Genomic DNA, 144,179 nt, shown 5'->3' on the forward strand with positions numbered 1-144,179 from the left:
CCAAAGAAATCTAAAAAAACATTGCATTATTAACAACATTTAACAAGTTTAACATAAATATAAAAAGTTAGTTCTTTCCATGTAATAGCAACAAATGGCTAAAATATATTTTTTTAAAGAGAGAGACCACTTACTATTACTAACATAACAGAAAATACATAAAAAACAAATCTATCTGGTAAATAAAACTAACTCAGAAAATTTTTAAATTTTAGAGAAAATCATTTTAAAGATCTGAAATAAGTGAAGCTATGTACCATGATCATGAAAGTTAACCAACTGGAAGAGTATTCCCATATATGTGTTCAATGTAGCACTAAGCAAAGCCACAAAAGTTATTTTCATGAGGCTTGACAAAAGTCATCTTAAATTTAAGTGAAAAGCAGAGAGAATAGGGAAGATAATATTGAGCAAGTACAAAGGGGACTTTCCCTTCAAATAATCACATTAGTTTTGTAATTTAGGATTACAAAAAAAGGTAAAAATAGACAATTGGAAAGTAATAGATTAAAAATAGGCCCTTGAATATATAACCTAGTTTATATCTGATAGAACCATCATTACAGGTATGTAGAAGAATAATGCAACGTACGATAAGGTCTTGTAGGACAGGTTGCTTTCCAAAGAAAGATTAATTTAAACCAATTTTCACAGCATAAGCAAACATGAATGATGAAAGAATGAAATGTTTAAATGCAATATCCAAAATGTTAACTATTTCATAAATAACATGGGAGTATATCTTTATGAAATTCGACTGTAGGAGCATTGCTTATAAAGAATTACAGCATGCATACCCTCCTGAAGAAAAAGATAGATTCTCCTAAAAAAGTAACATCAACCCAAATAAAGCATCCTAAAGACTGAAACACAAGTCCCAAATTGAAAAGCATTGGGTTGGCCAAAAAGTTCATTTAGGTTTTTCTGTAACAGAGTATGGAAAAACCTGAATGCAATTTTTGACCAACCCAATATTAGCAGCACAAATCAATGAAAAAGTTTATACCTGGGATATATAAGGAATTGTTACAAATAAATAATAGCTAATCAACCAAAAAGTAATATAAGCAAAAGGCAGTGTACAGAAAATACCAGTGGCCCATGAAAGCAAAAACTACGTTGAGCCTCCTTAGCAATCATAAAAATGTGAACTAAAACTACAGGTGAGATATCATTTCAACCCATTTGTTATTTAGTTGCTAAGCTGTGTCTGACTTTCTGCAACCCCATGGATTCCAGCACACCAGCTTCCCTGTCCTTCACTATCATCCAGAGCTTGCTCAAACTCATGTCCATTGAGTCAATGACACCATCCAACCATCTTATCCTCTGTCACCCACACATTAGACTGGCAAAATTCAAGGAACATTACATGCCAATTGAGTCCTAGATGTGGAACATTTGAAAACACTTGACTATTTATTTGACTTAAATATATTAGAAAGCATTTTCTCTTGTTATTAATATGTTAAGCTGACATGGTGACCCTAATGCTTGATTACTATATTACCTAGTGTAGAGAAAACCTTGCACCTAAGTATGTAAAGGAATACCTAAGAATGAGGTCCTATTTGCAGTAGCATCAAAATCTAGAGAAAATAAAACATTAATTTAAGAATGTGCATTAATTTAATAATGGATAATAAATTCTGACAAATAGAACGGAATCCTACATACCAGTGAATTATCTAAAATTGTATGTAATAACATGAATTACTATTATAGACATAATGTTGAATAGAAAGCATGTCACAGAAAAAAATTATGAAGAGACTGATCCCCCTTAGATAAATTTCAGACATACAACATTAAATAATATATAATTCACAGTCTCTTGGTGTGTTAGTCACTCAGTAATGTCCAACTCTTTGTGACCTGCCAGTCTCCTCTGTCCATGGGATTCTCCAGGCAAGGATACTGGAGTGGGTTGCTATTCCCTTTCCGGATATCTTCACACCCAGGGATTGAACCTGGGTCTTGTGCATTACAGGCAGATTCTTTACCCCAAGGGAAGTCATAACATAAGTGCTAAAAATTATAATGAAGAGCAAGTGACTAAAAATATAAACTTCAGGGTTATTACCTGGATGGGGTGAAGAAAGAATCATAAAAATCTTACAGAAAAAGCACAGGGATTGAAAGAGTCTCAGCGATAATCTAACTACTAAACTGATTGGTTCAGGCAAGATCATTCATTTTTGTGTTTACCTAGAGGCATTGCTTCCCTTGTGTCTCAGGTAGTAAAGAACCCACCTTCAATGCAGGAGATCTGGGTTTGATCTCTGGGTTGGGAAGATCCCCTGGAGAAGGGAAATGCTACCCACTCCAGTATTCTGGCCTAGAGAATTCCTTGGACTCTATAGTCCATGGGGTCACAAAGAGTCGGACAGGACTGAGCGACATTCACTTTCACTTTCACTTTCAGATGCACTGCATATTCAACAGAAATATAATTTTTATGAGTTCAACATTTAATTTAAATAGCTGCTGTATGCTTTTGTAAGTGTGGTAGAAGCTGTGATTGACATACAGCGAGTTGTATGTTTCATTGCCTGAGAGGGAAGTGAGGATGGGAGAAGGCAAACCGACAAATTCGAAAAGCAAATAAATTAATGATGTGTGATTTTATTTAGAAGATAATGGAAGAGAAGATTCAGGAAAAAAAAAATAATAAAGCAGTTTAAAATCCGAGCTAGTTGTTTCACCAGCTTTACCTCCCCTAAGCCCAAGAAATGTTAGAGTCTCAGGTACCCAGGGGCCATTAAGACCACAAGAGACCGTCCACGTCACAAGGAGGAGCTGAAGGGGGATGAGGCGCCCGAGAGGAAAAGCCACGGCTCCGCTTCCTCCCTGAGCCAGCCATGTGCCTCGGCCTCCTGTGCTGCGTGGCCCTTTTTCTCTGGGGAGCAGGTTAGTTCCTGTTGTCAAGTGGTTGGATTTCAATCTCAGGACTTTCTCCTGTGGTTGCAAAATCAGGCTTTCTCCTGGGCTTTCACTACACCATCTGTCTCTTTCCCCACAGGCTCCATGGACACTGAGGTCACCCAGAGTCCAAGTCATCTGATCAAAGGAAAAGACGAGAGAGCAAAGATGGATTGTGTTCCCAAAGAAGGACATGCTTACGTTTACTGGTATCGCAAGAAGCTGGAAGAAGCATTTGAGTTTTTGGTTTACTTTCAGAATGAAGACCCTATGGAAGAAACAGCTGTGTTTAAACAGCGATTTTCAGCTGAGTGCCCCAAAAACTCACCCTGCAGCCTGGCAATCAAGTCCACCGAGGCAGCGGACTCAGCTCTGTATTTCTGTGCCAGCAGCCAGTCCACAGTGCAGCATGTCAGCTCTTCCTAGAACACAAACTCACCGTGAACCCAGCTCAGGAAATAGTGGTGTCATAGGAGGGTAGGAACTAACAGAAACCCACGTTGAAAGAGCATGAACCAGATGGAAAAAATCTGTAAATGAGCAACACTGCATGAGAAGAAGGGGATGTGGAAAACAGCTGGTGGGAACACAAACCCAAGGATGGGGCAGGAAGCTGTAAGGGGTCTCGGATTCCCCTGGTTGCAGGGTATCTGGCAAAGGAGACACAGGATGTGACCTTGATGGGTTCCTAACAATCTTTATTAAAACATGTAGTTCTGTGCTTTTCATCTTACAAAACTGTGCCTGCAGGAATAAGGAAAATCAGCAGGGGTACCCTGATCTCCTGGCTCTGCACATTCATTGATCCAGAGACTCCTCAGGGTTCATCACTGCTTCTCTCAGCTGTCCTTGCCAGAGAAACTGAACAAGAAACTCAGCAACTCCCTACGTCCTGAAAACTACAATCACACAAGTTTTAAAAGCAATTTGAGGTATAACATAGTCAGAATAAAATATACCATTTCAAGTATATATTTTAATATGCTTGATAAATTTTTAGACCCATGTAACCTACTTGATAGGGCTTCCCTGGTAGCTCAAACAGTAAAGAATCTGCCTGCAACACGGGAGACCTTGGTTCAATTCCTGGGTCGGGAACATCCCCTGGAGAAGGAAATGGCAACCCACTCTAGTATTCTTGCCTGGAGAATCCCATGGACAGAGGAGTCTAGCGGGCTACAGTCCATGGGGTTGCAAATAGTTGGACACGACTGAGCTAGTCACACACACCCACACATGGGAGACCTACTTGATGGGCTTCCCTGGTGACTCATGGTGAAGAATCCGCCTGCCAAAGCAGAAGACAAGGGTTTGATCCCTGGGTGGGGAAGACCCCCTAGAGGAGGAAGCAGCAACCCACTCTAGTATTCTTATCTGGGAAATCCCATGGACAGAGGAGCCTGGCATGCTACAGTCCATGGGGTCGCCAAAGAGTTGGATACTCTTAGTTGGACACGACTTGGAGATTAAACAACAATAACAAGCATGATACTCAAGACACAGAATATTTCCCCCTTCCTAAATGTCCCCACATGCTGCTTTATTGAGGTCTTTAAATTCTCTCTGTATTGCTTCATTGCTGTGTATTTTTTTATCCAACACATCTTACATATATTTTGTTGATTTTTTCCTGTTTTTCCTAAATTTATTTTTTTAAATGTATTATAAATGTACGTTTTAATACTCAGAAAGAGTTTATTGATTAAAATATTTCCTGCCAAAACGTCACGTTAGCCCCCTTCATTTCAGTCTTTACAATTCTCAACTGATGTCTCAGCCTTAGCATATGATATAAAAACACCTCCAGAAGTGAATGTTCGTGTTCACCAGCAGCCACATCTGAGATGAGGTATCATCTCATGTCTGTAAGAATCATATTTCCAGGACTAGCACACAATCTTTGTAAGTCCTGTTCTTGTCATAACTTAGGTCTGTCAATCAGTCTGGAAGTGTTTTATTTTTTTAATCAAACCCCTTTAACAAATCTGAACTTACACTGTAGATAAAATATTTCTCGGGATACATGAACTTCCTAATACTTTTTGTCCATATATTTTATCACAAAGAATATTCTCTTCTAAAGCAGAAATATTTAACCTGGGACCTGTGGATCTCCAAGGGGTACAAGGATAGAATTCAGGAATCCATGAATCTGAGTGGGAAAATGAATCTTTATTTTTACTAACCTCTAACTAAAATACAGCTTTTAGTTCACGATAGATGTAGTGAATAAACCAGAGCAATGCTAGTAGAACCTGTGACAAAGTCAATAATGGAGATCACAGGGTATTTGCATTTTTTTGTGTGTATTATAACACTTGATGTGTATTACAGTTGATATGAAATTTTCATATCCCATTACATAGAGTAAATATCATTACTCTCATCACTCCCTGCTTGGAAATCTTGCCAATTTTCAGATATATTTCAGAATATATATATTTTTCAATATTTAGTTATTGATTTGGCTGCATTGTGTCTGCTTTCAGCATGGGGGATTGTTTGTTTTGGCACACAGGCTTGGTTGCCCCATGGCAGGCAGGATCTTAGTTCCCAGACTAGGGATCAAACCCATGTTCTCTGCCTGGAAGGTAGATTCTTAACCACTGGACCACCAGGAAAGTCCCCCAGGATATGTTTTAGTAAATGGATTTTAAAGATGCATATATATCATAAATTTCCTTGAAAATATCTTGATAATATTTGCATTTATTCTGCATTTCAGAATAATTGGTATCTTTTGTAATACTGTATATCCTACTTTATGAGTTTAACACATTATTCTCAGAAGCAGTGCCTAGGATTTAACAAATCACCAAAAGTGTTCATGTGTTAAGAATGAGACCCTCAACTTTACAGATGTCATTTCAACCTCAAACCTAGACCCAATGTTTGGAAGTGAGCTCTCAGCCAGCATTCTTTTTCAGAGTTCTACCCCAGGGCTGCACTGTCTCATCATTCTCATTCTAAATCATACATCATTTCCTTTCCCTTTGTATCTCTCTCTCTCTCTCTCTCTCTCTCTCTCTCTCTCTCTCTCACACACACACACACACACACACACTCACACATGTACCTTTCTTCCAGAAAGTGGCAGCGACAGCATCTGAACCACCAGATTCCAACCAAGTTTCATCATAAAATTGTCTTTTATCACAGATGACCCCCAGATATAAAAATAAAACAAACATTTATCTACCAAAATAACAACATTTGATAAGAAATAATCTATGACCACATTATCATTTATCTAAGATTCTGGAATAAATGATTTTATGCAATGAATGTAAACTGATTGCATAAACTTCAGCTCAGTGCTGGGAAATGATATGTTTGTGAGCTTGCACAATCCCATGTCAGTAAATATCTGAATTTCCTGGATGTAGTATTAGCTTCCTAAGCCCTCTTAATGAAATAAAAAGTCCAGAAAATAATAATAGCAAACACAAATATGGTGCTTATTCTGTGTTAAGAGCTGTTCTTTATATAATATTCAGAACAACTTTTCAAGCAGATGCTTATCATATCCATTTTACAGGTGAGAAAATCGAGGGGAGGTTAAGAGACTTGCCCAGTGACATAGCTGCTAGTTGGCAGGGCCAGAATTCAAGCCCAGGTTGTCTCCCAAACCCTTGCTCTAATCCACCAACATGGGGGTGGGGTGGATTTAGGGCCCTTTGCTTTTTGCTAAAGTTACCCAACTCACCTCTATACTGCATCTCTACTCTATCAATTTGTTGTTGTTGAGTCACTCAGTCATGTTTGTCTCTTTGTGACCCCATGGGCTGCAGCATACCAGGCTTCCCTGTCCATCGTCAACTCCCGGAGCTTGCTCAAAATCCATTGAGTCAGTGATACCATCCATCTCATCCTCTTGTCTGCTTCTCCTCCTGCCTCAGCCTTTCCCAGCATCAGGGTCTTTTCTAATGGGTCAGTTCTTCGTATCAGTTGGCCAGAGTATCTGAGCTTCAGTTTTGGCTGAAGTAACTGTATCAATTACCTATAATAAATACAAAGGACAGAGAGAACTGGCTTTATTTTATAGCAAAACCTCTGATCCTCTTCTAGTGTTTGGAGTTCCCCACTAACACTTTAGTGGGAAATCGAGCCGTTGATAGAGAGGCAATAATAGGCTCTGAACACAGTAGGTATTTCCCTGTCCTAGTTTTCATCACGGTGAACGCACCGGCACAGTCTGCTTGTGACTCTGACCAGGAAATGGGAGATTCAGTCTCCTCACCACTTGGCACTTGTCTGTTTAGAAGGGATATAAACAGCTCTGTTAGGCGGAAGGGAAAATGCAAATGTCTTGATCTTTCTCAGCGTCTCCATGTGCAAACTCAGCTGCGACAGTCCCTTGACAGCAGTGACAAATTCTGCATATTTTGAGCCAGGGGGAGCTCTAGGTTCCAGCCTTTGCCCTTGGCCTCCCTCATACTTTGCCTGGGGTTTTACAAAGACCCAGTCCTTGCCATGGGCAGCTGGGCCCTCTACCTGGCCCTTTGTCTCCTGGGAGCAGGTGAGCCCAACACGCAGTCAGTAAAGTCTGGTCCTGGACGTGCAGACCCCCGTGCACTCCGGCACCCTCATCTCACAGCGGTGTCTGGCTCCCTTCGAGGTGTCATCACCAGCCTCTGTATCTTTACCCCACAGGACCCACGGATGCTGAAATCTACCAGATAAGATTCCTGCTCGCTGAGGCTGGCCAGGATGTGACCCTGGAGTGTAAACAGAACCTGGGCTGCAACACCATATTCTGGTACCGGCAGGTACCAGTATTATTTACTGTTGACTCTACGGTCTATTTATTACTCTACGGTTGACAAGGATATTCAGAGAAGAGACTTATCTGAAGGCTACAGCGTCTCTCGAGAGAAGAAGGAGCTGTTTCCTCTCACTGTGGAGTCGGCTCACACCAACCAAACAGCCGTGTGCCTCTGCTCCGGGAGCACCGCAGTGGAGCACGGCCCCCTCCCACCTGAGCACAGACCCACTCCAGCCCAGAGCCCCCGATGCAGCCTCCATCTAAAAGCTTGTAAAGCATCCTTTCCCTTCAGTCTCTGACTTCCTCATCAGGAACTCATCAGAACAGACCCAGAGGATACACTTTGTTCCTTTGTCTTTTCATCGCTCCTTGTACGCTTATCAATAGTTTTTCTTGACATTTTCCTATGTCCCGCTATTTTTCCAAATACAAAGGGTACAAAACTGAGTAGAAGACAGATCTTTGTTTTAAGGAGCTGACAGCCTAGTAAGGAAACAATTATGGTGGATTTGAATATAGTAATCTGTAAAATCATATAGCACATAATATTACAATATAATAGCAATACTATAATCAGAAGTCCCATGGGAGCTCTGGGGAAGACACGCCAGTTCTGTCTGGTTGGATTAGAGAAAGCTAAGAGCATTTGAGTTTCATGAGATGGGTCTGATTGTGAGTAGGACATTCATATTAATGAGTCATACTTTGAAAAAATTATAGAAGAGAAAGAACTTAATCAACCGATAAAAATTTTATCCAGTAGAACAATTTTGAGAGAGAGTTGATGGGATGGAGTTTCTTAGCAAGATGGGTTTCTGGTTTCATGGATGTGAGTATAGAAGTGTATGATAGGCTGTTGCTCAAAAGAGGGAACTGAAATAAGGAAAATATTCAGTTGTTATTAGCAGACAGGCGATCAATACAATTTTTCAGTGGTCTTTGTATGACTTTGGTTCCTTACAAAGCTGCAACATCAGATAAAATGGGACCATGTTATCAGTAGCAATCCCCATTTGAGATAGTAGAGCTTGAATTGTTTATTGGATAATGAGATAAAAATTGGAAGTAGGCAGTTGTATATACAGACGTCGATAGAGCTGGATTAGCGATATAGGTTTTGCAGAATTCAGCCTATAAAGGATTAAACTATGGCACCAGAAAAGTCCACCCAAAATACAGATTTAGGTAGGGATAAAATACTTGGAAATATATATTGTGGTATTCTAGTTCCTTTAGGAGATAAAAGAAGACAGGAATGAACTGTATGGGGATTGATCAAGGCATGGAATGTTTGAGAAAAGAAAAAAAGAGGGAATTAAGAAAGAATGTGAGGGGCTTCCCTGGTGGCCAAGTGGTTAATAACCTGCCTGCCAATGCAGGGGACACAGGTTTGATCCCTGGTCAGGGAAAATACCACATGCCACAGAGCACCAAATCCCATGCACCACAACTAGCATTATTTCTGCTAGTAAAAATAAATATAAAATAGCTTAAAAATAAACATTTTAACAAATGAAAACTTATAATTGAATGAAATATAAACTAGTTATATTTTCTGAACTAGGATAAAAGCTTTCCTTCTGATACCATGAAATGTTCTGCCTAGTAGTATGACGATTATGAGTCTACAAAGTGATCACATCACTAGAAGTTTGCTGATGGATATTTTAAAACCTCACCCTTGTGCTTCTTCAGTGCGACCATGGGCCACAGCTTCTCTGCTGTGTAGCTCTTTGTTTCCTGGGCTTAGGTGAGTCCTGAGAACAGACAAAAAATCCTGCTCTGGGCTTGCCAACTCCCTCAACCTTGTCAGGGTCCCTCTTGGATTTTGTCTATAGTTTCTCTACGGGTCCTATTGATGTCAAAGTCATCCAGACTCCAGGACACTTGGTCAAAGCAAAGGACAGAAAGCAAGGATGGAGTGTATTCCCTAAAAAGGACACTTTTTTTTTTAATCAGTATCAATGGATCTATAAAAAAGAGCTGGAGTTTGTTATTTCTTTTCAGAATGAACAAGTCCTTGATCAAATCAAGTTGGTTCAAGAAGCAATTTTCAGCTACATGTCCCCCAAACTTACCTTGAAGCCTGGAAATCCAGTCCTCTGAGCCAGGAGACTCCACAGTGTATTTTTGTGCCAGCAGTCAATCCATGGCACTGAAGTGTTACTTCTTCTTAATGCACAAATTCACCATGGACCCAATTCAGGAAACTGGTGATTTATTACATTGGAAGGAAGTAGCAGAAGTTAACTGGAGCTAGCTTAAGCACAATGCGATTGAATACAAGGCTTACGGGTGCTTAGCAGAAACGAAGGAGTGACGGACAGACAGTGCTGAGATGTACTATATTTTAGTCCTTTTTCTCCTTTAAACATTGAAATATCACCTCCCTGTATGGCTTCATCCCCACCCCAGAATTCAAAGAACCACTGAGTGTGGGGAAGAGATGGTCTCTCTTCTTGAGCAGGCTCTGTTACCTGACTGCCCACCTGTTTTCTCCCATTCCAGGTCCCCTGCACATCCAGACAGTGGTCCCCTCCATCATCACTCTTGTCTTTGAGTAGCATAGAAAAGCGCCCAGCCATTGCTGCATCCAAAACTGCCCATCGCTCATCAATAATTACCCATTCATTTGGAAATTCAGAAAAAATGCTTCAGTCCATTCATCTATGCTTTTTGCTCCCTGGAGTAAATTGATTCAGACTAATTTCTCTCCCTCCATTTTTCTAATTCTAACTGAATTCTTCCCCAAGGGGCAGCAGAAATACACACATCTTTCTTATATTATCTGTCCTCATATTATCTATTTTAGAGCCAAATCCCATCCAGTGAAACCATTGATTTCATCAGACTCTTGATATGCCAGCTGATCCATTTTAATTCTGCCAGTGCTTACACAACAACCATCGTTCACTGAGGCTTAACACGACTGAGAAATTTGGATGAATTCCATGGAGTGTCAGTCTCTGAAAAAAGAGAGGACTGAAAGGAGCCATGAAAAATAAATTTCAAAGAATACACGTACTTACGGCACATTATGGATTTTTAAATGAAAAACATGAGAGTGTTATATGCTGTTTGAAGAGCACTTTTTCTTTGGATAATGTAAAGCAAATTTCTGAGAAATAAACTGAGGGAAACAAATTTTAAGTGATATTCAGAAACCATCAATGTTTACCATGAAGGTGAAGGTTAACGATTTAAGAAAAGAAAAAAACCAACAATTTAATAGGAAATGAGAAACTATACATAGAAAAAACTTCATGTAAATATGGAGAAATAATTTGTGAAAAAATGTTTTGGAACACTTAATAACTGAATTATGTTATCCAGTTTGATCAAGAACCTAGCCAGAGGGTAACTCGTGGCTCACACAGTGAAGAATCTGCCTGCAGTGCAGGAAATCCAGGTTCAGTCCTGGGTCAGGAAGATCCCCTGGAGAAGGACATGTCTATCCACTCCAATATTCTTGCCTGGAGAATTCATGGACAGAGAAACTTAGAGGGCTACAGTCCATGGGGTCAAAAAGAGTCAGACACGACGGAGTGACTAACACTTTCACTTTCACATAATAATGTCAGTTTGACAGCAAGAGTCAAGAACTTAAAAAAAAAAATGCAATAAGAAATATAAAGATTCTACAATTATAATAAAGATAACTTGGGAATTTGATTTCAGGTCAAAATGGATAATTGTTACTTAATTGCCTTACCTCCATAAACCACTATAAGACCTGATAAACTTACTTACTTTTCTTCAACACTATAATGGAGGTCTTAAACAATGTCATAGGGCCAAACAAAAATGAAAAAGAAATCCTAAATACTTAAAGGAAGATGTGAAATTGTCACTATTTTCAGATTATATGATTGTTTATAGAGGGTTACTTGTGACTCAGACAGTAAAGAATCTGCCTGCAATGCAGAAGACCCAGGTTCAGTTCCAGGGTTGGGAAGATCCCCTGGAGAAGGGAATGGCAACCCACTCCAGTATTCTTGCCTGGAGAATTTCATGGACAAAGGAGCCTGGAGGACTATAGTCAGTCTGCAGGGTTGCAAAGAGGTGGACGACTGAGCAACCAACATTTTTATACTTTCACTTTCACTGATTGCTTATATAAGAATCAATGAACCACAGCTAGAAAAAATTAGTGAATTTAGGAAGATCACAAAATACAAAATCAATATAAAAAAATCAAGTGTCTTTACACTAGTTGCAGACAACTGAAAAATAAACTTCAGGAAACAATTTCATATATGATACTATCTATAACAGAAATAAATTTAGCAAATGATGTTCCATTACAAAGGGAAACTAAAGAAAATTTAAAAATAGAAAGATAACCCTTGTTTACAGATTAAAAATTTCAGTGCATTAAGGTAGCAATTTTCTCAACAAATTATGCTGAGGTAAATGGATGAGTCGAAATGCTGGGCTGGGTGAAGCACAAGTCGGAATCAAGATTGCCGGGAGAAATATCAATAACCTCAGATATGCAGATGACACCACCCTTATGGCAGAAAGTGAAGAGGAACTGAAGAGCCTCTTCATGACAGTGAAAGAGGAGAGTGAAAAAGCTGGCTTAAAACTCAACATTCAAAAAATGAAGATCATGGCATCTGGTCCCGTCACTTCATGGCAAATAGATGGGGAAACAATGGAAATAGTGACAAACTTTATTTTCTTGGGCTCCAAAATCAGAGCAGATGGTGAACTGCAGCTATGAAATTAAAAGATGCTTATTTCTTGGAATAAAGCAATGACCAACCTAGGCAGCATATTAAAAAGCAGAGGCATTACTTTGCTGACAAAGGTCCATCTAGTCAAAGCTATGGTTCTTCCAGTAGTCATGTGTGGATGTGAGAGTTGGACTATAAAGAAAGCTGACCACCAAAGATTTGATGCTTTTGAACTGTGGTGTTGGAGAAGACTCCTGAGACTCCCTTGGACTGCAAGGAGATCAAACCAGTCAATCCTAAAGGAAATCAGTCCCAAATATTCATTGGAAGGACTAATGCTGAAGCTGAAACTCCAATACTTTGGCCATCTTATGCAAAGAACTAACTCACTGGGAAAGACCCTGATGCTGGGAAAGATTGAAGGCAGGAGGAAAAGGGGTTGGAGGATAAGATGGTTGGATGGCACCACTGACTTGATGGACATGAGCTTGAGCAGGTTCCGGGAGCTGGTGATTTACAGGGAAGCCTGGCGTGCTGCAGTCCACGGGGTTGCAGAGAGTCAGACACGACTGAGTGACTGAACATAACTGAACCGAAATGGATGAGCATATGGAAAGAAATGAACTTTACTGACATCTCATACCATAAACAAAAATGAATTTCAGATGGATCATAGGCCTAAGTGTGAAGGCTAAAACTACAAATCTTCTGGAAGAAAACTTAGGAAAACACCTTTGTGAGATGAAGGTAGGCAAAAATTTCTTATGACAGAAAGCAATAACCAGTAGCAAAAAACCCTTTCTCCTTTGGCATCCTTTCTGCCAGAGGATGTTTATTATACAGATGGGTAATTCACAAGTGAAGAGTGTTTTCAGCATCCGTAAGATCACATTACGGACACACAGCATAGCTGGCAAAGAGCATGGTACATGGGTGAGACTGAGAGGTCCGTGCCCTGAGAGCCCTGAAGATGAGTCAGAGGAAAAGTGGGCAATAAATAAGATTTGAGAGTCATACGAACCACCCAGAATAGGGGAAATATTGGTCCATGCCACCAAGGATCCTCTTGGTTGCCCAGAAATGAGAGTGTCTTTTTCAGTTCCTTTCCCATCCAATGTATGTCTCTTCCATTCATTCTTCTGATCATAGTAACTCAAGTCCTCCTCAGGCACAGATTCTGCTTCACCTCTCTTTGTCACGTGTCTCCAAACTTCTCCGTAGGACTCTATTGGACCTGAGTCCTCTGTTCTCTCAACTGATGTGACTCCCAATAATAGGTTATTTTTGCTTTTGTTGCTAAGTTGCTTCAGTCATGTCCGACTCTTTGCAACCCTAGGGACTGTAGCCTGCCAGGCTCCTCTGGCTATGGGATTCTCTAGGCAAAAGTACTGGTTGCCATGCTCTCTTCCAAGGAATCTTCCTCACCCAGGGATCGAACTCGCATCTCTTGAGTCTCTTGAATTGGCAGGTTCTTTACCACTAGTGCCACCTAGGAAGTCTGATAGCAGGTTATCAGTCAGTTCAGTCGCTCAGTCACGTCTGACTCTTTGTGACCCCATGAATTGCAGCATGCCAGGCCTCCCTGTCCATCACCAACTCCCAGAGTCTACCCAAACCCATGTCCTTTGAGTTGGTGATGCCATCTGACCATCTCATCCTCTGTTGTCCCCTTCTCCTCCTGCCTTCAATCTTTCCCAACATCAGGGTCTTTTCAAATGAGTCAGTTGTTTGCATCAGGTGGCCAAAATATTGGAGTTTCCGCTTCAGCATCAGTCCTTCCAATGAACACCCAGGACTGATTTCCTTTAGGATGGACTGGTTGGATCTCCTTGCAGTCCAAGGGACTCTCAAGAGTCTTCTCCAGCACCTCAGTTCAAAAGCATCAATTCTTCTGCACTCAGCTTTCTTTATAGTCCAACTCTCACATCCATACATGACTACTGGAAAAGATAGCAGGTTATATTCACCTCCTAAATCTCTATTCTGGTCAAATCACTGCATACAGCAGGGGGCAGCAAAACAATATGCTTAAGAATTGCAAATTAGGGCAATTATATTTTTCCCATTAAGGATAAACCAGAAGTGATCATCTTTATTATAATTATCCTGTTTGTGTTAATTGAACATCAGGATAAGCAATTTACTGGAATAAATCCACTTTTCTGTTGGCATGATTAATGGAGAACTCTCTACCAGAAAGAGAGAGAAGGAATATAACACTGGGATGTGCCACATGGAATGGTGCACCAGCTGGGAAATGTAGTTGGGTGCTCCTAGATAAATCAGAAACTACACAAAATAACCAAGGAGAGAGATAAGCAAATAGGGAATAAATGAGAGAGGCCACAAGCTGATAATTATTATTGTTTTTATGCTAATTAAAAAAATTCTTCCCCAGTCTTTGTATTTAGCTGCATCAAGTCTTAGGATCTTTATTGGCACAAGAACTCTCTAGCTGTGGTGTATGGGTTTAGTTGCTCCACAGCATATGGGATCTTAGTTCCCAGACCAGAGGTTGAATCCTTGATCTATGCATTTGCAAGGCAGGTTCAACCACTGAACCACAGCAAAGTCCCTATGAATTGGTAATTATTGAAGCCAGGCAATGTGGGGATGAAATTAAAAGATGCTTGCTCCTTGGAAGAAAAGTTATGATAAACCTAGACAGTGTATTAAAAAGCAGAGACTTTACTTTGCCAACAAAGGTCTGTATAGTCAAAGCTATGGCTTTTCCAGTAGTAATGTACGGATATGAGAGTTGGACTATAAAGAAAATTGAGCACTGAAGAGTTGATGCTTTTGAACTGTGGTGTTAGAGAAGACTCTTGAGAGTCCCTTGGACTTCAAGGAGATCAAACTGATCAATCTTAAAGGAATTCAGACCTGAATATGCATTAGAAGGACTGATGCTGAAGCTGAAGCTCCAATAATTTGGCCACCTGATATGAAGAGCTAACTCATTGGAAAAGACCCTGATGCTGGGAAAGATTGAAGGCAGGAGGAGAAGGGGACGGCAGAGAATGAGATGATTGGATGGCATCACCGACTCAAAGGACATGAGTTTGAGCAAACTCCAGGAGATAGTGTAGGGCAAGGAAGCCTGGTGTGCTGCAGCCCATGGGGTCGTAAAGAATCAGGCATGACTAAACAACTGAAAAACAACAAATGTGGGGACATGGAAGTTCATTATATGATTATATCTACTTGGCAAAGGTTAGAAATTTTCATAATCAAAAGAAAAAACATTAAAAAGAAAGCTTTCCCAATGTGAGATGAAGCAGGATTGACTTATGGGATGCCATGATATATCCACGGATTGGGTGGAGCCAGGACAAGCTCAAACAGCAAACACCATTTGCTTATTATGTCACAAAGGGCTTCAGATCATTGCAGCTTAACTATGGTATTATTTGCAGTATGTTGCCTTGAAATACTGAACACTAGCCTCTTAAAATCAGGAACAATTTATGTTATGCTGAAATTCTCTCTTGAAGAAACCATTTACAGTTATTCAAAATATGAGTGAAGATGCTAACATTTCTTTGAAATCTATGCCCATATTAAGTGAATATATTCCTGCCATGCACCAATACTTTCAGTAAAGACATGCACCTTGAAAACATTGACCAGAAAAGCATCAGCCATTTAAAGAACTGGTGATCTGAAACAAAGTTATCATGTTGCCCTTCTTTTAAAACAATTCTCAAACTTCACAGTGCATATATTCAAGTTGCAAAACTCACCTAGACCTGAGTTAGAAAAAAGGAAATGCAGAAAAATAGTAAAGTTACACAAACTTCCAATGAGACTAGACTCCTTTTGTTTGAGAGGATTCTGAATGTCCTCCGTTGCCTAGCCAACGGGGAGGGTGACGTGTCCTTGAATGACTGAAACAGATAAGGTCTGAGAAGGAAAGACATTGCTCCCTGAGAGATGGCAGAGAAGAGGAAGGAGTAAAAATTTCAGCACCGCTGATGTGATATACAATAAGCCAAAGCATCGCCTAAGGAGTAAGGGAGTGAAGAAGGTTAGGCCCATGGGGGATGTGACGTGAAAGGGTGTGGCTGCATCTTTCTCTGAAACTTGCTAAGTTGGGAGGGACAATGACAGCGCTGACAGAATCCTGACAATTTCCTACTTCCATGCCCTGTTCCCCCAACACTCAAGCTGAGACCATCTTCCTCCTGCCTCTCCCCACCATGGGCTCCACGCTCCTCTGCTGTATGGTCTTCTGTCTCCTGGGAACAGGTGAGTTTGGGAAACATGGGAAACCCTTGCCTTAAATTTCCCGGGTCGTGGCTGAGGCTTCTCCCTTGAGATTGTGGCAAGGGGCCCCTTCCTAGGCTCTGTCTCTAGTTTCTCTCTTGTGTCCCCACAGGCTCCATGGATACCGGTGTTACCCAGACCCCAAGAAATAGGATCGCAAACACAGGAAAGAGCATTGTACTGGAATGTTCTCAGACTAAGGGCCATGAGTATATGTACTGGTATCGACAAGACCCAGGACAGGGGCTGCGGCTGATCTACTCCTCCTACGATATCAGTGGTATTAACAAAGGAGATGTCTCCGATGGGTACAATGTCTCCCGTAAGGAGAAGGCAAAATTCTCCCTCTACCTAGAGCCTGCTACCCCCGGCCAGACGGCCATCTACTTCTGTGCCAGCAGTATTTGCACAGTGCTTCCTGGCCACCTGCTCTCTACACAGAAAGACTGCTGAGTTTGCATGGAAGAGCGCACAGGCTTCCTCGATGTGGGCTGTGGGTTCCTTAGAGGTTGTTTCGATGCTGTGTGAACCTCAGTCTGAACTTAGGGTCCCCAGGCCATGGGGTGATTCCTAAACCACGGACTAGACTGATCCTACCTCCCCTGCCTACTGAACCTCTTTTTTTTTTTTTTTCTAGTGATAGTGGCTAGCCCCATACTGTCCTCCTGGTAGAATGAGCCTGAGCATTTGGGAACACCATCATGATTTTTAATGAAAGTGTTTCTTATTAGCTTACCCACATTGTGACTTTTAATGGTCCTTGCAATATCCTCATCCACTCTGTTAAAGCTGACAGCCCCTTTATCCTGCCAGCCCTTTCTCATCCCTTTCTTTCCAAGCCTACTCTTTAGGTCTGCAGTTGGTTGCCTTTATACCAAGAACAAACTGACTAACTTGTTTTCTAAAACTTAATTCTAAATAAATTTAATCACCGTTAAGTCTGACTCAGAAGATGAAGTTAAAGTAACTGGAGAATGTGATCTATAAAAGTTACCTTTCACCTACTGCCTGACACATGGATCTCTGCTGAGAGCAATCTCAACCTGCAGGAGCAAATAGACTCGCTTCATTTTCTGGATTTACTGAATTCCAAAATACTTGCCTGCTGTCCAGCATGGAGCCAAAGCTAGGAGCTTGGAGACTGCCCTTTCTCTCAGGACAGTGGGGAAAACGCTGACTGCCCTGCGGGGAGGATCCTACTTGGAGCCAGTGAACTCTAGACACAAAAGTGCTTAATCAAAGGCTGCTAAGTGTGATGCAAAAGTCTGCCTGAGAATCAGGTCAAAGCCTTCCTCGAGGGCTTTGTTTTCTTAACTCATATACCTCAATTATTTCCACGGAAGAATCCACAGGACCGGATAACAGTTCAGACACAAAGAGCCCAGTTTCTTTTATTTTCTACCTGTTCTAAGTGGGGGAAGAGTCATAGTTCTTTGTCTCATTCTCCTTTATGAGTTCTATCTCATCTGCTATCCCTTTAAAAATTAAATCAGTTTTCTGTGAACTTTTGTTTCCAGCTTTTCTATGCATACTTATTCAGCAGTCTCATCTGTAATAATAATTTATCTTTATTTCATAAACTGTTCAATTTGTCTACTGAACATTTTAGTAGTATATTTTCCTAGACTTTTCTTCTGCCTTCTTTTTTCCTCAGTATAAATATTCATCTTTAACCTTCCTGTGGTGCAGGGGTAAAGAATCTGCCTGCAATGCAGAAGACCCAGGTTCAATCCCTGGGACAGTAAGATGCCTTGGAGAAAGGAGTGGCTACCCACTCCAGTATTCTTGCCTTTAGAATTCCATGAACAGAGAGAAGAGCCTGGCAGACTACAGTCCTTGGGGTCTCAAAGGATTGGACACAACTGGGTGACTAGCACTGAACCTTCCCATCCATGATCATGACAATTTCCTTCATAAGTTCCTAACTGGTAAATCCAACCTTCTACTGGTTACTTCCAACTGGATGCGCCACAATTCAAAATCAAGTAATTTATTGCTGAATTGGTTGCCTTTCCACCCCTACCTTTATCCATTCTGGCCCATGTATGGTATTTCTGGGTCAGTGATTGGAACAGTGCCTCTGAGTTCCTCTTTTCCATTAGTCCTCACATTCCTTTGTTTGATAAATCTATTACTTCTATATGGCACATTGTCATAGATTTGGTTTCCTGGAAAATGGACATTGCAGGGGGCATTAATGTTCAGGAAAGTTATTAGCAAGTGACTTATGAGCCACACGGATGGAAGGAAGAAGAGGAAGTGGGGCTGCCTTGCTGCTTCAACAAAAGCCTAAGCTACATCCCAAGGGGGCTGAGAAGTTGGGTGGCCCTAGAACCATCCAAAATTGAGGTGAGGATCCCAGGTCTTATGCTCATTTCCACTGCAGCCATGTCACTGGAATGGTGGCCCTGAGAAAAGGCATGCCCTTGGGGGAAGAGATGCCTCTGGAACCAAGACAATCCACAAGGAGGGCGTTCAGCCAGCAGTGCTCCTACAGATGGGGGAGAAAGTCCTTCGTGCCTGAAGGGGGAGACCATCACAGTCTCTGATACACACGTTTATCGGATTCAGCTGCTCCTTTCCTCCCCCGTTGCTTCTATTTCATGCAGGCCCTCATCACCTATGACAGAGGAGAAATGCATTGCCCTTCTCACCCCACCGCACCCCCACCCCCGCCACCCCCAGCCTCTTCCTGTATCTGCTTTTCTTCCATCTTGGACATTCCCATCAGCCTGATTGAGTCTATCATTCTTTATTTGGCGCACAAAGCCCTATATAAATGAGTCTCTATCTAAAAATATAGCCAAGTCTTCCAAATCCACGCCAGTCTATCTAGTTCTACTGAAGGTTCTGTGTTTCCCTGAACAGGCCAAGCTGAATTGCACAGCTAATGGCAACCCACTCTAGTACTCTTGCCTTGAAAATCCCAAGGAGCTTGGTAGGATACAGTCCATGGGATTGCAAAGAGTCGGACATGACTGAGCGACTACACACACACACACCCACACCCCTTTGCCAATACCATCTCCTGTGTCTGAAATGGGTGATTACTTCTTGACCACTGGGCTCACTCCTGAGCATCATTTCATTCTGAGCTCAGAGATTAGCTTAGCCATAGAGGCTCTCCTGACTCCTACAGCGAAGTCTCAGCTCCTATCTATTTCAAAACCACCATAGTCAGTGTATTCTTTCATCATTCTTTCTATACTCACTCTTCCCAAGACACTATATTCTTTCGTTTCAGAGTAATATCCCTCCAGTTATGTATCCCTAGACTGTACAATGTTTGACTTAATGAAGAAAAATAGAAGAAAAGGAGAGAGGGGGGCAGGGAAGGAAAATAGATTCAAATATGCCTCAAGAAGTTCTTCATGATTTTCTTCCAGGTAACATGTCTGCTAAGTTCTGGTGCATGTGTATTTAAGTCCTCCGCATCCCCTGACCTACCAGTCCTTTTGAGCAGAATTATATAAGAAGACAAATAAGAGTGGAAGAAGCTGAGAGAGGCTGGACCAAAAACGTATCGAGATGTATGTAACGATTATGGCTGGATTCCTGTATCCTCAAGCATTGACATTTAGAAATTCTCGGCAGTTGCTCCAGAGACCTCCCTGGGTGTGTGCTCATTGTTCAGTTGTGTCCAACTCTGCGACCTCATGGGTCGTAGCCTGCCAGGCTTCTCTGTCCCTGGAATTTTTCAGGCAGGAATACTGGAGTGGGTTTCTGTTTCCTACCCTAGGGGATCTTCCCGACCCAGGAATTAAACCCACATCTCTTGCATCTCTTGCATTGGCGGGCAGATTCTTTACCGCTGAGCCACCTGGGAAGTCCTAGAGACTTCCTTAGCTATACCAGAAAGGCAAGTCATTCATGAGCTATTCTTGAACTGGGAAACAAGGGGTAGATGTTTTATCTCTGCCTTCAAACATCCCTTCATTTGAGGACCTGAGCTTATCTACTCCCGACCCAACTTCTACCCCTGTCTTTCTTCCCTCTCTTTAATCACTTCTACTGTGAGATACATATTTTACATCCAGTCACTGCTGAGAACGTTTACCAACTCATCACTTATTCAAAAGCCTTATCACACTTGGAACAACCAAAAGTCTCTCTCCTTCCTGTTTCTTTAAAATTCATCAGAAAGAATCCTCCCAAATCACTAAGTATCTGTTCACCAGTTCCACCTTATTTTCGGCAGGTGGCAGTAAAATTTCATTTATTTTTCTCTTGCTGGCTACTCTCTATTTAAGTAAGATCAACTTCAAAGTAAAAGCAAAGGCTAAATGTCACTAATGATTTGAATGATAACCCTTGTCTTAGAGGAGCCCCTAATGGAACAAGAGTATTTCAGGGTTCGGTCAGTCATAATTGTTATATTTCTTCAGGACATATGAGAGAGCCAGAGTGAGCAGGAGCCTACAGATGTTCCATACAATAAGTGAAGACTGAAGAGATGATCCTCAAATTGCTGTTGTTGTTTAGTCTCTAAGTCGTGTCTGACTCTTTTGCGACCCCATGGACTGTAACCCGCCAGGCTCCTCTATCCATGGGATTTCCCAGGCAAGAATGGTAGAGTAGGTTGCCATTCCCTTCTCCAGGGGATCATCCCAGCCCAGGGATCGAACCCATGTCTCTTGCATTGGTGGGAGGATTCTTTACCACTAAGCCACCTGGGGGGCCCTGATCCTCAAATAACGAATCCATAGTAGTCAAAATCCAAAACCCCAGGTCAGCAGCCTCTATGCAAGAATTTTATTGAATGTCAGCTGTGTATTCTAGTGAACTGGGGCAAAGGAAACAGGAAAAGAGGGGAAAGATCCTGGGATTAACCTCTGTCACTCACAATCAAAGCTAAAATTTTTTCCTGAGATGAAACGAAGAAAAGAGAGGAAAGAGGGGAGTGGTTTAGAAGCTGTTCACTGCAGCAGCACCCAGAAATTTTTAGCCAAGTTTACCAAAGTCTGTACTGGAAAAACACCGTGGGTCTCAATTTTCTGTTCTGGTGCAATTGATGATGCAGTTAAAAGAAAGATGAACCTAATATCATGAAACCCAAGTTGAGAAAGTGGATGAAATCTGAGCACCAAGTAGTGAAAAATGAGACAGAGAACAACGTGTGGTTATCACACAATAATAACAACGTATTTTCTGAGAACTCAGTGATGGCCGGTTACTGTTTTAAATACTTCACGTGTATTGCCTCAATTAATCCTCACAACATGCTCTCCTGCATCATGTTTGACTGAGCCACTCTGTTCCCTGAATGTTCTTCTCTCTGTTTTGTAGACTTCTGACCAATTCATCCTTCCAAACTCATCTCAAACATCACTTCCTTTTCTAACCTCCCTGATTAGACAAAATCCTCCTATTATAAGCCTTCAGAGCTTTTCTGTCCTCATCTTCATAGTTTGTAAAACAGGTGTGATTTAATGTTTCATAAAAAGAGTTAGAGACTTTAGATAAGCCAAGCAGCTAGCCTGTTGTGGATGAGAGAAGTGAACAAAAATATCAGTCTTCTGATGGGTAGGGAATATACATGACACCACGCTATCGACAGGATGTGGGGCCCAGAAATGCAGCCGCCATTGTCATCACAGTCTTGATGACTTCACCAATTGCCCATCCCACCTCCCCGGACCTGGGAGACACCCTCCTGGCCCTGACGGTGGCATGGCTGGCAGGCTCCTCTGCTATGTGGCCCTTTACCTGTTGTTTGCAGGTAAGTCATAGACACAGAATTCTCTAAAATCAAAAAAGGAACATTTTTCTCTGTGCTAGGTTTGCTTCTGGCTTCAGCGTCAAGGCCCATCTTGGACTCTGTGACCAATGTTTGTCCTTTTCTCTCAGGATTCCTGGATGCTGATGTTCACCAGACCCCAAGACACTGTGTCATAGGGACGGGAAAGAAGATTACTCTAGAATGTTCCCAAACAATGGGCCATGACAATATGTACTGGTATCAGCAAGACCCAGGAATGGAACTGCAGCTGATCCACTATTCATACGGGGTTAATACCACGGAGAAAGGAGAGCGCTCTTCTAGGTCGATGGCCTCCAGAATAAGCAAAGAGCATTTCCCCCTGACGCTAGAGACCGCCAGCTCCTCACAGACATCTAGCTACTTCTGCGCCAGCAGTGAATACACAGCACCACACAGGCCCCCACAGACTGCACAAAAAGGCAGTCACGGGAGCAAAGAAGCCCCACCGGCTTAAACCTCACCTCCAACTACAGAAGCTACTGCAAATCTCCCAGACACCGCAGCCCTGAGGGGCCTGTGTGGCCTGAGCAACAGTCTGGCCAGAAAGCGATCCCTGGGTCCGCGTCTCCCAAGCTGGGGAAGGACCCAGTCAGTCAGGAGTGACTTCCCCCCGCCTCTGACTACACTGCCCAGGGAGACTTGAATAAATTGTGTCCCCCAAGATAAGCGGGATATTAACTTGATAGTTGCCTAATAGACACCTGCAGGGGAGCCTTTGCTAGCTAGGAAACAGGAAGCGTTTCCCTTTGGCTTCTTCCACAGTCTCTGGCTAACGGCTCCTTCCTCACCTTAGACGTGTTTCTCCACACACAGAGACTCAAAGTCCTTTCCCTCCCCCACCTCAGCCCCCCTTCTCACAACTTCAGGTCTCCTTCTATGATTTTGAGCTTGAAACAACAGAAGGATCTGAACTGATTATTTTCACTATTCTGTGTGCACAGGCGCTCAGTCATATCCAGCGCTTTGTGGCCCTGTGGACTGTAGCCCGCCAAGCTCCTCTGTCCATGGGATTTTCCAGGCAAGAATACTGGAGTGGGTTGCCATTTCCTCCTCCAGGGGATCTTCCCAACCCAGGGATCGAACCCACGTCTCTGGCATCTCTTGCACTGACAGGAGGATTCTTTACCACTGAGCCACCTGGGAAGCCTGCCTCTACCTCTAATTTAATGGAATTTTAACAAAATCGACATGAGGCATAAGGAACAGAAATGGTGCCTACAAAGAAAACCCTCCAACCTCTTCAATTTATTCAGCCCTGGATTTCTTCGGCGACCACCCTGACCACTGGGAAGCCATTTCACAGGTCAATGCTTCTTCTTACTTGGATGCAACAAATCCAAGGGATGTCGATTTTTATCCGCATGGGACCATACTTGGGACCTTGAATAGATCTGTTGTTACTCAGGCAGTGGACAAAAATGCAGTTGTCAGTGACTGATAAATGAAGTCATCACATGCTATCAAGTCTAAGAGGTTTTTCACTCCTTTTTGAAGCAGTGGGGGAGGAGGGTGTGGCCTCTGGCCAGGAAGCAGATGAAATGTGTTGGTTTCAGAGATTGAATTCATCCCAGGGGTAAACAGCACTCCTCATCTGATGCTACCATGCGCAACAGGTTCCTCTGCAGTGTTGTCCTTTTGCTTCTCAGAGTAGGTGAGTCCTGATCACAGGTGAGGAACCATGGTCACTGGCTTCCCAGGCTCCAGCCACAAAATGTCTTCTCAGGACCGTAGCACTGGGCTCCCCTCCCCAGCCTGTCCTTATGTCATCCCTGCTTTATCCCCCACAGGCCTTAAGGATGCTGCAGTCACACAGTTCCCAAGGCGCAAGATCTTGGAGACCAAAAAGGAAGTCACTCTACAGTGTTCTCAGAAAATGAATCACTATGCAATGTACTGGTATCGCCAAGATCCGGGATTTGGACTTCGGCTGATCTATTACTCAACTGGCCGTGACACCATTAAGAAAGGAGATATCCCTGAGGGGTATGACATCTCTCGAGATGAGTTGGAACATTTCCCCTTGACTCTGAAGTCCACCAGCCCCAACCAAACATCTGTGTACTTCTGCGCCAGCAGTGAATCCACAGCGTGGCACGGCTGCTTCCTCTTTGTACAAAAAGAGAGGCAGACCAAGGTCCTCAAGATTCCTGACCCCAACTAGAAGTTTTTCAAAGTGAAATCGTTCAGTCTTGTCTTTGCAACCCCATGGACTGTAGCCCACCAGGCTGTCTGTCCATGGGATTTTCCAAGCAAGAGTACCGGAGTGGGTAGCCTGCACCTAAGCCCGGCCTTTACCTTACTAAATTCTTTACTTCCCTCTTCCCATTCTTGTGTCTCTAACTCCGTCCCTATTGTAATCAAAACCTTTGCTTCTGCTTGATATTCCACTTGACTACAGGCTCTTAACCCAATGTGAATTTTTTCTAAAATAGACTTCAAATTTCAGATTCAGATGTAAGAAAATTTTGATGAAATTGAATTCTGTTCAATTAATGAAAAAGAGCCCTCAGATCTGCTAAGATCTTCAAAGATACTTCAGTGACTCTCTCAACGAGTTATCATGTTGTGTAGGAAAATAGGTAGGGGATTGAGATGACCTCATACATGGAAGGGTTTCCCAGGTGGCTCAATGGGTAAAGAAACTGGCTGCAATGCAGGAGACAAAGGCAGATTGAGTTCAATCCCTGGGTCAGGAAGATGCCCTGGAGGAGGGCATAGCAACCCTCTCCAGTATTCTTGCCTGGGAAATCCCATGGACAGAGGAGCCTGGTGGGCTACACCCCATGGGGTCGCAAAGAGTCAGACATGGCTGATGCAACTGAGCACGCGTGCTTACCAAGACATGGAATGGCCTGAGTATAAGTAAGAGGATCCAGAGGGTAGTGAACAGTTTTCAGACAATGTGTAGATTTAGGACCACCCAGAGAGAGGAAAAACTTACTTTGTGTGTGAGGGAAAGGAGTACGAAGTGAATAAGAACATGAAATATGTCTTCAGGGATTATTAAGGAGCAGAACTTTAAGTTTACTGTGTTTTGTGATAAGCAACTGTCCATGTCCTAGTCCTTGAAACATGTGAATATGCTACCTTACATGAGAAAAGAGAATTAGATTTGTAGATGCGGCTAGATTTGCTAATCAGTTGACCTCAAAATAGCGAGTCGCCTGAATCATCTTGTGGACCCAATTAGACATATAGGCCCTTAAAAGCCCCTGGCATCCGTGTACTTTGAGGAGGGTTCCATCTGCTCTTACTGGCTTTGAAGATGGAGGAAGGGGTCCACGGGACATGAGTGGTCTCTAGGAATTGAAAAAGACAAAGAAACAGATTCTCCTCTAGAGCTCCTGGAAAGACACAAAGCCCTGCATACTTTGATTTCAACCTAATGAGACCCATGTCAAACATCTAACCTGTGGTATGATAGTTAGTTTGTGTTCTTTTAAGCCATTGAGTTCGGATAATTTTTTAACAGCGAAGAGCAAAACCTGACTCCACGTTGGGTCTCCTTCTTTGACTTAAATCTTTGCTTTTTGTTGCTCTTATTATAATCATGCATAATGGCCTGACTCTAGGAACTCTGCCCTTCTGCCTGAATGTTAAACAAGTGGCTTAGTTCAGCTCACTGAACAAAGAGACAATCTGATTTTGCCCACAGGGCTTCCCAGTGGCGCTAGTAGTAAAGAACCCGCCTGCCAATGCAGGAGACATAAAGAGATGTGGGTTCAATCCCTGGTTGGGAAGATCCCCTGGAATAGGAAATGGCAACCCACTTCAGTATTCTTGCCTGGAGAAGCTCATGGACAGAGGAGCCTGGAGGGCTACAGACCATAGAGTTGCAAAGAGTCAACACTACTGAAGTGACTTAGCATGCAGCACCCGTGAGTGTGACTACAGGAAAGCAGAAATTAAGACATTTCCCCCACTCATACTGGCCAAGCCAGGCAAAACTAATGGCCTTTTTACTTTACTTCCTCCCCTTCTCCCCTTCTCTGTTCTGTAAAAGAAACTGGCATCCACACCCTGATAATATGATTTTGGGGGGACCATAGTCTGCCATCTTCTTGGTCTGCTGGCTTTCCAAATAATGTCTCTATTCCTTACCTCAACACCTTGTCTCCCAATTTATTGGCGGATCCTATGGTGAGCAGAGTGAGCTTGGATTTGGTAAACATTTGTTATAGCAGGAATAGAAAGCTAATACAGAGCCCTACTGCTCAGCAGCTACAAGAAGAGGGCTAATGAAGAAAGCTGCTCTGGAGCAGTCTAAGAGGCAAAGGGCTAAGGATGGGAGCTTGAATCAGATGATGCACTTTTAAAGGAGGATGCTGCCAATTTCGGCTGTTAACAAATTCCATTTCTGGAATTGTTTCTGCCTCATCTCTGCAAGATCAGGGTTAGAAAGTTCCAGCAGGGAGCTCCACAATCATTGCTAGCCTCAGGGAGGTACTGTTCCCTGAGGAAGGAATTCTTCCTTCCTTTGATCTGACAGTCTCTGCTAGATAGCACAGAGCCACCAGGCTGCTATTGTCAAGGAAGGCAAGGAGGTGTGACACATGAAGTCACCCTCCAAACAGTTATTGAGCATATCAGAAGTCCATTCACTTTTCAGCTTCATTCCACTATAAAGTGACCACACAGGGGGAAACAGAGAGAGAGGGAGATGGAAACTGGGAGAGAGAGAGAAAGGGAAAAAGAAAAGAAAATATCAACCTCCCCTTTGTGAAATGAAAAAAGCTCCTGCCATATCAATAAACAAGAAATGTCAGAGCCAACAGCGATTTCTGGATTCAATAAGTGAATCAGTTCAGTTCAGCCACTCAGTCATGTCCTACTCTTTGCACCCTCATGGACCACAGCAGGCCAGGCTTCCCTGTCCAACACCAACTCCTGGAACTTGCTCAAACTCATGTCCATTGAGTCTGATGCCATCCAGTCATCTCACCCTCTGTCATCCCCTTCTCCTCCTGCCCCCAATTGTTCCCAGCATCAGCATCTTTTCAATGAGTCTGTTCTTTGAATCAGGTGGCCAAAGTACTGGAGCTTCAGCTTCAGCATCAGTCCTTCCAATGAATATTCAGGACCAATTTCCTTTAGGATGGACTAGTTGGATATCTTTGCTGTCCAAGGGTATTGGTTGCGTTGAAGAAGACTCTTGAGAGTCCCTTAGACTGCAAGGAGATCCAAACAATCTATCCTAAAGGAGATCAATCCTGAATACTCATTGGAAGGACTGATGTTGAAACTGAAACTCCAATACTTTGGCCACCTGATGCAAAGAACTGACTCATTTGAAAGGACCCTGATGCTGGGAAAGATTGAAGGCAGGAGGAGCAGGGGATGACAGAGGATGAGATGGCTGGATGGCATCACCGACTCAGTGGACATGAGTTTGAGTAAACTCTGGGAGTTGGTGATGGACAGGGAAGCCTGGTATGTTTGCAGTCCATGGGGCCGAAAAGGGTCGGACACAAGTGAGCGAATGAACTGAACTGAACTGAAAATTGAATACTGTATTACCAATTAAAAGAAAACGCAAGTAAGATCATGTATAAAATAAAGAACTAATGAAAACATACTCTATAGCACAGGGAACTCTACTTAATGCACTGTGGTGACCTGAATGTGGAGGAAGTCCAAAAGGAGGAGATGTATGTATATACATGGCTGATTCACTTTGCTACACAGAAGAAAGTAACACAACATTTTAAAGCAACTATACTCCAATAAAAATTTATTTAAAAAAGAAAACTCTATACAAATAACTCTCACTAGGTTTTTGAAGGTTAACCATATAGTATAGGAAAATATACAAGATAGAGTGGCTTCCTCAGAATCGAAAATAGCTTAAGCAGAAGTCAAATAGGATTTAAAGGGTGGTGAAAATTCTGTAGTCTGTTTCCATACGCAAGATCATCCAGAGGTTAAAAAAAAAAAAAAAAAATGCTGTGTATTTAAAGGGACAAATGTGTTCTACTTGCAGGGATTTTAAACAGATATTTCCTCAGTTAGGTAGAGGCAAGCATGATTATTATTGTCAGGAGATTGTCAGCCAGGAGGAGGATGAGAGATGCAGCAGAGTTTACTAAGCAGAGCCTCAGAGAGGAGGCTGAGAGGAATTACTGAAGAGGCTCAGGGAAAGACAGAAAGAGATGGACAGTGCTGAGTAAAAGGTGTTACATTAAAGTACAAAAGATGGAGGGGCCATTTCAGAGCTCCTGGACATCTCGAGGATTCTGTTTTCTTCTCACTCCCTTTGTTAGGGACACAGGAGCCTGGCCCATACTGGGGAACTGGGGTTCCCAAAACTCTTGAGTGCATTGGCCTTGGGAAGGAGCAAACAGAAGGAAGTTCTGAGAAGGAAGGGTGAGGAGGTATAGGAACTGGTTCCTAGTATAAGGATATGGGGGACTCAGGTCAACAGCATCACTTCAGAGTCCTGCTTGATGATGAGAAAGAAGAAACCAAAGCAGCTTCACAGTTAATAGGACAGGGATGGGGGAAGAAGCATGCATCTGAAAGTGAATTAGCTCATGACTTGGTAGGAATATAGAAGCAGCTGCCTCCCAAGTATTGGGTTAATCTAACATAGGATGTGCTTGAGACAAACTTTAAATCTTTAAGTTGTAATTATCCACTTCTATGGTGTTGAATGGAGAAGGAAATGGCAACCCACTCCAGTACTCTTGCCTGGAAAATCCCATGGATGGAGGAGCCTGGTAGGCTACAGTCCATGGGGTCGCAAAGAGTCGGACATGACTGAGCAACTTCACTCACTCATGGTGTTGAAAGTACCATGGAATTTGGAAAATCCAATGGATAAAAGTATATATACATTGGGAGTTTATCTTTGTGAATGTAGACAAGCTGAAAGATTTGGCAAGATGCAATTTGGAATGATAAGGTTTACTGAGTAATACAAAATTATTTACTTAAGGTAGGTTCATGAGAATTAAAACTACTTTCTCTCCCACCTTCAAGAACAGTTGTACCCATAGCTAAGATATGGAGGGCTTCCTAGGACTGAGTAGAGTCAGTTTTGCTCCCCACCATCTTTTCCAAAAAGAAATGGCACAGGGCTGGTGGTCCAGGGGTTAAGAATTCACCTTGCTATGCAGGGGACACCGGTTTTGTCCCTTGTCTGGGAAGATCCCACGTGGCGCGGGGCGATTAAGCCCATGGACCACAACTACTGAAGCCTGTGTGCCCCTAGAGCCCGTGCTCCACAACGAGAGAAGCCACCACAGTGAGAAGCCTGAGCACTGCAACAAAGACCCAGTGCAGCCAAAAATAATCTTTTTTTTTTTTTTTTTTTTTAAGGAATGGCACAGAAATAGAAAAAGAAAGAAGACTCCTCCACAGAGCAGAGTTAATGTCATGACACCAGCTGCATCTCCCTTATTTGTATGGAAAAGGGACTGTTGGCCCTGAACTCCCTCCACCATGAAGGGGACTGGGAGCAAGAAAGCCATCTCTGAAGTTTAAGATGAGGACCTGTTTCTTGCCTGGAGATGACAGTGATTCAGCAAAGCTCTAGCTGTGGCTGAAGCCATTAGGAGGACGGGGCAGTGTCTTTCCTTCTCCTCCTCCTGCCCAAGAATGCCTTGGTTCCAGCAAAGCTCAAGAAAGCCTCAAAGGTGTTCAATGCAGGGAAATATTCTCAGCAATCCCAGGAAAGTCACCTCAATGCAGGAAGGACATTGTGTCCTGCAAAAGGACACGATATGTGAGTGGCTGGAGGAGCGAAGAAGATGCTATGACACCCCAGTTATAGGCAGAGCTCCCCATGACTGCGATCTGGAGCAGAAAACACAGCCTGGCTACAAGGCAATATCCAGCGACAGAACCCTCCCATGTGGAGCCCCATCTGGAGACCACCAGCCAGGAAAATCAAACCCCTCAAGCAGCAAAGAAACTGAACTGGCTGGTAAAATGAAGAGGTTATTGAAGAAGGCAGATCTCTTCTCTGCCTTTCACAGCTCCTGTAAGAGGAGAGAAAAGAGGAGAAGGAAGAAAGATCCATCTAACACCAGCCTTGAGAAAAGAAGTTACTTACACTTTTGCTATTGTTCAATCATTCAATCATGTCCAACTCTTTGTGACCACATGAACTGCAGCACACCAGGCTTCCCTGTCCTTCACGACCTCCCGGAATTTGCCCAAACTCATGTCCATTGAGTCAATGATGCCAGCTTACACTGGCTACTACTAAATTTAATCTGCTAACGGGAAAAAAGCCCTAAGTCTAGGATCTTGAACTGAATACAGATTGATAAAATAACCCATGAAGTGGATTTGGCTAAGTTTTTACATAGGAGACACATTCAAAAGATTGTGGATAAAAAATATACCAGTGGATAGTCAAAGATAGGAATAATCTTGGATTTTTTTCTACACAGTAGAAATGAGAACTTCTGAGGTAGAAAAACTGTTGCATTGATGATAGTGGAAGTTTCATGTTCTCACATTTCTAAGTGATGATCAAATATGTTATACTAATTTTCATGATAAAGATATAAAAATACAAAAATAGTTTTCAACTTTGACAAGAGTATGCTAATAAATAGAAGTCAGATAGATAGAAACCAGCAGTCTCAGAGGAGGGCAAAGAAAATGCCAGTGACTGCAAGCCTTGCCAGCCCACTTTGGCCAGGACCGATCACCTGTGTTACCCTTCAGCCCTCTAAGGAAATGGGAGTGGCTACTCTCCTGAAAATGAGGGTCAAGTAGCTACAGAGAGACATCACAGAAACCAACGAGGGCCCCAGGGCAGGCAGAGCCTGAGTGACGCTGCCATGGGCCCCCGGCTCCTGGGCTGTGTCCTGTTCTGTCTCCTGGGAGCAGGTGAGTCCCAGGACGCATGGGAAAGCCTTGGCCATAGCGCCGGTTTTAGCTCATCCTTCTCTGAAGGTTGCAGCACCAGCTGCCTCCTCAGCTTTCTCTTGCTCTATCTCCTTCCTCCACAGGCTCCCTGGAAGCTGATGTGACCCAGAGCCCAAGATACCGCATCACAGAGACCAAAAAGAGGGTGACATTGACTTGTTCTCAGAATATGAACCACGAAGCGATGTACTGGTATCGACAAGACCCAGGGCTGGGTCCAAAGCTGATCTACTTTTCAAGGAACATTGGGAATATTCAAAAGGGAGATATCCCTGATGGATACACTGTCTCTCGAGAAGAGAAACCAAACTTTCCCCTGACCTTGGAATTGGCCAGCACCAGCCAGACCTCCTCGTACCTCTGTGCCAGCAGTAAATCCACAGCGTGACACAGCCAGCTGCTCTCTGCACAAAAAGGGCAGCCACAAGAGAGAGGAGGCTCCTCCCTTGGGAGGCCCCACCCAGCCAAGAAGACAAACTTCCCCACCATCAGAGACCCCAGGAGTCCTCCCCTGCCTCCCGAGCTTTGGCGAATCTGAGCAAGGCAGCCCCTTGGCCACATGTCCCCCTCTGACTTCCGGTACCCATGAGCTTTTCAAAGTGCAGGCAGGACACGCTCCCTGTATGAAGCCTAGCACCAAGGGTAAAGAATTTCTCTCCTAGAAAAGGAATTTTATGCATACTGCAATCCTTCCTCCTCGCTGAGCTTCATTGTAGCCCAAACTGAAGATTTCATTTTCAGCCCAATCACTTAACCAAATTTCAATCCCACCTTCTAGGACCTATTCCTGGAGGTTTTGATGCTTGGGGAGAATAGCACATCTGAGTTGTTAACTAAATCTAATATCTCTCCTGTTTCCCTCATCTCTGCAAGTGGTCCGCCGTCCAGCCAAATGCACAAGCTAGAGATGTAGGAGTCATCCTCACCATCTCAGACATACTCTCCCTCCATACTTAATCCACCACCATCACCTGCATGCTTCTCAGTAGTAGATTCCTTGCAAATTTTACTAATTTTTCTAATCTCATTGATAACACTGTGATCTGATATGTGGTCTCCCGCCACCTTCCACTCCTTGCCCCCACCCACAAACCACTCTGGAGCCTAAGACCCATCAGTGTCTTTCATTCACTTAAAGTTGCAAGTTTATGGTAGTTCACAAGCTTCTCAACACCCTCCAAGATGCAGCCTTTGCACCTGTCTTCCTTCCCAACTGGGCTTCCCAGGTGGCACTCATGGTAAAGAACCCACCTGCCAATGCAGGAGACATAAGAGATGCAGGTTTGATCCTGGGCTTAGGAAGATCCCCTGGAGGAAGGCATGGCAACCCACTCCAGTATTTTTGCCCCGGGGAATCCCATGGACAGAAGAGCCTGGTGGGCTACAGTCCATAGGGTCCCAAAGAGTTGGGCATGACTGAAGTGACTTAGCACGCATGCATGCACTTTCCTAACTGGAGAAGGAAATGGCAACCCACTCCAGTATTTTTGCCCAGGGAATCCCATGGACAGAGGAGCCTGGCAGGCTACCATTCATGGGGTCACAAGAGTTAGACATGACTGAGGGACTAAAGCACCACCTTCCTAAGAGGAATGTCCTCTTTCAGTTACCACACCTGCTTTCCATTCAAGGAGACAGAGTCCACCTCCCTCAGGTCCCCAAATATGTCCTACGCTGATTCACTCTTGGATCTTTACCAGTAATGTTCACTCTCCCAGAGCACTCTTCCTCTCCCTCTCTACCTCAACACCTAGCTGGCGATTTCGCCGCATACCAATCCAGAAGTCTTTTCCTCCAGGAAGAGTTCCTCAAATCCCTGATGGGATTATTTCCTCTGCTATGTGATCTAGTAAAGTTGCTCAGCCGTGTCTGACTCTTTGTGACCCCATGGACTGTAGCCTACTAGGCTCCTCTGTGCATGGAATTTTCCAGGCAAGGGTACTGGAGTGGGTTGCCATTTCCTTCTCCAGAGGATCTTCCCAACCCAGGAATCGAACCCAGGTCTCCTGCATTGCAGGCAGACACTTTACTGTCTGAGCCACCAGGGTAGCGCTCTAAAGACAGCCTAAACTGTTGTTCTCAGGGCAATTAACACACTTCATTGTTTGCTATTTAAAATTTACATGAATAAAGGCAAAGTCAATGAGAGCAGGAACTGTGCCTATACTGGTTACTCTTTTCCCTGTACTTACCAGAGTGCCTGAAAAGAGTCCTGTTATACACATAAAGGAACTGGTCTTCTTTTCTATCATCTTCCCAATACCTCTCTGACTTGTCCAGGATCTAAGTCCCCTGCAAAGTCCTCTCCCACACCTACCTTGGGGAAATGCCAAGGGTTTCCACCTGGGTATGTAGACAAGATATATCAAGTCCTCTAGTAGTTTTATTCTTCCTCATTGTAGCCCCCATTTGCTCTGTGCTATATGTCACCTGACAAGGATGTTGCCTCTCTTGGGTACCACTGTATCCATTGGATTCTTCTCTGTTGAGCCCTAAAATACCTGTCAGCCAAGCAGATGCTTCAGCTTTGCAGCTCAATACAGCAGACCTTATTATTGCTCCCAGTGGGATACATCATCATGCCCAGGTAGAGTTTCCTGCCAAGAGGCACCGCTATCAATGAAATATAAGAGAAAGACTTTGGCTCAACCTTTTCTTTATCGGTGCTGAAGGGGCAGGACTACAGATCTGTGTCTTGATCTCCAACGTCTAACTGAGATTTTAGCACAAAGTTTCATTCAATTACATACATTCCAACCATTAAAATAATAATTTTAACTTGAAGCAAGGGAAGGCAGAGGACTTCATCCAAGACACAAATTCAGGCAATAAAACCCAGCTGAGCTTAGAATCTGCTCATCTTTTCAAAAACTATGGCTGTAACACTGGGTAAGTTTATCCTGCCAGGCTCTATGCCTACCCTTGCTTCAAGGTGAGTTCTCTCCTGGGAATATTACACGCTGTCATACACTTCCAGGGGACCATTCTCTCCTTTTTGCAAGACTTACCCAGGTATTTCTGAACTACAAAATTTGTTGCTCTTTAGGTCCAAGCTGAATTACACCTTTTATTATGGCTGTGCTGTGTTCAGTCATGTCTGTAGTACACCAGGCAAGAATACTGGAGTGGCTTGCCATGTCCTCCTCCAGGGGATCTTCCTCACCCAGGGACTGAACCCCACATCTCCTGCATTGGAGGGGTGTTCTTTACCACAGGCTAATTCTTTACCACTGGTGCCATCTGGGAAGCCCCACTTTTATTATATTCTCGATATAAATAGAATTATACCAATTAAATTAAAGATGTCAGTGGAGACTGACACCCAAAGACTGCTTCCTCTGAAATAGAGTCTATATCCAATAACTCATTCTTAGTTCCTGGAAGTCATCACAAGTTAACCACATCTCAGGAGAGACTCTGAGACAATGAGGTCAACAGACCCCTTTGCACTTATATAGAATCCACAAACCCAGCGCCCTCCGTTGTATCAGAGCCTGGAGCTGGCATACCATTATTCTTGACGTAGACCTGCCCTAAGGCACCAGTTTTCTCTCTGTTCCTAGGACCAGGCGAGTTCTGATTTAAACTGTTCCTTAAAGGAATTCAATCTTGGTCTTTCTTATGGAATCTTTTTCTGTTGCCTAACTTCTACCTCGAATAATTGCTCACATGCTAAAGAAATATCTATAAAATCGGGTGGATTTTAGAGCTAAAACATGCTATGGTCTAGAAGTTTATGTTTCCCCCTCTACCCTGAATTTATGTTGAATTCTAGTCGCAAATGTGATGGTGTTGGGGGTGGGGCCTTTGGGAGAGGACTACTGTGTGCTTAGTCACTCAGTCGTGTCCGACTCTTTGTGACCCATGGACTGCAGCCCGCCAGGCTCCTCTGTCCATGGGGATTCTCCAGGCAAGAATCCTGGAGTGGGTTGCCATGCCCTCCTCCAGCGGATCTTCCAAACCCAGAGATCGAGCCCAGGTCTCCTGCATTGCAGGTGGATTCTTTAATGACTGAGCCATCAGGGAAGCGCAGGGAGATGATTAGGTCAAAAGAATGGAGCCCTCATGGATGGAATTAACGCCCTTATAAAAGAAACCCCAGTGAGCGCCCTAGCCCACCCCCTAACCAAGTGAGGTTACAAGAAACGACTACCCACCAATAATGCAAGCACCCTGATCTCAGACTTCCAACCTCCAGAACTGTGGGTAATAATTTCTGTTGTTTATAAGCTACCCAGTCTGAAGTTTTGTTAAAGCAGACAGACTAAGGCAGAATACTACTCATGATTTGTTTTCTTAATTTTTGGTTCACTCACCATCAATGTCCCTGGCAGACTACTATTTCTGTATTCTTCCATTAAATTGATTTGTTCCAATATTCCATTCTTTTTCTCTCTTGTCATTACTTTATGAACTTTCTCAGAACAACATCATTCAAGTTCATCACTTTAATAAAACTCTCTGTTCTAACAACTGTCAAATTCAGTATTCTAGCCAGTTACCTAATTTGAGCGTCAGCCCAACTTATGCAACTTTCTACATAGTAATGTCACTTGAAATCTCCATTGGTACTTCAGACTCAATTCACCATGTTCTACAAACTTAATCTTTCTGCCAGTCTTGATGAAAATTAATTCATTCAGTCTTGAGTATTCAAGGAGTTTTGAAGGGCAGTCAGAGTGCACAACTTTGTAGCAATCCTTAAAAACTGGTTCTTGCATAAAACTGAGTTTTGATGTGCTTCATATTCGGGAAGAAAACAAAATGTAATTAAAAGTAAATATACTCTAATCACAAGCAAAAATAGAAAAGAGGAGTATACACATACATAGAATGACACACAATTATTAATACATGGACACACACACACAGACACACACACATACATGAAATGTTAGATTTTCCCTAGCCATCTAGAATCCAAGTCTCTCTACTTTCAGACAGAGAAGCCACAACTTCCCAGTTTCTTTCTTTGGGACTGACGGCATGTTCCTCAAATATAAGAGGTAGACATGAGATATGTTCTTAGAGACATATGTACAAAAAGTGAAAAGAAATGTATAAGAATAAAAGAAGAAAGTATGAAGCAGAAAGCATATTGCAGACCTGAGTTAAGCTAGAGGAGGGCTTCCTTGGTGGCTTGGTGGTAAAGAATCAGCCTGCTAATGCAGAAGATGCAGGTTTGATCCCTGGGCCAGGAAGATCACCTAGAGAAGGATATGGCAATGCACTCCAGTATTCTTGCCTGGAAAATCCCATGGACAGGGGAGCCTGGGCAGACAACAGCCCATGCAGTCACAAAGAGCTGGATATAACTTAGTGAATCAATGACAATGCTGAAGCTAGGAAAACAAAGGCATCTCAATGTTTAGACTAAATAAAGGACACTTACTAAATAAAGACACACAATGATTATGCAGCAAAATAGATGGCAGAACAGTGATGTAGATCTGAAGAAAGAATTAAAGATAAAAGAGATGTGGATTTTACAGTCATTTCCTTTCTTCTGCATCATACTCCTCAATAACAATTGACCTGATCAGGCTCAGGGCGAGCAGAACTTTGGCACACCCCTCACTAAGGGGAATCACTGAAGATGGGAACCTTTGTAAGTGGCGCTTCAGTGGGATGAATATAAACTTACAGATTTAGATAAATTGATACAAATAATTTTGAGGAGAAGTTTAGAGAGACACTAAGAATGATGAAAAATCCTTCTAAGGATCCAGACTATGGTAATAGTGAGAAAATTCAATTATATACTAGTGAAAAATTGTAATGCTGAAATAATAATGTGTGTAGAGATTTAAGAAGTTTAAGAAGAGACAAAAGATAAGAATACACCACTATAAACCTGCGGAGACAGAGGCCACTAGCTGCTTTTCATTTTGAGTTGACCAGTTGTAGGTAAAAATCAGGAGAAGGTAATGGCAACCCACTCAGAATGCTTGCCTGGAAAATCCCATGGATGGAGGAGCCTGGTAGGCTACAGTCCATGGGATCGTGAAGAGTCGGACACGACTGAGTGACTTCACTTTCACTTTTCACTTTCATGCGTTGGAGAAGGCAATGGCAACCCACTCCAGTGTTCTGGCCTGGAGAATCCCAGGGACGGGGGAGCCTGGTGGGCTGCCGTCTATGGGGTCGCACAGAGTCAGCCACGACTGAAGTGACTTAGCAGCAGCAGCAGCAGATAAAAATCACATTTGAAGCTATGCAGAAAATGAGCATGCCTTTTGGTCTTTAGAGGGGGATTCTGAGCATGGGCAACCGGCAGACAACATATCATGGACTGCCTCCCTGGTAGCCAGAGCTAACACAGATATCTCGCCAATGAACCCACCTTCCGTGAACACTGGGGCTTCTCTGCTGTGCAGCCGTTTGTCTCCTTGGATTAGGCAGTTCGTGGGCACAGGTGGAATGCTCTTAAGCTTGGTTTTCCAGACTCCTACATTAAGCCTGTCTCTGGTGACGGTACATTGACTCTCTACTGAGCTCTCTCTCCCAGTACCATCTTTCTTTATCTACCATGTCCATGGGTGCTAATGCCATTAAAGTCCAAGTTTATCAGGTTTCAGAGTCAGGAAAGAACACGACTCTGTGGTGTAACCAAAATATGCACTGTGACCCATATGCAATGATCCAGACAAGAGCCAGGAATAGGGCTGTGTGTGTAAGTCACTCAGGCATGTCCAGCTCTTTGCAACACCGTGGACTATAACCCGCCAGGCTCTTCTGTCCATGGAGTTCTCCAGGCAAGAATACTGGAGTGGGTTGTCATTTCCTTTTCCAGGGGATCTTCCTGACCCAGGGATCGAACCCATGTCTCTTGTCTCTTAGGTCTGCTGTATTGGCAGGTGGGTTCTTTACCACTCACACCACCTGGGAATAGGGCTACAACTAATATATTGCCCAGCTGGTGCCAAGAGTACCAACAATGGGAGTCTCTAAGCGTTTTATGCCTTTTAAAATAAGGCTGCAAATGAAGAAACAAAGGATTAATCTCAAAAATATACAAGCAACTCCTGCAGCTCAATTCCAGAAAAATAAATGACCCAATCAAAAAATGGGCCAAAGAACTAAACAGATATTTCTCCAAAGAAGACATACAGATGGCTAACAAACACATGAAAAGATGCTCAACATCACTCATTATCAGAGAAATGCAAATCAAAACCACAATGAGGTATCATTACACGCCAGTCAGGATGGTGGCTATCCAAAAGTCTACAAGCAATAAATGCTGGAGAGGGTGTGGAGAAAAGGGAACCCTCTTACACTGTTGGTGGGAATGCAAACTAGTACAGCCACTATGGAGAACAGTGTGGAGATTCCTTAAAAAACTGGAAATAGAACTGCCATATGACCCAGCAATCCCACTCCTGGGCATACACACTGAGGAAACCAGATCTGAAAGAGAGACGTGCACCCCAATGTTCATCGCAGCACTGTTTATAATAGCCAGGACATGGAAGCAACCTAGATGCCCATCAGCGGATGAATGGATAAAGAAGCTGTGGTACATATACACCATGGAATATTACTCAGCCGTTAAAAAGAATTCATTTGAATCAGTTCTAATGAGATGGATGAAACTGGAGCCCATTATACAGAGTGAAGTAAGCCAGAAAGATAAAGACCAATATAGTATACTAACGCATATATATGGAATTTAAAAAGATGGTAATGATAACCCTGTATGCAAAACAGAAAAAGAGACACAGATGTACAGGACAGACTTTGGGACTCTGGGAGAAGGTGAGGGTGGGATGTTCTGAGAGAACAGCATTGAAACAAGTATACTTTCAAGTGTGAAACAGACCACCAGCCCAGGCTGGATGCATGAGACAAGTGCTCAGGGCTGGTGCACTGGGAAGACCCAGAGGGATGGGATGGAGAGGGAGGCGGGAGAGGGGATTGGGATGGGAAACACATGTAAATCCATGGCTGATTCATGTCAATGTATGGCAAAAACCACTACAATATTGTAAAGTAATTAGCCTCCAACTAATAAAAATGAATGGAAACAAAAAAAGAATTCACCTTGCAATGCCATAGACGCAGGTTCATTCCCTAACCTCGACTACCGAGCCCATGTGCTATAGAGCAAATACTGAGCCTGCAAGCCACAACGAAAGACCCCACATGATCTGTGCCACAACTGAGACTTGACACAGCCAAATAAATATATTTTTTAAAAAAGAAAAATAAAATAAAATAAGTCTGAGCATTTCTCAAACTGCAGAAGGCATCTCAAACTGCAGATGCCCAGCCCCCCTCAGACGCCTCTACCAGCGGTGACCCCACCACCCTGCACAGCCACTTCCTGTCTGCACAGAAAGGAGGTCTCAGGAGAGAGGTGACTCCGCCTTCCTGGGTCCTGCCCTTATGGGGGAAGCTCCCAACCACAGAAGCCTCTCTCAACACTCTACCCGGGAGGTATTTGGTGTACCAGGGCCCCAGTTAGTAGCAGTCCCTTCTACTCCATCACAAACAAACTGCCTTTCCAACTGCAGGTCCTGGTCCCTGGATTTCACTTCCTCGGGGCTCATCACTTTATTCAGTTATTTTATATTTGCTTTTCACCACCTGTCTACCAAGAGAACCTCAAATTGCCCCTGACCTTTCCTCTGCCAGGTCCACCTGCAAACTCCTGCCCTGTTTTGATCTCATGATGGCCTCCTTGGCTCCTCCAGTCTCTGACCTTTTACTGAACACAACACGCCTTTTACACATCTTAGTTTTGCAATAGTCCTGGTGTAGTAAGTTTTTGTTTGATATAAATCTCCCCGTTTTATGTGATGTACAGACGATGAATTGAAAGGAAGCTCTGTGAGGCACGGAGCATGCCTGCAGTCCATGGCTGTATTCCCAGTATCTGGCATACAGCAAGGGTTCAATATATATCAGTGCAAGGATGCTAAGACGCCTTCCAGAATTCCAGTCAGAATATATGTTTCTTTCCAGCTTTGTTGTTGTTTAGTCAGTCAGTCAAGTCCAACTCCTGCCACTCCATGGGCTGTAGCCTACCAAGCTCCTCTGTCCATGGGGTCTCCTAGGCAAGAATACTGGAGCGGGTTTCCATTTCATTCACCAGGGCTCTTTCCAGTGAAGAGCTCCTTTTATAAGCAGCTTAGGCAACAAAACTGATGAGAAAGATTTCCAAGGGATGTTTTTCACTTGATGATGTTATTATTGAGCAGAGACACTGCCAGGTTCTGCTCTGCTGCTGCTAAGTCACTTCAGTCGTGTCCGACTCTCTTCGACCCCATAGACGGCAGCCCACCAGGCTCCCCCGTCCCTGGGATTCTCCAGGCATGAACACTGGAGTGGGTTGCCATTTCCTTCTCCAATGCATGAAAGTGAAAAGTGAAAGTGAAGTCGCTCAGTCGTGTCCAACTCTTCGTGACCCCATGGACTGCAGCCTACCAGGCTCCTCCGTCCGTGGGATTTTCCAGGCAAGAGTACTGGAGTGGGTGCCATTGCCTTCTTCAGGTTTCTGCTCTAGACTCACCTATTTCTGTAAAACCCTCACCATCGCAGGTTCAGGCACAGCATTTTCTGGTCATGGACCCCACAGTCGTCTCCAGCCCCAGAGAAGAGCCGTGGTGATGGGGGTAGGAGGGGAGTTCACCTGGGGAGAGGACCTCTCATGAGCCGCTGGGGTCACTGGGCTCAGAGCAGGCATGTGCACCCCCTGCCGCCAAACTGCTGCTGCGGGGACAGGAAGGAGATTGGGACAGAGGGACTCTGTGGACAGAATCTTTTCCTGAGTAGTGCTCGGTTTGAAATTTCTCTCCTACACAACAAACAATAAAAAGGTCCAGAACCCTTTGCCTTCTGCCATAGTATGGCTAGTCTATTTGTCTGCCAGAGAAATAATATGTTAGCGGGCTCCTCCCTGCTCCCCTAGATAACAATGTTTTCTCTTTAACTGTCATGTAAAAATCACTAATAATCAACATATTCTTGATTTGGTCTTTAGATTTATTAATAAATCAGCAATTGCAAAATAAGACTATATTAATGCCTTTCATTAATATTAATACATATGAATATGTATTAATGAATATACATGTATAATGAATGCATATCCATGTTTTCATTAATATTAGTGCATATAATATTAAAGCATTTAAAATCTTACTCAGATTCAATAAACTATCTCAAGTATGAGCCAAAAATTGTATTTGTCAAACAGAAATCTTATACTTCACAGTAAATACTGTTTCACTGTTTAAAATTGTAAACATAAATAATCTGAAACTGCTCATAGAGTATGACTGAAGTGACTCAAATTCTGTTTCTTCATCTTGACAAAAATAAATCTGATGCTTAAGTTAGAACTGGAGGGGCTGGGGCAGAAACTGTGCCTGAAGGGAGCATGAATGATCCCAAACTCCAAGGAACTTAACTCCTGAAACTCTACTTGTAAGTGAGCCTGAGAGTGCCTGGGGAAGTTGTGTGACTGGCAATTCTCCAAATCAACTTCTGTGGAGAAACAGTGCTTACTAAGAGATAAATTATATGTGTGCACACATACACACACGTGCATATATGCACATGCACAAACACATATATGTGTGTGTGTTTATAAAAAATGTATATGAACATGGAAATTGTTTATAACTTAGACCAATGAAAGATTTTTTTGGAAGGAGTTTTTTTTTCTTTTTAATAAAGGAAAACTTTTATTTACTCTATATGCCATGGCAGAGTTTTAATCTTAGTCTAATACCTTTCATCTAGACATGTCAGATTAGGAGGAATCTGTGTGAGACATCCATATGCCCTCCCCATCCCAGGATGGTGCTCACTTTCACCCCAGCAAGGAAGATCCAACAGCTGCTCAGCAGTGTTTCTGCCCAGAGATGCCTGTTAGAGATTCAGCATCTCAGATCTTTCAGGCAGCGGGAATCGTGGACTGAATTGTGTCCTCTCGAAATTCAAATGCTGGGGTCTCCCTGGTGGTCCAGTTGTTAGGAATCTGCCTGTCAATGCAGGAAACACGGGTTCGATCCCTGGTCTGGGAAGATACCACATGCCGCAGAGCAACTAAGCCCATGCACCACAACGATTGAGCCTGGGCTCCAGAGCCCGTGATTGGCAACTTCTGAACTCACACACCACAACTACTGAAGTCCACGTGCCCTGGAGCCCATGCTCCACAACACGAGAAGCCACCACAATGAGAAACCCACGCCCTGCAACTAGAGAGCAGCCCCCGCTCGCTACAGCTAGAGAAAGTACACAGGCTGCAATGAAGACCCAGCACAGCCAGAAATAAATTAATTAATTAATTTAAAAAATTAATTTGATGAAGTCCTGACCCTCAGTACCTCAGAACGTGAGTCTATTTGGAGAGGAGGTCTTTGAAGCAATAATCCATGTTAAATGAGGTCACTGGGATGGGCCCTTCGCCAGTATGGCTAGTGTCCTTACAAGAGGAAAAAATGAGGACACGGAAACAAACAAAGAAGCAAAGATAACGTGAGGACAGGGGAGAAGACGGCCACCAAGCCTCCAAGGAGAGAGGCCTCGGGAAAAACCAACCCACCAACACTGTGATCTTGAATTTCCAGCTTCCAGGACAGTGAGAAAATAAATTCCTGTTAAATCGCCCCTTCTACGGGACTTTACTAAGGGAGCCCTAGCAAACTGAGAGAACTCAGCACACAGGCCCTTGCTGTCTAGCACATACTGAATTCCAGACTCAGAGAAATCCTGCAGTGCTCAGCATAAGCTGCGTTGTTTGTGCAGGCACTCTAGGTAAAATGAATCACAGTCACCAGTTGCCAAACGGTGAGAACACTCCAGAAATTCAGGTTCCCAGGCCAACTGGGATCAAGCCGTATACCAACCTTGTAAGCAGTTCCTTCCACAGATCAGACAACGTTAACTTTTTTCCTACACACACACATATACTCTCACAAGGGAAAGGGTTGGCTTTCACTTTAGCACCTCCTGACTCTCTAGAATCTTGAGTGGCTGAGGGACCATGAGCGTGGGTGGGACCATGACTTCATAGCCCATCCACCTGCAGCCTGGGTCTGGGAGAGGACCCTCTTGCCTTGAACCTGCCATGGGAATCAGGCTCCTCTGTGCCTTTTGCTTCCTGGGAGTAGGTGAGTCCAGAAAGTTGGTGGCAAACCCCTGTCCCATTGCTTCTAGACCCTGGATACAAAATTTTTCTCTCATCAAGCTTCCTGTGTGTGCCTGCGTGCTTAGTCACGTCTGACTCTTTGTGACCCCAAGGACTGTAGCCTGCCAGATTCCTTTGTCTGTGGAATTTTCCAGGCAAGAATACTGGAGTGGGTTGCCATTTCCTTCTCCAGGGTATCCTCCCCAATCCAGGGATCGAACCCTGGTCTCCTGCACTGCAGGCAGACTCTTTACCACTGAGCCACCAGGGAAACTTCCTGCTGGCCTCTTTGTTCACCTCTTCCATCCTCCTTTACAGGCCTCATGGATGCACAAGTAACCCAGACTCCAAGATATCTGGTCAAAAGGAGGGGAGAGAAGGTTGTGATAGAATGTATGCAGAACATGGACCATGAGAGAATGTTCTGGTATCGACAGGATCCAGCTCTGGGGCTGCGGCTGCTCCGTTTCTCAATTGATGTTGGCCTGGTTGAGGAAGGCGATGTGCCCCATGGGTACAGTGTCTCCAGAAAGAAGAAGGAGAGCTTCCCTCTGACCCTGGAGTCTGCCACCACCAACCAGACGTCTGTGTACCTCTGCGCCAGCAGTGAATCCACAGCGTGGCACGGCCACATCCTCTCTGCACAAAAAGGGCAGATGCAGGAGGCGGGGTGGGGGGACCCTGAGTCAGGACCCGAGTTATGCTGCTCCTACGGCACGTGTGTGCCCATTAAAAGAAAGGCAGACAGCAGGGAGGGACCAAGCCTACAGCCACACTTCTTGGCCAGGGCAGCACAGGCTAATTTTTAAGCCCCCTCACCTCCCTTTTCCAAGTCAGGGGTCATTCCGGAGCAGACCTGCCCAATTTTCTATGTTGTTCCCAGCCTAAAGTCATGAAACTCAACCCACACCAGGAGGACTCCTCTTTCAGATCCACACTAGGGAACTTCTCCCCTACCATTTTTTTCTTAATTTTTATTAATGTATTAGCCTTTAAAATTCTATTTAAACTGTAAGAGTCTCAGGTTATAAAAAGTGGTGATATAAATTTTTAAACATCTATTTAGAATTTTTACAAAGGCAAATTAGAGATTCGTTGTTGTTGTGCTTGAGTTCATTCATATCTGACTCTTTGAGACCCCCGGGACTGTAGCCTGCCAGGCTTCTCCATCCGTGGAATTTACCAGGCAAGAATGCTGCACACAGAAATGAAGACCCAGCACAGCCAAAAATAAATAAAAAACAAAATAAATAAAATGCTTAAAAATTATAGTTTAACATTTTTAAAAAATGTTACTGGAGTATAGCTGTTTATGCCCTAGCATTGGTTAAATCCTTTCTTCCCATTCCTTTCCTATCCTCTTCCTTTAACTATACATTTGCTACCCTGCTCAGTATCTTTGTACTTTTTAAAAATATTTTAAAATTTTTGTTTATTTATTCTGTTTTTTTTCCCATTTATTTTTGGCTGTCCTGGGTCTTCACTGCTGTGCAGGCTTTTTCTAGTTGCGGCAAGCCAAGGCTACTCTCTGTTGCCAAACAGGCTTCTCCTAGTGGTGGCTTCTCTTGTTTCAGACCTCGGGCTCTAAGCACATGGGCTTCAGTAGCGTCACGCACGGGGCCTAGAACACGGCTCAGTAGTTATGGCACACGGGCTTAGTTGCCCTGAGACATGAGGGATCTTCCCAGACCAGGGATCCAAACTGTGTCCCCTGCATTGGCAGGAGAACTCCCAATCAGTGGACCACCAGGGAAGTCCTGAGTATCTTTACTTTCCACTGAGGACAGTCACGCATTGTCAACCCTTCCTTGAGATAAACTTGATCAACCATGTGCTGATTCCAGAGAATGTATGGGGAATCCAAATTCTGTTCATTCAGCCTACAAAGGAAAAGTGAGAAAAAAGAATCTTTCTCCACATTCTCTGAATGGTGAGTAATGACTGAAAAGTTCTGAGAGAAGGGATAAGCTAGGATGCAGGAGGCAGGAAGAATTCGGTTGTATCTGAGGTCGCAATAGGGCTCCCTCACTTTCTCCCTCACATCCAGGCAGAAGAGAGTTACTCCAGAAGCTGACCTGAAGAATGAGAAAATCTTTTCCCAAAGGCCCTGAAACCTCTCATAGCATCTCATCAACCTGAATTATGTCTCATGTTCCTTCCTGAACCAATTACAATCAGGTTATGATGGTTTTGATTTACTGAAATGCATTCAGGTCTATTCATGGAACAGGAAACAAGGTCAGAATTGCATGGGCAGCATGGGAGAGAGAAAGATAACTAATCAAACTTAGCATTCTCGTAGGAAGGAGATGGAGGAGATTTGTATTGTGTGGCTGACCAACAATCACAAGGGCTTCCCTGGGGGCTCAGACAGTAAAGAATCTGCCTGCAGTGCAGGAGACCCAGGCTCAATCCGTGGGTCGGAAAGATCCCCTGGAGAAGGGGATGGCAACCCACTCCAGTATTCTTGCCTGGAAAACCCCATGATCAGAGGAGCCTGGCGGGCTACAGTCCATGGGGTAGCAAAGAGTCGGATACAACTGAGCAGCTAACACACACACTCGCACACAACACTCATGAGAGCTGTGCCCCACATGTTTCTGGCTTCCCCCCTTCCTGACACATGATGGGACTGTACTTCCTGGCTTCTGGAGGTTGGGGGTGGGGCAGGGCATGAGACTAGATGCCGAGACTGAGCAATAAGCACAAGTGACTTGTGATTGCCAGGCCAGAAAGTTTTAGCATCCAACGCAAGCTTTCCAGACCTCTCTCTAGTTCTGCCTAAGAGATGAGTGAGTTCTGGAGACGGTGGCTTCGGAGGGGCCATGGCCTTGCAGTCTCTGAGGCAGCTGCAGTCAAGGACTCAGGCCCCTGGGCTGGCCATTGGGAATGACACATGCACACTATTGATGCTCTGTACCAAAGAGATAACCAATGAGGATCCGTTGTGTACAGCACAGGGAACGATGCTTAATACACTGTGGTCACCTGAGTGGGAAGGAAATCCAAAGGGAGGGACATGGACACTTAGAGCCGATTCATTTTGCTGTACGGTAGAATCTAACACCACGTTGTCAAGCAACTATACGCCAATAAAGAACAATTAAAATTTTTAATTTTTTTTCAGGACTTCCCTGGTGTTTCAATGGCTAAGACTCCATACTCCCAAGGCAGGGAGCTGGAGTTCGATCCCTGGTCAGGGAAAATAGATCACGCTGCATATAGGAGTTCGAACACTGTAACCAAGATTAAGATCCCATGGATTTCAACTAAGACTTGGAGCAGCCAAATAAATAATAAATACATATTTTAAAAATATATATTTGTCATAGTATTTGCATCCCTGGCCCTGGAACTGCATTCCTAGGTTTCTTTAGTTGAGGCCTTGGGGTTTGGGTGGAGGGTTTTCTCAGTACCTCTGCTGAGGCCTCCTCCTAGGAGAAGGAGGGGAAATCCGGAGACACTTTCTCCTCTAATTCAGCACCAGGTGCTTCTAGAGCCTAGCTCCCTCTCACAACCTCCTCCCCACCTCAGGGTCCAAAGAATGTTTTGTCTGGAGCTCTCTCAGTGGTGGGAAGACCCCCACTCCTGTGCTGATCCACCTGACCCTTGAGCAGCACCTCATTACATCTGGGAAATGGAACAGGGAGTCAGGGCTTTCTTCCATTTTAGACTCTTGCTTATGTCTTCACAGTAAATCATTAGGCAATTGTCTGAAGAATTTAGGATTGCTAAAACAAAAAGACTGGGTTATTTTGGAAGAAAGTTTGATTTATTTGACCAAGAGATTTTAATGTATTTAATGTTTCATGTCAAGAAAAAATTGGATTATTCTATACCTTTTACCTGTAGCTCAGCTGGTAAAGAATCCACCTGCAATGCAGGAGACTCCAGTTCAATTCCCAGAGAAGGGATAGGCTACCCACTCCAGTATTCTTGGGTTTCTCTAGTGGCTCAGACAGTAAAGAATCTGCCTAAAAGACCTGGGTTCGATGCCTGGGTTGGGAAGATCCCCTGGAGAAGGAAAGGCTACCCACTCCTGTATTCTGGCCTAGAGAATCCCATGGAATCTATAGTCCATGGGGTCACAAAGAGTCAAATACGACCGAGCAACTTTCACTTCATGTACCTATTACCAGGATGCTAATTAATGGGGTTTATATGGAACTACTGTTTCTAACATCTGCCATAGATGTAGAGGTAACACACACACCACACAGGAAAGGGTTACCAGAATATTGTTATCCCTAACATACCACATTTCCTCCTTTTTAATGTAAATTGTTTTTCATGGTTTTACTTTTCTAAACTATTGGCAAATCCCATAATCAATGTTTATTACCAATATAGTAGAATTAACCACCACCCCAAAACAACAAAAGTTATTTTAAAGTACATCTTACAATAGATGGCATCTCAGAATCAAAGAAATAAGCTAGTTTTGTAGGAATCTCTTTCTAGAGATCCCTCATTCCTGTTAGGGTATTAGGCCTATAGTTGTCAGCCATCCACCAGCTTCTACTCTATTAAGGCATAAGTATCTATGAACATGAGGCAACCTTTCACGGTACTAATGTTAGCTTTTGAGCTTTAGTATCACATAAATCTGTGTTCTGCTTCTGCTGCTTGCTCACAAATTATGTGAACTTGATCAGGTTACATAAAAATCTCTGAGATGAGATGCTTGGATGGCATCACTGACTCAATGGACATGAGTTTGAGCAAGCTCCAGGAGATGGTGAAGGACAGGGAAGCCTGGAATGCTGCAGTCCATGGAGTTGCAAGGAGTCGGTCACAACTAAGCGACTGAACTGAACTGAACTAAATCTATAAACTTTCCTAATCTGTAAAATATGGGATCATAGTTGCCTAAGTAGCCTAATTTATAGATAGTCTGAAATGACACGTGTAAAACAGTACGTGTTCAAAAAGACTGACTTAGCTTTTACACAAGTGTTAAGCTGTTTCAGGAAGTTGCATGATAGAGGAAACAATTAGATGATGAAAATGGACCATAGCACTGTGGCCAAATTTTACAGAGCTCTGTCTTATAGTACATAACAAGCTGCATTATAATAGTAGAAAAGTGAAAGTTAAAGTCACTCAGTCGTGTCCGACTCTTTGTGACCCCATGGACTGTATCCATGGAATTTTCTAGGCCAGAATACTGGAGTGGATAGCCTTTCCCTTCTCTAGGGGATCTTCCCAACCCAGGGATTGAACCCAGGTCTCCCACAAATAGCCATTAAGTACAGAGGAACCAAACAGTTATAACTGAGATGACCAAAATGAGGAGGAGATGTGAGAGATGATAGAGGGACAGTGCATTTAAGTTGTGAATTAATAAATGAGGGGGGTGAGAAGAAAAGAGATAATGAAGATGAACTTCTGAGCCTAGACAACAAGACAAGTCGGGGTACCGTTTATTAAGAGGAATGAATTCAGGAATAGGAGTCAGTTTACCAGAGTAGGTATCAGGGAAAGAAAAATAAGTTCAGTTTGGAATAACCAAAATACTCAGCCAACGGGTGCAATTCTGAGTTATGTTACCCTAGTATTCTAAAATCTTACCTTTAGTTATCTGAGGTCAATACTGCCTCCCATCCTTGCTTTATACCAAGAAGTAGAACAGGCGTGGTGCTCAACAATGATGGATGGGGAATGGCGGAGGGTGGTGATGAGGCCACAGTTGCAGGCTGGGAGCCTGGTGAATAAAGATCCAGCCAGAGTGAAGAGCCACACAGCTCCACTAGGGGGCAGACGAATTGTCTCCATTTTCTGCAGAAACAAGGCTTCCTGCTGCAGGCGGGGAACTGAGTCAGTAGAGAAGAGCTACCTGGTGGTGGAGGAAGAACTTGAACTTGACGTGCTAGTGCCTTTTCTCTGCGGAGAGGCAAGGCTGTCACCTAAAGATGTTGACTCTTCTGCTACTCCTCCTTGGACTGGGTACGGCCTTATCACGGGGGAAATTTGGGGTGAATATGCATGCTGAGGAGTAGAGGGCCCGAGGCCCCCGGTCAGTGGATGGGAGAGATGTTCGACCAGGGAGTCCTAAAGCAGTAACAGCTGAAAGAACAAAACCAGGGTGGAGGCAGTGCTCCAGGGCTGTTTGGGAGCCAAGGTGATACTGAAGCGAACAGTAAGAGACCCTCCTGCCCGGGGACAAGCTTGCCAGCTCTCACGGGTGTTTCTGTCTCTCTGGATCTAGGTTCTGTGTTCGGTGCTCTCCTCTCTCAAAAGCCAAGCAGGGCCATCCGTCAACGCGGGACCTCCGTGAAGATCGAGTGTCAGGTCGATAGCCAGCTCACCTACATGTTCTGGTACCGTCAGCTTCCAGGACAGAGCTTGGTGTTGATGGCCACTGCCAATCAGGGCTCCAAGGCTACTTACGAGAGTGGATTTGCTGAGGACAAGTTTCCCATTAGTCGCCCAACCCTGGAGTTCTCAACTCTGACTGTGAGCAACGCGAGCTCCGAAGATAGCAGCTCATATTTCTGCAGCGCTGGAGACACAGTGCTGGGCACAGATGAAGGGTCCCAGCAAGAACCCCTCTCCCTCCCACCCAGCTCCCGTCCAGGTGAGCCTGAGAACCCTGGGAGGCAGGCTGGAGGGGGGAAACCACAGAAGCAGCTGCCTGTGTGTGGAGGGCAGGGGTGAGTGTGAATGAGTTGGCTGTGGATGAGGAGGGAACTGGGGCATCAGCTAGAGGACTTCATCCACAGATAGGATGGGTGACTAATGGAGACGGAGGATAAAATTTCTCCCAGAGGAGTGTTTAGAAATAGTAAAGACAATCAGATACAGTTTGCCTTCAAGTGGCAGAGTCAGAAATACCCTTTAAGTATTTTTATCTCTGAGCTGTATTTAGCCTGTTCTCTATTAATATAGTTCAGAATGCACTTAGTCATATTTATATCATACTGGTCCATTACACTGATGACATTATGCTGATTGTTCTTGGCGAATGGGAATTATAAAGCCCTCTAGATGCCTTGGTATGACATATGGATGGCAGACCAATGTAAATCTGCAAAAATTCAGGGATCTGCTCCCTTGGTGAGCTTCTGAGTAGTCCAGAGGTGTGAGATATGCTGGAATGTCCTCCAACGTGAGAGGCAAGCTCTTTCCAGACATGGAGAAAGTGGCACAATGCTTTGTGAGACTCTCTGGATCTTGGAGTTAACATATACTGCTCTTGGGTATGCTATTCTGGTCCATTTACTATACAATCCGTAAGGCTGGGTCAGTGCAAGGCAGAGCTCGGTAGCAGAACGAGGCTATGACGGAAGCTTCTCAGCCACCAGGGTCATAAACCAAGCAGGCTCAGTTGTCCCTGAAGTGCCTGTGGCAGATAGCAATGCTCCGCAGAGCTCCTGACATTCCCATGAGCATCACGAGGCAGATACAATGAGCTCTGTGGCACGCTATACTCCTTTCCACCTGCCAATGACTTTTCTCCTTTTGAAAAGCTGCTCTTGGCTCTTTACTAAATGCCTATCATGGCATTCAGAACTGGACTTCGGCAGACCTGCAAAACTGTAAAGTTGAAGACGTGCGGAGTATTCTGTTATGAAATGGAAAATGTATAATCAAGACCAAATTCTAGCACAGCTGGAAAGAGGCACAATTCAATTTCAAGAGCAAGTCTCAGTTTCACGATACTTACTCCTGTTGCACCCACACCTTACCCTCAGTCTACAGTTTTGCGGGAATTTCCCTGTTCCCTAGTTGAAAAGCTATGAGCCTGTTTTCTGGGTAGGCTTGCACTTTATTCTGGAATCATCACTACATTTTAACACCAGTGTGGCTCTGAAAGGTGGTGGGGAAGGAAAATCTTCGCAAGGTCCAAAACTTCAGTCCTGAAGGACAGACTTAGCCTGTGTTCGGCTTTCTTTCAGTGTCATCTAGACTTGAGCCACTCATTCACATTTCCCCCCATCTTGCTTCTCTCTGCTGTGTTAGGGCGTCATTCCTTTAGACTCTGTCCCGTTTACTGATTCACACCTTAACTCCAATAACCCGTTCGCCTTCCAATCGACTTTTGAAAACTCTATTTTCATTTCGAGGAAATCTACTTGGGTCCTTCACACATGTGAGCCGTCATTTTAAAAAATTACTTAGTTTTGGCTGCACTGGGTCTTCATTGCTGCACGTGGGCTTCTCTGGTTGCAGCGCAAGAGCCTCTCCTTGCAGCGGCTTCTCTCGTTAGGAAGCCCGAGCTCTAAGGCACACAGGCTTCAGCAGTGGCAGCATGCGGGCTCAGCCGTTTCAGCCCATGAGCCCTAGAGCACGTTGTGGAGCATGGGCTTAACTGCCCCACTGCACGTGGGATCTTCCCAGACCGAGGATTGAAGCCATGTCCTCTGTATTGACAGCCAGATGCAATGGACCACAAGGGAAATCTGATGAGCTGTCATTTTTAAAGAACCTTGCTCCACATGTATTTTATTTCTCAAAGGATAGGTGGCACAGTGGTAAAGAATCCACCTGCCAATGCAGGAGACACAAGAGAGGCAGGTTCAATGCCTGGGTTAGGAAGATCCTCTGGAATAAGAAATGGCAACCTACTTCAGTATTCTTGCCTGGGAACTCTCATGGACAGAGGAGTCTGGCTGGCTACAGTCCACGGGGTCACAAAGAGTTGGACACGACTGAGCACTGAAGAAAATTAAACTTCTACTTGGAATTTTTATCTATTCATGCCAACCTCAATTTTCTGGTGGTTTCTGATGCCTCTCACTCAGAGTGGCTTATTTCTTATGCATTATGTAATTTGATATTATAAATTTATCATTTGGAATCCCCTAAATCTTGGAGTAAAGGTAGGCTTTCCAGAAAATATATATTTTTGGCTCTGTCAATCAACTGGGATGCAACAGACTTGATGTCTTCTTTTGTAATTGCCAATGTCCATCTTCATGGCCATACATTATCTGTGTGAAACCCCAGGGGTTGACTACTCAGTGGCCATGAATATTCAGAGGAAACTATTTATAATCCTCCAGCCAAAGCCAAGACCAAGAAAAACAATAATCCCTGTCAATTGCCTGAGAGGTTAGCTTTGTGGTTTGCCCTTTCACTAAGTGTGCACTCTTCCCGCATCCTGGCTTGATGAAGGAGCAATTCCCATCATGCTCCTAGTGCACTACAAGGTCCAGTGGCTCTCACCCAGTTTCCACACATGCTGATTCTCTTGGTCACCAGGATCCATATGTGCACCTGTTTGATTGAATGGATCAAAAATGCTGGCTTACCTTCCTGTTTCCTGCTCCCATTTCCCTAGGAAGCAGGCAAATTCACCCACAGATAGCTTTGGACTATGAGCACCCACCTGTAGGAGGGCAAAATTTTCTCCTAAGCAGCAGTAAAAACACTGTGGGTGGGAACTTGATCTCTGTCCTCAGGCAGACCTGCTTCATCACCAGTGTAACCTCGAACAAGTTATACAATCTCATATTCATCCATATGGCATCCTCATATATAAAATGAGGATAATAGTGATGCAAAAATACAAGGAATGGGATTTTCATAAGAGTTAGATGAAGTCATCCATGTAAACCGCATAGCACTGTGCCTGGTAGAGGCAAAACACACAGTTTAATTAATACCTAAATTTATTTCTCACTGTGATACATGACATTTTACCAATAACAATTCCATGCTCAAGATTAAGTATTGCCCTCTCTGGAAAATTTTTATTTATTATTATAACTGTTTCTCTTTAACTATTTTTTAACAAAATTAATGCATATTCTAAAATACACAGATTATTTAACTGAGGAAAATTAAAATCTCTATTTAAATGAGATTAGATAATATGACTTGTATTTTATAATTTATTCTCTTAACCCAACAGTATTTCATAAATGCCATTTTATGTCAATAGATAGAGCTTACATAAACTTATAAGAATATTTCAGTGTATCGATGTCCCTCCTTTTAAATACAACTTTTTACATTAAAATTAATACCAAGGTGAAGTATCCATATGCTAGATGATAGGGTAATTTAATTTAAAAAGCAGTCAATGTATGTGTCAATTTATTTCTCTCTCTTTTTTTTTTTTGTTGTGCCATGCAGCCTGTGGGATCTCAGTTCCCCAACCAGGAATCAAACCCTCGACCGTGCTTTGGAAGTGTGGAGTCTTAGCCACTGGATCACCAGGGAAGTCCCTGTGTCAATTTATTTCTGTTGTAGACTTGGCAGGAAACGATGCAAGCACTCCTTTCCCCACCTTCACAGGGCTGACGTCTTGTTATCCAGGTCTCACCTCAAATACCATCTCCCCAAAGACAGCTTTCGTAACCTTCTAGGCTCACATGGTACCTGTGGACCCAGCCACCAGTTAGTTTCTCACATTTATTATCACTTTATCCTATTTCAGTAACATCTAATTATTAGTTCAGTTCAGCTCAGTTGCTCAGTCGTGTCTGACTCTTTGTGACCCCATGCACTGCAGCCTGCCAGGCTTCCCTGTCCATCACCAAATCCCAAATCTTGCTCATACTTATGTCCATCAAGCCAGTGATGCTATCCAACCATCTCATCCTCTGTTGTCCTTCTTCGCCTCCTGCCTTCAATCTTTCTCAGCATCAAGGTCTTTTCCAATGATCTAATCGTGCCAGCTGTGATGGACCGCGCAGAAGCGTGGCCATGAGGAGCTTCCACACGCCCGAGGTCAGGGGCGGCAGCCGAGAGGAACTACCCCACCCCGGAGGTCAGAGGCCCCACCCAAGAGGAGCTACCCCACCTCCAAGAGCAGCTCCTGTGCAGACACAGGAGGGCCGAGAGGAGCTACTCCACGTTCAAGGTCAGGAGGGGTGGCCATGAGAAGATACCCCTCGTCCAAGGTAAGGAGCAGCAGCTGCGCTTTGCTGGAGCAGCCATGAAGAGATACCCCACGTCCAAGGTAAGAGAAACCCAAGTAAGATGGTAGGTGTTGCAAGAGGGCATCAGAAGGCAGACACCCTGAAACCATAATCACAGAAAACTAGCCAATCTGATCACAGGACCACAGTCGTGTCTAACTCAGTGAAACTAAACCATGCCGTGTGGGGCCACCCAAGATGATCAGGTCTTGGTGGAGGGGTCTGACAGAATGTGGTCCACTGGAGAAGGGAATGGCAAACCACTTCAGAGTTCTTGCCTTGAGAACCCCATGAACAGTATAAGGCAAAATAATAGGATACTGAAAGAGGAACTCCCCAGGTCGGTAGGTGCCCAATATACTACTAGAGATCAGTGAAGAAATAATTCCAGAAAGAATGAAGGGATGGAACCAAAGCAAAAACAATACTCAGTTGTGGATGGGACTGGTGATAGAAGCAAGGTCCGATGCTGTAAAGAGCAATATTGCATAGGAACCTGGAATGTTAGGTCCATGAATCAAGGCAAATTGGAAGTGGTCAAACAGGAGATGGCAAGAGTGAATGCTGACATCCTAGGAATCAGCAAACTAAAATGGACTGGAATGGGTGAATTTAACTCAGATGACCATTATATCTACTTCTGTGGGTAGGAATCCCTCAGAAGAAATGGAGTAGCCATCATAGTCAACAAAAGAGTCTGAGATGCAGTACTTGGATGCAATCTCAAAAACGACAGAATGATCTCTGTTCATTTCCAAGGCAAACCATTCAATGTCACGGTAATCCAAGCCTAAGACCCAACCAGTAACGCTGAAGAAGATGAAGTTGAACGGGTCTATGAAGACCTACAAGACCTTTTAGAACTAACACCCCAAAAAGATGTCCTTTTCATTATAGGGGACTGGAATGCAAAAGTAGGAAGTCAAGAAACACCTGGAGTAACAGGCAAATTTGGCCTTGGAGTACGGAATGAAGCACGGCAAAGGCTAATAGAGTTTTGCCAAGAGAACGCGCTGGTCACAGCAAACACCCGCTTCCAACAACACAAGAGAAGACTCTACACATGGACATCACCAGATGGTCAACACCGAAATCAGACTGATTATATTCTTCGCAACCAAAGATGGAGAAGCTCTATACAGTCAGCAGAAACAAGATCGGGAGTTGACTGTGGCTCAGATCACGAACTCCTGATTGCCAAATTCAGACTTAAACTGAAGAAATTAGGAATAACCACTAGACCATTCAGGTATGACCTAAATCAAATCCCTTATGACTATACAGTGGAAATAAGAAATAGATTTAAGGTACTAGATCTGATAGACAGAGAGCATGATGAACTATGGACGGAGGTTCATGACATTGTACAGGAGACAGGGATCAAGACCATCTCCATGGAAAAGAAATGCATAAGGGCAAAATGGTTGTCTGAGGAGGCCTTACAAATAGCTGTGAAATGAAGAGAAGCAAAAAGCAAAGGAGAAAAGGAAAGATATTCCCATTTGAATGCAGAGTTCCAAAGAACAGCCAGGAGAGATAAGAAAACCTTCCTCAGTGATCAATGCAAAGAAATAGAGGAAAACAACAGAATGGGAAAGACTAGAGATCTCTTCGAGAAAATTAGAGATACCAAGGGAACATTTCATGCAAAAATGGGCTCAATAAAGGACAGAAATGGTATGGACTTAACAGAAGCAGAAGATATTAAGAAGAGGTAGCAAGAATACACAGAAGAACTGTACAAAAAAGATCTTCATGATCCAGATAATCACAATGGTGTGATCACTGACCTAGAGCCAGACATCCGGAGTGTGAAGTCAAGTGGGCCTTAGAAAGCATCACTACGAACAAAGCTAGTGTATGTGATGGAATTCCAATGGAGCTATTTAAAATCCTGAAAGATGATGCTGTGAAAGTGCTGCACTCAATATGCCAGCAAATTTGGAAAACTCAGCAGTGGCCACAGGACTGGAAAAGGTCAGTTTTCATTCCAATCCCTAAGAAAGGCAATCCCAAAGAATGCTCAAACTACCACACAATTGCACTCATCTCACACGCTAGTAAGGTAATGCTCAAAATTCTCCAAGCCAGGCTTCAGCAATATGTGAACCGAGAACTTCCAGATGTTCAAGCTGGTTTTAGAAAAGGCAGAGGAACCAGAGATCAAATTGCCAATATCTGCTAGATCATCAAAAAAGCAAGAGAGTTCCCGAAAAACATCTATTTCTGCTTTATTGACTATGCCAAAGCCTTCGACTATGTGGATCACAATAAACTGTGGAAAATTCTGAAGGAGATGGGAATACCAGACCACCTGACCTGCCTCTTGAGAAACCTGTATGCAGGTCAGGAAGCAATAGTTAGAACTGGATATGGAACAACAAACTGGTTCCCAATAGGAAAAGGAGTACGCCAAGGCTGTATACTGTCACCCTGCTTATTTAACTTATATGCAGAGTACATCATGAGAAATGCTGGGCTGGAAGAAGCACGAGCTGGAATCAAGATTGCCGGGAGAAATATTAATAACCTCAGATATGCAGATGACACTACCCTTATGGTAGAAAGTGAAGAGGAACTAAAAAGCCTCTTGATGAAAGTGAAAGAGGAGAGTGAAAAAGTTGGCTTAAAGCTTAACATTCAGAAAACTAAGATCATGGCATCTGGTCCCATCACCTCATGGGAAATAGATGGGGAGACAGTGGAAACAGTGTCAGGCTTTATTTTGGGGGCTCCAAAATCACTGCAGATGGTGACTGCAGCCAAGAAATTAAAAGATGCTTACTCCTTGGAAGGAAAGTTATGACCAAGCTAGATAGCATATTAAAAAGCAGAGATATTACTTTGCCAATAAATGTCCATAACACTCAGGTTAGAAAAATTAGAGGAACATCACAGGAATGCAGTAAATATTTCCTGAGTGCTATGGACTGAACTCACAGAAGGCAATGGCACCCCACTCCAGTACTCTTGCCTGGAAAATCCCATGGATGGAGAAGCCTGGTAGGCTGCAGTTCATGGGGTCGCAAAGAGTCAGACATGACTGAGCGACTTCACTTTCACTTTTCACTTTTATGCATTGGAAAAGGAAATGGCAACCCACTCCAGTGTTCTTGCCTGGAGAATCCCAGGGATGGGGTCGCACAGGGTTGGACACGACTGAAGTGACTTAGCAGTAACAGCAGCATGGATGAACTGTGTTCCTCCAAAATTCACATGTTGTAGTCCTAACCCCCAGTCCCTCAGAATGTAATAAGATCTTTAAATAAATAATTTAATTGAGGCCATCAGGGTGGCCCTTAAGCCAATCTGACCTTGTCCTTATCAGAAGAGATTAGGATATATAAGGAGAGCCACTGGGGAGATATCCACAGAGGAAAGGCCATGTGAAGTCCGTGAAAAGATGACCGTCGGCAACCCAAGGAGAGAGACCCCTGGAGAAACCAACCCTGTTGACACCGTTAACAAAAATAATAAATGATCTGAGATAGGAATAGAAACAAATTTTATTTAAGCCAAACTGAAGACTAGAACCCGAAAGGCAGCCTCTAAGACAACTCTGAGGAGCTGCTCCAGAGCAGCAGGGTTTTCAGCCCAGTTTTATGTCTTGACAGAACAGAGAACATTAAGCAAGTCAGGAATATATTCCCTCCAGGTTTGAAAAAGCAGATCAGCAGGAACTCAGTGAGTCAGTGTGGCGCTGGCCCCTGGGAAGGGAGTCTTGTCCTCGAAGGAGCGCCAGCACTCGTGTCCCAGGAAGGGAGGCACTTTATCTTTTAACACAGACAGCTTTTACTTCTGGTCCAATATGCCCTTTTCTTTACTAAGTAAAGCAGATCTACAATGTATGTTTGGTAGGCCACAAATAGGCTGTTTTAGTTGGTATAAAATTCAAGTTAACTCATGTATAAGCCAGAATGACTTCTCCATGAATCAATATATGAAAGTTTCTTCTATCAACACCTTCCTTGATCATGGACTTCTCAGCTCCCAAAACTGTCAGAAGATGGATTTCTGCCATTATTTTGTTATGGCAGCCCTAGCAAACTAATCCACTGAGTCAATAAATAGGATTCAGAAGAAAGAAAAATCTGCTAAGCCATGTGGACTGCCCTGGAGAAGAACTCTACAGAAAGCATTTGAGTTCAGGCAACGTAAGGCCATTAGAAATGAACCAAGTCATTCTAACAGGGATGTGGGGGGGGGGGGGGGGGGGTGCGGCTCTTACCTTTCTATCTGAGCAGAATGGTAGCCCAAAACATGAGCCGGCCCCCTCTGCCCCCCACCTTCACCCCGCAGGCTGGGAAAGGAAATAGATGTGACGTTTCTCATCCTCTAAAGCCAGGCTTCCTATGAAGGCCCCACGACAAGGGGGCAAAACGAAATAGCATATTTTATGATATTTCTGCAAAAAAAAAAGCCTCTATGATGGAGGCTCCACAACCTGGGTGAGCACAACCTGCCTTTGACGTGGCCCAGAGAGGCCCAAGGCCATAGCAAGGTGGGGCTGGGGTGCGGGGGCAGGTGCCAGATTAATTCAGGCTTCTTTCTCTGCCAAGGAAGCCAGCATCAGGAGGGATCCGGATGTAGTTTGTTCCCTGGCATGACCCCTGAGCTGCCATCTGCAGTGATTCCCACACTTCACAGCACTTTCCCTGTCCTCCGGCGGCCTTGAGGTCAGCTCTGCCAGTTTTAGGGCTATGCTCTCAGGCAGGATGGATCCTTTCTGACGCCTGGTCTCAACCTCTCTAACAGGAAATAATATTGTCCTGCACACCTCACGATGAAAACGGGAGCTTGAAATTCAACAGAAAGGAAAATCAGCATGCCACCGCTGCTTGTGTGTGTGAAAGCTCTTTAAAAGCTGGTGGGCGCTATACACAAACAGCAGTATGGCCACCTAGAGAGGAGCTCATCAGGGGTCAGAGGGTGTGCAGCTCTGCGGAGTGGGTGTCCTGTCGTGGAGAAGCTGGCTTCCAGCTATGCCAGGCACCAGACCAGAAGTCACCCTGTGGGTCCCTCTCCACCCAAGAGCCCGCCCCCCACCCCATTTCTCCCAGTTCACTCTATTTCCATTTACTCTGTCCTTCCAGCCTACTTCCTGTCTTGCCACCAGACTTCTGAGCTTTTTGACTTTGTTCACCACCCTCAGAGCATTCGCTCATTTCTACCTTTCCGAGAGTACCTGTGTAGACTCTGCCCACTCCTGCCCATCAGGAACACTGAGCTCAGAGGAGGTGAGCAGGAGAAGCCTCTTCATGCGAAGGCTTGTCGACCTGGCTCATAAGGTTAGGTTCCAGCACAGACACTAGTTACATCTCTATACCTCCTGGCCAAGTGGTGCCTCAGTAAATTACAAGAGTGTGTCTTGATGGACATGGCAGGTTGCAAATTGAGATCATTTCCAGGAAGATTCACTCTTCACTGAGCCCAGGAAAAGAGTCTCACTGCATAAAAAAGAAAGAAAGAAAATTTCAGAATCCCACCACCTTCAATGTTGTTTTTAATCACTCAATTTCATGGACAGAGGAGCCTGGTGGGTTACAGTCTATGAGGCTGCAGAGTCGGATCGACTGAGCACATGCGCACACATTCTCAACCTTTATCATGCCCCAGTTTCTCTACCTGCTGCTGATTCTCTGGTAAGGACCGAGATTTACCATTGTTCAAACCTTTTTTCTAAAATCTGATCCGGAACATATAATTCTGGCTCAGGCTGTCAGCTCCTAGCAGGTGGGGGCAATTTTCATCACTGTTAGTGCAGGCTCCCAGGGTGACCAGGAGGCTGCTTAAAGAGAACCCAAGGCTGCTTGAGCAATGAGAAAGACAAGCGTCTTGATAGTGAGGAAGAGGAGGAATACGATACTGGTCTCTTGTTACCCCAGTGCATCAGGTAAACACCTACTTAATCCTTGGCCTCTCCTCCCTCCAAATGCCTCCTCCCACCCTGTCCCTCAAGCCCTGGTAGGAAGGAGAGCCAGCTTGAAGGCCCAGACTCACAAGAAACTCTGCCTCTCCCATCTCATCACTTCTTGGTATTGGGGTCCTGGTTCCCTAAGGCTTGGGCTTTGACCTTCTGACACCATAGTTTAGACTTGACCAGGGTCTTCTTGTTTACAGGTATGACATAGTAAAGATTTCTTTCCTTTCATGGGACTTCAGGATACCAAGCAGCCAAGTTTGCTACTAATATCAGCCCTTCCTTGAAGTAAGTTGAGTAAATCTCCATGAGGTCAGAGGATCCCCAGGGTCCCAGGTCATTCTGCCTTCCCTTACTCCTCATCTCCATCATCCACTCGGTTTAAGAAGGCTCAGCTGTAGGAAGAGGGGTCTTGGCTTTCCCTGTGTTCCTCACCCCAGAATATCCTCCTAAGAGTCAGCTAATCTTCCTCTGCGTCCTTGGAAAATAAGTTTCCTTATCACCCGGAAGTCATGAATCCATGGAGTGGCCAAACATAGCAGAACTGATGCAAGAGTCCAGGACAAGGGAAGCTGCAGGTGTGTTTGTACTGGGAGGGGTGGTCCCCCTCCACCCCCTCCCTCTCCTCGGGGGTTATAAAGGCTCGCCACCAGGCACTCCAGCGCACTTCTCCACCATGCATCCCCTGCTGATCCTTGCCTTTGTGGGAGCTGCTGGTGAGTCCCATGCATCGCTTAAGGTCCACTAGCCCCTCTCCTGGCAGAGATACACGCTTCACCACTCCTCCGGCCTCTCCTGTTCTACCTGTGTGTTCTCCCCTCCCTGGCCAGCACCCCTCCTTCCCACTCTGGGACTCTCTTTAACCTTCACTTCTCTCACCTTCTGCCGGGTTCCACTCCTATCCCTCTCGTCCATCCATTTTGGGGCTTTGTTGGGAGAGACGAGAAATGCAAACCAGGTGGAGCTGGTCTGTGAAATGAGCCAGGCCTTAAGGCTTGGCCGTGACAACCGTAGGTAACTCCACTCTAGCTGTTCCTAGCCTCAGATGCTCCTGGGGAGATGGAAGGTGACTCACGGTGGAGTCCTGTTTATTGGCCTGGGGGTGTGAACCATGCACTGACTTTTTAAGTTTCCTGAGTAGTTTTAAGATTCCCGGATGTATAGCCACAGCTGCGAATCACTGTTCTATTGGCCAATAACCGTAACCACCTTTATCCTGCGCAAAGGGTGCCTGGGCTCCCTGCTCAGGTGTGAGCTATGGGAGGAGCTGGTAAGCAAAGCCAGGGCTTTGCAGCCACATCTCCCTGGTGAGGCCAACCCATCGTGGCAAACTGGGGCTGAAACTGCAGCAGGGAGTAGACTGGTGATGAATAAAAAGGATAGAAGCAGCCAGTGGGTGAGAGGACCACATTCAGACTCTCCGATGCTGAGTGGGTTTACTGTCCTTGCCCTGGTGCTCCCGGTGGAGGTCTGAGCTGGAGCCCCTGCAGGCTCCCTAGCTCTGCGCCCTGCAGACACACAGCGACTCGGGAGAACTACCCGCTGGGAGACCAGCCAGGGTGGCCTTCCCCCCTCCCTGTGCTCGGTCAGGAATCCTAATTAGCAGAGTCCAGCCGCGGGGCTCGGGGCTCCACCCTCCTGCTGCATCAGCCTCTCCTCCCCTGTTTCCACTCAAGTGGCTTTCCCCTCGGACGACGATGACAAGATCGTCGGGGGCTACACCTGCGCGGAGAATTCCGTCCCCTACCAGGTGTCCCTGAACGCTGGCTACCACTTCTGCGGCGGCTCCCTCATCAGTGACCAGTGGGTGGTGTCCGCGGCTCATTGCTACCAGTAGTAAGTGCTGGGCCCCTGGCGACTAAGCCCACTGCCCAGGGCCCTCTGGAAGAGCTGGGGTCTGACCAGAGCTCAGAACGATGATGGGGAAGAGAAGAAGTGGGCAACAGCAGCTGACTCGGCAGGAGCTGTGGGTGAAGAGGGGCACTCGCCAGGCTCCTCTGTCCATGGGATTCTCCAGGCAAGAATACTGGAGTGGGTTGCTATGCCCCCCTCCAGGGGATCTTCCCGACCCAGGGATCGAACCCGGGTCTTATGCTTTGGCTTGCACCAGTTCTTTACCACTGGTGCCACCTGGAAAGTCCCATAAAAAGTAGGCACAAGCTATTTTGAAGGTGGGAATAGCCAGTGGGAAAAGCTGGCATAGACCTCACACAAATAACCCTTGCCAATTGGCTACATGTTAAAACCTTGTAAGATATGTTTTTTAAAAAAAATATGATCCCTAGTTCCCATTTAGCTCAGAATTTTTAGGACGAGTCTGAATATTGGTGAATGCTCTCTGCTTCTGGCAATTCTACACTCCTGGGCAGAGCTGAGAATCACTGCCAAAAGCAAGGGTTCTCCAACCTGAATGCACGTAATAATCACCTGGAGGGCCTGTTACAACACGTGTTGCTGGGTCCCACCCCAAGGGTTTCAGATGCATTAGGTCTGGGCAGAAGAGAGAATCTGTGTTGCTAATGCGTTCCCAGGTGACTGATGGTGCAGGTCCTGTGGCTGTTGTTTGAGAAGTGCTGTATTAGATCACAGATGGCGATAGTGGTAAAGAACCCACCTGCCAGGGCAGGAGACGTAAAAGATGCAGGTTTGATCCCTGGGTGGGGAAGATCTCCTGGAGGAAGGCATGGCAACCCACTCAAGTATTCTTGCCTGGAGGATCCCATGGACAGAGAAGCCTGGCAGGCTACAGTCCATGAAATCACAAAGAGTTGGACATGAATGAAAGACAGGATGGACAGACAGACAGACAAATCAGATCACACAGGATGGTGGCCCTGACCAGATCAAGAAGGGAGGCAGTAGAAATGACTGCATGTAGTTTGCAAGGTGGCGGAGGTTGAAGGATGTCTGGGGAACTTAAAATGGTGCATTTGCGTCCAGGGCACTGGGCACTGAATGCATGAGGGGTGTGGAAAAGGCGGCTGGAAAAGCAGATGGTCCCTAGCTGGACCCCTTCACCGCATCGCTTCTCTACCACCAGGCCCTCTGAAGCACGGAGGTTGTTGGTCTCACACCTGCACTGACCTACCACCCCTCTACAGCCCTTGACATTCCTACACTCCCACCTGTGAGCAGGGAAAACCTCTGGGAAATGTGGGCCTGTGGACAAAAAGTTCTTTACTGTGCTTGCCCTCAACAGCCGCATCCAGGTGAGGCTGGGAGAGTACAACATCGATGTCGTGGAAGGTGGTGAACAGTTCATCGACGCGTCCAAGATCATCCGCCACCCCAAGTACAGCAGCTGGACTCTGGACAATGACATCCTGCTGATCAAACTCTCCACGCCTGCGGTCATCAATGCCCGGGTGTCCACCTTGGCTCTGCCCAGCGCCTGTGCACCCGCAGGCACCGAGTGCCTCATCTCCGGCTGGGGCAACACCCTGAGCAGCGGCGGTGAGTGGGGCCCTCACGTCTTCACCCCCTGACCTACCCACACTGCCCAGAACCGAGCATCGCCTGAGCTCGGCTCCAGTCTTTGCTTCCAGCCTACAAATTCCCATCGAGTACCTACTACACATGCAGGACTGTGTGCTGGGTACCAGAGAGGGGCAAGTGTCCCGGACCTGAGCCCGAGAATCAAAAGGCAGGACAGACGCGGCCCCAGCTCTCAGCACCTTTAGAGAGGGGTCCGCAGTGAGCCTGCCGGGAATTGAAACTCAATTTTCATAAGGGGCCTCTCCCGGTTGCCCTCAGGGCTCAGCCCTGGGTTACCATCCCCCTTCCCATCCTAACCCACATTTTCCTTTTCTTGATCTCTTCCTGTCCCTCAAAGTCAACTACCCGGAACTGCTGCAATGCCTGGAAGCCCCGCTGCTGAGTCACGCCGAGTGTGAAGCCGCGTACCCTGGACAGATCACCAGCAACATGGTCTGCGCTGGCTTCCTGGAGGGAGGCAAGGATTCCTGCCAGGTAAGATGCCTGCCCAGAGGTGGCAGCCTCGCTGGGGGCAGGATGTGAATGCCCAGGATCGTGGGCTGGTGGTCCCCTGGAGAAACGAGGGAGGCTCAGCTGTGGCCTCTCTTCACAGTGAGAAGGGCGTGGGGCCCAGAGCCAAGGGGAACAGGGTCTTGTGAGGTTCAGACTGTGTGCTCCCATTCCATTGCCTCCTCTCTTTATAAAGCTTATCTCATCACTCCCTCCCCAGGGTGACTCCGGCGGCCCCGTGGCCTGCAGCGGACAGCTCCAGGGCATTGTGTCCTGGGGCTACGGCTGCGCCCAGAAGGGCAAGCCTGGGGTCTACACCAAGGTCTGCAACTACGTGAGCTGGATTCAGGAGACCATTGCCGCCAACAGCTGAAGCCCCGCCCCTCAGCCATCATTATGCTAATAAAGTGACTGTGCTCCCCCTGCCCAGCTGTGCGCCTGCTTCCTCAACCCCCACCCCTACTCTGGGAAACGTGCTCCCACCGGGGCTCAGACAGGGCGATACCCCTTACAGATGAGCGGAGCACCCCACTTCCCCAATGTGTTCCAGGGCACACTGGTGTAACAGCAAAGTGAAAGTCGCTCAGTCGTGTCCAACTCTTTGGGATCCCGTGGGCTGTAACCCACCAGGTTTCTCTGTCCATGGGATTTTCCAGGCGAGATTACTGGAGTGGGTAGCCATTTCCTTCTCCAGGGGATCTTCCCAACCCAGGGATTGAAGCCAGGTCTCCTGCATTGCAGGCAGATTCTTTCCCATCTGAGCCACCAGGGAAACTCACATGTAAAGAGAAGGAAGGCAGAAAATATCATCAGGGAGAGGGGTTCCTGGAGTAACTTCATTCCAGAAGGCTGCATTGGCCTTGGTTTGTCTTTGGTCATGAGTGCGGGACTGATGTGTGCGCATGGATGCTCACATGTGCACATGTGTTGGGAATGGTCTGTAAGATCTCACACCTCCTCTCACTGGTCCCCATGCCTAGGGAAGCACCTACCAATCACCTTGGCCTTTTCTGAGTCCGCTCCGTGTCCCCAGCATATGTTCCCTCCTGGAAGCAGGAGGCCCTGCTGGCTCCTGTTTTCCCAGGACCAGCTCATGTGCCTGAGGGAGATGAGAGCTCCCTGGGTCTCTCTCCCTCCCATTCCTGAGAAATCTGCCTTCTGTTCTTCCCACGTGATGATACGAACACCCTCCTGAGTCCTTGATAGGCACTTTCACATTTAGTTCCCTCTACCTCTGCAGTGTTTATTATTCCGGAGATACAGACAAGGAAACAGAGGTTCAGACAAGGTTGTCAGTTCACCCACGTCCCTCGTCCAGCAAAGGACAGATCTGGAGTTGGGCTCTATTTGCCTGGCCCCCAGGCCCCACCCCTGCTTCCTCCCTCCCACCTCATGGGCCTTCCTGCTGCGGTCCACAGTCCTGCTCCTCAACATCTCTCCAGCTCGTCCCCTGCCTTGCAGCACTTCCTGAGGGGCACTTATCTCCTGCAGTCTTCTAAGCCTGTGCTCAGAGGGGTCCTATGTGTTGTTTGCTTTCTGGTTAATACCTTTCCTGATGCCCGACAGCTTTTGAAGTACAAGCCAAGCTCCTCATCCCAGAGATGCATGGTTCTTCCTGCTTTCGCTCTGCCTGTGTCTCCAGCCTGGGTTACCTCACCCCTCCCTTCCCCTGCAGTGCCCCAGGGCTCAGAAGTGCTGGCGGTTCTTCCAACAAGCCATGCACCTCTGACCTCCAGTTCTGAACACTACCAGTCCATTTGGCATGATGCCCTGTCCACCCACCTGTTCACCCTCTTCAAAAAAGTCCTTGACTCTTCCTGCTCCCCATTCTCTTCCCCACACCCCTGCACTGGCTCCCTGACCCTCTGGTCTGAGTAAGGAGTCCTCATTCTCTTCCACACTTACTTCTATCACAGTTCTGCTCATGCTGCTTAGTATATATAGATGTGCCTACTGTGGCCTTCAACCATGAGCTTCTTATAGAAGATGGCTTGTCTTACTCATCCTGGTATGTCTACTGACTAAACAACAGCTGAGATATAATAGGCAGCCAGGGGTTGAATGAATGAAGTATGAGCTAGAAGAAAAGGTCTTCCAGAAGAACAGTTCTCAAAGTGTGATCCCTGGACCAGCAGGACCAGAATTGCCTGGGAATTTAGGAGAAACACAAATTCTTAGGCTCCACCCCAAACCTACTGAGTAGAAATTCTTAGATGGAGCCCAGGAGCTTGCTTTTAACAAGACTTCCAAGACATCCTGATGGATGTCAGAGCTTGAGAACCAATGTGGTAGAGAGACCCTAGACCAGTGCTCACTTCGGCAGCACATATACTAAAATTGGAACGAGAGACCCTAGACCAGTACTGTCTGTGAAAACAGCAGTCACCAACACCTTTACTAACTATATGCAGGCATATGACAAACCTTTTTGCATGTGTGCATGCTAACTCACTTCGTCGTGTCCAACTCTTTGCAATCCCATGGATTATAGCCTGCCAGGCTCCTCTGTCCATGGGATTCTCCAGGCAAGAATACTGGAGTGGGTTGCCATGCCCTCCTCCAGGGGATCTTCCCAACCCAGGGATCAAACCCATGCTTCTTAACGTTTCTGCATGGGCAGGCAGGTTCTTTACCATTGTCATCACCTGGGAAATCCAGTAAACCTTTAGGTGTATTATTTATGTCTCACAAGAGCTCCATAAGGTAGGTCTTATTTTATCATCATCATTCCCATTTTAAGTTAAGGAGTGTTGCTCAGTCGTGTCTGACTCTTTGTGACCTCATAGACGGTAGCCCGCCAGGCTCCTCTGTCCCTGGAATTCTCCAGGCAGGAATACAGGGGTGGGTAGCCATTCCCTTCTCAAAGGGATCTTCCCAACCCAGGGAACCCGAGTCTCCTTCATTGCAGGCAGTTAAGGAGACTGGAGTGTTTTAACAATCCAGTAACTTGCCCAAGGTTCTAAACAGAGGGTGTGGGAGGGAGCCCTCAGTCTGGCTCCTGGAGGGGAGACTGCCCGAGGAGCAGGGCGTCAGAGCTCGGGAGCAGCACCGGTGAGAGTCCAGGATCGTGAATGAGGAGGTCGGAGTGCTGGTTCCCGCCCTTGCTCCTTGTCTCCTGCCACTTTGGGGGACCCTTTAACCTCTTCAGACGTCAGTTACATCTGGGAAATTAGGGGACGAAGTTTGGGTTAAAAAGAATCAATTCACGTGCTTAAAAGGTTTAAAAAGTTACACATAGATATTATTTGCGGGCCACCTCCCTACCTCCCAACACCCACCTTGAGAAGGGCACACAGGTAACCAGCAAGCTTTGCCCTGGGTCCCCTGAGCACTATGACATTCTTCTTGCCCCCTCAAGTGGCCACGCTGAATGCAGCGGGTTAAGTCCAACAAAAAATGAGGAAAGGCTGCCCCCTGCTGTTAAAGATGAAGAAAGGCTTCACGTGGCACCTGCCTGACCTGTCTAAACTGCTTTCACCAAACAAAAAGCTTCGTGGGCATTTGAGCTACTAACAAAATCCCCATGAGAACAAAAGGTGGTTGTGGAACCAAGGCAGGGTGGTATTCTTTGTAAGCTCAAGTTGGCGTGAGAGTCCCCAGGTCAAAAGGAAACTCTAACTTAGGGAGTAAATTACTGAAGGGTAAATACCCAGGGCAATTTTGTGCCTAATTGTTTGTTTAAATACAAATTAATAAACCTAGAGACTTGGAACTCTGAACATCCTGGGGATTACTCAGAAATATGTGTTTTTCACCAGGCTCCTAGGTGACTGGAGACTCATTCAGCAAATTCAGTACCATGAAACAGCTTCTTATATAAACTGTTCTTCTTTGAAAAAAATGACTTTGTAAATGAAAAAAAGTATTTTTTTTACAGCTATAGATTTCAAAATATCACTTAAAGTAGTATTTTGTTGCTTTTATTTTAAAATTTTATCATTTTACTTTAACATAAAATAGACAATATCTCTATTACCCATTTAAAATAAAATCGCTATCTATGGCTCAAAAATCAACACTATAAAGTTGACATTGAGAAATGTCAATTTTACTTACACTCTGTTTCTGTCTCCTCCATTTATTCTTAACAAATCGCTTTTGCCCATCTCTTTTGTAAACTTCCAGTATTTCTTCATGTAGCATCAAACACATAGAAGTACAATTCCTATTTTCCTCCTTTGTTAGACAAAGTTTGCATATAGAAACTTTATTCTACCGCTTATTTTTAATCCAGTTAACAGTATATATTAGAAAGCTTTCCGTAGCAGTATAAAGCATTTTCATTCATTTTTAGTATAGAATAATATTCTGTTTTCTGAATGTGTCACAATTTATTTACCCAGTCCTTTACTGATGGGTAGTTGAGTTTTTCCCAATCATTTGCTATTCCAAATGATGCAAATATTTTACACATGTGTTTTTATTTGTATGCAAAAGTAATTACAGGATAAACTCCCAAAGGTGGAATTTCTGGGTGACAAAATAAGAATATTTGTATTTTATGGTGGCGGTGGTATTAGTCACTAAGTCATGTCATAATATTTATAGATAGTTACAAATTGCTCCCATTAAGAGTTGTATTATTTAGCATGCCAGAGAGTGCTAAGTTGCTTCAGTCATGTCCAACTCCTTGTGACCCTATAGACTACAGGCCCACCAGGCTCCTTGCCCTTGGGATTCTCCAGGCGAGAATGCTGGAGTGGGTTGGCATGCCCTCCTCCGGGGGATCCGACCCAGGGATCCAAGGATCCCTTCATTGGCAGGAGGGTTCTTTTACCACTAGCGCCACCTGGGAAGCCCGTTGATAGAATGGTCTTCCACTATTCACATCATCAAATTGGTGAAAACTGACATTTCATTGCCTTTTTAGTTTGTATTTATCATTTCAAGACTTTTTTTTTCCCTATGGTTAAGCACCATTTGGATCTTTTCTTCTGAACCTTCTCATTTTTAATGCACTGCTGGATTCTTTTCTTATTGATTTCTAGAAGTTCATCACCATGAGATCAGCCCTCATGATAAGAATTGCTAATGCTTTCCCCATACTGTCTTTTATCTTTGATTCTCTGTATGTTCCCCCTGCCAGTGTGTTATCATTATGTGGTCAAGTTTGTCTTTTTTTCTTCTAGACATTGAGTCATAGTCTGAAAGGCCACAAAAGGAAGCGCCATCTAGTGAAATGAGATCATGACTACTCAACTGGAGTTTCAATTTCAAGGTCATCTTCTGCAGGGAAAATCAAATATCTGGCAAAAGTTTAAAATGTTTCTACCCTTTAGGGAAAAGAGGGAGAAGGGGCCTTGACTTTGATCACATGACCAGGAGATTGTATTTAAACGTTCCCGAGGCTGTATCCACCCCGTTCTCCGCCTCAGTTTCTGCAAAAGCCCTTTACTGAACCCTGATGTCTGAAGTCCTCGATGAGAAGTGAGGCAGGTTACGACACATGTGGCTCCCCCCTCACCTCACCCTGGTTAGAAATACAGCTCTCCCACCAGCCCCGTCACCCGCTCAAGGTCATCGCAGAGCTCCGAGCTGAGCTACCGCTGATTCACGTTGCTATTCAGCAGAAACTAACATGACACTGTCAAGCAATTATCCTCCAGTTAAAAAAAAAATGATTTTAAAGTGAATGCAAAAAAAGAAAAGAAATACAGCTCTCAGCTATGACTTTACCCCTGGAAAATCTCTACCTCTGTGTACTTGGTGGTGGCCTGTTCTCTGGACCACCCTGGAGGTTCAGAGTTAGGCCGAAGGGGCAGAGTCTGGGTCCTGCGGGACCCCATTCCCAGATAAAAGGTGTGATCTCTGGGTGCCTGGCGTCAGGGGCAGGCCGGGGATGAAAGGGGCTGCTCCTATGACGACAGCCTGCAGAGGGGCGGATACAAAGGCAGACAGCTCGGAGGATCCGAGAAGGTCCTGAAGAAGGGCACGAGGTGAGGAGGGAGCCCCCGGCCTCGTCCGTACCCGCCCCCTGCCCCGCACCACGCACCGGGACTGCTGATGTCACCTCCTCGCCCTCCAATGCCCTCAGAGGGCCAGCGCTCTGGTGGTTCCTCCCAGACTCCCTCTCCGAGGGGCGGGCCCATGGGAGGGGCCGTTTTTGTATAAAGCTGTAACGTTGTGGGGACAGCGGGGCCACGGTGATTCAACCCTATGGGAATCCTTTACAAAAACCTTTCTGCCTGTCCCAGTGCCCATCAACTTTCACTCTCCTCCTGGATCACCGACCCAAGGGTGGCTTGGGTCGGAAGGCCTCCACCTCCCCCCACCATTTACCTGTCAAGCCAAAACCACGGAGCAGGACAGGTCTGGATCAGAGCTGAAGCTTCCAGGCAGAAAGGCCAGATGTAAGAAGATGCCTCTGTGGCCTCATGGATGAAGGACTCAGGGAGACCCTTTATCCCACCCCTCACTAGCTGCTCCCTGCTCAGGACAAGGTCAATGGGAAGGTTCATGGGAGGTGACCCACTCTATGAAACAAGAAGTCAGCACTATGCCAGCACCCACCCATGGATGCTCATGGGTGTCTGGGACCCTACCCGCCTCCCCAGGCCCATATCCCTGTGATGGACCCTCAGGAAGAATCAACACAGGGGCTCAGGGCCCTGTGGATGGACTCTGCCCATGTTCCATGGCCCCAAGAGTCAAGATTCAAAAATATTCTTTCGTGCAATATCCTCAAAGCACAGAAGAGGACTCCTAGTCCCAGGTCCACCAGACACCAACCCAGACCCTGTCCGCTCTGCCCGCCTCAAATTGCTTTCCTCCTTGCTCCGCTTCACTGTGTGAACACTGAGGTTTTCTTTGGAAAAGGCACCAGGCTCGCGGTTGTAGGTAAGACACAGTCCAGGTCTTTCCTGGCCCCTCGGCCGGGAGGGCGGGTCCCAGGTGTGCGTTGTAGGGTGGCTGCGTTCTAATGTGTTATGACTATCAGTTCGGCCCAGGGACCAAGCTGACGGTTGTAGGTAAGGCTGGGGTCTCCAGGTGGGTACCATGAGGGAGCGCCTTCTCCCAGAGAACGTGGGAAGAAAGGGATGACCCAGCTCCCGGGGTCCTGGGGCCCTGGACAGCTCTGGAAGGCTATGTGGGGTGTTTGAAGGGGGCTGGTGTCTTTGGGAGGGAAGAGATCTTTGAACGCCCCAGCCTCTCCCCGAATCCTGGCTGAGCTCAGCAGAGGAGGAGAGGTTTTAAAGTGAATCCTAGAGGCTTGGCTTTGGAGACTTCTACTTTTGGGGGGTGGAGGGAAAAAGGCTTGCTGTTGTAGGTAAGCCAGCCAGGACTGGAGGGCTGGGAGCCTGCAGGGAGGGGCAGAGTCCAGATGGAGCCTCTGTCTTGGGTGCCTAGGTTAAAGCACGTGTTTATCAGAAAGATCTGAATTCCTGTCTTGGTGAGTTCTTGTCTTGATGAGGCGGGCAGCCTCCATCTCCAGTAATTTCATGGGCGGGCCTGGCCAAGCCTGGTTTCCCTAACGGGAGGCAAGTAATCTCAATTAGAAAGGGGTCACCTTGTCCTTCTCCTGTCTCCTTGGGGGATGCCCATCAAAGCCATGGTAGATGGGAGAACCTCTGGCCTTGGAGTTGTCAGTCCTGCCATTTTTCTCCCTCACGCAGAAAGGAGATGGACACAGGAGAGGCGGGTGGGGAGTCACACACTGTACAGATGTCAACCCCCTCCACCTCCGGGGGTCACAGTTCTGCTGAGGAAAGGAACAGGAAAGCTGCAGGTGGACCGGGGGAGGAAGGGCTGGGAGGTGCAGGCGAGTTTCCCTACCAGGCTTTAGGGTTGTGTGACTAATGATAGGCTCTATTTCGGCAACGGGACGAAGCTTTCCGTCTTGGGTGAGTACAGGTCTTCCCTGGGGACGGTGCGCTGTGAGGTTGGAGTTCTAGAAGTTCCCCTTAGAGAAGGCCAGGACTGAGAACACAGCGGAGGCTGTGGGTATGGGTGAGCAGAGAAGGTGCTGGAACCCCAGAAGTGCTGGGGGGAAGGTCGTCTCTGGAAGGAAGGGCCCCAAGTTACCAGCCACTCTGGGGTTTGCCACACCCGCGTTGTGCTGTGGAGCAACCGGTCGCATCACTTTGGACACGGGACCCAGCTCGCCGTCCTGGGTAAGACTCAGGACCCGGGACGTAGGGTCGCTGTCTCTGGGACCGGAGTGTCTGTCTCTCCTCTCTGCCCTGATGGAAGGGGGTCGACTAAACTCTGATCCCCGTGGGGCTTCCGAGGAGCTGGGGCTGCCATCTCTGTATTTATTTTTTAATATTAATTTTATTTACTCGTGGCTGTGCTGGGTCTTTGTTGCTATGCGGGCTTTTCCCTACCTGCGGACAGCAGAGGCTACTCTCTCGCTGTGGTGCGCGGGCTTCTCATTGCGGTGGCGTCTCTCCTCGTGGAGCCCCAGCTCTAGGCATTTGGGCGCCGCAGCTGTGGTGCACGGGTTTAGTTGCCCCGCAGCATAGGGGATCTTCCCCGACCAGGGATCAAACTTATGTCAGGCGGACTCTTAGCCCCTGGATCACCAGGGAAGCCCCCTGTCCTTGCTTTAGAGGCAGCTTGGTTGATGCCTCTGTTTCCCCTCTGAGTCTTCCACCCACAAGCTGCCTCCTCACTCTTCTAAGCTCACCCCTCCTTCTTACTTGCGTGGATCGGCTCCTCCTAAGTTTCTTTCTCTTTCCCCCGTTGAGTGTGCCTAGGCCTTTCTTCTAGTGGCATCCCTTTGGTCCAGCGCCATGAACCCAGGCAGGAAGAAAAATGGCCATTCCCGCTCTCGAGGAGCTAAGACTTTTGCCCTGCCTGAGGTTTCCGGGGGTTTTGCCACAGTCACCTGCAGCTGTGGGCCTATAATTCGCCCCTCCACTTTGGGATCGGCACCAGGCTCACCGTGACAGGTATCGGGCGGGAAGTGGGGTGCAAGGGCGTGGGGGTCAGACGCACCTTTCCCTCCCGAGGGAGCACCTCCAGCTTGCGGCACTGTGTCTGACGCGGCTCCCCGGCCCAGGGCTCTGAGGAGCTGTGCCTGTCTCCAGCCTTGTCTCACTTTCTTCTCGTCCTCCGGGTCGCCTCTCGTCGCTCCTGTCTTGGTGGATGTGCTGTTTTTCTTTCCCTTTCCTATCTGATCGTCTCCATTCCCACCTCCATTCTAACTCTGATCCTGCACTGTCGACCCCCTTTTGGCAAAGAGCTCTGTCTTCTATGTTAAAACCTACCCCCAGCACCTCCCTCCAGCTCAGAACCCTGTCGTTTGTCTATCCTTGTCTGTCCTTCATCCTTTCTCTGGCCCCACCAGTCTCCAAGAGCCACGTGCGTCGGCCTGAGCTGGTTTAAGAGACCAGGAGGCGGTGGGGGAGCAGCTTGGGGAGACTGAGTTGGTCTGAGGGGGGCTCCTGATCCCCGAGGGCAGAGGTCCAGGTCACAGCATCACTTGAGCTTGCAGGAGTGTCCATGGGGAGCACTGCGCTTGGTGGGGGGTCAGAGAAGGTAAGCCTGAACAAGCTGTTACAACTGGAAACTTGCACGCTTTTCGCAAGAGGCAAGGTAGAAGGAAGAGAAATAGGTTGGAGGCCCCGTTGGGTCAAACGTCAGGATCTGCGCTGAGATGATGGAGTCAGTGGCTCGTGAGTAAATACTAACACACCATCACCAGCCTCAGGAAGAAGCGGGCAGGAGGCAGGAGCAGGGCAAAGGTGAGGTGGATCTGGGCTGGAGTTGTAGACATGGCTGGAGGAATGGCCCACTGAGCTCCCACCAGACCGGTCAGCTGGGGCAGGCTTTGCCCTGCAGATGGGAGCACGTGCCAGGGAGCGAGATGGAAATTGGAGAGTACAGATCATCGGGATTCAAAATGCGTGAGTTCTGGGGGAAGAGGGGCTCTCGGGCAATGTGCAAAGTGACCTAAACTGCCTCGGGCCCTCTGAGATGTAAATATAAAACAGAGATGATAACGGTGGTCTCTTGGAGTTCTGAAATTGTAAGGGAATAAATCCTTATGGCAGGAGGAGAAGGGGATGACGGAGGATGAGATGGTCAGATGGCATCACTGACTGACTCAATGGACATCAGTCTGAGCAAACTCTGGGAGAGAGCGAAGGACAGGGAAGCCTGGCATGCTGCAGTCTGTGGGGTCACAAAGAGTCGGACATGACTGAACAACAAATCATGTGCAAAGCCTTTGTAGAGGACTCAGAGGATGCAGCCATCTCTTTCATTCCTGTTTATCCTCACTGTGTCACAGACTGTCTTTTTCCAAACCGGGGCTCAATTTTCTCAATAGAATCATTCCCTGAACTTGGATAAAGTGGAGACATCTGGGTTTGCCACATTACTACTCCACAAACTCGCTCTCAGAACAGAGTTAAACAGAGGTCTCAGTGCATTTTGGCAACACAGAGGGTGCTTGAAAGGTAGATGTGTTTTTTGGTTTTACTTTAACCCTCCACGTCCTCGCACGAGGGCCTGCCTTCCAACAATTTCAGAAATTCTCTCCCATCTGTCAGGCATGTGAAAGGGCCTGGAACCCTCTGATGAACTGGCCTTCGGGCTTTGGGGTTTGTTCATTTCAACGCTTTTGCTGCTTTGAATATAATGCATGACTGGAACTAGGATTCCAAAGTCGGTAGGGAGGTTTGGAAATAAGAAATAAGATAGGGTTCAACCTCAGAACAGTTTCTTTTGTGGGGTTCCAGCCATCCTGGGCAAGCTCCCACACACTCCAGCGCCCGTGTAGGAGTCAGTTTGAAACATCAGATAGGATAATAGCCAAAGGCACATAGGCTTCACAAAGCAGGTTACATGTAAAATCAAAACAAAAGGTGGGGTCAGTATAATATAGAGAAAAGCATGTTAGCTACAATGAGAAAAGTATCTTTTCTAGGGAAGAAAATGTATGCATGCTAAGTCACTTCAGTCGTGTCTGACTCTATGTAACCCTATGGACTGTAGCCTGCCAGGCTCCTCTATCCATGAGACTCTGCAGGCAAGAATACTGGAGTGGGTCGCCATTTCCTCCTGCAGGGGATCTTCCTCACTCAAGAATCAATTCACATCTCTTATGTCTTCTGAGTTGGCAGGCAAGCTCTTTACCACTGAGCCACCTAGGAAATCCCAGGGAAGAATGGCTAATTCTAATTAATATGTGTTATCGCTCAAACATGTAAACACATATACCCTGCAAAAACAGAAAAATAATTATTAGACACAGTCAGTCTGGTCTCCAGGTCATGTTGTTTGGAGGAATCTTCTGCCTCAAAATCCAGACTTATTCAGCTCTCCTATAATTACTTCCAGGTCTGAAAATTAGATAGTCAGGCACCAAAGAGGGATTCAAACTAGGAAGTAAACAGATATACTCACTTCATGGATCATCCCACATGACTGCAAGAATAAGACATTTCAAACAAAGCTAAGAAACTCAGGATATGATGCCACGTTAGGGAGAGGCAGGAGGCAGGCAGTAGTGTGTATCCATGGGGTAACCAAGAAAGAAGGGGCAAAGTTGAGGGTGACTAATGGCAGAAGATTGGGATGGTGACCCCTAGACAAACAGGACCTCCTGCTACATAATTTTATGATGATGCTGTGGCCACTTTCCTTGCTCCCTTCAATTCACACACACACAGCCCCTACGCCCAGCCAGCTCTCAGGCCAGTCCTGGCCCCCACCCCTGTCCTTCCAGACGATCTGAGCCGGGTGCACCCGCCCAAGGTGGCTGTGTTCGAACCCTCGGAGGCAGAGATCGCCCGGACCCAGAAGGCCACGCTCGTGTGCCTGGCCACGGGCTTCTACCCCGACCACGTGGAGCTGACCTGGTGGGTGAACAGGAAGCAGGTCACCACTGGGGTCAGCACGGACCCTGAGCCCTACAAGGAGGACCCCACACGGGAGGACTCCAGATACTGTCTGAGCAGCCGGCTGAGAGTGACCGCCGCCTTCTGGCACAACCCCCGCAACCACTTCCGCTGCCAAGTCCAGTTCCACGGGCTCACGGACGAGGACGAGTGGGAGCAGGAGGACAGGGCCAAGCCCATCACCCAGAACATTAGCGCCGAGGCCTGGGGCAGAGCAGGTGAGCCGGCCGGCGGGGAGTCAGAGCCAACAGAGGAGAGATCCAGGGAGAGGAGCGGGAAGGCTGGACACAGAGTGAGGGGTCGGGGGAGCCCACCAAGAGGGTGGACAGGGCACCTCCTCGGGCTGAGTCCTCCCCCAGGTCCAGATCCTCCTCCCAACTCAGCGGTGCTGGTGGGTCCCCTCCCTGCCCGCCTGCACAGCTCAGGGTCTCAGGGGTGGGTCCCCATCCCCTTCAGTGCTGCCTCCTCCCATGACTCTGAGGGTGCTGGGGCCACATTGGTACAAGCAGTGCTGGGACTCTGATCAGAGGCTGATCTGAGCCTGGGGGCCGGTGCTGACTAAACGCTAACTTAGTAGGTCTTCTTCATCTATTTGTTTGGTTTTAAGCATCTCAAAATACCACATATTTATTATTGCTTGGTTTTAATGTATCAGGAATCTGGGCATAGCTTAGCTGGCTCGTTTATTTCAAGATGCTACAATCAGATGTCAGCCAAAGCTGGAGTCTTCTCGGAAGGCTCAGCTGGGGCAGGATCCACTCCCTCGTTCATGTGGTTGTTGCCAAGATGTAGCATCTTGCCAGCTATTGGACTGAGGAAGACTGGCTTAGCTTTGAATCTGCTTTAGAAGATGCAGTCTCTCATCTGTTTCCCTCCCCCTTTTTTCTTGCAGACTGTGGTGTCACCTCCGGTAAGTGGCCTTCTCCTCCTATGTCTCCATCTCCTATTATCTTTGCTCTGGAATCAGAGAATGCTGAACCCATGAACCCTGGTGGGGGCTACGAGGGAAGGAGGCCAGAGATGACCAGCTCACAGGTACCCACCTGCTCTCCCTTCCTGCCAACAGCGTCCTATCAGCAAGGCGTCCTGTCTGCCACCCTCCTCTATGAGATCCTGCTGGGGAAGGCCACCCTGTACGCTGTGCTGGTCAGCGCCCTGGTGCTGATGGCCATGGTGAGGAGGGGGCCGGGATGGGGCAGGCGGGTGGGAGGTGACACTTGAAATGCAGCAACACAGCCCTAGGAACGGAGAGGCCCCCCAGGACCAGAGGTGGGCAGAGCGGAGGAAGGGGCTCCCCCACATGCCTCAGAGGACACCTCGCACCGGTGTGATCACAGTGGGAGAGCCGTCCCGGGGAGGAGAGACGGGTCACCAGGAAACCCAGTGGGGGGGTGTTGGGAGGAGACCTGCTGTTTGTCTTGTCAGAGGGACACCCTGCCTCCTCTCGGTCCCCAGCTCCTTGTGACCCTCACACCTTCCCTTCCTCAGGTCAAGAGAAAAGATTCCTGAAGCCAGCTTAGCAGTGGAGCCAGCAGCTTCCAGCCTGTTGCTGCCCTGATGTGACCTCTGCTTTTCCTGTTCCTACCCAGCGCTTCTGAAGAGCTGCCCTCGTCTCTGGACTCAGCCCAGCATCCACTCCCATGTGTGGGTGCCCCAGACTCTCAGGACCAGGATCTCCCTAACCCAGGGGAGACCCTAGGGGGACTGAACTTGCTGAACAATAAAAATGGCCTGTTGTGTTTCACTCTGCCTTATGAGTGTCTCCTCACCTCTTCCATCCATCTCTGAAGTCCCATGTGACTCCAGTCAGGGTATAAACAAGAGATATTCAAGGAAAGTACAGTCCTTTCAGGTAGGAGGTGTGAGGGGCCCAGCCTGTGATGGGCACTGCTCCTTCTTGTCAGGAAGCAGTGAAAGGAAGGAACATGTGAAAGGGGGCGACTGGTGAAGGGAGAGGCTTACTCTGGAGCAGTCTAGAAGAATGCTGATGTTAACTCTGCAATTTTCTGTCCTACTTAATCAAAGGTGCTCTGAGGTAGAGCTGACCTGCACAGGTGTGTCTACCTGCCAAGTGGTCATGACCTCACAACCAACAAAGCCCAAAGCCACTTGTGTCACGTATGCAGTTTCCCTGAGGGCACTCACAACTCAGCTGCCTTCACCACCAAGGAGTGTTTCCAGGACAGAAGAAAAGCCACTGGCTTGGGACTCTGTTTTCAGTAGCAAATGTGTCTTCTAATTTAAGTTATAAAGCCAGTTATCAGTTTCACTCAAGTGAATTAAGTAGATGTGAAAATGTCCCCTGATGAGTCCTCGGAGGATGGAAAATAAAGTTCCCTAAAACCAAGGATCAGCCCTCTTGCTACTTCTAGAAATCCTTCCAAAGCTCTATATTGTCACACAGTCACCATGGTGACTTAACCCAAAGCCCTCAAAACGGCATAAAAGAACCACCACTGTCCTTCGTCTCTTTGTCTACACTCACCCTCACTCCTGTCACCCTGAACCCCATGAGCCACTGGCTTGCAGATCATCTTGCACTCCTCTACCTGGAATGACAAATATGTAAGCTCCTACTGATCCCTGAAGATTTACCAGTGATATCTTCTCCTATAAGAAGCTTCTATGCCTCTTACACCACCCCCATGATGTTGGATGAAATGCACCATGCATTTTGCTACCACAATGCCCTGTGCCCACCTCCTTCCTACCACTGACACTTGATGGAAGCTACCCCTTTTCTTGTCTGACACCCCCACTTGAAGGTCACTCCATAATGGCAAAGTTGTGTTTTATTTCAGTAGCCTTGGGATGTGGCATAGTACTTTGGTTCAGCGTGTGTGTGTTAGTTGCTCAGTCTTTGCTACTCCATGGACTGCAGACTGCCAGGCTCCTCTGTCTATGGGATTTCCCAGGCAAGAATACTGGAGAGGGTGGCCATTCCCATTCCCAGGGGATCTTCTTGACCCAGGGACAGAATCCAGGTCTCCTGCATTGCAGGCAGATTCTTGACCATCTGAGCCACGAGGGAACCCCATGTTCAGTGTATGCTTCCATTAAATTATCTTGGAATCAATGAATGAATCAGTGAGTTCACCCACAGTGACCCAATTCAGGAGCAGATATCACCCTAAGGCTTGCCTGAAACAGACAGCAACCCTCCCCCTCCCAGCCCCGCAGCACACAGCCTTCTCTATTGTAATACATGTGTGCATTCTAACATGAGTGCCTCATATACAACCACATGCATATACACACATCTGTGAATACACATGAATGCAAATAGCCAACCACTTGCTAAGCATATGTCATTGCAATGTTTGCTATTAGCCTCCAAGAAAACAAAGACATCCAAGTCACAGTCCTCAAGAATCTTCCCAAGCCTATTATACAGAGTGAAGTAAGCCAGAAAGAAAAACACCAATAGACTATACTAATGCATGTATATGGAATTTAAATAGATGGTAACGATAACCCTATATGTGGGACAGCAAAAGAGACACAGATGTATAGAACAGTCTTTTGGACTCTGTGGGAGAGGGTGAAGATGGGGTGATATGGGAGAATGGCATTGAAACATGTAAATTATCATATGTGAAACGAATCGCCAGTCCAGGTTGGATGCATGAGACAGGGTGCTCAGGGCTGGTGCACTGGGATGACCCGGAGGGATGGGATGGGGCGGGAGGTGGGAGGGGGGTTCAGGATGGGGGACACATGTACACTCATGGCTGATTCATGTCAACGTATGGCAAAGCCACTACAATATTGTAAAGTAATTAGCCTCCAATTAAAATAAATAAATTTATATTTTTATAAAAGAATCTTCCCTGTTCATTAGGGGATAATTCATGGATAGAAACAGTCAATATACAAGCAATGTGAGTTACTATAATGCAGGCGGAGGCTAGCACTCAGTTTCTGACTGGGACCGTCAGGGAGAGTCTGGGAAGGTGGCAGACTCTTCACAGGAAGAGTTGGACTCAGTTATCCAAGTGGGAGAGAGGTCATGAGAGTCAGACGTATGAATGGGATTGGAAACTACAGGGTCAGGGACCTTGCACTCAGCACTCAGGTCCTTCCACTCAGCTGGCTGCCAGGTTCAGAGATAGCAATCACAAGTCTGTAAAGGCAGGTTGGGGCTTCCTGCTCTGAGGATGGACTCGATCCTTGCAGCATGAGGCAGGCATATAGTAGACGTGCAGTAAACATCTGCGCCCTAGTGAAGGGAGAGGAGTCCATCCAGGAAGCAAGTGCAGAGCTGTGAGTCCTCCCACCCTGAGCTGACATCACCTGTTCTGTGGATGGTCCTCCCACCCACCTCTCTATAAATGCGCGTCTGCACAGGTGGGCACAGAGAGTCTCAGAGGGAGCCCTGATGACACAGCAGAGCTCCTCGGGGTGGCATCTGTTCCAGGAGGGGCCTCCCTGACTCCCTCCCCCACCACTAGCACCCCACCGTTCCCCAAGCCCCTCCCCCCCAGTGTACCCTGAGTCTGTCTGCTCTCACCCCATCAGTCAGACCAGGCTCTGCCACCTGCACTTCCAGCCTCTGCCCAGTAGCTGGAGGAGGGGCACCAGAGGAGAGAGCATTTTTGTATCACAGTGTAACATCGTGGGACTGGGGGAGTGGGCACGATGATTCAGTTAGAGGAAGTGCTTTTACAAAAAGCCCTGCCTCAGAAAATAGATCCACACAGCCCACCTGGAACCTAGCTCCCAGCTCAAGATGAGGAGAGTGTCTGGGAGAAGTCCCTGGAGCGGGTCCCTATGTGGTCTCACAGGGACCTGGACTCTGATCACCTCTGCCTCTCCCTGCTCCACACTCAGCTTCCCAGGAATGTGAAAAATCAAGCCATCCGAGTGGGATCTTCACAAAACTTGACCTTGGACAAAGTACTTGAAGCTGTGTTATTTGTTAAGCACTCACAACAACCTCCTGGGGAAGATATTACCCCATTTTTCAGATGGAGAAACTAAGGCCAGGGAGGTTTCAGGCCACAGAAGTAATAAGAGGCAGGGTCTAGCCTGAAACACTTCCCAGTCCAGCAAAACCTCCACCCCTAGTGCCCCTTCCAGTTTCACCACCATGTCAGCCCCCAAGTCAAGCTCATTCTCTGCAAAATTGGGGGTGACCTCATGTCCAGACCACTTGTCCACTAGTTCTGGAGGTAGGTCGAGGGGGAGAGAAGTCAGGGAGAAGGAGGATGGCCCCAGACTGTTCCCGGGGAGGAGGGGAAGAGGGAAGAATTCTTGGCAGCCCCTTCCCACTGTGCTCCTATGGGGAGCAGCACTTCGGGCCAGGGACCAGGCTCACTGTGCTAGGTAAGAATGCTTCTCCAGGGGGAAGGAGGGTGGAATGCCCAGGCTAGATGATCCCCCACCCCAAAGCCAGGGTTTGGGGGAGTGGACGCTGGAGCCTTCCGGGCTGCTCTCTGAGAAGGCAAAGTTTGCTCCTGGGTCCCCGGGGCTGTGTGAACGCCGTGCAGCTGTACTTTGGAGCTGGTTCCAAGCTGACTGTGCTGGGTGAGGAGGGCAGCTGGGCTCCCTGAGTGTTCCCTAGGGAGGGATGCGGAGAGGCCGGCGGCTGCCCATCTCCCTTCTGGGCTGCGCTCAGGGTCGGTGGGGACCTGGGCTGAGTTGGGGCATCAGTGAAGGGCCGCGCTGGTTTTTGTCCTGAGTCCCGGGGCTGTGAGCCAAAGCACTCAGTACTTCGGCGCGGGCACCCGGCTGTTGGTGTTAGGTGAGCTGGGACGACCCCGGGGACCCGAGGGATGGGCGGCGGGTTTTTGCGCGGGGCTGGGGGGCCGTGACTCAGAGACGCAGTACTTCGGGCCGGGCACGCGGCTCCTGGTGCTAGGTGAGTGCGGGCGGCGCGCCTCGGTGTCCTTGTTGGGCGCCCCGGCGCCGCCCTGACCTCCGGGGCCGGCGGAGCGCCGACCGCGGTGGGTGAGTGTGGGCGCGCTGGCCGCGGGCGGCAGAGTCAGGGCGGGTCGGATCCGGGCACTTGGTCCCCTCCCTGCGCTGGAGCCGGGCTCTGGGTCCCAGAGGGCGAGCTGCTACGCCCTGAGGGGTTTGCTTGCGGGAATGGGACTCTGTGAGCCAGAGAGCGGTATTTTGGCGCCGGCACCAGGCTCACGGTCACAGGTGAGATCTGAACGCCTCCCTGCCTTCTCTTCGCGGCCTCTCTTGTCCCCGGAGATGGGTGGGGTGGGCTGGCGTGTGTGGCCACGTTGTCCACCTGTAGAGTCAGCTCTGCAGGGATGAGGGGCCAGGACTGGGGTTCTCATAGTCCTGGAACAGAGAGGTAGGGCAAGGGTGGGGGGCTTTGGTCTTTTTTGCTTTTCCCTGAGATACTAGGGACCTGGTGAGCCATGGCGAAAAACAGAATTTATTAGGACTCTGAGAGCTGCTTGATTGGAGAAAAACACTGAGTAGGGCGATCTGGGCTGAGGGAAGGGTAGAAGTGGGTGTAGCAGCCACAAAGGGGAAAATGAGCTGGGAGGGGCACGCAGGAACCGGCAGGAATGGGTCCAGGAGGGTGGGCCAGGCAGGAGGAGATGCAGGCTTCCACTCAATGACCCAGGAGGAAAAGGATGATGGAGGAAAGCAGAACAGAGACTTGAAAGAGGCAGATAAACACCAGGCAGTGAGGGAAAGAATCCAAACAGGTGGGGTCTGTCGATTTACTGTTTGGAAGTTTGGATTTAAATTTAGGTTTCCAACCTCTTCCTTTCTGCCTAAGTCCAGACCCCTGCCGGCCAGGCTGTGTGTACAGCACACATGGTCTGGGTGGGAACCTGGGCCACTGGGTGCATTTACTCATCATGTGGAGCCCCCTCACCACCACCACCCCCCACCCCCGAGCCTGAAACCTCCCTCCTCACACCAGTCTTTGAGGTTAAACAGCCAGATGGTGCAGGGCATACATTCAAATAGACATATTTTTTCTTCTGAGGCCGGGAACATTCCCAAGGGGATCTTAGCGCTGGAAAGGGATCTTCAATGTCACCTGGTGATGGAAGCACTGAGCTTCCAGAGGGGAACGACCCCTCGATACTGTAGCGTTTACTGGATGATATGATAACAGCAAGCGTGTCTGTAGTTAGACTGGTTAGGGTGGAACCAGTGGGGCTCCATTTGAAGTGTTTGTTCCCAGTGACAGCTGGGTTCCTGTGATCAGCCAGGGTGGAGAAGAGCAGGAGACCTCAGAACAGGTACACCTGGGTCCCAAACCCTGGTCCTTTAATGCTCTGATGACCGTGGTCAAGTGAATCTGTGGAAACCTTCCCTCGGATTGAAAATCATCAACAAGACCTACTGCTAACACTACTCTGAGAATTGCAGGGGTAGCTGCGTGGGGAATATCTTAGAGTATCTAGCAGACCTGTTGTAATTCAGTGGTCTCCCCCCTGCCCCTCCTCTAGGCGGTCACTGGGGCAGCAGGGAAACCCAGTGCCAGTGGACGGGCAGGATAAGCATGAGGAGGAGGGCTGGCTGTATGTAAGAAGTGAGCTGGGAACAGTACAGGTAAACTTCAGAGTTCTGTCTGAGGCTCTCCGGCCCACATCCAAGCACGCACCACCAGAGCTCACCAGGACACACACAGGTGCACCCACATGGGCGAGCCCACCCACGGGGACTCACAAACAGGGAGGGGAAACTGACTCACCCTCATTGTGGAGCCATATAGCCAGTGCTTCAACGTGTAAGGAAGGTCCTGCTTCCTTCTGCCCAACACATCAACATCACAGGGAGCATTGCACATGGCTCAAAGACCTGTCTGTAATTTTTCCAGTAAGTGCTGAGTGTTTGCTGGGTGAGGAGGTCAGAGGAGTTGATTCTGTAATGCCCCTGGAGGGCTGGTAGAACCCCAGAGGCAGGGACTTTGCAGGAGAGTGAAGAACCAGGCCGAGAGCAGAAAGCCTGATGGAACCAGTGCAACAGAGAGAAGTCAGGAGATTTCCATTTCAGTACCTATCTGCCAGTAAAGCCCTCGGGACAGAGGGACAGTCACAAGGTGGGAAGTGCAGCACAGGGCCCCCGGCCTGATGGAAGGCAGAAAGTGAAGTGAAGTGTTAGTCACTTAGTCGTGTCTGACTCAGCAAACCCATGGACTGTAGCCCACCAGGCTCCTCTGTCCATGGAATTCTCCAGGCAAGAAGACTGGAGTGGGTTGCTGTTTCCTTCTCCAGGGGGTCTCCCTGATCAAGGGATTGAACCCAGATCTCCTGCATTGCAGGCAGATTCTTTACCGAATGAGCCTCCAGAGAAGGCCAAGGCTACCTCAAAATGAACACCTAAGGCTTTAGTTTAAAAAATTATTTAGAATTTCACGTGGTGACACCAGCACGTTATATCAGGCAGGGAGGCCTTCTAATGGGGACTACATGGTTCACACCCCCATGAAGCCAGCCCTGAAGTTAAGTCACATCCATGGGAATAGCAAGTGTCAGAACTTTTTTTAAAAATTTTCTAGGCTAAACTACATCTCTTTAGAATGAGATGTCTTCCTTTTAACAGAATTGTTCAGAAACAAACAGAAAAATCCACATAATGGAAAGAGCAAGATGAAATGTATGTCAAGAGGGTTCAGAAGCAATAAGCCAGTCAGATGAGAAGGCCACAGGGGCTTTCACTGGAATGCCTTCACCTGGGGCCCTCCGGGATGCCACACACCAGAGGCTTAGCTGGATCAAGACAACTGGGAGTGGAAGTTGCTCTGATGACCTCAGATGCATATTTACGAAGCTAGCCGGTAGGGAAAAGTAGAACATACGGAATCAAAGGGGCAAAGAAAGTTGAAGATGCCTGAATTTAAAACAAGGGGAGATAGCAATTTCTCTGAGTCGAGGCAGCTCAGGGGTATCTGCAGGCAGAGGAATGGCTAGGTTGACCTGAAGCATTGGAAAGAAAGAAAATCTCCCATTCCGATTGGTTGGAGAAGGAAATGGCAGCCCACTCCAGTGTTCTTGCCTAGAGAATCCTATGGACAGAGGAGCCTGATGGGCTGCCATCCATGGGGTCGCACAGAGTCGGACACGACTGAAGCGACTTAGCAGCACCAGCAGCATTCTGATGAGTACGCCCTAAGACAAATGCTGTCTTCACATGAGTATGCCAAAATATATCATTAGTACATTGTCATCTGAAAAAATAAAAAACAGCCATCAAATAACTTCCTTATCCCCAAGTCATCTTACTGGTCAACCCCTCAGGCTCACTCCCAGCAGAGGACAGGGCTTTTGGCATCCATAGATCAGCTCATGCCCACCCCCACTGCGCACAGTCACTGTTGGCTTCTCCCTTCACAAGCAGGAAAAATGATGCAGAGACATCCAGAGACTATCTAAAGCCACTTCTAAGCTTCGAATTCTGTTATTCATGTTCCATCCGGTGCTCTATTTAAATAACTACTATATATTACGGTGAGAAGTAGAGAAGTAAGCTTCTCATGTTGAATAACAAAACCATAACGTAAGAGAAGAGAATTTGCTCAGAGGTTGGGTGGTGCCATTTGTAAGGCCACCGTTGGGGCTGGAGACACAGGACACAGGCCTGTGGCTCGGTGAGTACGGACACAGGCAGGCAGAGACCGAGCGCAGAGGCGTGGGGTGGTGACCCCCCAAACAGGCAGGCCATACTGCTTGCGCACACGCTCAGTCACTCAGTCGTGTCCGACTCTTTGGCGGCCCCATGGACTGTAGTCCGCCAGGCTCCTCTATCCATGGGATTTCCCAGGCAAGAACACTAGAGTGGGTTGACATTTCCTTCTCCAGGGGATCTTCCCAACTCAGGGATCAAACCCATGTCTCCTGCATTGGCAGGCGGATTCCCTCTGAGTCACCCGGGTAGCCATACTGCTACATGATTTTATTTTAGGATGACCCTGTGGCCCGCTTCCCTTCCTTCTCACACTCACATCAGCTCAGTTCAGTCGCTCAGTCGTGTCCGACTCTTTGCGACCCCATGAATTGCGGCACGCCAGGCCTCCCTGTCCATCACCAACTCCTTGAGTTTACTCAAACTCATGTCCATCGAGTCAGTGATGCCATTCAGCCATCTCATCCTCTGTCGTCCCCTTCTCTGCCTGCCCCCAATCCCTCCCAGCATCAGGGTCTTTTCCAATGAGTCAACTCTTCGCATGAGGTGGCCAAAGTATTGAAGTTTCAGCTTCAGCATCAGTCCTTCCAATGAACACGCAGGACTGATCTCCTTTAGGATGGACTGGTTGGATCTCCTTGCAGTCCGAGGGACTCTCAAGAGTCTTCTCCAACACCACAGTTCAAAAGCATCAATTTTTCAGTGCTCAGCTCTCTTCACAGTCCAACTCTCACATCCATACATGACCACTGGAAAAACCACAGCCTTGACTAGACGGACCTTTGTTGGAAAAGTAATGCCTCTGCTTTTTAATGTGCTGTCTAGGTTGGTCATAAGTTTCCTTCCAAGGAGTAAGCGTCTTTTAATTTCATGGCTGCAATCACACTCATATACTCATACAGAAAAACACAGAAACACACACACACACACACACACACACACATACACACACACACACAGCCCCTACACCCAACCAGCTCTCAGGCCGGTCCTGGCCCCCACCCCTGTCCTTCCAGACGATCTGAGCCGGGTGCACCCGCCCAAGGTGGCTGTGTTCGAACCCTCGGAGGCAGAGATCGCCCGGACCCAGAAGGCCACGCTCGTGTGCCTGGCCACGGGCTTCTTCCCTGACCACGTGGAGCTGACCTGGTGGGTGAACAGGAAGCAGGTCACCACTGGGATCAGCACGGACCCTGAGCCCTATAAGGAGGACCCCACGCGGGAGGACTCCAGATACTGTCTGAGCAGCCGGCTGAGAGTGACCGCCGCCTTCTGGCACAACCCCCGCAACCACTTTCGCTGCCAAGTCCAGTTCCACGGGCTCACGGACGAGGACGCGTGGGAGCAGGAGGACAGGGCCAAGCCCGTCACCCAGAACATCAGCGCCGAGGCCTGGGGCAGAGCAGGTGAGCCGGCCGGAAGGGAGTCAGAGCCGACAGAGGAGAGACCCAGGGAGAGGAGCGGGAAGGCTGGACACAGAGTGAGGGGTCAGGGGAGCCCACCAAGAGGGTGGACAGGGCACCTCCTCAGGCTGAGTCCTCCCCCAGATCCAGATCCTCCTCCAACTCAGCGGTGCTGGTGGGTCCCCTCCCCGCCCGCCTGCACAGCTCAGGGTCTCAGGGGTGGGTCCCCATCCCCTTCAGTGCTGCCTCCTCCCATGACTCTGAGGATGCTGTAGCCACATTGGTACAGGCAGTGCTGGGACTCTGATCAGAGGCTGCTCTGAGCCTGGGGGCCGGTGCTGACTAAAAGACTGACTTAGGTTTGAATCGGGTTTAGAAGATGCAGTCTCTCATCCATTTTCCTCCCACTTTTTTCTTGCAGACTGTGGTGTCACCTCCGGTGAGTAGCCCTCTGCTTCTTTGTGTCCATCTCCATGGTCATTGCTCGGGAACCAGAGACAGAGAAGCCATGGACACTGGATGGGGTGGGCATTGGTAAAGGGGGTGGAGGCCAGAGATGACCAGCTCACAGGTACCCACCTGCTCTCCCTTCCTGCCAACAGCGTCCTATCAGCAAGGCGTCCTGTCGGCCACGCTCCTCTATGAGATCCTGCTGGGGAAGGCCACCCTGTACGCTGTGCTGGTCAGCGCCCTGGTGCTGATGGCCATGGTGAGGAGCGGGCCGGGATGGGGCAGGCGGGTGGGAGGTGACACTTGAAATGCAGCAACACAGCCCTAGGAACGGAGAGGCCCCCCCAGGACCAGAGGTGGGCAGAGCGGAGGAAGGGGCTCCCCCACATGCCTCAGAAGGCACCTCGCACCGGTGTGATCACAGTGGGAGAGCCGTCCCGGGGAGGAGAGACGGGTCACCAGGAAACCCAGTGGGGGGGTGTTGGGAGGAGACCTGCTGTTTGTCTTGTCAGAGGGACACCCTGCCTCCTCTCGGTCCCCAGCTCCTTGTGACCCTCACACCTTCCCTTCCTCAGGTCAAGAGAAAAGATTCCTGAAGCCAGCTTAGCAGTGGAGCCAGCAGCTTCCAGCCTGTTGCTGCCCTGATGTGACCTCTGCTTTTCCCGTTCCTACCCAGCGCTTCTGAAGAGCTGCCCTCGTCTCTGGACTCAGCCCAGCATCCACTCCCATGTGTGGGTGCCCCAGACTCTCAGGACCAGGATCTCCCTAACCCAGGGGAGACCCTAGGGGGACTGAACTTGCTGAACCAATAAAAATGGCCTGTTGTGTTTCCACTCTGCCTTATGAGTGTCTCCTCACCTCTTCCGTCCATCTCTGAAGTCCCATGTGACTCCAGTCAGGGTATAAACAAGAGATATTCAAGGAAAGTACAGTCCTTTCAGGTAGGAGGTGTGAGGGGCCCAGCCTGTGATGGGCACTGCTCCTTCTTGTCAGGAAGCAGTGAAAGGAAGGAACATGTGAAAGGGGGTGACTCGTGAAGGGAGAGGCTTACTCTGGAGCAGTCTAGAAAAATAGCAGTGTTGCCTCTAGGAACTTGCTTTCCTACCTGGACAAAGGTGCTCTAAGGAGGAGCTAAACCACACAGGTGTGCCCGCTGGGGAGTGGTCATCACCCCAGGGTGCTCATTTCAACTCTCTCACCAGGAGCATTACTAAGCTTGGTTCACCACCAAAGAGTGTTTCCAGCTGGAAAGAAGAAACATCACTGACTTGGAAATCTCTGCTCAGTAGCAGATGTGTCTCCGGGTTAAGTTACAAAGCTAGTTATAAACTTCACTCAGGTGAATTAAGTAGATGTGAAAATGTCCCCTGATCACTCTGTGCTCAGTCAGTTGTGTCTGACTCCTTGTGACCCCATGGACTGTGGCCCGCCAGGCTCCTCTGTCCATCATAACTCCCAGGCAAGAATACTGGAGTAGGGTGCTAATTCCTACTCCAGAGGATATTCCCAACCCAGGGATCAAACCCACGTCTCTCATGTCTCCTGCATTGGGAGGCAGATTCTTTACCACTGTGCCACCTGGGAGCCCTGCAAAACACCTGGGAGGAAGCCACCTGGAAGGATAGAAAATAAAGTTCCTAAAACCAAGGATCAGCCCTGTTGCTGTTTCTAGAAGTCCTTCCAAAGCTCTTTATCGTCACACTGTCACTATGGTGATGTAACCCAAAGTCCTCAGGATGGCATAAAAGAACCACCATTGCCCTCCACCTCTGTGTCCACACTCACCCTCACTCTTGTATCCCTGAGCCTTCTGAGCCACTGACTCTCAGGCCATCCTGCACTCCTCTGCCTGGAATGACACCTACACAAACTCCCACTCATCCTTGCAGACTCAGCGATGACATCTTCCTCAGCTAGTAGCCCTCTCTGGAGCATCCTTGCCCCTTACTCCATGAGACTGCATGAAATGCCCTCTGTGTTTTGCTATCACTGTGCCCTGTGCCCACTTCCTTCCTGCTATTAATCTCACTTGATGGAAACTACCCCTTTTCATTGTCTGACACCCCCACTTGAAGGTCACCTCCTTGAGGACCAAGTAGTGTTTTATTACAGTATCTTTGGGATGTAGCATATATCTTGGTTCAGTGTACTCACCCAATAAATTATATTTAAAGAAATGAATAAATCAGAGAGCTCACCCAAAGTGACCCAATTCAAGAGCAGATATCACCTTCAGGCCTTCCTGCACAGACAGTGACACCGCCCCCCCCACCCCCACACAGGCCTGCAGCACACAGCCTCCTCAATCTAATGCATGCATGCATGCATTCTAGCACGAGTCTTTGCATATATACCAACAAACATGCATACACACATATCAGCACATGTGCATCAGCAGAGTAGACTATGTATTAAGTACATGTCATTGCAATTCAGTAACCTTCAAGAAAACAAAGATATCCAAGCCACAGCCCCCAAGAAGTTTCCCGATTCTTTAGGGGGATAATTCAGGGGTAGAAATGCTTACCATACTGCAGCAATGTCTACACTTAACGCCTGAATAGCAGAAACATGAACTGTGTACTGAAAAGCGGGCAGAAGCTGGCACTCAGCTTCTGACTGGGACCATCAGGGAGAGTCTGGGAAGGTGGGAGACTCTTCACAAGAGTTGGTCTCAGTTATCCAAGTGGGAGAGAGGTCATGAGAGTCAGATGTATGAATGGGATAAGAAACTACAGGGTCATGGACTTCTGGTCCTTGCACTCAGCTGGCTGCCAGGTTCAGAGATGGCAGTCATAAGTCTGTAAAGGCAGGTTGGGGCTTCCTGCTCTGAAGGTGGACTCTATCCTTGTTGCAGCATGAGGCAGGCATATAGTAGATGTGCAGTAAACATCTGTGCCCTAGTGAAGGGAAAGGAGCCCATCCAGGAAGCCAAGGGCAAGTGCAGAGCTGTGAGTCCTCCCACCCTGAGCTGACATCACCTGCTCTGTAGATGGTCCTCCCACCCACCTCTCTATAAATGCACGTCTGCACAGGTGGGCACAGAGAGTCTCAGAGGGAGCCCTGATGACACAGCAGAGCTCCTCAGGGTGGCATCTGTTCCAGGAGGGGCCTCCCTGACCCCCTCCCCCACCACTAGCACCCCACCCTTTCCCAAGCCCCTCCCCCCCCAGTGTACCCTGAGTCTGTCTGCTCTCACCCCATCAGTCAGACCAGGCTCTGCCACCTGCACTTCCAGCCTCTGCCCAGTAGCTGGAGGAGGGGCACCAGAGGAGAGGACATTTTTGTATCACAGTGTAACATCGTGGGACTTTGGGGGGGGGGAGGCACGATGATTCAGATGGAGGAAGCGCTTTTACAAAAAACCCTGCCTCAGAAAATAGATCCACGCAGCCCACCTGGAAGCTAGCTCCCAGCTCAAGATGGGGAGAGTGGCTGGGAGAAGTCCCTGGAGCGGGTCCCTATGTGGTCTCACAGGGACCTGGACTCTGATCACCTCTGCCTCTCCCTGCTCCACACTCAGCTTCCCAGGAATGTGAAAAATCAAGCCGTCAGAGTGGGATCAAGAACCAGTGCTTTACATAAAACTTGCCTTTTGACAAAGTACTTGTCGTTCAGTTGCTAAGTCGTGTCCGACTCTTTGCGACCCCATGGACTGCAGCATGCTAAGCTTCCTGAGTTTGCTCAAACTTATGTCCACTGACTCAGTGATGCCTTCCAAGCATTTCATTCTCTGTTACCCCTTTCTCCTCCTGCCCTCAATCTTTCCCAGAATCAGGGTCTTTTCCCACGAGTCAGCTCTTTGCATCAGGTGTCCAAGGTATTGGAGCCTCAGCTTCAGTATCAGTTCTTGCAATGAATATTCAGGATTGATTTCCTTTAGGATTGACTGGTTTAATCTTCTTGCTGTCCAAGGGACTCAAAAGTCTTCTTCGGTAGCACAGTTTGAAAGCATCACAGGTGTAAAATTCATTAAGCACAACAATCCTGTGGGAAAGATATTATCCCATTTTTCAGATGGAGAAACTAAGGCCAGGGAGGTTTCAGGTCACAGAAATAGCAGCAGGTAGGGTCTAGCCTGAAACACTTCCCAGTCCAGCAAAACCTCCACCCCTAGTGCCCCTTCCAATTTCACCACCATGTCAGCCCCCAAGTCAAGCTCATTCTCTGCAAAATTGGGGGTGACCTCATGTCCAGACCACTTGTCCACTAGCTCTGGAGGTAGATCAAGGGGGAGAGAAGCCAGGGAGGCGAAGGAGGGTGGCCCCAGACTGTTCCAGGGGAGGAGGGGAAGAGGGAGGAATTCTTGGCAGCCCCTTCCCACTGTGCTCCTATGAGGAGCAGCATTTCGGGCCAGGGACCAGGCTCACTGTGCTAGGTAAGAATGCTTCTCCAGGGGGAAGGAGGGTGGAATGCCCAGGCTAGATGATCCCCCCAAACCATGGCTTTGGGAGAGTGGGTGCTGGAGCCTCCCGGGCTGCCCTCAGGGAAGACCAAGTTTGCTCCTGGGTCCCCGGGGCTGTGTGAACACCGCGCAGCTGTACTTTGGAGCTGGTTCCAAGCTGACTGTGCTGGGTGAGGAGGGCAGCTGGGGTCCCTGAGTGTTCCCTAGGGAGGGATGCGGAGAGGCCGGCGGCTGCCCATCTCCCTTCTGTGCTGGCTCAGGGTCGGTGGGGACCTGGGCTGAGCCCGAGCTATCCGGGGAGGGTAGCGCTAGTTTTTGTCCTGAGCCTCCGGGCTGTGAGCAATAACCCTCTGTATTTTGGAGGGGGCACTCGACTGGTGGTACTAGGTAAGTGGGGTGCTCTGGGGCACTAGGAGGGAAGTGGGGCGATGAGATGCCAGTAGGGTCGCTGGACCGATATTTTTGTGCTGAGCCCTGAGGCTGTGAGCACAGACACGCTGTACTTCGGCGCGGGCACCCGGCTGTTGGTGCTAGGTGAGCCGGGAAGCCGCTGGGGACCCCGGGGTATGCGCGACGGGTTTTTGCGCGGGGCTGGGGGGCCGTGACTCAGACCCAGTACTTCGGGCCGGGTACGCGGCTGCTGGTGCTAGGTGAGTGCTGGCGGCGCGCCTCGATTTTTGTGGGGCGCCCCGGGGCTGTGCTTTACAGGCGCCGCCCTGACCTTCGGGGCCGGCAGCCGGCTGACGGTGATGGGTGAGTGTCCGCGCACTGGCCGCGGGCGGCGGGCCGGACGGGAGGCGGCGGGGTCAGGGCGGGTCTGCTCCGGGCACTTGGTCTCCTGCCTGTCCTGGAGCTGAGCGCTGGGACCGGGGAAGCGAGCGGGAGCCGCTGGGAGCTGCGGGGGTGGGGGTTTCAGTGCGGGGCTCTTCCTCCGTGCTCATATGAGCAGTATTTCGGCCCAGGCACCAAGCTGGCGGTCGTAGGTAAGATCTGGACTTCTCCCCTCCTTTCGGCGCAGCCCCTTGCTTCCCGGAGATGGGTGGGGTGCGCTGGGGCTGGGGCGCCTGGCCAGTTGTGCCTTTGGGGGTCCGCTCTGCAAGGAGGCGGGGAGTATTGGATAAGGGGTACTCTAGTCCGGGAACGCGGACAGAGGGCGAGGGGGGAGCTTCAGTGTCTTTTTTCCCGGGTTATTGGGGACCGGGTGAGCAATGGAGAAAGGATTAATTAGGACTCTGAGACTGGCTTGATTGTAGAAAAAAGGCTAAGGAGGGCGATCGGGCTGGGGGAAGGGTAGGAGCCGGTGTAGCTGCTGCACAGGGGAAAGTGAGATGGGGAGGGGGAAGGCAGGATGAGCTCAGAATGGTCGGCCCACTGCAGAGCCCAGCTCCTGGGAGGTGGAGATGCAGGCTTCTGCTGAACGGAGAACCAAGATGACCAGCAGGAGTGGAGAAGAGACATGAAAGAGACAGACCCACCGGAGATAGTGAGGGGGTGGGGGGGTGGGGGGAGTTGTCGATTTACTGTTTGGAAGTTTGGGTTTAAATTTAGGTTTCCAACCTCTTCCTTTCTGCCTAAGTCCAGACCCCTGCCGGCCAGGTACACACGGGTTGGGTGGGAACCTGGGCCACTGGGTGCATTTACTCATCATATGGAGCCCCCTCACCCCCCAGCCTGAAATCTCCCTCCTCACACCAGGTCTTCGAGGTTAAGCAGCCAAATGGTGCAGGACATACATTCAAATAGACATATTTTTCCTTCTGAGGCCGGGAACATTCCCAAGGGGATCTTAGCGCTAGAAAGGGATCTTCAATGTCACCTGGTGATGGAAGCACTGAGCTTCCAGAGGGGAACAACCCCTTGATACTGTTGTGTTTACTGGGTGATATGATAACAGCAAGCGTGTCTGTAGTTAGACTGGTTAGGGTGGAACCAATGGGGCTCAGTTTGAAGTGCTTGTTCCCAGTGACAGCTGGGTTCCTGTGATCAGCCAGGGTGGAGAAGAGCAGGAGACCTCAGAACAGGTACACCTGGGTCCCAAGCCCTGTTCCTTTAATGAGCCAGTGACCTTGTGGAAGTGAATATGTGTGCATAGGTCACACACCCAGGAAGCCAGCCCTGAAGTCAAGTTGTTATGTCATCATTGTTCAGTCGCTAAGTTGTATCAGACCCTTTTTCGACCACCTCCACCCCTCATCCAGGCTCCTCTGTCCATGAGATTTCCCAGGCAAGAATATTGGAATGGGTTACCATTTCCCTCCCCGAGGAATTTTCCTGACCCAGAAATTGAACCAGTATCTCCTATAGCTCCTGCATTGCAGGCAGATTCTTTGGGGAAACCCATCCATGGAAATGTGGTGTCACAGGAACTTTTTGTTTGTTTCATTTCTTCCAGTCTAAATTAGGCTGGAAGAAATTGATTCAGACATCTAAAGAAGTTTAGATTGAGACATCTTCCCTTTAACAGAGTTGCTCAGAAACAAACAAAAAAATCCGTATAATGCAAAGAGCAAGATGACATGTATGTCAAGAGGGTCCAGAAGCAATAAGCCAGTCAGATGAGAAGGCCGCAGGGGCTTTCACTGGAATGCCTTCACTGGGGCCCTCCAGGATGCCACACATCAGAGGCTTAGTTGGATCAAGACAACTGGGAGCAGAAGTTGCTTGATGATCTCAGATGCATATTTCGGAAGCTTGCTGGTAGGGAAAAACAGAAGATGTGGAATCAAAGGGACAAAGGAGTTTGAAGATGCTTGAATTTAAAATATGAGGAGATGGTGATTCGTCTGAGCTGAGGCAACTCAGAGGTACCTGGAGGCAGAGGAATGGCTAGGATGACCTGCTGAGACACCAGAAAGAAAAAAGCCTCCTATTCTCATGAGCACAACCTGAGACAAAATGCTGTCTTCACGTGAGTGCACAAAAATATGCCATCTGTATATATTTGAAGAAAAGCCCCCAACCCCATAATGAGCCCCTTATACTCAAATCCCCTCTACTCCTCAGCCCCCAGGCTCACATACAACTAACCCAGCTGATGGCAGAGGCTTCCTGCATCCTTATGTCAGGCCATCTCCACCCCTACTCTGGACAGTCAGTGCTGGGATTCTCCCTTCACAAGCAGGAAAAATCATGCAGAGACATTCAGGGGTTGTCTAAAGTCATGTTGGTGAGCAAAGTCACTGTCAAGCTTTGACTTCTGTTATTCTGGTTCCAATCCAGCTGTCTATCTAAATAACTACTATACATTATGACGAGAAAAAAGAGAGGTAAGTTTTTCTCATTGAATAAGAAATCAAATAACATGAAAGAAGAAAACTTGCTCAGATGTCAGGCAGTGCCATTTGTAAGGCCACTTTAGGGGGCTAGAGACAGACAAGACGGGCTTGTGCTAGGGTGAATATAAGGGACAGGCAGACAGAGGGAGAACAGGAACAGAGGAGTGGGTGGTGACTCCCAAACGAACAGGACATACTGCTACAAGCTTTTATTGTAGGGTAACCCTGAGCCTCCCTTCCCTGCCTTCTCATACTCATATACTCATAAGCACAAACAAACACACACAGCCCCTCCACCCAGCCAGCTCTCAGGCCCGTCCTGGCCCCCACCCCTGTCCTTCCAGACGATCTGAGCCGGGTGCACCCGCCCAAGGTGGCTGTGTTCGAACCCTCGGAGGCAGAGATCGCCCGGACCCAGAAGGCCACGCTCGTGTGCCTGGCCACGGGCTTCTACCCTGACCACGTGGAGCTGACCTGGTGGGTGAACAGGAAGCAGGTCACCACTGGGGTCAGCACGGACCCTGAGCCCTACAAGGAGGACCCCACACGGGAGGACTCCAGATACTGTCTGAGCAGCCGGCTGAGAGTGACCGCCGCCTTCTGGCACAACCCCCGCAACCACTTCCGCTGCCAAGTCCAGTTCCACGGGCTCACGGACGAGGACGCGTGGGAGCAGGAGGACAGGGCCAAGCCCGTCACCCAGAACATCAGCGCCGAGGCCTGGGGCAGAGCAGGTGAGCCGGCCGGGGGGGAGTCAGAGCCGACAGAGGAGAGATCCAGGGAGAGGAGCGGGAAGGCTGGACACAGAGTGAGGGGTCGGGGGAGCCCACCAAGAGGGTGGACAGGGCACCTCCTCGGGCTGAGTCCTCCCCCAGGTCCAGATCCTCCTCCCAACTCAGCGGTGCTGGTGGGTCCCCTCCCTGCCCGCCTGCACAGCTCAGGGTCTCAGGGGTAAGTCCCCATCCCCTTCAGTGCTGCCTCCTCCCATGACTCTGAGGATGCTGTGGCCACATTGGTATAGGCAGTGCTGGGACTCTGATCAGAGGCTGCTCTGAGCCTGGGGGCCAGTGCTGACTAAAAGCTAACTTAGTAGGTCTTCTTCATCTATTTGTTTGGTTTTAAGCATCTCAAAATACCACATATTTATTATTGCTTGGTTTTAATGTATCAGGAATCTGGGCATAGCTTAGCTGGCTCGTTTATTTCAAGATGCTACAATCAGATGTCAGCCAAAGCTGGAGTCTTCTCGGAAGGCTCAGCTGGGGCAGGATCCACTCCCTCGTTCATGTGGTTGTTGCCAAGATGTAGCATCTTGCCAGCTATTGGACTGAGGAAGACTGGCTTAGCTTTGAATCTGCTTTAGAAGATGCAGTCTCTCATCTGTTTCCCTCCCCCTTTTTTCTTGCAGACTGTGGTGTCACTTCCGGTGAGTAGCCCTCTGCTTCTTTGTGTCCATCTCCATGGTCATTGCTCTGGAACCAGAGACAGAGAAGCCATGGACGCTGGTTGAGGGGTAGAGGGGAGGAGGCCAGAGATACCTGCTAACAGGTACCTACCTGCTCTCCCTTCCTGCCAACAGCCTCTTATCAGCAAGGCGTCCTGTCTGCCACCCTCCTCTATGAGATCCTGCTGGGGAAGGCCACCCTGTACGCTGTGCTGGTCAGCGCCCTGGTGGTGATGGCCATGGTGAGGAGGGGGGCAGGATGAGAGGGTGATGAAGGGAAAGTGTGGAGCATCATGCAGGGGAGCTGAGGGGTCTCAGAGTTGTGTCCTGACATCTCCATGGAGTCACAGTGAGGCTGCCAGACTGGGGAGAAAGTACAGAGATCATCGCAGACAGAACACGGCTTTGAAGGATGGGGAGAGCCCTCCCCAAAAATCAGACCCCAGAATCAGCATCCTCTGACCCAGTCCTACTGTTCCATGGCCCCTGGCATCCTGACGACATCCTCTCTTCCTCAGGTTAAGAAAAAGGATTCCTGAGACCAGCTCCAAAAGTGCGCCCCGAGTCATTCTTTATCGTGGCCTTGGATTCTCCTTAACATCTTTCCAGTCTATGTTCCTCAAAAGTTTCTCTCTCTCTCTCTCTCATCTCCTTCCTTTACGGATGTCTGCTCCTTCCCTCAGCTTCCCTGCAGGTGGAATGCCGCATCCCAAACCTGAAATTGACTGAATCAATAAAAGTATCATGATGGGTTTGACTGTGTCCAGGAGTGTCTGTGGTATCTTGCCCTTCATTCATCTACCTCTGATTTGGGGAAATCACCACCCCTCAGGCTCGGTAAAGAATTTGCCTGCAGTGCAGGAGACCCAGGTTCAATCCCTGGGTCGGAAAGATCCCCTAGAGAAGGAAATGGCAAGCCACTCCAGTATTCTTGCCTGGAGAATCCCAAGGACAGAGAAGCCTGGTGGGCTACAGTCCATAGGGTCACAAAGAGTTGGACACGACTGAGTGATTAACACACACACACATACACACACACAGAGGCATATGGAGTGATAGATCCTTCTCTCTGACCAATGCCACTTCCTCTTGTTCATCCTCTTGGGATGCTGTGGTCCACATCCAGGCATTCTGGGCCCCCGTGTGTAGGGTTAGTCTGAAGGGCAAGAAGCTGGGCTCTGGAAAACCTGCATATTGAGGGCAGATGGTGGCTCAGATGGTAAAGAATCTGCCTGCAATGCAGCAGACCCGAGTTTGGGTCTGTTGGGTCAAGAAGATTCCCTGGAGAAGGGAATGGCTACTCACTCCAGTATTCTTGCCTGGAAAATTCCTTGGACAGAGGAGCCTCAGAGGCTACAATCCATGGGGTCACCAAGAGTTGGACAGGAATGAGCAACTAACACTTTCACTTTTTTCAAGAATGAATGGAAGGAAAAAAAGAATGAATGGAAGGGAACCATAATCCTCACCTCAGTGCTGGACAGAGGACGGGGCCACCCGTGGGTTGGAATGTCTGGTCATTTCTCAGTTCCAAATTTAAGTTTCACTTCTTGTACATTTAGGGTTTATCTTTGTTTCTTAACACTTCCATCTTATCTGGTTTCAGAATTTGGGCTTGAGATTTAGTTCTACTCTGCCTGTCTAGGTTAGAATCCTAAAGACAACATAGAGCTGAAAAAGCTGAAGCATGAAACCTGGAGATTCCACAGAGGCAGGACACATGGGGACAGACATGCCCCCATGGGGGGGAGGAACAGAGATGGGAAGAGGGTCCAGTGTGGGTTGGGGTGCTATATCCCTGAAACCCTTCTAACAGAAGCTCCTCTCATTGGGATGGAGGCCAGGCCACCCTAAATGGAGCATGTTGAGTTCAGACAACTCTTTGGGAAGACAGTTCTCTTACTGGGGCAAGTGCTACTTGCAGGTTACAATCACTGGGGCAGGGAGGGGGAGGGAGGAGAGGAATGCCATCAGGGGACAGAGGCCGACCAGGGAGAGAGACCCCGGGTAAGTGAGTTGAGGCAGAATGTCGGGAATGAGAAAAGAAGTCCAAAATCTGGAAGATGGTGGGAAAGATGGAGTCCTCATCACCTCCTTTGTTCCAGGCTGGGCCCTGGCACACACGTTGTCCCAACCAATCCCCACAACCATCCTACGAGCAGGTAATTTTTTTCTCCTGACTTCATAGGTGAAGAAACTATGAATCAAATGACTGGTAAGCTATGAAACTGTAGCACATTCTTCTGAAGAGGGTAGTTCAGGAAGCTTTGCCCAAGTGGTGACCAAGAGCGTGTGGTCGCTTATGAAATCTCTGGGTGACCCTGAAGGCCAGGGCAGAACCCAGAGCAACGGACTAGAGATACCTTGAATCCTCAGTATGTTTATTTCTTAGCGCTGCCAAGAACCACACACTTGATGCTTTAAAGAACCACACACTTGATGCTTTAAAGCAATCGAAATGCATTCTCTCACAGATCCAGAGGCCAAAAGGAAAAATCAAGTGTTGGCAGAGCTGCACTCCCCTCCAGAACTCTAAGGGAGAATCCTTCCCTGCTTCTCCCCAGTTCTGACAGCTCCTAGCCTCCTGGACTTCAGGCAGCGTCGCCTCTGCCTTCTGTCTCGGTCTGCATATGTCCTTCCCGGTGTCTGTGTAATTTCCCTCCTTTCACTTACCAGGACGCAAGTCACTGGATTTGGGACACACCCTCCGTTTAGAAGGATTTCATCCTGAGATTCTTAACAAATTACATCTGTAAAGATCTTATTTCCCAGTTAGTCACAGTCTGAAGTTCGGTGGGCGTGAATTTGGGGTGACATTACCCACCCCCCTATGCCGTGTATTAGGAACGGGAGAAGAGGGGTTCTCTGGACCTGACTCACACAGGCCAGGAAAGGACAGGGCCCGAGTGAGGGATGGCCTGGGAGTCTCATCACACGCTTGTAACTTACCATCAGTCAGGAGTAGCTGACTCCTGAGTTGGGTATTTCTCAAACCGCAGTTTTTTTGTTGTTTTTTTTTTTTTAATTTGCCGTTGCTGTTGTTGTTTGCTTGTTTTGGTGGTGACTTAAAGGAGACTGAGTTTAGTCTCTAGACCAGCACCTACAAAAGTACCTTCCACTCTAGACACGTGTGGTGGTTCCTCACAAGGGTTGAATGGGGAGATGAGCAGCTAAAGGAGAAACAAACGCCTCGGAGAGAACAGGGCGTTGTGTGGATCAGGAGCAGTGGACTGAGCAGGCAGTGTAGGAGGCAAGGGTTTGTGCAAGAGGCCTGTGAGCAGAAACCTGACCTGTTGTAGGGACGAGATCAGGGTGGAGGCGGGGCAGAGGAGGCTCTGCGGGTTCGGTGGCTGTCATCTTTGGGGTGCTAAAAGCAGTGGTATTAGCAGGTGGGAGGATGCTGGGGGGCGCTGATGGTGGGCACCTGGGGGTTGTCAAGGTGAGGAACGAATGTCCTCTGGAGGATGCATGACTTGGGGCTTGTCACCTTCTCACTCCTGGAAACATCACAGAGATGGAGAAACTCCACTTGGTCCCCACCCTCCCTTGACCCAGGGAGGCCCCTCTTCCCAAACCTTTACAGTCCTCTCCTCATCTCTCTCAGACAACCCTGCCCCAGCATTCAATGCACAGGCAATAGGAAGTTAATCTCTTCCACCTCTGCCTCTTTCCCTAGAATCTAAATAGATCCTTCTGGACCAATTCTAGTCAACCCCTCCTTTTCTTCCTCAGGTGAAACTGAGCAAAGATGGGTTAGATACAGGGCAATCACACTGTTATTGTGCAAATGGGGGTGCTACTGAGGGTGAAAGATGAGATACTGAGACAGGAGGGGTAAGGAAGGATGGTCCTGGCAAACCAGCACCCACAGCCACTCCAATTAAAGGGGCTCAGGGGAAGTTTCTGAGACCAGAGCCATTTCTGGAATGGAAAGCACTGAAGCAATTCCTCATTGACCTGGGCCTGTCACCTTTTCCAATCTCAAAGCTAATCCAAGCCTCATTCCACTAAGGAAACTTGTGGGGAGAGTGTAGACGGGGGCAAACTCCGTAAGTCATACACAGCCCCGGGGCAAAGCATGCTTACTAATTGAAGAGACCTACAAGCCAACCAAATCTAGAAGAATGCCTGTGATTCCCCAGGTTTTTGCCATTCGAAGGGCACAGCTGGACTTCCCGTGGGTAGCTCTCAAGGAGAGGAACCTCAACTGTGTGACCTTTAGAGATTTACTCAGAAATTAGGAGAGGGAGGAAAGTATCCAGCTGGTCCTAGTGGGTGACGCCCTGGTGGGGGACACGACTCCTGTGGGAAGGGCTGCTTGAGTCACTGTCACTTGCCCAGAAGAAGAATGTTCCTACTAGCACAGTTCAGTTCAGTCAGCTCAGTCACTCAGTTGTGTCCGACTCTTTGCGACCCCATGGACCACAGCACGCCAGGCCTCCCTGTCCATCGCCACCTCCCGGAGTTTATTCAAACTCATGTCCGTTGAGTCGGTGATGCCATCCAACCATCTCATCCTCTGTTGTCCCCTTCTCCCTCTGCCTTCAATCTTTCCCAGCATCAGGGTCTTTTCCAAGGAGTTAGTTTTCCCACCAGGTGGCCAAAGTATTGGAGTTTCAGCTTCAGCATCAGTCCTTCCAATGAATATTCAGGACTGATTTCCTTTAGGATGGACTGGTTGGATCTCCTTGCAGTCCAAGGGACTTTCAACAGTCTTCTCCAACATCACAGCTCAAAAGCATCAATCTTCAGTGCTCAGGTTTCTTTATAGTCCAACTCTCATATCCATACATGACTACTGGAAAAACCATAGCCTTGACTAGATGGACCTTTGTTGGCAAAGTAATGCCTCTGCTTTTTAATATATTGTCTAGGTTGGTCATAGTTTTTCTTCCAAGGAGCAAGCATCTCTTAATTTCATGACTGCAATCACCATCTGCAGTGATTTTGGAGCCCCCCAAAATAAAATCTGTCTTGGTGGGTGATGTTTCCATTGTTTCCCCATCTATTTGCCAGGAATTGATGGGACCAGAGGCCATGATCTTAGTTTTCTGAAACTTGAGCTTTAAGCCAACTTCACTCTCCTCTTTCACTTTCATCAAGAGGTTCTTTAGTTCTTTGCTTTCTGCCATAAGGGTGGTGTCATCTGCGTATCTGAGGTTATTGATATTTTTCCCGGCAATCTTGATTCCAGCTTGTGCTTCATCTAGCCTGGCATTTCACATGATGTACTCTGCATATAAGTTAAATAAGCAGAATGACAGTACACAGCCTTGACATACTCTTTTCCCAATTTGGAACCAGTCTGTTGTTCCATCCAGTTCTAACTGTTGTTTCTTGACCCTCATATAGATTTCTCAGGAGGCAGGTCAGGTGGTCTGGTATTCCCATCTCTTTCAGAAATTTCCACAGTTTGTTGTGATTCACACAGTCAAAGGCTTTGGTATAGTCAATAAAGCAGAAGTAGATGTTTTCCTGGAACTCTCTTACTTTTTCGTTGATCCAAAAGATGTTGGCAGTTTGATCTCTGGTTCCTCTGCCTTTGATAGCTCAGTTAGTAAAGAATCCACCTGCACTGCAGGAGACCCCTGTTCAATACCTGAGTTGGGAAGATCCTCTGGAGAAGGGATAGGTTACCCATTCAAACATTCTTGGGCTTCCCTTGTGCCACAGTCAGTAAGGAATCTGCCTACAATGAGGGAGACCTGGGTTTGGTCTCTGGGTTGGGAAGATCCCCTGGAGAAGGGAAAGGCCACCCACTCCAGTATTCTGACCTGGAGAATTCCATGGACTGTATAGTCCATGGGATCACAAAGAGTCAGACATGACTGAGCAACCACCAGGTAGGAACTCTTATTATCTTTATTTTACAAATGAGGAACATGAGACATACAAAGAGGTTAAATAAGCTGTCTAAGGTCACTCAAGCTAACAAGTAGTAGATTCATATTTAATTCAGAACATCTTTACTCAAAAGCATACTTTAGTGCTCAGCTGACAAAGAATCTGCCTGCAATGTGGGAGACCTGGGTTCGATCCCTGGGTTGGGCAGATCCCCTGGAGAAGGGAAAGGATACCCACTCTGGTATTCTGGCCTGGAGAATTTCGTGGACTCTATAGTCTCCATGAGGTTGCAGAGAGGTGGACACAACTGAGTGACTTTCACTTTGTCACTAGCAAAGGTAATAAATGTATCTTTATTCCTATCTTAATGAATTTACAATAAAGGTGAGCCCAAACCACTTCATATTACTACTATAAGGATACAGGGAAAAAGATAATTACAGATATTCAAAGGCTACCTATATCCATATACAGACTGTAATTAGTACAAGTTTTTGTTTGATATAATCCCCAAGTTCACTTGGTATCTTGCTATCTCATGCATAAGCCACCCATATACAAGCCAGTGATATTAGATTACCTAGATCCTGAATAATATTTACTCTGATGATTACCATCTTCAGTTTGTCTTTTGTCATTTTGTAGTTCTTCTCTCTTACTTCCTTGAGACTTTCTTGCTTCCTGGAAAGACATCTTTATATAAGCTTCATAAGGATAAGAATCTTTGAACAATGTATAGTACATAGTAAGTGCTCAATAAATATTTGGTGAAAAAAATGTGAAAAAAAAAATGTTTTCTCTTTATAAATCCTTACCAAATAAGAGGATGAGATCTGGTACTATAAATCCCACTGACTGCTTCCCAGACTTTCATCACCAAGTTCCCTTTTTCCATGTCCATGGAAATTGCCCTGTAGCCATATAGGAAGACTCACAGTGCAGAAGGCCAGCGAGCCTGGTAACAACAGTAACTGCAATTCTTTCCTGTTACTCGTGGCAGATTCCCATAGTTTCCAGAAAGGTGATCTCTCGACCTTGAGACTCCATAATGTGACATATCATCCTTCCCATCCTGGCCCCCCAGATAAAGCATTTCCTGCCTCAGTCTAGCATTGGATATCCTCCCCCCCCCCTTCCTGAGGACTTTCTTCTCTTTGTGGATCTGAAGCCCGTGGGTGCATGGCCACCCCAGTCTCTGCCTCTCCTGGGGACCGATCGTGACAGTGCTTGGTTGAGTCCTAAACTTCCACCCTGCAACAGATGACATGTTCTTTGCTCACCATACTCCTCCCTCAAGGTCCCAGCTGTGGGTCTTTCTCCTTCCTCTCCATCCATTGTTGTACTTGGGCTCCTAGGAGGGCTTCTTGGGGAAATGGGGTCCCAGAGATGTGGATGGATCTCAGTTCAGTTCAGTCGCTCCATCGTGTCTGACTCTTTGCGACCCCATGAAGGCATGCCAAGTCTCCCTGTCCATCATCAACTCCCAGAGTCCGCCCAAACCCATATCCATTGAGTTGGTGATGCCATCCAACCATCTCATCCTCTGTCGTCCCCTTCTCCTCCTGCCCTCAATCTTTCCCAGCATCAGGGTCTTTTCAAATGTGTCAGCTCTTCACATCAGGTGGACAAAGTATTGGAGTTTCAGCTTCAACATCAGTCCTTCCAGTGAACACCCAGGATGGGTCTATATATCAGTAAATAGAACTGAAGAGGAGTCAACCACTGTGACTATTTCCACAAAAGTTTCCTCTGCTTATCTCAGCTGATCCCTCTTAGTGTGAGGGGTGGTCTTGACAGGAAGACTGCACTACAGGACTTCCCATCGACCCACCCCCACCACAACATGACCAGACTTGCTGACAACAGGAAGTGGATTTTTAAATAGTGACTTGATAGTGATCCTGTGTGTGACACTCCTGCCCAAGCTGTAGGCCACTCCAGTAGCTGCTGCTCAGCCTGCTGCACCCTCACTCCCATCATGGGTCTTGACCTTGACTGGATCTTGGAATCATAGATACTCTGGTGGTAAAGAAGCATACATTGCAGAGTCTTGAATTCCCCCTAGTTATGCTTGATCTGTCCCGGGACAGAGAACTCTCGACCTGTCTGGGTAGGTCACTTGATCACTGGACAGTACTATGAAGAATTTTGTCCCCTTTAGGTTTCCATGAATCTCATTGTCATGCCAAGTATTGGTCATAATTATACTCTCAAGAAAGTTCTTAAGACAACTAGCATGCTCATCTCTAGTAGAGTCAGCAAATCTGTGACAGACAGAACAAGCAGAACCTTTAAAAGTTTGACTTTGTAGGATGGAAAAAGCATGCAATAGATGCTGAAGCTGAAACTCCAATACTTTGGCCACCTCATGTGAAGAGGTGACTCATTGGAAAAGACCCTGATGTTGGGAGGGATTAGGGACAGGAGGAGAAGGGGACGACAGAGGCTGGATGGCATCACTGACTCGATGGACATGAGTTTGAGTAATCTCCAGGAGTTGGTGATGGACAGGGAGGCCTGGCGTGCTGAGATTCATGGGGTCGCAAAGAGTTGGACATGACTGAGTGACTGAACTGAGATAGATGAGAACATTGTGACAACAAAGAACAGGGACATTAAAGCCAAAGAGACACAGTTCCAAGCCTTAGATCTGCCTTTATAAACCAAGTGATCTTGGGCAAATGACCACCTCTGAGACTCAGCTTTCCTGCCTATAAAATGGGCCCAATCACAACCCCAACTTCGTAAGGTAGTTTCATCTTATCTAATTCACACAACAGGAATAGCTGTTATCCACAGTGTCAATGAATATTAGCTGCTGTCATGATAATTATTAGCCTAAAACTTTGTTTTTCAAGCTAAACATTTCCAGTCCTCTCAATTTTTTGCCTCATATGGCACAGTTTTGAGTACTCCTACTCTCACCACAGCCCAACCACTCTCTTCTGAAATGTTTCCATTTGTTTCTATCTTCCTACTTTCCTAAGTGTGCTGTTCTGAGCTACAGAGGGGAGGAGGGAGCTGCACTTCCTGTTCGCCATGCCATTAGGGCAACTTGTCAATGCCTAGACCCACTCACCCCATTGTCTCAAAGAGCTCACTTTTGACTCAAACCCTGATTCTTCACCACATGCACTGCTTGTGAACACATAGTCCCTTTCCTGTGTTCAGGTATTCGGATTCCTCTCTTTTTTGTAGGGGTGGGGGCACGCAAGGTGTCAGGGAGTGCTTAACTTCATCATGTTTCTTCAGCTCATCTCTGCAGCTCTCTAGTTTCTGCAGGATTCTAACTCTGCAGGTCCTCATCGTTACCTCCCCATCCTCAGGCCACCTCAGATCTGATCGTTGTAGCTTGTTTATTCTTACACAAGTGGTTCATAAAATTCATAACAAGATCACTGTTTAGCATTCAGCTCACCTTCCCCTAAGCTTTGCCTGAGGTCCAGGAGCTGCTAAAACACGGGGCTTTGGCTTCTGGCCCTCCATAGCTGCATAGCATGGACAACTCATTTTTCTTCTCTGGGCTGCAGTCGCCCCCTCTGTGAAGTGAGGAGACTGGATAAAGTGATCTCTAAGGAATCTGGAGCTCTGCTCTTCAGATCCAGTGGTTCAAAGTCTATAGGCCCCAGATCACCATGATAAAGGTAATTCGGGCAATCTAAGCTCTTCCCAGACACAAACCATTCACATGCAAGACAGTCTCAGAGGCAGTCTATGGTGTCAGGGAGTTGGTGCTGACCCAGGAATCCCAGGGTTAACTTAAAAGCACCTGGAGCCCTGACACCTGAAAAGAGGTCCAGCTCCTTGAATGAGGAGAAAAAAAAAACCAGTGTTTAAAGGAGAATGGGCTTGAATCAAAGGCCAGGAAGTAAAAGCAGCAGGTTGGGGTCTTTTAGAAGACAGCGAGGGAAGAGATGGGGTGTCTGAGCCCAGCACCGGCTGTCAAGCTGTTTATCTCTGAGTAACATCAGTATAAGCAGCAACACCTGCCCCTGAGTCTCGGGGACTCACAACAGGATGTGGTCTGACATTTACCAGGTCCTGCATCTGGGGCGCCTGTGAAAGTCCCTCCCCCCGCCCCCCACCGCCACCTTCTGAGCTTCTCCAACCCCACGCTCACCACATCCTGCCTCACCCTCTTCCCATGCGGCCCTTTCTGCCTGGGCCTCTGGTGAGCACCCAGGCGGTGGAAATAGACCTACAGGGGGAGAGGGGAGGGCCTCTGGAGGGAGATCCAGGCCCCGCAGCTGCACGTGCAGACCCCCACACCCCCTCCCCCCACACAACTCCCACACCTGCTGGAGGTTACGCCCTACATCAGAGGCTGCAGGGAGCATCTTGGAGACAGTGAAGGAGGCAGAGCAGCTGCCGTAACTGCTGGGACCCCACTGGGGTGCCTTCTGGCCCCACATCCCTCAGGCAACTCCCTCCCCCCACCCTCCACACAGAGCCTCCCACTTCCTTCCACTCATCTCAGGAGTGGGTGCTAATGACTCAGAGGAGAGGGAGCCCTAGGTCATCAACAGACTAAGACAGGGACCGTCCCTGGCTCTCTGCGCTGGTGTCTGCGTGCCCTAGCGACCGGGTTTCCCTCAGCATCGTCCCTACCGCCGAGGCCTGTGCGTCTGTGTGACGGGCAAGGTCCATCCCATCTGGGCAAGAGGAGGAGGGAGGACACAGCCCAGAGAGAACAGAGAAACACACAGCCAGAAACAGCACCTCCCAGGAGAGAACGGGAAACAACCGGAAAAGTAACAGGGCAGGTGTGCTTTGCAGCAACTCGAAGGGCCATAGCATCCTCAGCTCAAGGCGTGTAATCCTGGGCGCAGCCAGGAAGTCTCCCAAATTTATCTCACTAGCTTCCCAAACCAGGGCCTTCCCCAGATTCCCCAAGCCACTTAGAGCCCCCAGGGTCTCTCCCTATGAATCCAACAAGTGGCTAAGATCCAGATGTGAAGGGAGCTCTGGCCACCAGCCCGTGACCCTGGGTCTTCCACGTGCCAGAGGCCGGGGAATGACATCAATGGGAAGAGTTGTCCGGGCGCACCTACAAAGTCAGAGTCAGGGGTGCTGGAAGGTCTGCTCAAAAGAGACAGCCCCATCTCTCCAAAGAGGTGAGTGAGATTGATGAATTCCAGGCAGGAGAGTACGTTTCTGAGTAGTAGCCTCTGTCCTGCACTGGTTTCATTTGTCTCCTGACATTACAATGGTTGTAGATTTCTGATGCCCAGAGACTGTGGAAGAAGTTATGGGAATAGGACTCTTCTTTATGAATGGGGCAGATATCATGGCGGCTAGTAACTTGTTCTGATGAATTTGGATGGCTTGCAGGCCTCTCCTTAACTAGCCTCCCTTTACCAACGAATGCAGTCCTATCTCTATTGCCCTGTGCAGTGATTGGACTGCTTCCCCACTTTCAATATTGATGGAGATCTCCGCATTTCTATTCAAACTGACTCTCCTGCTGGGAATGCCATTTTGCTTATCTAAATACCAGCCTCTCCCCAAACTCAACCTCGAGATAAAGTTCTCTCCTTTTGAAGCTTTCCAGAACTTTTCTGAATTTCTTACAGAAATAAAGAATCTGTTTTAAACCTTCTACCAACTCTCCTTGAACAGTACAACTTCCCTTGAATAGCAGTGAGTCCCTGGAACACCTCACTGTTAAGAAGCATTCTGGGTCTACATAAAGGCCCAACAGAAAAGATAAATATCTGAACAAGCACAGCGTAGGGTACAAGTTTCATATTTTTACTATTAAAGTATATTTAGCACTTAAAAATACTAGTAATTACTACAGAGTTTAAATTTAAAAGAACTTTTTTAAAAAAACAAGTCTTTCTGGATTTCCCTGGTGGCCCAGTGGTTAAGACTTTGCCTTCTCACGCAGGGGGTGTGGGTTTCATCCCTGGTTGTGGAGCTAAGATCCAACGTGCCTCATGACCAAAAACCAAAACATAAAATAGAAGCAATATTAAAACAAACTCAGTCAAAGACTTTAAAACTCAGAGAATTTAAAAAAAAAGCAAGTCTTTCTTTTGGGTAAAGTGAAAGTCGCTCAGTCATGTCCGACTCTTTGCAACACCATGGTCTGTACAGTCCATTGAATTCTCCAGGCCAGAATACTGGAGTGGGTAGCCTTTCCCTTCTCCAGGGGATCTTCCCAACCCAGGGATCAAACCGAGGCCTCCCACATTGCAGGCAGATTCTTTACCAGCTGAGCCACAAGGGCAGCCCAAGAATACTGAAGTAGGTAGCCTATCCCTTCTCCAGGAGATCTTCCCAACCCAGGAATCAAACCAAGGTCTCCTGCATTGCTGGTGGATTCTTTACCAACTGGGCTATCAGGGAAGCCCTCTTTTGCATAAGCTGTAACCCAAATATCTTGTAAACTCAGAGACAAATATAGTGTCTGTTGAAATGTAGACCCTATAATAGGGCTTCATAACATAAATGCCATCTAATTCAACACACTTAATGATCCAATAAGGAAATTTTCACAGAAGAGGAAGATGAATTCCAGAGAGATTAGAAAATGAACACAAGGTCATAAGAGCTAGTAAATTTAAACTCAAAACTCAAAGGCCTTAAAAATATAGTGACAGTGAAAGATCAGTGGTTACCAGGGTTTGCAGGGAAAGAAGAGACAATTTAGTAGACAAGCCCAGGGCATTTATCAGGTTGTGAAACTATTCTGCATGACGGCTGATGACAGTGGTAATGGTTAATAAAAGACACAACACACTTGTCAAATACCACAGAAATGTACAACACAAGGAGTAAGTTCTAATGTAAACCACGGGCTTTAGTCAGTAATAATATATCAATGTATCAATAATAAGCATACCACACTCATATAAATAAGATAGTAACAACAGGGAAGGCTGGGGAGGAAATGGACATATATGAGAACTTTATTATCTGCTCAATTTATATTAATCTAAAACTGCCCTAAATATTAAAATCTATTAACTAAACCTGTTTCAGGGAGAGATCTGTTTCTGCTTATATTCAATGATCAACTAACATCCAAACATTGGCTTAAGATGCTGTTTATTGCTAAATGTGAACCAAACTTGAGTTGTAAATACATCTTTATTTTTATGGCTGTAAGCATTGCTGATTGACTTAGTAAATTTAAATTTTCATACATGGGGGGAAAAAAAACAAACCAAGTGCCTTGATTTTTTTCCTGCAACTTCTATTTTTTATTCTTTTTCTTGAAGTATAGTTGATTTACAATGCTGTGTTAACTTCTGGTTACAGCAAGGAGACTCAGTTATACATGTATATATATTTATCCTTTTTCATATTCTTTTCCATTATGGTTTATTATAGAATATTGAATATAGTTCTCTGTACTGTACAGTAGGACCTTGGCATTTGCCTATTTTATATGTTGTAGTATGCATCTGCTAATCTCAAATTCCGAGGGTCTTAACTACACCATGCTGTGACCATACCCAGCACCATCTTGAGTGTATTTCATTCCTCTTTTTAATCCCTGTGTTGGCTCTGAGTGTCCAGCACGTATATCTGCTTAAAACATGGTAGACCTTAAGGAGCAACAGGACCCTTGGGCATTATTCAATACTGGCTTGATTGCTTTGTGTCTCTGTCTGATTTTATTCTGCAGATTAAATGGTACTGAAAACAAACAAATGTCTGAATTGTCCTAAATGAAATGATGCCAGGAACAGAGTATTTTAAGACTTCTTGTGCCCCCTCGTGGAACAGAAGGGACATTAGAAAAGAAAATCTTTTTAGGAATGAGGAGGAGGAGGGAGGGATGAGGGGCTGTGGGATGAGGAAGGAGACTCTGTTGCCAAGGTAACTATGGTATCTCTTTCCAGCCATCCCCATAAGCCTTTCTTTTCCTTTATTTCCATCCAAGTAATTTCTCTCTTTCAGGGCTTTGCCTTTACACACACATGCTCTCTTTATCTGGTCTCTTGCATTTCTTTGATCACCATCTGCTTCTCTGCTCCCTCCATTGCTATAAGGAGAGGCAGGAGACACAATAGAAAGGGAATATTGAAAAGAACTAAAACCCCAAACAATAATCAATGTTCCTAAGTACATGTTTCTGATACTAACAAAATCACTCTTGTAGCTGCTACAATAAAATCTTGCTCCTTCCCTGGCCCAAAGCCGCATCCCAGCCTCCACAAGGTGTCTATTCTCCGCAGAAACAGCAAGGACAGGAGACTTTTCCAGGTGATGAAAAGTAACTAATTAGGTAACCCGAGTTGGCATCCGCAGAGTTGCTCACTGGTCCCCCATCACATCACATCCCAGTGCGGTGCATGCTATTCCTCTCTCGTCAGCATAGGCACAACCTCAGCCGCCAGTGGAGACCCACAGGAATGTGGGAGAAGAGGGTGATGGGCAAGGAATAGCACACTTGCAGGGCTGAAGCATGAGAGCCTAGACTAGACATCTGCACATCAGGAACTTAACTGTGTGCCCGCATGCCGCAGGTTCTCCACCATAAATCTTTCCCCTTCTCCCTATGAACGTGGTGGGGCTTCTCTGGTGGCTCAGTGGTGAAGAATCCACCTGCCAATGCAGGAGACGCAGGTTCAATCCCTGGCTTGGGAAGATCCCTTCCCTGGAGAAGGGAATGGCAACCCACTCCAGTATTCTTGCCTGGGAAATCCCATGGACAGAGGAGCCTGGCGGGCTGCAGTCCATGGGGTCGCAAAAGAGTCAGACACGACTGGGTGATTAAACAGGAAACAAGAACGGAGTGAAGTTCTTTTGGAGACTCTGGCTTGAGTCTGTTGCCCTCACGTTGACTGACAATCAGAAACCCAGTGACAAACACCCTCTGCCTAGTCCCTGAGTGAGGGCTTCTGGAAGGGGTGATGAGGGTGGAGTTTTTGCACAGATGTCTGCCCCACCCAGCTCAGTGTGAGACTCCAGGCGCAGAGGTAGAAGCCAGAGTTATTGAGCTGCAGCTTCTTAGAACTCAGGATAAACTGGCCATCCTGGGGCCTGGAAGCTTCGAAGTTCTGGAACTCCTTAGGATCTATCTGGTCAGCACCAAAAGAGGAGAAGAACAGCTGGAGGCTCCCCCCTGCCTCCTGCCGGTACCAGTACAGGGTGGGGTTTGACGTCCCCTTCACGGTGCACTCCAGAGAGAGCGGGCTGCCTACCCGCTGCACCTTGGTGGGTGGCCATTGATGGATGGTCTGAGCGCTGACACCTGCGGGAAGCATAAAAGGCCACTTAGATGGAAGAAACCCATCCCAGCTCACCTTCCCATCCTGAGAGAGGGATGGTTCAAAGCCCTTCCATGGCTCGGGCATACGGAAGTCATCATGGGGAGTAGACTGGGAGGTTCTATGGGCAAGAAGAGACCAAGAAAGCAAACTCCTTCCTGGAGATGGAGAAAACCAAGACGCAGCACACGAGCCACTAAGACTAAACTTCCACATTCATTCCAGACCACTGAAGGCATGTACCAAACGGAGCCAAACCAAAAGCTAAGGCCCTGGATTCAGAGAGTGAGCTCTTGAGAGGAGAACCCACCCAAGAAAGTGCCCAGAAGAAGGGCCAGAAGACAGCAGAGCATAACTACAGGCAACCTTCAGTTCACAAGTGTGGTTGACACTCCTCCTCTGGGCCCAGGGGTGGCCAAGTCCCTCCCACTTGGAGATCACAGAGTACAGAGCAGGTATCCCCTCAAGCTGGGGAGGAAATGAGGCTTGTCTTTTCTTAAACGTGTGATGAATCATCCATCCTCCCTGGGAAGCAGCTTTACCCTGCACTAGTTATCTTTATTGAAATCTTGCTGAAGTCCTGGTATGTAAATATATTTCATGACTCATTATTTACCTATAAACAAAAGATGACTCCCTGGGTCCCCCAGGAGACCAGTGGTCTCTGTAACCATCAGAGAAACGATGCCAACAGGATGATTAAAGGGGATTTTAGAGTCTGTCTGAAGCCAGAAGCCAGCTAGAGTACATCTCACCTGGATAGCTGAAAAGTAGATAAAAGCAGATGGAGGCTCTAGAGATTTAGGTCTTCAGGGTATTCAAAGCAAAAAAGCTCAGCTCTGAGGGGAGGAAGCTGCTCTGACAGCCAATCAAGGGATCTGCATCCTCTTCATCTCCAGCAGACAAGACTGGAGACCTGGATGGGCAGAACCAACTACTGAACGGATTAAAGTTGGCTTCTGTGCTTCACGTGCCTCTTACAGCCTCACTAGATTGAACTATCCTCTAAGAACCGGCTCATTGGAACAGACCCTGATGCTGGGAAAGATTGAAGGCAGGAGGAGCAGGGAACGACAGAAGATGAGATGGTTGAATGGCCTCACCAACTCGATGGACATGAGGTTGAGCAAACTCAGGGAGACGGTGAAGGATAGGGAAGCTTGGTGCGCTGTGCAAACTCACATCCTTTGAGCTGGTGATGCAGTCCATGGGGTCGCAAAGAGGCGGACACGACTTAGCGACTGAACAACAGCAAGTGCAACATGGGGTAGAGGAAAATAGAGGCCTTGGAATCAAATAGATCTGGGTTCTTAGGGACCCTCAGGAAACACTCCTCCTCAGTGCTCTCATCTGTAAAATGAAAAGAAGGATTGTAATACAGAAAGTCCCCTACGTCCGAACCTTCAAGTTGTGAACTTTCAAACATGCGAACGTGTGTTCTATCAGCATTAGGTATGAGTGAAACTGCAGCTTGCCCTCTGTCTCCTATTGCCGATGACCCTTCAGCTCTACCATCTCCTACCTCCCTTCCTCCTCCAACCAGTTCACTTCCTCCTTCCTGCCTGTTCACTCAATGCCAGCCCAGGTATGCCAGCAGTCATACTGCCCTACTGCACCTTTCAAGGTACTATACTGTAAGATTTAAAATGTTTACTTTAACTACATCACCTTTCTTGTGGCTTGCTTTTTTCTTTCGATTGTTTTCATTCTTATTCTTCTGCAACAACCTTTTTGATTTCAACTTTTGAATATGGATGATTTGTTTTTTAAAGAATAAAGTCTCAAATTTTAAGACAGTTTATTTTTTGTGTTTGTTTGTTTTTATGCATTATACATGTGAAAAGTATTGTACACCTATTACAGTGCAGTATCATATAGCTGATTGTGTTACCTGGGTACCTAGGGTAACTTTGTTGGACTTACAAACAAATTGGACTTAACAAACATGCTCTTGGAACAGAACTCGTTCGTATGTCAGGGACTTACTGTACCTACAAATGGTTGAAGATTCGTCTTGCTTGGAGCACTCTTACAAGTGTTGGCTGTTTGGGGAACCTCAGTGCCTTTGGTAAAGAGTGGGAGATGCACCATGGGATGGGATGGAGGGTGGGTCTGGGACAATGACAGAGACACAAGAAGCATTGCCAAGCCACCAGTTCGCAGCAGTTAAGGATGAGAATCTGCTTGGCAGCTGGTATAACCTCATTCTATTGAGGTCCTGAGACACAGGACCCCAAGATCCCTGGAGTACAGCCAACGGGTCCCTTGGAACCTCCACTTCTCTCTGCCTTTGCCAGGCCTGTCCTCCAAAGGATTCATTTTCAAAACGATTACTTAGTTTGGGCTGGATGTGGTGGAATGGTTTAAGGTGAGTCCCTGGGAAAAGGAGCCGTGGAAGTGGCCTAACAGGGAGAATAAACCCGAAGCCAATCAGGCATAAGTGACACTTCCCCATTTCATCAGGGTCTAGTGATACACGGGGTTCCCTGGTGGCTCAGCTGGTAAAGAATCTGCTTGCAATGCGAGAGACCTGGTTCAATCCCTGGGTTGGGAAGATCCCCCGGAGGAGGGCACGGCAACCCACTCCAGTATTCTTGCCTGGAGAATCCCAATGGACAGAGGAGCCTGGCAGGCTCTAGTCCATGGGGTCGCAAAGAGTCAGACACGACTGAATGACTAATCACAGCCCAGCACAGTGATGTAGGAGATTTGCTATTGTCACCGAAGCTGCCGGAACACAATTTAAAATCAATGTTGGGGTTCTTGCTTCTAACAGAGTTACGGCCACAGCACATGTTTTTGGTTGGCATTTGAATGCACCATATTTGTGGGAAAGTGTTTTGGCTTTTGATCTTTTCCAGATTTAATGAGTCCTTTAATGGCAACCCACTCCAGTACTCTTGCCTGGAAAATCCCATGAACTGAGAAACCTGGTAGGCTACAGTCCACGGGGTCGCAAAGACTCGGACACGACTGAGCGACTTCACTTTCACTTTCTTTCACTTAATGCTATTGACGTACACGATAATCAATCAAGTGGTAAGCATAGTGTGGATCCCATGAATACTTGGAACATATGATGAAAAATAGCTATAGCCAACTACAGTTGTTCAATCTCAGCTTTTATCAGTCTTTTAATGGGACTCAGTATGCCTCTGGGCTTGTCAGGTTGGCATGGTTAAACCCAAGAAGGGGTATGTGCCCACACGCCCAGACACAGCCTCTTCTCTCCTTTTCTGTCCCCTTCTGCCCTTCATCTTTGCTCCTGGGATTCTTGTTGAGTTATTCCTGAGTGGGGTGGTGGGCAGAGGGAGGGTAGACAGAGGGTGGCAGCAGATACAGGGAACGGAGACTTGTTCTTGCTTCGGATGAGACCACGTCATGCCCTCATTCGGCTGGCAGCCTCTCACTCCAGCAAAAGCTGTGTGGGTCCTGCAGAGCCCACGAGAGCTGATGTAACTCATGGGCTGCCTTGGCTCAGTGCCACCGCCAGGCATAGCAGGCGCTGCAATCTTCCTCCCTCGCGATGGCACGGCAGATTGAAGAGACTTATCAGTCAGATGAGAGTAGCCAGCTGGCTCCTGACTCCCTAATCGTTGTCACAACTCAGTAGCTTGGAGCCCCTTCCATATGGCTGATGCCATAGAAAAATATCTCGTCATTCCCCACTCCCATCTGCAATACCGCTTATTCATTCAACTTATCCAAGTCATTCATATATTGAAATGTGGATGAGGATACGGTCCCTCTCCTCTGACAGGAGATCTCCTAGAAGGGGGAGCCACATCTCTGGCCCCTGAAGATGGTCAGCCTGAGATGCTGGGCTGAAGGTCACCTTGAGCTCTGGCAGCTTTCTCCTTGCCCTTCCCCTGGACGCTTTCTTGGACGGGTGCTCTTCTCTCTGGCAAGCCTCCCTCAAAGCCTTTGGTTACCATGTTGGGTGTCTCTCCCCAACACTGAATTCTTAATGATTCGCTACTGACAGGATGAAGCGCTATAGATGAAGAGAATGGCAATAGATTGAACTCTTCCCTTTTTAACTTAAAAACTGAAATCTCTTTCTAAACAACAGAGCTGGAAGATAGCAGAAGATACTTTGAGGGTCTGTTTGTTCCTCTGCAGAAGAGGTAAAATTTATATGGGCTGAGGGGAAGAGAGGAGAGTCACCCAAGGAGGTGTTCCCAAGTCTCCCAACCTCTGTCCTCTCTGCGTGCTGCCCCTGCCTGGCTGTATCTTGTTTTTGTGTGTGGATATTTTTTTTTTTAATGATGAAAGTATGATAACACATTGACAGGAGATGTGGACAATACAGAACAAGGTTACATATAATTGCATTATACACTGCAATTAATTTTTTAAGTAGATAAATGGAGTTTTTTCATTGGAGATTTAATATCAAACCCTCAACAATTAATAGAATGAATATACAGAAAAGTAGAAGGATATTCTGTGCTGTACCTAGTCACTCAGTCATGTCCGACTCTTCGTGACCCCGTGGAACCTGCCAGGCTCCTCTATCCATGGGGATTCTCCAGGCAAGTATACTGGAATGGGTAGCCATGCCCGCCTCCAGGTGATCTTCCCAACCCAGGGATAGAATCCAGGGCTCCCGCATTGCAGGCGGATTCTTTACCAGCTAAGCCACAAGGGAAGCCCAAGAACATTGGAGTGGGTGGCCTATCCCATCTCCAGGGGATCTTTCCAACCCAGGAATCGAACCGGGGTCTCCTGCAGTACAGGTGGATTCTTTACCAGCTGAGCCACCAGGGGAATCCATAGCAGGATACAGTAGACCTGAAAAGCACTGTGAACCAATTCAGCGTAATTAAGATCTATACAATTTTCACACAACAGTAGGATACAAATTCTATTCAAGTTCCCATAGACTGTAAACTACGACATACTGGAACATATCCAGTGTTTTATGTACAGGGACATAAAACAAAGTGCAAAACTTTCCTGCTCTAAAGATGTTGAAATCATATGGAGTCTGTTCTCTTACCATTGTGTAATTATGTTCTGGCTACATCTTTCTTAATACTGATTTTTATTTATTTGTCTGCACCGGGTCTTAGTTGTGGCACATGGATCTTTGATCTTCATTGCAGAGTGTGGAATCTTTTAATTGCAGCATGTGGCATCTTTAGTTGCAGCATGCCGGATCTAATTCCCGGATCAGGGATCGAACCCAGTCCACCTGCAGCGGGAGTGCAGAGTCTTAGCCACTGGACCACCTGGGGAGGCCCTGGCTACATCTTGCTCCAGGAAAGAGATGGAGGAAAGGTGAAGAGGGCAGAATTGGAAGATCAGAAGTTCAGAGGGTAGATAATTATGCTAATATCCAGGGTGGGGAGAATAAGACTGGGTCCCTGTTTGCCGCACCAGAGATCAAAGCAGGATAATGCCTTCCAAAGATGCCAACCTCCTACTTCCCAGAACCTGTAAATATGTTGAGTTACATGGTGAAGTGGAATTCAGGTTGAAGGTAGAATTAAGACTTCTAATCAATTAAGTTTAAAACAGGGGAATTATCTTGGATTATCCAGGTGTGCTTTCTGTAATCGCTGATGTCATTAAGCCCAAAAACTTTGAGCAAGAAAGAGATTACTCCCAATTATGATGATCTTATTTTCACGTAAGAGACAGACTGAGTTGGCATAGAATTTAAGATTGAGAAAAACAAGAGAGCAAAAAACAAGGAAGGAGGAAAGGGTGGACCAAAGGCTACACAGGCTAAAAGTATAGGACATAGGTGAAGAACAGGAAGAGATTAGTTTAGGGGGAGTGGAAAATAATGCAAGAAGATAGGCTACAGTAAAATAGTTTTGAGAAGTTGGACAACAAGTGGCACAAGACAAGGATCCCTAAGAGAAATGAAATAAATGAGGTGACCCTATGACAGCCCCAGCTATCTTGAGAAATATTTCAGGTATCAGTACTGAAAACTGGAAACTGACTGTCTCTCTGAGTTAAGAAGACTTGAGTTTGGAGTTTAAAGAGTGGCCAAAATCTAAAGTGGCTAAAATCCCAGGGCAGAGAGAGGCAAGCTGAAAGAAAAAGAGCTCCAGAATCCGCAGAGGGCTCTTAATGATTCCTCAGCTGTTGTGATAAGTACATGCATCTAAGGAAACTACTTTCAGGTAGGGAAAGGCCACTGGAAATGATCAGGCAGAACTGTCCCAGAGCTCGCAGAGAGCTTGAAATGGAGGATGTTTCCACCAGCAAGAGTGGAGAGCATTGAGTAGAATTCTCAGAAGAGTATGACTCAGTAGTGGATGCAAATTAGATTTCAAATAAAATCTTTTCTAAAGCTATGACAAACCTAGACAGTGTATTAAAAAGCAGCGACATCACTTTGCTGACAAAGGTCTATATAACCAAAGCTATAGTTTTTCCAGTAGTCACATACTGTTATGAGAACTGGACCATAAAGAAGGCTGAGCACTGAAGAACTGACACTTTCGAATTGTGGTGAGGAGACTCTTGAGAGTCCCTTGGGCTGCAAGGAGATCAAGCCAGTCAATTCTCAAGGAAATCAACCCTGAATATTCACTAGAAGTACTGATGCTGATGTTCCAATACTTTGGCCACCTGACATGAAGAACTGACTCATTGGAAAAGACTCTGATACCAGAAAGGTTGAGGGCAGGAGGAGAAAGGGGCAACAGAGGATGAAATGGTTGGATGGCATCACTGACTCAATGGACATGAGTCTGAGCAAACTCTGTGAGACAGTGAAGGACAGGGAAGCCTGGCGTGCTGGGTTGCAAAGAGTCGGACACAAGTCAAAGACTGAATGACAAGCAAGGCTTTTCTAGACACAACTTACAAAACTTCAAAGCTAGGCTTGGAAATATCAAACTGTTTCCATAGAATTTAATTGGGTCACAAAGCAAATTTCACAATTTCTAAAAGAAATGCAAATATACCAGCAACTAGCAACATAAAATTCAAATATCTGACATCCAATATTAAAAAAAAATCAGACCCTCTTCAGAAGATCCACATTTAGTATTTAGCCAAGTATTCTCAGAGCATAAATGTAAGGAAACTATCTGAAATTGGGAAAATAACCCCTCCCAAAGATTAAGGAAACCAGGATCTGAATTTAACTTAGGGCTAGGAATATTGCATATACTAACCAGAGTGTTAGTTGCTCAGTCATATTTGAATTTTTGCAAACCCATGGACTGTAACCTGTCAGGCTCCTCTGTCCATGGGATTTCCCAGACAACAATACTGGAGTGGGCTGCCATTCCCTTCTTCAGGGGATCTTCCCGACCCAGGGATCGAACCTGTATCTCCCACATTGCAAGTGGATTCTTTACTGCCTGAGTCACCAGGGAAGTCTGACTGTACTAATCAGCCAGACTTAAAAAAATTAAGATTCATGGGGCATGGGGTAGAGAACTTAGAAGTGTTTTGACTTAGAAATGGAAAATATCCTAGACTATATGCTGCTCTGGTTCCACCTAACAAATATTTAAAGCCAGACAATTTTTAAAAAATCACATTGTTTCCAAGTGACTTCACTGTGTTCTAAAACAGAGTCCAAAAATATGTATAGGAATATAAAAATTCCAACACAAAGGTAAAATTCAATGTGTGGCATGCAATAAAAAAATTACCAGGCATGCAAAGCAGAAAAATATAATTCATAATGAGAAAAATGAATTAATCAAAACTAACCCAGAAGTGACACAGATACCAGAATTAGAAGACAAAGATGTAAAAATGGCTATTATAACTGTGTCCCATATGTTCAAAATTTAAGAGGAAAGACTGAACATGCTAAGTAGAGACATAGAAGATATTTTTTTAAAGCATCAAGTTTTCTAGAGAGAAAAACTACAATGACTGAGATGGAAAAAAGTGCACTATATGAGATTAATGGCAGATTAGACAATGCAGAAGAAAATACAAAACTTTAAGGTAAAGAATTAAAAACAAGCTAAAATGACGTAGAGTTTTGGAAAAGTAAATAGGCCATCCAGAGTGGTAAGACAACTTCAAGTAGCCTAATATACTTTATATTGGAGTCCTAGAAAAAGAGGAAAGAGATGAGAAGAAGGAAAAAAATTAGAAGACATCATGACTAAAAAATTTCCAAACTGGATGAAACTATAAATCGAATAAGTCTGACAAAACCAAGGACAAGAAACACACATATGCACCAAAGAATACCACAATCAAATTGCTTAAAACTATTGTTAGAGAGAAGATCTTAAAGGCAGCCAGAGAATAAAGACATGTTTTATACAGTGGAACAAAGTAAGGAAGACAAAAGATGTCTTGTACTATATCTTAAAATAGTACAAGTGAGAAGACAGCAGAGTTACATCTTTAGGGTGCCGAAGGAAAAATATGGTCAATCTATCATTCTGTACCAAGTGAAAAACTTCATAAAATCCTTCTTAAACACGTCTGTTCTTTTGCCAAATTTCCATTCTGGATACCAGCTGTCTGTTCCTTCCTCTTTCTTTCCATAGCTTATCCCACCCTGAATTGTTTCATCCTGAATTTCCCCAAACGAAGAGCTCTTGAAGAGAATAGCCAGCAAAACAAAAGTGTGATGGATCAGTCTCACTTAGAAATTAATTTCATGACCAACTTTTTTTTAATATAAGCTTGATCTTTTCTGATGTTACCTTTTCATCTAGCCTCCTTCAGGGAATGTGAGTCATCAAAGTGTTTAGGCAAAGTGTTATGAAGGGAGAATTCTGTTACTTAGATAATATTATTTTCCTCTTGTTCCCTACAGTAATTCATAAAATCACAAGGATTGATTCGGGAGAGAGGAAAATAATAAGTGTAATTTAGTACTCTGAACTTGAAGCTACAGAGGTCTGATTCGAGGGGGAAAGCACAATGAAAGAGTGGATATTTTTTTTTTTTTTTTAAGAGTGGATTTTTAATGACACATCCCTGGGTTGGGAAGATCCCCCGGAGAGGGGATAGGCTACCCACTCCAGTATTCTGGCCTGGAGAGTTCCATGGACTGTGTAGTCCATGGGGTCACAAAGAGTCAGACATGACTGAGTCACACTTTCAGGACTGGGAAGAGTGATTTGAGAGTCATTTACATGGAGACAACAGTTAAAACTTTGGGAGTGGGTGAGATTTCCAAAGTAACAGGTGGAGGTAAAGCACACAGTTACAAAAACAGAAATGGCTAAAAATCCATGCTTTTTTGGCCAAGAAAAGAAAAAAATGCTTGAGAAAGAAGGAAGGTAGTCCTAGAGGTAAGAAAGAATGGGGAGGTGTCATGGGAGCTAAGAGAAGATGCTAACTAAAAAGAGACGGCACTGGTACTTGCTGCTGCTGCTGCCAAATCACTTCAATCTTTTCCGACTCTGTGCGACCCCATAGACGGCAGCACACCAGGCTCCCCCGTCCCTGGGATTCTCCAGGCAAGAGTACTGGAGTGGGGTGCCATCGCCTTCTCTGGGCATTGGTACTTAAAAGGGCATAAAACTATCAACTAAATCAGGACTGAGTGAACTCACTGGTATCATTGATTAGAGGAACAGCTGTGGAGCGTTCATCTGTCAAGCAAAGGGGTGGAGAGAACAAGACAGCAGTTAAAGGGAATGGTACAGTCTTTTATCCCAAGATAATTGCATCTGATTAGGTTTGAAAATCAAGAGGATTAAATCTGTGAAGACAGGAAAATTGAAGATGCTAAAGAAAGAAGTTAATTGAGAAACAAGGGAAACCAGAGGAAATTAATTCTTGGGTCCCGAGAGACGGGGGGATTTCTTTCTCTGAACTGGGAGAAAAAGAATAAAAAATGTATAAAGGAAAGATTTGCAGTGGAAAAGGCCAGTAAAATACTGAAAGATGTTTAATCTAACTAAAGGTCAGTGAAATGTGAATTTTAAAAAACCACCATTTCACCCATCAGAGTGGCAAAATTAAAAGAATCAATAATATCCGACACTGGTGAGCATGTGGGTAAATACAAACTCTCCCTCACAGCTGGAATATAAACTCAAACATCTTTGTGGAGGGCCATTTGGCAACATTTATTAAAAACACACAGAACATTTTACTCAACAATTCCCTTCAAAGAAACAATTCTGAAAGAATACATGTACATGTAGGCAGAAAATTTTGCCAGGATTTATGGGATAGCATTGGTTATAAATGGCAAAATGTAGGAAATATGTAAATACCCATCAGTATAGTAATGAACAAATAAATACCCATAACATACTATGCTATACATCAGTATTGCTGAATAAAATAGAGCAATATGTGGTACCATGGAAATATTCCCAAGATATGATGTTAGGTAAAAAAAAGCAAGCTGCCAAACAATATGTATAAAGCAATATTATTTGTATCAAAACACATTCACAATCCCATATGCAAACAAATTTACTCGTATACACACATACATATACATCTACATATTGATTCATCCAACCAGTAGTAATTGGGTGCCTCTAGACATTTGCATGTGGTTTATTGTGATAAGGGATTCAAACGTATGGTGGGGGAAAGGGTTGGAAAAATGCACGCTGGATTGATAATAATGATTATTTGTGAGAAATAGAGCAGGAGAGGGAAGTGTCAAGAGAGTTTTTGCTTGATTGGGAGTGTTGTATTTTTGAGGCAGATATATTTGTGTGATATGTATTGAGTACCAACAGCTGAGCCCAACTCAATTTAAGTGAATTACAGTCATTAGGTTCAATCTCCATCTTTTTTTTTTTCACTTCAGTTCTTACTAATAACCTATTGAGTACAACATCAAAAAAAAAGGTGCCTGAGTCATTCAGATTGACAGAAAGTCAGGAGGCCCAGGGAGGGATAAACATATGAAAGACAGAGAAGGATCAGCATGAGTGAATGATCCAGGAGAGGGAGATGTTGACTAAAAAAATACACACAACCTAAGAGTCAGAGGTTTTATTGGGTGGAAATGTTAGGACTCCAGCCCCGGAGACAGTATCTCAGGTGACCCCCGAGAGGGCTGACCTGAGGGGGTGGGGGAGGAGTAAGGCTATATGCAAGTTTGCAGCAAGGGGCAGGTAATCTGAATATTAAAAGATTACTCTTAATTAAGAAAAGTCAACTCTCTCACTTGAAGATATTTAGCGATCTTCTGTGTACAGGAAGGGGGCTTCCCAGGTGACCCTAGTGTTAAAAAAACCAAAAAACCTGCCTGCCAATGCAGGAGACATAAAAGATCCAGGTTTGATCCGCGGGTTGGGAAGATACTCTGAGGAGGGCATGGCAACCCACTCCAGCATTCTTGCCTGGAGAATTCCCAAGGGCAGAAGAGCCTGGTGGGCTACATCCATAGGGTCGCATAGAGTTTTACACAACTGAAGCAACTTAGCACGCACTTCACACGTTTGGGAAAATGCAAGCATCTGGGCTTGCTGAAATCATTTGCTTCATCTAGCTATCTGGGGCCAGTCCTACTGTCTTTATTATTCACTTCTTAATTCATTGGGCTTCCCCTTCATTCATATGGCTCAGCGGTAAAGAATCTGCCTGCAATGCAAAAGCCACAGGAGACACAGGTTCAATCCCGGAGTCAGGAAGATCCCTTGGAGAAGGGAATCGCAACTCATTCCAGTATTGTTGAGTGGAGAATTCCATGGACAGAGGAGCCTGGTGGGCTGCAGTCCGTGGAGTTGCCAAGAGTCGGATATGGACTGAGCGACTTTCACTCACTCAATTTGTTGTTTACTGTAAAAGATGACTAATGTGGCTGATCCCCGTGCCCCACCCCCAGCTCCTCAGCCCTTGCTGGGCAGGAAGTAGCTAATGGCTTCCAAATAGCTGGCTTTGTTTCACCTGGGCTCAGAAATTTGCATTTGGAAAAGGCTTATTTCCTGGTAGAGCGTAGAGCCAAAAATATTTCATTTCACTGGGAGAAATACATGGAAAATTGGAAATGCTGATAGAAAAAGATGTTGAGAGAGAACTCTCTGGTAAGATGAAGGCTTTCAGTGTTTGGCCCAAGTGGTGTAAGATCTAAGATCTTGAGAGATGATTCAGCAGGCAGATCGAACTCATTAATGAATGCCAGAGGGGAGAGTAGAGAAAAGAACACAGATCAGTTTACTCAGTTATCTCTGGTTGTGAAAATGCGTCAACCGAGGATTCTAAGCTATAGACTTCAGGAGCACTGTAGATATAAAAGGCAAAAACTTCCAATATTGAGGAGCAGAGGAACGGTGCTAGAAATGGCCCAAAGCATGGTCAGTCCCACCACCCCCCACCTCTTATGATGCTGGCCTGGGGGAGGTCTGAATGGGAGAGAAAAGTTGGAGGAACAGTATCGAAAGAGGAGGACTCCATAGCACAAGGACATGAATCTAGATATAAGCTGAGGGAAAAAAACAATATAAGCAACAGAGCAGACACCAACTGTGTAATGTGAACACCACGGGGATGAGACTGGGTGCTACCAGGAGGTTGGCTAATAAGGAGCAAGTCAAAGCAGCCAAGGAGAAAGGGTGGTGTCCTGAGCTCTGGGTGTGGTTAACTGGGATGGTGGAGACTCTTGAGCAGGCGGCAAGAAGGAGACCATTCGAGGGAAAATCAGAGTGAGAACTGGGGTGTCTACCTGCTGTCACTCCCAAAGGAAGGTGCGTCAACGCAGGAAAGTCAAGTTCGAGAGGGGAGAGCCCAATGGCTACACTCACACACACACTTTTGTACACACACCCTAAGATTCCAAATGCAAGACCTGCAATGAGTCATATCAATAGCAACAATTATTTGACCTGTCAGGTATGTTTATTCTTGCCATTACTAAGAGCAGTGAGGATGTGGGAAAGCTTCATTCATATCTCCCTTTAAAATCTTGCTGTGCTCTATGGAAGGGTATACACTAGATTAGAATTGTGTTATCTTTTACTGAGGGAAGTTGAGAAAGCAGTTTGGAAAAGTTTCAGGAAAGTAAGGAGTTATTTTAAGAAAGTGTCATAAAGGGGACTTCCGTGGTGGCCCAGTGGTTAAGACTTCGCCTGCCATGCAGGAGGTGAGAGTTCAATCCCTGGTCAGGGAACTAAGACCCCACATGCCGCCTGACCAAAACATAAGACAGAAGCAATATTGTAACAAATTCAATAAAGACTTTTTTAAAAAGTCATAAAAAAACCCGCTTCATGTGCCAATTGAAAACAAATGATAAATTCCGAAAACAAGTTTAAAAAATTAGTGGACTAAAGAGATAGGGGGGCTTCCCTTGTGTCTCAGCTGGTAAAGAATCTGTCTGCAATCTGGAAGACCTGGGTTTGATCCCTGAGTTGGGAAGATCCCTTGGAGAAGGGAAAGGCTATCCACTCCAGTGTTCTGGCCTAAAGAATTCCATGGACTATACTATATTACTATGGAATAGTAATTACTATGGAATATATACTATATTCCATGGAGTTGAAAAGAATCAGACACGACTAAGCAACTTTCACTTTGACTTTCAAAGAAATACAAGAACTTCCCTGTCGCTCAGGCAGTAAAGAATCTGCCTGCGATGCAGGAGACCTGGGTTCGAACCCTGGGTTGGGAAGATCCTCTGGAGAAGGGAATGGCTACCCACTCCAGTATTCTTGCCTCGAGAATCCCATGGTCAGAGGAGCCTGGTGGGCTACAGTCCATGGGGTAGAGAAGAGTTGGACATGACTGAGCAACCAACACTAACTAACCAAAAAGATATAGGGAATGGGCAATTTCTTTTTTCTGACAGATAGTGTGTTTTGAATATTTGCCATGTCCAGGTGCCACTGAGTTGTTTTCACACCTTATCCTCCTTAAGGTAAAGTTCCACCACCCTGGCTGGTGGCTGGCATTTGTCCCATTTAACAGATGAGGACATGGAGGCTTAGAGAGACTAACTCATGTGCCCCAGGTCACACCACACCTTCAACACCTGGGCTCCACCTAGAGCTGACCGACTGCAAAGCTCCTGTGTTGCATCGTCTACACCATTCCTCATCCATCACAGGGCAGAGACTCACAGTGCTGCTCTGCAGAAAGGTACTCATTCCCCCAAAGAGCTACTGGTGCTTACTCTTCCTCCAGCACTGCTCTCAGTGTTGAAATGTTTAACAACTGGATCCTGACAAAGGCCCTATGCTGCAGGTGATTTCATTATCCATCAGCCCCCTCTCCGGGGCTTCCCAGGTGGAACTACTGGTAAAGAACCTGCCTGCCTATGTAGGAGACTTAAGAAACCCAGGTTTGATTCCTGGGAGGAGGGCATGGCAACCCACTCCAGTGTTCTTGCCTGGGAAATCTCATGTACAGTCAATCCTAAAGGAAATCAACCCTGAATATTCATTGGAAGGAGTGATGCTGAAGTTCCAATGCTTTGGTCACCTGATGCGAAGAGCTGATTCAATAGAAAAGACCGTGATGCTGGGGAAGATTGAAGGTAGGAGGAGAAGGGGGCGACTAAAGATGAGATGGTTGGGTGGCATCAGTGACTCAATGGACATGAGTTTGAGCAAGCTCTGGGAGATGGTGAAGGACAGGGAAGCCTGGCGTGATGTAGTCCTTGGGGTTGCAAAGAGACAGTCAGACACGATTTAGTGACTGAACAGCAACAGCTACCTCTCCACAGATAAGGAAGCCCAGGCACAGAAGAGTTAGATAATTCTGCCCATGGTCACGAGATTAGCAAATAGTTGAGCCACGAGACCAGGGCTTCCCAGGTGGCGCTAATGGTAAGAATCCGTCTGCCAATGTAGCAGACACAAGAGACCCGGTGTGATCCCTGAGATTCCCTGGAGAAGGAAATGGCAACTCACTCCAGTAATTCTTGCCTGAAAAAAATCCCAAGAACATACGAGCCTAGTGGGCTACAGTCCATGGGGTTGCAAAGAGTCGGACACAACTGCGCACTTTTCAGTAGCAGCAGAGCCAAGAGGCCAAGCCAGGCAGCCTGGCTGCAGAACTCATCATATGGTGGGGTGCACAGCAGGCTGAGTGGTTGGTTTTGCTTCCCCCATGGAGACAGAAACAAGAAAAAGCTCAGATCAGCGGAAAGAGATGAAATATTTTTTAAATTTTCCTCTTCACAAGACTGTTTAGGAGATAAAGGACAACAGAACTGGGTTTTCTGTTAGCATGTATATTGGCAGTCTCAAGAAGTTCAGATATGTGAAAGACAGTGGGGATTTCGTAGAAATTGAGAATTTCAGGATTCCCAGATGACTCTGTGAGCCAAGGGCCTCTAAATGAAGCCAAATACGTCAGGAAAAGTTGTGATGAGATCAAGGAATATGAAAAAGAGAAGAAAAATCTAAGGTAAGTTGAATCAAAGTACAAAATAAAATTAAAAATTATAATAAACATTTCCTGAGTATATCATTATATGTCAAACATTGTTATAGATAACATTCTGCCCCGGGCTGAATGGTCAGTAAATACCGTCAGACCCTCCTTCAGAACAAGGAATCAACAGCCAGTAGATGAAAGATTAGATTAAATGACCTTCTATCTCTGCAGAGGCAGTTCATTTAAAAATGTTATTAAGTAAATGCAGGCCTACTCTTTGAATGATTCTGATATTATGATTCTAAGAATAAAGCAAGATTCTAAGAACACAGCAAGGGAAACAAATTGCTTTTAGAGCTGCTTATAATGAAGCAGCACAAGCAAACACACACACATACACACAAACCTACACAGAAGATACTCATTACGTGTTTACGCAGAATTTAGGAAAAAACATACAGTTAGGGTTACACAAAGGAGAGAAAACAAAATTTCTGGGAAATTTTTCTGAGGAATACCAGCTGATCTAATGGGGCATAAGGTGCAGCCAGAAGTCAGTATCAGATCTAAAGTCAGTATCAGCTCAAAAAGGGCCGAGGGATATACATTGTGATAAAGAACCTTCCTCCACTTTTTTTTTCCCCATAAGCTAGAGGTCTCCTAAAAATGTCATTACTTTATTTGATCACAGTGGTAAAACAATGGGCATTGTATCTGAGTATGTCTGTGAAGTCTTACTCACTAAAGTATCTACTGGAAGTATATTTAAATGTAATATCTCTCTACCCATAAAGACATAAATATTATATTGAATATGACCCATTGCTTGATGGAAGCAAAAGGACCGATTGGAGTCACCTAGGAGTTCCTACATTGTTAGGATCCTTGGAGGAGTAAAGCGCCATTTTTCCCTGGGATTTTTGAAAGGTAAGCAGTCAAGGTGAGGCGTGGGCCCACTAATGGATTAATATAGCGATCAATAAGATGTTAGTGATAAGGTCTTCCTCCTCCAGTTTGCCTCCAAACCATCCCTCAGGTCCTTGGTGAAATAGCTGAGGCAGGCTTGGCAGGCTTGGGAGGCTGTGTCACCATATGGGAAACACCACACACACCCTAGAGAGAGTGTTGGCTTCTGTTTGTTTCATAAAAGCCCTAGGTGTGGCCACTACACCTCAGTATAATGAAATTATAATTATATATAAAGGAGAAAAAAAAACATTAAGAAGAAGCCCCAGTTGTGATATTTTCACTAACAGCAGAAGCTTCTCCAGGTCAGGTGAACTCCAGTATTTCTTCCTAACAGTATCTCAAGTCTAAGGAAAGTAAAGGTAAGAAGAGAAAGATTAAAGAAAGAAGCTGGCACTGTACAACAAGTCTAGACTTCAAATTTTTCAATATAATGAAAAGCCAAAAAAGAAGGAATTAAAAAATATAATGTGCCTATGGCATGCTATTTACATTTGGCATATATCTAACATTTATATGTGTTACAGATCTACCATTATGAGAACGTTAGAATCTGTTATAGAGATAAGAAAGCAAATAAAGATAAAGAAACTTAGAGGCAAGTAGCTGGAGACGCCGGCAGCATTCATAAGATGCGCTGAATATAGATAAATAAGTCAGTAACCTCTGAGACGCATACAACTAGATAAAATGCAGCCTGAATGTGCCAGACAAAGATAGAAAGAGATGAGGGGTAAGGGAAGGGGAAGAAATGGCGCAATGGGGAGGGAGGGATGGAGAGGGGAGGGAGGGAAAGGCGGAAGAAGAGAAGGAGGAAAGGAGGAAAGAAGGATGAAGCTGGTGTGAGTGACATCAACCACAGACAGCCAGGCCTTGGGAGCAGTTTCCAACTAAGGCAGCATAGCGAACACAAGCATATAGTTGAAAGAGGCCTTGGGAGGATGAGTGATTATGAGACTCTCATTAAAGGAGTGGCCCTGGTCAGCAGGGCTTAGAAGAGGGAGGGCTCTTGGCTCTTAACACAGGAAATTCTTACAAAGCATTACCTATTGTCCCTAGACTAAATAAATAAAATGATTACTATCATTTTCAAACTCTTGAATTATATTTACGTTGAAATGAAATCATCTCTTTGGTTGATTACCTTGGGAACTGTCAGTCTTGGTGAATCTTTCCAGTCCATTCATGAGTCCATAGCTTAATTAATTCCCGTTAATTCCCACCACGTGAGGTCCTCATAGCTCATTAAAGTCAACTCATTATGTTTATGGATGGAAATAATGAGTTCTAAATTTGATAAATAGTTTTCCTCACTGAACACTCATAGCTGGGTAGAGACAGGATTTGAACCCGTGTGCTCATGGAACGAAAAAGCAGGACTCGAGAACCTAATACAAGGGATAGTTGAAAGAGCAGCAAATGAGTGTAAGGAAAGAACAACATTCCTATTTGGAAAGAAGCTTTGGATACAAAGAAGCACACGGAGAATTACAGAAAGTCCCAAGAAGCCCAGGCAAAGGGATCAAGGGCAGAAGACAACTTCATGAAGCCCATAATCCCCAGTTTTTGAGACTAAGGTCTAACGCCCTTTAAAACACATGAAGGAGTTGAGAGGAAGGCCAGTAAGGAGATTGGGACACCTTCAGCCATCGGCTGTGCTGACCACCGAAGGCTTCCTCTTGGTGCCACGCACCTTGGAGAAGCGATCACAGCCCACGCTGCATTTGTGGCTTCCCAGACTCATCCACTGGGACCCACATACAAAAGGCAGATCAGCCTCTTTTGATCTATTTTGAGCTCAAGGAAAAGGTTGCTCTGTAAGTTAGAGTGCCGACTTATGAATTTAAAATTTGATCATGAAAACTGTAATTGTCACAGGCTCTGGGGAGATATTCTTAAGCCTACATATCCTTTTACTTGAGAGAAGGGAAAAGACGGGAGAAGGGTGATTTGAATGGTTTATTGTATCACCGTGGGTTATTCTGATGCATCTTCTGGAGCAATAGAAATCCTCCTGCATCAAGGACTGTAAACTCTTAGTTGCATCCTGTGGGAATGAGTTCCCTGATCAGGGATTGAACCTGGGTCCCCTGCATGGGGAGAGTTCGCATGCTGCAACTGAGGATTCTGCATGACCCAGCAAAGATCAAGGATCCCAGGGTATGGCAGCTAAGACCCTGCGCAGCCAAACAAATAAATACATATTTGGGGAAAGGATTACAATTCATTTCTGTGCACATTCATCTATTCCTCCAGTGTATACCTTTGATATTATCATTCCACATGTGACATCCTGTTAGTTACCTTCTAAGTCCATAGAAGCTTCCCCAACAGCCCGAGAAAAGCTCTCCCTGCAGCATATTAAACATGGGATACCCCGCACTGGGAAGAGGAAGTCAATTAGCATGTGGTGGTAGAGTCTTTTTCATCAATATATTTTTATTGAAGTATAGCTGATTTGTGCTTAGTCGCTTCAGTCATGTCTGACTGTCTGCGACCCTATGGACTATAGTCTGCCAGGATCCTCTGTCTATGGGATTCTCCAAGCAAGAATACTGGAGTGGGTTGCCATTTCTTCCTTCAGGGCACCTTCCCGACCCATAAATCGAACCCGTGTCTCCTGTATCTCCTGTTTTGCAGGCAGATTCTTTACCCAATGAGCCACCTGGGAAGACAGTAGTTGATTTACAATGTGCTAATTTCTTCTGTACAGCAAAGTGATCCTCTTATACATATATAGATAAATTTATACATTTTTAATATTCTTTTCCATTATGGTTTATCATAGGATACTGAACATAGTTCTCTGTGCTGCACAGTAGGACCTTGTTTATCCATTCTATATATATAAGTTTACATCTGCTAACCCCATCTTCCTACTCCATCCCTCCCTCAGCCCCCTCCCACCCACAGTGTGGTAGAGTTTTAATAGATGAGCACTTAGGTCACTTACTCCCTCTCCTAATTAAGCCCACTACTCCCACATAATTATATCACTATTTATATAAAGTCTATTAATTACTTTTGTACCTCTAAGCTATATTCACACTTCACACATCCTTTCATCTTTACTCCTTTATCCTTTAAAAATGCATTCATTGCTCACTTTATAATATGATGACATTGATATCCTAAACCTTTGTTTCTTTTTCTTCCTCCCATGCACTTAATTTATCATCTATAATTTTACTTGGATATTGTCGAGGTTGATATCACCTACATTCCATCTGGTAGCATAATCAGGTAGGTTGTGCCATGTCTGTAAGTTGACTCTGAAAGATGAAAATTAAACTTGTGTTTATATTATTAGGACTTCATAAGTAATTGTCTACTGCAAAGTCATACAGCTATAATCACAATTACTCCCTTGTTTAATTTTTATTGATTTCCCTGGATTAAGATTCTGTTTTCCTTAAGTGGTTGGCTTTATCATCTCCTTTATTTATTTATCCATGTTCTCTACCAAGTAAAATATTCTATTGTGGCAGAAACTGCTAATTGTCTCCCAATATCTGCCCTCTCCTTCTCTCATAAACCACAATTCAGTTTAGTTGGGTACATGGAAACTGGAAATAAACATTCTTTTTTCCAGATTTGCTTATAACGAGGCATAATCAAGTGATGGAGCCCTGGTGATGAGTATAAGGGCAGTTGTGTGCAACTTTCACTAAAAGTCCTCAAAGGAAGTCAATGTGGCTGTTTGTTCCCTTTTCTCTGTTCTGTTCCTTGGTACGTCAGTGGGATGCCTTTCACTCAATCATAGGCTATTAGTTCTCTAGGTCCCCAGCCTCAGAGATCTAGTGCCTGATGAGCTGTGCTAGAACTGATATAATAATAATAAAAATAAAGTACACAATACATGTAACACACTGGAATCACCCCCAAACCATCCCCCCAACTCCATCCATGAAAAAATTGTCTTCCATGAAACTGATCCCTGGTGCTGAAAAGGTTGAGGACTGCCAATGTAGGAATTGCAAAGCAGAAAGTCATTCTGGGTCACAGATAATCATGCAGCTTCTACAACTGCCCTGAACTACTTACATTCATGCTTTCATGTGAAAGAGAAATTTCTATCTTGCCGAAAACCCCACCCCACAGCCTTTTTACCAGCTCTAGGCTGCCTCCCTCTGGACTTCTTTTATGCAAATTTCTTTAAAACTGGGTGTTTTAAGCCATGATGATTTAACATCTTTTACCAGCAGAAGAATGCATAACCTGACTGATGTAAACTCAGAAAGGACATCTTTGCTTTAGACACTTGCCTTGCTCATTGACTGTATAAGACCACACGTGGATTGTGCTCACGGTTAATTTCAGGGCACAGATGTAGGAAACAAACAGGGACCCAAGGACTGCTGGAGTGGGCCTAGTGACAATTATTCATAGTCAGGTGTATTATAGAGCTGAATGTCGGTGTAAAACGACGGCTGCTTTTAACAGACGAGGGTGCACTCCAGGACAGGAAGGACAGGGGGAAAAGAAAAGAAGAAGAGAATAAATCTGCTAATGTAAAATGTACTGTGTAGCCAATGTTTGTTTCACCCCAAAGATCCTAAACTTATAGAAAAAGTCAAGGCAGAGGCACACCTGGACAATTGTTTTACTTGTTCAACCCATGTTCTCTTTGTCCTGTGATTTCCGGACCTAGATTTCTAATAATCGTAATATTTACCTTTTCATATCCACAGCTATCCCTTTAAATACCCTACACGTTTATTAAGCTAGTTCTTTACTCTCTATTCTTTTCAAAGCTCTGTCCCTTCCTTCCTGCCAACTCATTATCAAAACCCTCAGAGCTTTTGAGTAAACCAGAACCAGAAACATGTCCTCTCAGCATCCAGAAGGTATTCATATAAAGAGTCGGTGGCGGGGGGGTGGGGGAACAGAAAATCACTTAGCCACAGGGATGCTGTACACAGGGAAGAGAAGGTGGCAGCCTTGTGGATAAATTGCTCACACACAGATGCTCAGATAAATCTGTAATTAAAAGGAAATGTGAAAGCTTTGGCCAGGGGAATTAAATTCCCTGAGGCCAATCCTTTGCTGGTCTCTTTGATCTTCTACAGTAATGGGTCAATCAGACCACCTGCCTGAAGCTCAGATTCTGTCCATGTGATGTGCTTCCTTCCCCACTGTCCTCACTAGGGCCTGGGGGTTCAGATCACTCTTGCATTCAAGAGGCCTGCATTAGAGAGAGAGACAGCAACAATACTTAACACTTAAATACTACATATATACCACACAGAGGAGGAAATCTTTTCCCTTCTTTTATTCTAGGTTCTTTGGCTGGTCTAGCAATTAAATTGGCATCAGACAGATCAACAGAAGAAAAATAAATAAATTTCATACATATCGGAACCCCAAAGATAGGAGGCCCTAAGACAGGAAACTGAAGTTTACATGTCATTCTGAGCAAAGAAGAAGGGGGTAAGGGTTTGGGGACTTCGAAGGGGAGGAAGAAAATTCAGGAAGATGGGGAGAGCAGAAGTTTGCGATGCTCTGCAGCTAAGTCTTTCTGATCTAAAAAGTTAGCCCCGCGGCTTCCCTGGTGTCTCAGCGATGAAGAATCCCCCTGCCAATGCAGGGGACGCAGGTTTGATCCCTGGTCCAGGAAGATCCCACAAGCTGTGGAGCAATTAAGCCCTTGGGCCACAACTATTAAGCCTGTGCTCTAGAGCCTGTGAGTGATGACTGTAGCCCACCAGGCTCCTCTGTCCATGGGATTCTCCTGGCAAGAATACTGGAGTGGGTTGCCATGCCCTCCTCTGGAGATTCTTCCCAACTCAGGGATCAAACCTGTGTCTCTCTTATCTCCTGCATTGGCAGGTGGATTCTTTACCACGAGTGTCACCAGGGAAGCCCAGACATGTACAAAGGATATGTTTAATCTTCATAAGACTGATACCTAAACCATTTCACAGTTGAGGAAATGAGTGCTTTTAGTTCAAGATAATGGTTTGAAGAAAATATTTATTGCCCTTCACGCCAAAAAAAAAAGCAACAAGCTATTGAAATATAAGTTTTGGTAAAGAGCATAAAAGAGAAGAAATTAATATGCTTGCTGAATACTGGAAGGAAAATACTTGCAAATCAAGATTTTATGAGTTTGTGAAAAATCAAAGATATGCATGAATGCTGAGTTGTTTCAGTCATGTCTGACTCTATGTGACTCCCTGGACTGTAGCTCTCCAGCTACCTTTGTCCAGGGGATTCTCCCTGCAAGAATACTGAAGTCGGTTGCCATGCCCTCCTCCAAGGTATTTTCCCAACCCAGGGATCGAACCCACGTCTCTTATATCTCCTGTATTGGCAGGCGGGTTCTTTACCACAAGCACCACCTGGGAAGCCTAAGAGCAAAGATGGCTACAGCCAAACTGAGATATAAGTGAGACTAAAGAGAGACCCAGCTCAGCACAGGTACAGGAGAAAGTCACAGCTGAGGCAGGCCCACAGCAGCTGTGGACAGAGTCCTTAAGTCTACTGGGATGGAGGTAGTCAGAGCTTGAGTAAGAACTTAATACAAGACAACTGGTGTTAAAGCTGTATGCTCAATGACTGCTGAGTCAGAGCCTCCTTTCAGACCTCTGCCCATATGAATGTGTTTAAGGAAAATGTAACATAAAGCTGGAAAAAATACCTCTCAGAGGAATTAAACTGTTAACCTAAGGGGGGGCAATGCCTTCAAGAGAAGAGGTTGCCAGCTTGCTTATCTTAGAGTAAAGCCTGGTAGTCCACATACCACACCCACAAATAGCACGTGCAGTTAATCTTCTGCAGGGGAAAGACCACACTATCAGAAAAAATGTTGTCAGTTACAGGTCACTTATGTTTATTTCATGAACGTGATTGGACGATGGAGTATCAGCATGTGTGTCTGTGTGCTTGGTATCAGTAGATATTTGGTTTTCCAAGAAAAACAGCTGTGGCAATGACAACACTATAGATTTATCATACCATTTTATTAACCTCTTGGGAGTATAGGAAAATAATGCTTCCCAGATCCCTTGCCTCCATATCCAGCCAGACAACTAGTTCTGAATACGGAGTGTGAGCAGAAACATGCCATTTCCAGGCTTGGCCTCAAACACCACATCTCCCACATGTAATCCTCCTCTCTCACTGTTGTGACAGTGGAAAGGTCTGCGTGGCCGTGTCCTGGATTTCAGAATCACCTTTCATTAGAAGAGCTGTCCGGGTGAGCTTCCTGACCAGGAAGATGTGCATTGGACATTACATGAAGAGCAAAGTAAGCAAACAAACACAAACCTCTACAGGGTTAAAGCACTAAGAATCGGGGGATTGTGTCACAGGAGTTATCAATTACTCTTATGTAGTAACATCAAGGCAAGGGAAAGTGTTAGTGATGTCCGACTTTTTGTGACCCCATGGACTGTAAAACATAAAGGAAAAGACCAAGTCAAAACAGAATATTAACTCCAGAGGAGACAGAGGTAATTCAGGCTGTTTGCAAAAACAATCAATAAACAATCTATAACAAGAATAGAAGAGAGTTTTATTCAAGCTAAACTGAGGACTACAGTTTGGGAAACAGCCTCTTAGCAGCTCTGAAGGGGCTGCTCCAAAGAGGTAGGGAAAGAGAGAGTATATATATATGAATTCTTTTGGCTGTAAATACCCATCTCTGGGACTTCCCAGGTGGTTCAGAAGTAAAGAATCCACCTGCCAGTGCAGGAGACATGGGTTTGATCCCTGGGTCAGGAAGATCCTGTGAAGAAGGAAATGGAAACCCATTCCAGTATTCTTGCCTGGAAAATACTAAGGACAGAGAAGCCTAGTGGGCTATAGTCCATAGCATCGCAAAAGTATCAGACATGACTTTGTGACTAAACCACAACAATCCATAGTCTAACATACATTCTGGAGAAAGATTACTCCTGATCACAGAGAATAGATATCTCAAGTGAATGATTTCAGTGTTTTTTTAAGTATGGATAGAAGCAAAAATCTGAAATCACTGAAAATCTTCCTTAGATATGCATCTTAACTATGTAGGAGCCAGAGTCTATAAATTCAAAGCATAGAATGCTTCATCCTGTTTTTCCCAGCCTGAATTCCCTTCAAGGCACACTGTTGGTGAGTGACTGCAGTGGATCCCAACATAACTCTTTGTAATACTGGATGAATTACAATCTTTCCTTTAACATTAAAGTAGATGCATAAGGTATGTTTGTCAGGCTGCTTTAGTTAGTTTAGCATAAAGTACAAACCAAATTATGTATAAGCCACAATGACTTCTCCATATCTCAAAATTTCTTATATCAAGGGAAAAGACTAGCACCTTAACTGAAACCCAAGTCTCTCTTTTTTCTTTTCAGAAATATTTGGGCATATATTATGTCCACTGGTTAACAAAAGGATAAAAGAAAAAAATCAACAAGAGAGAGTCATTAGAAGTGAAAAACTATTACTTAAATGAAAATTCCAGGAGAAAAATTGAAAAATATTGGCCCTCCAAAAAGCAAACAAGTATATAAAAAAAGATGAAAGGTATGAGGGGAAAAGTTAAGCCGTAATGGGTACAAAATTCTGACATATATTCATAACGTGGTCCCTGTGTTAGCTTAAGTGAATGGTTCCCTTGAGCAAAGGGAAGTCTGGGGGTTGTTACATAATGATGTTGATTACGACTGTGCCTAGAACCCAGAGCAACACTGGGGTGCCTCTAGTGTTTCTCTGTCCAATACTCATAGACAGTGAAAACTGCAGCATCCCATTTAAGCCAGGATCCTAGGGCTCAGATCCCCTGGGAATAAAGGTGTGATTCATCCAACCAAAAAAGAACTCTGTCTTGCTAAAGTGCTGGTGGAGGGTAAAGTGAAAGTGGAATTGAGTGGAGAGTGTGTAAGAAGAGTGCAACGACTATTCATTTAGACCTCATGACCAGCTATAGAAGCAAGGACTGAAGCAGCCATGTTTTGGGTTATTCAATGCTTTCTTTTCCTTCCTTCCTTGCAACATACTCATAATAGGAAGAGCTCTGGAATAGGGGCTGACATGTTGGTTTGCCAGCACGTCCCACTCAAACCACTGCTCCATATGCTAACAATAAGATAACTGTCTTCTCTGATTCTTGGACTCTGGCATACACATGAACAATTGCTAATTTCTCCATAGACCAGCAGAGTATATCAGTTAGGATAACATTCCTGGCTGTAACAAGCAAAGTCTAAACTTCATAATGGCACATCCATGGTAGAAGTTTCTTACTCAGGGAAAGTCCTAAATGGGCTTCCCAGTTGGCTCAGTGGTAAAGAATCCACCTGCAATGCAGGAGATGTGGGTTCAGTTCCTGGGTAGGGAAGATTCCCTGGAAAAGGAAATGGCAACCCATTCCAGTGGGAAATCCCATGGACAGAGGAATCCAGTAGGCTACAGTCCATGGTGTTGCAAAAGAGTTGGATATGACTTAGTGACTAAACAACAAAAGTCTTAAATGGGTATTCCTGGTTGATGGCTATCACCTCTCAAAGGAATAATTCAGAGACTGGGGTGTTGTTATTTTTCTCATCTTCCTTTTTTAAAAAATGTGATTCCCAAGATCCTTTTATTCATTTATATCAGGTCAGTAAAATAGCATCTCCAACTCAATGGACATGAATTTGAACAAACTCCAGGAGATAGTGAAGGACAGAGAAGCCTGGCTTGTTGCAGTCCATGGGGTCACAGAGAGTCAGACATGACTTAGTGACTGAACAAAAAAAGAGACCATAGATAAAGAATTGTTGTTGTTGCAGGCATGCTCAATTGTGTCCAACTCTGTGCAACCCTTTGGACTATAGCCCACCAGGCTTCTCTGTCCATGGGATTTTCCAGGCAAGAATATTGGAGTGGGTTGTCATTTCTTCCTCCAGGGTATCTTCCTGACCCAGGGATTGAACTCAGGTCTTCTGAATCTCCTGCATTGGCAGGCAGATTCTTTACCACTGTGCCAGCTACCTGCCTATTAAGCTTCTTGACAGGAGGTGACAAGGGTTATATCTAGTTGCAAACATTATGATGAGTTGCAAACTCAGCACATGGCCCCTCCCCTCTGAAGTCCTCCCTTCAGCTTTACCATCTCATTTTATTTCCCCAGATCCTCCTCCTTTTATCTCACAGTGCACATTAAAGTCTTCAAGTGGCCCTCCAGGCAAAGTTATATGGTGATTTTTACATTTTAGGGAAAAGGAACACGGGTACTAACAGATATGACCATTATCTAAAGAAAGGTAACTCGGGGGTCTTTGCATCCTTTTTTTAAAGATATATGCCTGCCTGTACTGAGAGCAATAAGCCTTATCTGTCAATGCTTTCTTAAGGAACCTGGTTTGTTTACACTTTTGCTTCATTAGTAAATTAGAAATAAAATTATTCTTTAATATCTTAAATAAGACAAAAATAATCGTTAGGACATCCCTGGACCGTCCAGTGGTTAAGGCTCTGTGCTTCCGATGGAGAGGGTGCTGGTTCAATCCCTGGCCCAGGAACTAAGAGTCCACATGCTTCAGGGCATTAAAATTAAAAAAAAAAATTGTTAAGGGATTTTCCCACAAGACTCCTGGGAAGCAAATGTAGGGTCCTGCCCCAGGGAGAGTAGCCTTTATTACCGTGATACACCCTCTTTTTGGTAGAACAGGAACCTGAGGAGATAGAGCTGAGAGGCCACCACCAACACACCTGCGGTCATTATCCACCCACTGACGCCCCCCACCCCTCCCCTGCCCCTCCCCTGCCCACCTCAAACCCAAGAAGCCAGAAACAGGAAGTGGTGCTGCTGGCAGCTGCATCCTTCACCAGTACATTTTATTGAGAAGAAAGTGTGGTATCATGAAATTTCCACCTAATTGCTATTTTAGAAGTAATCAAATACAACCCCCTAAAGACTCACCCCTTTATTATGTAAGGCAATTTAGCCCTGCTCCTGCTGCTATACCCGAGTTTACATAAGCATGTACTTGTTGCTGTTGTTCAGTTGCTAAGTCATGTCCGACTCTGCAACCTCAGGGACTGCAGCACGCCAGGCTTCCCTGCCCTTCACTATCTCCAGAAGTTTGCTCAAACTCATGTCCATTGAGTCGATGATGCCATCCTATCATCTCATCCTCTGTCGCCCACTTCTCCTCCTGCCTTCAGTCTTTCCCATCATCAGGGTCTTTTCCAATGAGCTGGCTCTTCGCATCAAGTGGACAAAGTATTGGAGCTTCAACTTCAGCATCAATCCTTCCAATGAATATTCAGGGTTGATTTCCTTTAGAATTAACTAGTTTGGTCTCCTTGCTGTCCAAGGGACTCTCGAGAGTCTCCTCCAGCACCACAGTTTGAAAGCATCAATTCTTTGATGCTCGGCCTTCAGCCAAAAAATTCAAAGTGACAGCCGCCCTGATGTAAGAATTGGATTCAGAGCGCAACTTGGGAGCAACTTGCTGTATCTGAGTGTACATGATGCAATTGCTCTTCCCCCAAATAGTTCACCAACACATTTCCTCCAAACACAACAAAACAAAAACTTTCCCCAAAGAGAATTTTCAAACCAGCTGCCAAGAGGAAACAAACCCCAGACATTCTCTATCATATTATACTAACTTCTATTGCTTGAATGTTGTTTCTCTGCCAACCAGTTTCTCAGCAGCCTTTTTGTGAAACTATTCAATGGCATTTAGCAGATGGGAAAACCCTAGATCACGGAGAAAGACACACATCATAAGCATACACAAACTTATTAGAGCCCCAACAGAAACAGTCTTAATCATTTATTTACAAAAACATGGAATTGTTTCTATTTGGAAAAACAGACTAAGCGGCACAACCAGAGAATGCACTTCTTAATAACAAAGCAGATTAAGAAGGAATAGGCACACAGGAAAATAACTTCAATATAGTTAATGTGAACTAGAGAAATTTTCCATTTTAAGCAGCACTGAATCTACCAGCCTCACCAGCATTATCATTACTACTAAAAAAAAAAAAGAGAGAAAAAGTATTTGACTAGAAGGAGATTTGACTTTTCAATATGCTTACAGAATATACATTCATATACATACATTCATATACATACATTTCAATATTCATTACAGAATAATGTTTGTCAATATTCTGCCAGGTATTCAGAGTCTAAAGCATCCAGCAAAGAAGCTATTCTTAAATCTTAAACTCTAGTCGAAAGAGAAAAGAAAAAAAAATAGGAACAAGCCTCACTTTTCTTTGTTGTTTATCCCTTGAACTGCTAAAAACTACTTGAAAAGTTTTTTGCGAGTTATTAGATGTATATATCCATAATATTTCCCACTCTGTTAATTTAAACCTAGACAGTGTATTAAAAAGCAGAGACATCACTTTGCCAACAAAGGTATGTATAGTCAAAGCTATAGTTTTTCCGGTAATCATGCATGGATGTGAGAGTTAGACCACAAAGAAGGCTGAGCACCAAAGAATTGATGCTTTCAAACTGTGGTGCTGGAGAAGAGTCTTGAGAGTCTCCTGCATAGCAAGGTGATCAAAGCAGTCCATCCTAAAGGAAATCAGTCCTGAATATTCATTGGAAGGACTGGTGCTGAAACTGAAGCTTTAATACTTTGACCACCTGACGCAGAGCCGACTCATTGGAGAAGATTCTGATGGTGGGAAAGACTGAGAGCAAGAGAAGAGGGAGAAATAGGATGAGATGGTTGGATGCCATCACAGACTCGATGGACATGAGTTTAAGCAAACCCAGGGAGACAGTGAAGGACAGGGAAGTCTGGCGTGCTGCAGTTGATGGAGTCGCAAAGAGTTAGACACGACTTAGCGACTGAACAACAACAAAATATGTACATTTTCAGAGTAAACTTTGTTTATTTACCTTGATTCTCAGTCTTCAAATGAATCACCTAAAATCAGAATGTGTGGCCATACCCCTTCCTAAATCACTCAATCCCTATCAAGTTCAGATTAAAGAAAATGATGTCTCAGAGAGCATTAGGAATAATCGTCCTTTCTACAACCTATAATTTGATCATGAATAATTATGGGATGTAACAATAGAATAATTGGACTTGTTTCTCAGTGTTTCTGTGTGGCCTAGTCATGCCACATTTGCTAAATTATATTTTTAAATGACCTATTAAAATTAGTCAGCTTTATAAATGTCATGGCTAGAAAAGATTTAGATAATTGCAAAGCATGTGGTACTCAAGATTGTATTTTAGTTTTCTTCCATAATACTGGAAAAAATAATTCAATAAGAACTTTTACACCAAATTATTTCAATGAGCTAGACACCACTGGAGATAAGCAAATCTGACATGGAAATCATTATGGATCATACAGTCCCATGGAAGAGAAAGACATTCCTTAAACCACCCCCCTCCCCAAATAAGTACATATTTACAAACCAGGATAATGTGATGAAAGAAAAAGCATAGTCATCAGTGAATGAGTATAACAGGATTTCAGAAGTTTTCCCTAAACCAGCCATCTGTGAGCTAAGATTGTTATATTGTTATAAAATATATGTAACTTCACATCTATCATTTTAATCACAATTCAGTAGCATTAAATACATTCACCATGCTGTGTAACCATCACCACTATCTATATCTAAAATTCGTTCATTTTCCCCAACAAAACTCCCTACCCATTAGGCAATAATTCTCCCTCCCTCTCTCTGAGCCCCTGGCAGCCTCTATTCTATTTTCTGTCTCTCTGAATTTGTTTTTTCTAGCTACCTCAAAAAAAAAAAAAAAAACTGGAGGAGAAGGGGACGACAGAGGATGAGATGGTTGGATGGCATCACCGACTCAGAGGCATGAGTTTGAGCAAGTTCCAGGAGAAGGTGAAAGATAGGGAAGGAAGCCTGGTGTGCAGCAGTCCATGGGGTTATAAAGAGTCAGACAGGACTGAGCAACTGAACAACAAAAAACCGTACAATATTTGTCCTTCTAATCTGGCTTATTTCACCTAGCTTAATATTTTCAAGGTCCATCCATGTAGCATATATCACAGTGTCATTCTCTTTACTGGTTGAACAATATTTCATTGTATGTATATACCACGTTTTGTTTATCTGTTCATTAGTTGATGGACACTGGAATTGTTCCAACCTTTTAGCTATTGTAAATAATGTTGCTATGAACATTGGTGTACAAATATCTATTCTAGTTCCTGCTTTCAATTTTTTGAGATATATTCTTAGAAGTGAAATTGCTGGGGCATGTGGTAGTTCTACATGTCACTTTTTATAAAACCACAAAATTGTTTGCCACAGCTGCTATATCCTTTTACATTCCCTACCAGCAATATACAAGCGGTCCAATTTCTCCTCAAGCAACACTTTCTATTTTCCATTTTTAAAATTATAGCCATCTTAGGAAATATGAAGTGGTATCTCATTGTTGTTTTTATTTGCATATCCCTAATAACGAATGATAATGAATAACTTTTTTTCATGTGCTTATTGGACATCTGTATATCTTCTTTGAATAAATGTCTATACAAGTCCTTTGCCCATTTTTGAATTGGACTGTTGGGTTTTTGTCATTGAGTTTGAGGAGTCCTTTATATAATATGGATAATAAACATATCAGATATTTAACTTGCAAATACTTTCTTCCATTCTTTACATTTACATTCAGCTCAAAGTTGAGACTTTAAGAATAAACAGGAGTTATCTAGATGACAAAAGAGAGAGAAAAAAAAATCCCTTTAAGTAGAAAGATTAGTCTGAGCAACTGTAAATATTGCCTTTTTCCCCCCAAGGAATGTAGCATTGATATCTCATTTTTCTATTCCTCTTACACAGACTGCATTAAATTAATCTGATATCTAACATTTCTTTGGGGAGATATGCTGAGTTATTTACTTTACTCTGGGGTCGTCAACAGAATAATAGAGGGTAGCACTAAATCCACCCTCCACTTCATCTTGCAAACAAAGTGAGTCATAAATGTGCCACTTTGATTTTTCTTCTAGTATCCAATAGGTAGTGGCGATTCAGAAAAGCACAACTCACAAGACCAAACATTAATTCTCATAAAAAGTATAGAACAAAATGATAAGGAGAAAGAACCTAATTATCTAACAATTAGTAAAGCCCACCTTGCCCATAATAGAATTAGTAATTACATCATTATGAAGAGCTGTGTTAGAAAAGGCCCTTTTAGGCAATAAAAACATTTATGGGAGGGGAGAAAGAGGAAGTTGGTGGAAGGGGAAGCTAATGAGTGTTAACATGGTAAATTTCTGTAATTTACACTAGTTTTATTAAACATTTTACATGATCTGTCAAATGTCTCTACTTCATTAATCTATTTTGAATGAAATGAATGAATATAATCCAGTTAGGAAATGTACTCTATTTTCCAGTATGGAAACAATCTCATGTTTTCATTGAAAGTGATTAAAGTCTTAAGCCTCTATTTTTGTTGAATTTGAATATGACTATTCCATGATTTTTTAAAATCATCTCCCCCTTTCACTCTGCATTCTGTTGGGTTTACAATAAATAAAAAGTGAGCTCATTTCTAAGCTTTATCCTTTTTCATGATTATTGCTTTAGCTACATAAAGCCTCAGATGAAGCTTTGAAATTATTGCTTGTAAGAGCCTAATAAATTCTGCAGACAAGTCAACATCATTTGCTATTTCTCCTTGGGTTGTGAAGGTGCAGGGAGAGAAGGGTAGAGGAAGAAGAGAGGTGGACAACGAGAAGGACAGCAATGTTCCCCTTCTCTGACGGGCTGGGGTGGGAAAGAATCCATATATATTTAAATTCCGTGTTTTAAATATTTCAAAATTATGTATTTAATTTTTAACAATATTATTTGTACTGTTATGGATGGTTCCATTTCTATTTGAGAAATTAAAAGGCTGTGCATGCCTGCTAAGTCACTGCAGTCTTGTCCAACTCTTTGTGACCCTATGGACTGTAGTCCAGGCTCCTCTGTCCATGGGATTCTCCAGGCAAAAATACTGCAGTGGGTTGCCCTGCCTTACGCGAGGGGATCTTCCTGACCCAGGGATCAAACCTGGGTCTCCCACATTGCAGGCAGATTCTTTACCACTAGCACCACCTGGGGCCAATGGCCCCCCCAAATACATCTATTTATAAACATTTGCAGAAATGCGAAAGACAGCAATTCATTGAAGTATATTACAAAACGTGAAAGACACTTTTTGTTACTTACTAGATGAAGAAATTTCACAATGTACTTATTCCACTGATTTACCTTAGAGACTGTTCTAGAATATTACGCTTATTAGGATATTGTATTTGGTTTGACATCTGTCACTTTGTTTTCTCTATTTTAATGCTTC

At 46.1% G+C, this 144,179-nt stretch overlaps 1 protein-coding gene and 3 gene segments (V, D, J or C); all 4 read left to right on the forward strand.

Moving 5' to 3' along the window:
- Window positions 1–23,977: 23,977 nt before the first annotated feature.
- On the forward strand, window positions 23,978–97,352 carry LOC136170775 (T cell receptor beta constant 1-like). The segment is given in 7 exon segments: window positions 23,978–24,044; window positions 24,181–24,481; window positions 92,382–92,428; window positions 95,514–95,903; window positions 96,578–96,595; window positions 96,749–96,855; window positions 97,132–97,352. Coding segments are annotated over 7 exon segments (933 nt in total).
- PRSS2 (serine protease 2) lies at window positions 60,880–64,560 on the forward strand. The gene is made up of 5 exons (XM_065939254.1): window positions 60,880–60,919; window positions 61,880–62,039; window positions 63,403–63,656; window positions 64,036–64,172; window positions 64,408–64,560. The coding sequence occupies exons 1-5, from the start codon at window positions 60,880–60,882 to the stop codon at window positions 64,558–64,560; spliced, it is 744 nt and encodes a 247-aa protein (XP_065795326.1).
- LOC136170773 (T cell receptor beta constant 1-like) lies at window positions 70,348–77,687 on the forward strand. The segment is given in 5 exon segments: window positions 70,348–71,024; window positions 75,862–76,251; window positions 76,926–76,943; window positions 77,100–77,206; window positions 77,522–77,687. Coding segments are annotated over 5 exon segments (861 nt in total).
- Window positions 80,211–88,302, forward strand: LOC136171056 (T cell receptor beta constant 1-like). The segment is given in 7 exon segments: window positions 80,211–80,296; window positions 81,477–81,559; window positions 81,777–81,893; window positions 86,653–87,042; window positions 87,461–87,478; window positions 87,642–87,748; window positions 88,065–88,302. Coding segments are annotated over 7 exon segments (822 nt in total).
- Window positions 97,353–144,179: the final 46,827 nt, after the last annotated feature.

Source organism: Muntiacus reevesi, chromosome 6, assembly GCF_963930625.1.
Source record: "Muntiacus reevesi chromosome 6, mMunRee1.1, whole genome shotgun sequence".
Classification (NCBI taxonomy): Eukaryota; Metazoa; Chordata; class Mammalia; order Artiodactyla; family Cervidae; genus Muntiacus; species Muntiacus reevesi.

What these genes read in the sequence shown, in the direction of transcription:
- PRSS2 (XM_065939254.1), top strand. Translation starts at nt 60,880, where the DNA reads ATGCATCCCCTGCTGATCCTTGCCTTTGTGGGAGCTGCTG. An exon ending in TGCCTTTGTGGGAGCTGCTG is followed by an intron (nt 60,920 to 61,879) that starts GTGAGTCCCATG and finishes TTTCCACTCAAG; the next exon opens with TGGCTTTCCCCTCGGACGAC. An exon ending in GAGGCAAGGATTCCTGCCAG is followed by an intron (nt 64,173 to 64,407) that starts GTAAGATGCCTG and finishes CTCCCTCCCCAG; the next exon opens with GGTGACTCCGGCGGCCCCGT.